We start from the raw sequence: 130,587 nt of genomic DNA, 5'->3' as shown, positions 1-130,587 counted from the left end.
CTAATTAAAGCAGGAACATGGAGTCAGCAGTCAGAGAACAATCAAAGGTTTTAAAAGCCAGTTTCCTAGCCCACTGTTGCCCCCACCTCAGGTTGAAAATTGGGTTAGGTACGTTATCGTCGTGCATCCACACAAGACTCCTCTCCTGTATTACTTTCCTTTATTTCTTCCCCTGCTACTGCTACCGCACTGTCACCCTCCCCACACAGGCGCCCTCTGTAATAGCTATAGCAGGTCTCTACACCTCTTTGTAAAACATGTAGCCATATTGTCGTTTGTGCCTATGTGTTTTCTGTTTTTACTGCCCTAGGCTTTTCTTTTCTATTTCACTTCTATTGAACTATAACCTACATATGGAAAAGAGCATAAACCCTGTGTGTTCAGCTCAAAGGTTGTCACTAGTCGAACACGTCCCTATAACCAGCACACAGGTCAAGAAAGCAAACATCACCAGCACCCCAGAAGTCCCCTTCATGCCCTCTTCCTGTCGCCACCACTTCTCCCCAGTGTTGACTGTTATGCTCACATCAGATTCCTTATGTTAGTCTTGCCTGGTTTTGATACTTATTTAAATGGAAACACATGGCACAAACGCTTGTGTCTGGCTCCTTTTGATCAGCTGTAGGTTTATGAGATTCACCCATATTGCTGTTTGTAGTTACAGTTTGCTTGTTCTCATTGCTGTATAGAATTCCATGGTATGAATATGCCATGATTTATTTATCCATTCTACTGCTGATGGGTGTTTGGTAGTTTCTAGTCGGGGTTACTAGGAATAGTACTGCTACGGCACATTCTAGTACATGAATTTTGGTGAACACAGGTATGCGCTTCTGCCAGGTACATACCTGGCAGTGGAATTGCTGGGTCATGGGAGAGCATGGTCACTTCTGGTCGACACTGCCAAACGGTTTTCCAAAGTGGTTCTACCAATATACCCCGCACCTGCAGTGAATGTATGAGAATTCTGGTTCGTCTGCATCCTCCAGCATTTGGTATTTTTATCTTTTTCATTTTAGCCACTTGAGTGGGTGTACAGTGGTTTCGCGTTGTGGTTTTAATTGGCATTCCTCTGATGACTAATGAAATTGAGCACTTTTTCATGGTTTATTGGCCATTTGTGTGTATGTGCTTTTCATTTATATAAATGGGTATTGTTCTAACTTTGATTCTTTTTCTTATGTTTCTCCCTAGCACTCTGCTTTTGAGCTCTATCCATGTTGTGGCGTAGGCAGCTTATTCTTTGCTTCTGATAGCTGCAGGGTGTTCTGTGTTATGCGTCCACTGAACTTTATTTATCCATTCCCCTAGAGATGGATGGTAGGTAGGATTGAAGATGGTAAGTGGATGGAAGAGTAGTAACTGGCTTGTGTTTCTGTTTTCTTCACTCTGCTAAGGCCCGAGGTGGGAGCAGGTGAAGAACCCACAAACACTCAGGACTGGGCATCTGAGATGGCAGAGGTGCAGGTTGGGACTGAAAACAAGAGGCCTAGTGTAAATCTCACACAAAGACCTGTAGACCCAGAGACACCTGGCACTGCCCCCGGCCCCCACCCAGCCAGAGACTGGTTCCCCCATCCAGCTAACTGCGTCTGGCTCTGGGTGGGGGCGTCTGGCATAATGGAGGCAGGAGTGAGGAGCCTTACTGAAAGTAAGGGGATCTAGGGAGACCCCTGGTTTCCTGCCTCCACTCAGTGCCAGAACTCTGGCAAAGCCTTGGGGAATTCCATGTTGACACCATGCCCAGCCCAAGAGAGAAGATGTTGGATAGATCCTGGGCACCCGTCCAGCCACCCCCACTGTAGAGCCCACCTGTCAAGGAGCTCTGCTCGCTCCGCATTCATTCCCACCCATCTTTCTCCTTGCCTGTCTCTGCTATGAGGCTGTACAAGCTAAGTGATTTGCCTTTCCAGCTTTCCTTGTACCCAGTGCTGGCCGAGTGACTCAATAATGGCCACGAGTCATCAGCAAAACTTTGCTGGGGAAGGGGTGGTTTCTAGGAAAGCATTTACATTCCTGATAAAAGAGGACAGGAGCAGCTGGATGAGCTCCCTTCCCTCTTTCCCTTCTTCCTGCCTTGAATGAGGGCAGGATGCTTGGAGCTGACAAAGCCATACCACAACCATGAAGGTAAGGCCAGGAGATATGCAGGCCTTGGCCCTGATGACAATGAACCCTAGAGCTCACACCTTCATACTTCTCTCTTAATCTTTGTGTAAACAAATGAGACCAGATTCTCTGTAATCGCACCCGGAGTGGATTGGGTGTGAAGCATCTGGAAGCCCCCGTGCTCCTAATACAGACTGTTTACCAGTTCTCCTGTTGTTAGTCAACCCTCTCCCCTCTTTCCAAGGTACCTATGCCTGAGTCCCGGGAACTTTCCAGGGTTTTGAAGAGGAGGGTGTCTTTTACTTTCTTTTGGCCCCTCTCCCTCTGGGGGCACTTCCAATTCAGCCTTCCCTGCTCTGCTGTCACTTATCACTCAAACTTCCCAAAAGTTGTTGTCACATCTGCTACTGTTTCATCTTCCATACTTTTTGTCCTTGTAGAGTTTATTAAAATTATTATTAGGGGGCCGGCTCATGGCCTACGGGTCCTCCCCATCAGCATCCTGGGTTCAGTTCTGGGCGCCGACCTATACCACTTGGTAGCCATGTTCTGGTGGTGACCCACAAAGAAAACAGAGGAAGATTGGCACAGATGTTAGCTCAGGGCGAATTTTCCTCAAGCAGAAAGAGGAGGATTGGCAACAGATGTTTGCTCAGGGTGAATCTTCCTCAGCAAAAAAAAAAAAAAAAAAATCAAGAGAGAAAAAAGTATTTCACTGTTATTTTAGTGAAATTTCAAGAGATGTCTTCAATCCACTATATTTTGAAGAAAGTCCTCCATTTCAGTTTCTACCTCAGTTAATTTTAAGTGGTAATCAGACATTACCCTCATGGGTTGTCAGCGTTCTCCTCAGGAGAGACTTTGCTTGAGTAGTCGAGACCCTCTTAGGAGGGGCAGAGAAAAAGAAAAGTTTTTGTGGTCAAGGGCAAGGACATGGCCTGTTTCCAAAGGGGATAGTGGCCTGATCCCCCCTTTATATCTAGATGATGGACAGGCTAACACTCTTATCTGAGGGACCATTGAAAGGGGGTATCTGCTGTCTCCTACATGTGCCCTCAGCCCTGGTCAGACACACACCCCCCTAGCCTCTGCTGCTCCCCACCAGCCCAAATGATGCTGGTCTCTAGATGAGGAAAGGCTGCCCCTTCCTCAAGACACTCGACTGCCATCTGCTGGAGAGTTGAGAGAAAGTAGGCATAAATCTTTGATGACTAGGAATATACATCATGCCTCAAGATTATGTGAAGCCCAACTGTATGTGGAAGGCTGCTTCTGCCTCCACCTCACCTATCTCCTCCTTATGAAATGCTGTCACTCCCCCATCAGCCCTGGCCATTGTAGTGAACTAGAGAGCAGGGCTTGGAGGGTCGGAAGCTCAGATCAGATTCATCACTATTGTCCATATGACCTTGGATTGGACACATAACCTTTCTGGACCTCACTTTACTCATATATAAAATGGAAAAATTATCTGCCCACCTCATTGCATTGTTGAGAGGGTCAAATGAAATAACATCTGGAAAAGTGTTTGAGAAGTGGAATAAATATTTTATGGACTGAACTTGACAGTCCTACTAAAGGCTGTTCACCCTTTGCCTTTGGTTGGGTTCCCTGGAAACTGACTCTGAGATGGAGACTTGCGTGCAGGAGGTTTATAGGGAGTGCACTCAGGAACAACATCCACAAGGATGTGAGGGAAGCAGGGCTGGGCAGAGGGAGAACTGGATGCCCAATGCAGTTACAACCTCAGCCTCAGCCAAGCCCACAGGAAGCTCTGGAGCTGGATGACCCTTTGGAGTTATCCCAAATTAAGGCCAGAAGAGAGTGAGCAAGCTTTTCTACCTCTACTTCAACCAGTCATTGTGGTGGGCTGCTCCTGCCGAGGGGCCATCACCTTGGGTGAGGCCATTCCCTTGAGGCAAGGGCAATGCCTAGAAAGGGGCACAGCTGTGAGGCATCAGTAGCCACGCTCCCAGCAGCTGGAGGGACAGTGGTACCTCGATCCTAAGAGGGATGCTGGGCAGCTAGCCACAGCATCCCTCTACCCTTGGTGGTATATGTGGGGTAGTGTGTTGTTCTCAGTGGATGTGACATGGAAGGTATAAGAAAAGAGCCAAAAATTGATTCTGTACACTGAAGAACCTTCCTGGGTTTGGGTTTTGTAGAGCAGGAAGCACCAGACTGCTGTGGCTGGGATAGGCTTTCCTGGGCATTGTCCCTTCCACTCAGCTGGCCTTTCTGACAGCCTTACCTGCACAGAGCATAATCCATAAAAGTATGTCCATGTCCACCTAGGGCAGCCTGCTTCTCCACATTCCATTGCATTCCACAGAGGACACGTAGTCACCCCAGATTCTGCCACCTTCATGACGGTGCCATGGCCACCCTGTGTCCTGTCATAGTTCCTGTCAAATACAGAGGTGGAGGTGAGGAAGAAGTCAGTGCACGCGATTCAGAGGCTGCAAACCAGAGTCACCGCACCTGATTGCAGCCCACAGATGTGGTTTTCTTGGGGGGTTGCAGGTACAGTGTGTCAGGTAGTTTATAATACATTGAAAATCTTTAGCTGAGACACGCACTCTCCAGTTCTCTTTGGTTCCCACCGTTCCTTGTTGTCTAATGTTTATTAACGTTACCTGCATGGCCCTGCAGGCATTTGACTTTTTCTCTCCCGGATTAAGGCCAAGCAGCCCCATGAGGACTCTGGATCACCCAGTGTGGTCATGTGAGCTAGGATCAGAAGTAGGCAGATGCTGAAGGGAGGGCTGGGAATTCTGGGCTCTGGGCAGCCTGTGTGTTGCGATGAGCAAGCAGGTAGGGGGCAGGAATGAGATTGAGGTTGGTGGGGAGGAGGATGCTGGTTATAGAGGAGCTGGGGAGCCATGCTCAGAGCTGGAGACCCCCGCCAGATGGGCATTGTCGTTGGGGACTGAGTTTCCACCAGAGTTTTACTTTTATATCTTTAAGAAACAGTTTTATTGATAAACACAACATGGATGAATCTCAAATGTGTTATGCTAGGTGAAGGAAGCCAGTTTCAAAAGACTGCATCCACCATGTGATTCCCTTTATGTGACATTCTGGAGAGGGCAAAATTAAAGGGACAGGAAAGAGGTCAGTGGTTGCCCAGGGTTGGGGTGGAGGGAGGTGTGGGGTTGACACAGAGGGCCAGCATGAGGGAGGGAACATTTTCAGATGATGGAACTTTTCTGTATCTTGGCCATGGTGGTGGTTACATGATTCTGCATTGATCAGAACTCAAAGAACTGTAACAAAAAGGATGAATTTGCCTGACGGTAAATTAAAATAAACAAAAGTTTTAAAAATAAAAAGGAAGACACATTTACCTTTTTAAATGGAAGTGCTACTTCCTTCAGGAGTGTGTGAGTGTGTGGTGTGTGAGTGGAAGAGAAACAGGAGGGATGTGTGGTTCTTGAAGAGATGGTGGTCAGAGCCGCCCTTCTGAGCCCCAGAGAGCTGAGACGGTCCCTGGCCTTCAGGTATGCAGTCTCTGCTGCTCTGTACATGAGCTTCCACTAAAGGCTCTGGTTGCCCAGAAACAGGGGTCGTGGACTTTGAAACGAAAGACTGTTTTTTCGTTCTGTTCTGTTTTGTTTTTCGGTCAGACATTTCCTCGCCAGTGCTGCAGTGGTAGAGAAGAGCGGAGGGAGCTAGTGAACGAGTCCTTGCCCCACACTTAGGAACCTCCGAGCTGCCCCAGCTCCTGTCCCTCCCGACATCCACAGCGTCCTAAAAATAAAATCATCACAGATGCAGAGAGCATCCAGAAAGAGGACTGGATGTGGGGTCCATAGCTCCAATCGACTCAAGTCCTAGTGCTGTACAGACTAACTGCCAGATGCCTCTGGGCCTCAGTTTCCCCATCTCTAAGAGAAAAGACTTGGAATTCTGAAATCCTTCTCTAATACTGGATCAGAATGTTGGGGCAATGAAGAAAGGAAGCACACTACTCCGCAGGCACCTGAGGAGGACTCTGCCTGGGGCTACCTCCCTCATCTCTGCATCCAAACACTGATACAAGTTCCGGGTGACCTTGGCTGGCAAACTGCCTGCCCCACGCCCACCTGTACACTCCCAGGGAAAGTGGATGAGCAAAGGTGCCAGACCTGACAAGAGAATTCAGAAGACTTTGTAAGGAAATTGGTTTTTTCACTGGAAGTCAATGCTTCGGGCCAGAAAATGCTCAGAACTGGCAGCAACTGACAAAAGCTGCCTCTTGTCTGCAAGTGTATCAGCTTCTGAAGAGATAAGAGGCAGAGGCTGGAGTGCAGGCTTCTCAAGTGAACGCTGACAGGAGAACAGAAGAGCTGCCTCCCACTCTCACCGGCTCAGAGCATCCGGGCTGCCAGGGCAGAGACGTCAACCACTCCAGCCCCCTCACTGCTCTGATGGAGGGATACAGGCCTAGGACAAGGAGTGACCTGCCTAGGGCCTGTCAGTGGCAGTGGTTATTGCAGGGGTCCCCCCGGGGGAGGGTCTGGGGACCTGGCAGCCGAATGTACACTGTGGGAGCTCAGAGCCATCCTGGACTCATCTGTTGAATGGCAGCAACCTTATAATGTCTGAGGGCTGCAAAGAACAGGATCCTGTGACCCTCATTCTGAGAAAGGAGTGTTGGGGACCAGATCAACCGTACTTCCCAGGGGGTTTGGCTTCAGCCTGGGCCAACACCAGGGCCACACTCTTATCAATGGACGTTCAGAGGGGAAGATAAGAACACTGGGCTGGCTTTTGTTCTTTCAGAAGTCCCTACTGAATAGCTCTCAGCCATCAGCCAGAATCCAGACCTCAGCTATCAGTCCTTTATCTGTAACCCTAGAGCCCCAGCTGGGATGCCCCTCCAAGGCAGATAAACATCCAATTAGGAATGCTTTCTCCTAGGGTTGTATCCAGACCTGTGGGAGTGGACAGCAGGGAGCAGCCGTCCATCTGCCTCCTGGCTCACATGCCTGGTCCGTACTTGTTGGACCACATTAAGGAACAAAATAGAGCTGTTGATGCCTTTGATGCCATTCAATCTCTGCTGTGATGGACATAGTAGGTCAGGCACTCAGCCTCCACTTGTACCTAAACCAGAAAATTAGCAACTAGATTTCCCAGGCTCCTTGCAGACAGAGCTCTGGATTTGAATTTAGGTTCCATCGTTTAGATGCGCTGGCATGAGATTTGCGTAGCAGAAACTGTCTTCCCAGTGCTTTGGCTGTTACATTTGACAAGCAGGGTCAGGGAGCTGTTGGGCTTTTCTAGATCAGTATTCCAGCAAACTGTGACTAGATTTATGGGTATAAAGAGGCAAAATGCAGCATTTACAGTGGCTTCCTGACTGTGGTGGATTAAAATGGCTGCAAATTCCCCATCAAGAGACAGAGAATCTTTTACTTCTTCTGAAATCTGAGTTGTCCTGTGACTTGCTTTGACCAATAGAATGCAGCAGAAGTGATGGTGTGTCACTTCTCAGGCTGCTCCTTAAGAGGTTTGCAGCTTCTGCCTTCATATTTTGGAACACTGTCTGGGAAGCCAAACACTGTGTACAAAGTCTGACTGCCATGCTATGAGGAAGCCCAGATTGCCACGTGGAGAGATATTGCTCATATGAAGGAGCACTGAGATGTCAACACGTGAGTAAAGCCTTTTTGGATATTCCAGCTCATCCCAACCACTAGCTGAATGTAGCTGAGTGAATGACCCCAGCCAATGGCACCTGGAGCAAAAGAACCACCCACCTGAGCCCTGCGCAGATTCCTGATCCACAAACTTATGAGCAAATTAAATGGTAATTGTTTTAAGCCCCTTAAGTTTTGGGGTAGGTTGCTATATATCAGTAGACAACCAAAACACTGATCCTTGGATCAGAGATTGTGATGAGTACTTTTTTAAAAATTGAGATATAATTTACATAAAGTAAAATTTAAAATATGCAATTTGATAAGTTTTGACATATGTATACATCCATGAAACTGTTACCTCAATCAAGATAGTAAATGTATCCATTACCTTCAAAAGTTTCTTTGTGCCCCTTTGCAATCTTTCCTTCATGTCTCTTCCGACACCCACCGCTCATCAACAGGCAACCACTGATCTGCTGCCTTTTGCCACTACAGATTAGTTTGCATTTTTCTAATGCTTTATATAAATGGGGTCATGTCATACTCTTTTTTGTTCTGGCTCCTTTAAGCTTAATTATTTTGTGATTCATCCATGCGATAGTTCTTTCCTTTTTATTGCCGAATAGTATTCCATTGTATGGTTGTATTCCAGTCTTTTTATCCATTCACCTGTTAATGGAGTTTGGTCTGTTTCTAGTTTTTAGGTTTCATAAATAAAACTGCTATGAACATTTGTGTACAAGTCTTTGTATGAACATATACTTTCTTTCTCATATGCTTTATTTTTTCTTGGGTAAATATCTAGAAGTGAAATGGCTGGATCATATGGTAAATGTATGTTTAACTTTTTAAGAAACTGTCACACTGTTTTCCAAAGTGGTTGTACCATTTTACATTCCCACCAGCAGTGTATGATAGTTGCATTTCCTCCATATCCTCACCAACACTTGTTCTTGTCAGTCTTTTAAAATTTTAACTCCATGTGTAATTGTAGATTTAATTTGCATTTCCCTAATGACTAATGATGTCTAGCATCTTTTTGTGTGCTTATTTTTAAGACATTTTTAATCCATATAGCAGATAACGAATGTATATCCAGGATATGTAAAGAACTCTTACAGTTTATAAGAAAAAGATAAACAATGCAATAGACAAGTGGACAAAAGATACAAACAGGAAGTCCATAGAAGAGAAAATCCAAATGACAAAAAATATTAAAAAAAGAATCACATTTACACAATTTTCCAGAAAATAGAAGAGGAGAGAACAGTTCCCAATTCATTTTATGAAGCTAGTATTACCCTGATACCAAAATCAGACAAAGACAGTACAAAAAAGAAAAAAGATCAGTATCTCTCATGATCTTAGACATGAGAATTCTCAACAAAATATTAATAAATTTAATCCAGTGATTATAAAAATTATTATAGACCATTACTGAGTAGGATTTACTCCAGATCTTCAATGCTGGTTTGAAAATAATTCGAATCTTTGAAAATCAATTACTGTTATCATATCAACAAGACTAAAAAAGAAAAGTGATATGATCATATCAACTGATGCAGAAGAAAGGATTTGACAAAATCCAAAACCTATTCATGATAAAAACCCTCACCAAGTTAGAAATAGAAAGGGACGTCTTCAACTTCATAAAGAGCACCTATAAAAAACCTACAGCTAACATCATATTTAGTGGTGAAAGACAGAGTGCTTTTTCTCTAAGATTGGGAACAAGTCAAGGATGTCCACTCTCACGACTCTTATTCAACATAATACTGGAAGCTTTAGCCAGTGCAATAAGGCAAGAAAAAGAAATAAAAGCATATATATTAGAAAGAAAACTGTCTCTATTTGCAGATGACATGATTGTCTAGTAGAAAATCCCAAAGAATCTACAAAAATAAACAAACACACTCCTAGAACTAATTAATGAGTTAAGCAAGATTGCAGGATACAAGATCAACAGACAAAATTTAATTACATTTCTATATACTAACAATGAGCACATGGAAACTGAAATTAAAACACGATACCATTGTAATTATTCCAAAGAAAGTGAAATACTTAGGTATAAACCTAATAATATATGTGTAGGACTAAATCCTGAAAATTAGAAAATGTGGATTAAAAAAAATCCAAGAAGATCTAAATAAAAGGAGAGACATACCATGTTAATGGATTTTAAGACTCAATATAGTAAAGATGTCACTTCTCCTCAAATTAATCTATAGATTTAATGCAATTCCTATCAAAATCTCAGCAATAGTTTTTGTAGACATTAACAAGCTTATTCTACATTTTACTTGGGAAGGCCCAGGACCTAGAATCTAAAGTAATTTTGAAAAAAAACATGAGAGGAATTACTTTACTTGATGTTGAGGCTTACTGCACAGCTACAGAAATCAAGAGTGTAGCATTGATGGAGGGATAAACACATACATCAATGGAATGGAATAGAGAACTCAGAAACAGATCCACACAAATCGTCCAACTGATGTTTGACAAAAGTGTGAAAGCAATTCAATGGAGGAAGGATAGACTTAAAAAAATATATATTTCTTTGGTGAGGAAGATTGGTCCTGAGCTAACATCTGTTGCTAATCTTCATCTTTTTGCTTGAGGAAGTTTGGTCCTGAGCTAACATGCATGCCAATCTTCCTCTATTTTTTTTGTATGTGGGACACTGCCATAGGGTGGCTTGATGAGCACTATGTAGGTCTGCTCCTGGGATCGGAACCGGTGAACCCGGGCAGTCAAAGTGGAGTGTGTGAACCTAACCACTACGCCACCAGGGCAGCCCAGGATAGACTTTTGAACAAATGGTATTGGAGCAATTGGACATCTGCATGCAAAAATATGAACCTAAACCAAAACCTCAAAATTAACTCAAAATAGATGACATACTTGAATGTAAATGTAAAACTAAAGAACTTTTAGAAAAATACGTGGGTGAAAAATTTCAGGATTTCAGAAATTAGACTTGGCACTAAGAATATGATCCATAAAAGGAAAACTTGGTAAATTGCATCTCATCAAAATTAAAAACTTTTGCTCTGCAAAAGACCCTGTTAAGAGGATGTAAAGACAATCCACAGTCAGGGAGAAAATATTTGCAAACCACTTATCTGACAAAGGACTACCATCTTGAATATATAAAAAATTCTCAAATCTCAATGGTAACACAACTGAACAATCAAGTTGAAAAATGGACAAAAGACATGAACAGACATTTCACTGAAGACCATTTACAGATGGCAAATAAGGATATGAAAAAATGTTCAACATCGTTAATCATTAGGGAAATGTAAATTAAAATCATAATGAGATATCACCACACATCTATCAGAATGGCTAAAATACAAAATAGTGATAAGACCAAACACTGGTGAGGAAGTGGAGAAATTGGATCACTCATACATTGCTGGTGGGAATGTAAAATGGTACAGCTAGGCTGGAAAATAGCCTGGCAATTTCTTATAAAAGTAAACATGCACTTACCATATGAACCAGCAGTGGCACTTGTCTCAGTCCATCTGGGCTGCTATAATAGAATGCCATAGACTAGGTGGCTTATAAACAGCAGCCATTTATTTCTCATAGTTTTGAAGGCTGTGAAATCTAAGATCAAGGCGCTAGCAAATTTGATGTCTGGTGAGGACCTGCTTCCTGGTTGACAGATGACTGTCTTCTCACTGTCTCCTCACATGGTGGTAGGGGAGACGGAGATTTCCAGGGTCTCTGTAATAAGGCCCCAATCCCATTCATGAGGCCTCTGCCCTCATGATCTAATCACCTCCCAAAGGTCCCACCTCCAAATACCATCATATTGGGAATTAGGTTTCAACATATGAATTTGAGGGGACACAAACATTCAGTCTAAGGGAACACTGTAGGACATTTATTCCAGAGAAATGGAAACTTATGTTCATACAAAAACCTGTACATAAATGTTCATAGCAGCTTTATTCTTAATAGCTAAGACTAAAAACAACCTAAATGTCCTTCAGTGGGTGAATGGTTAGACAATTGTAATACATCTATACCATGGAAAGCTACTTGGAAATAAAAAAGAATGAACTATTGATACACACAACGAGTTGGATGGATTGCAAGGGAATTATGCTGAGTGAAGAAAACCAATTGCATATCAGTCAAAGACTACTTACTGCAGATTCTATTTATATAACATTATTGAGATGACAAGATTATAGAGACTGAGAACAGATTAGTGGTTGCCAGTGTTTAGAGGTAGAGTATAGAAGGTAGTGACTGTGCCTGTTAAAGGGAAGCACAAGGAAGACTTGTGATGGAATTGTTCCCTGCCTTTACTGTGGTCATCATACAAATCACTGTAAGTGATATAATTGCTTAGCACAAAATACTCATACACACAAGTGCATGAAAAACTGGTTAAATCTTAATAAGATCAGTGGATTGTATCAATGTAAATTTCCTGATTGTGATACCGTACTATAGTTATGAAAGATATTTCCATTGGAGGAAACTGGAGGAAGGGCATGTGGGATTTTTCTGAATTATTTCTTACAACTGCATGTGAACCTACAACTATCTCAAAATGAAAAGTTTTTTTTTTAAAAGTGATTTGGAAGAGTCAGACAAGTTTTAGGAATACGTTAAATTATTAGTTTTCTTTACATACTCTTTTTCATGTATTCATAGAAGTGATATATAATTCATGTCTAAAAAAATCTAAAAGAGCTATTTCAATAAGGACAAATAAAAATTCTAAGTGACAAGAAAAAAAAAGGAACCAGGAAAGCACAATTAAAATATCAATGATTCACCATTTCATAATATTACTAAAAATTAAAATTTCTGACAACTTCTAAGTGTGGATGGGGATGTGGGTAAGCAGTAACCTTCTACACTACTGTTATAATTTGGTTTGACCACTGTGGAGTATATACAACCCTTGAGGGCATGTACCCCAGATAAACTTTCACATGTAACCATAAGCGAGTGTATATGAGTGTTCTAAGCAGCCCTGTTTTTAATACTTAAAATTTGAAACAATGTAAATGGTCACCAGTTGGAAAATGGTTTGTTAAATTGTAGTATATTCATAAGATAAAAGTAATTAACTGTTAAAATGAATGATGAATTCAAAAAATAATGTTGAATGAAAAAGATGCAGAAAGACATGTAAAATATTATGTCATGCAAATTTTACAAAATACCAAAGATATCATATATTATTCATTAAACAAGTTCATGTAATATAAATATAAAAACCCGGCAAGAACACATGGGCTCCAAATTTTTGATAATGATTGCCTCTGGGAAGGGAGGAAAGAGAATTGAATTGAGAAGGGATACAAGGGGCACCTCAACTCATCTTTAATGTTTGAATTCTTTCAAGAGTAAAAGAAGAGATCTGAAGCAAATGTGATGGCTAACATTTTGTAGTCAGTTACAATGCTCCAGGGACAGAGCTGAGTCTTTGATTCAGTCCCTTAATATTCATAACAATACTTTGAGGCAGGTACAGTTACCTTCCCTTTTTGCAGATAAAGAAGGTGAGACACGGAGAGGTTAGATAACTCACCCAAGGTCCCACAGTGGGCGGAGTCTTGATTTGAACTCAGGCAGGTTGGTTCCAGAGACCTGCCATTAACCACTAAAAGGCTGTCATGTGTTGTTCAGAGAGGTGGGTAAATGGGGGTCTGTTTGCGGAATTGTTGTTTGTACTTTTCCCTATATTTTAAATTTAGAATAAAAATTTGAAATAAAGAAATTCTATCCAAACTAACCAGCCAACCAAACAAACAAGAGTTAAATGAGTGGAGAGAGTGAGTCTAGCCAACTCTCTAGCCAAGTTTTGCTGTGAAGGAGAGCAGGGAGATGGGGTGGGAGGGAGATGTGGAGAGGAGGGAGAAGAGAGTGTGTGTTTTAAGGTGGGGGATAGAGAACATATTTGAAGGCTGACGGAATGATGACATTGATGATGAAGGCAAAGGGGTATCTATAGGGTGGGTGAGGATGTATGTGATCCTGGGCACAGACTGACTTTTAACTGGAGCAGAAATTCTTTTTCCATTTTAAGAGGAGGGAATGCAGAGAATATGCTCATAGTGGCAAGTGGATTTGTCTATTTGCTGGTGGGAAGCTGTCTGATGACATTATTCTTTCAATGAAGCGTAACAGGATGTTAAATTGGAAGTGTTGATTGAGATACAAAATATAATGGATCTGACATGGTAAAGTGAGGTGCTAGACTAAGAGCCAAATTTTCGAAGAAATAGTTACATGACTCTTAAACTCTACCAGAATCGAGAGAGGAAGGAGTAAGATTGTCAGGATGAAGGTGGAAGGATTTTTGAGGGTGATTCTTTGATGAGAGGGGCTAGAGTGTACTGAGACAGTGTATAGAGATCCAGCCCCACCTCTACTGGAGAGGGGTTGGGTGCGGTGCCTGCCTTATTTGAGCCTTGTGAGGAAGATTTCAAGAGACCAAGTCTGGGACCCCTGCAGATGGGAGATGCAGTGGCTGGCGTTTGACTCCTGCCTGGGACATTAAACAGCTGAAGATGGGCTGCCTAGCTGCTGGCAGAGAAGCTAAAGGAGAGGTGACTGTATTGTAATAGACATTCCCTCCCAGAACTTGTCAAGGTAAAAGACCTGTGAGTGTTCCCATGCATCATATGTGGGTTATGAGAGAGAGAGGGACAGAGACAGAGACAGAGACAGACAGAGAAAGAGAGAATCATCTATCAGGGCCCCTCAGCAGACAGAACTTGGAAGTGGACCACCTCAGGGTTTCTCGGGGCTGCAGAAGGAAGTGAGTGGGCAGACGAGCTGGAGGAGAACATATTACTCCAAACAAAGGAGCTGCAGATGAGAGATCTCCAGGCATGAGAGCTATTAGATGAACTCATAAGTGCTCCCAGAGAGTCATCTTTAAATGTTGGCCAGGCTCAGAGAGCAGAATTTTCCAGTTCTCTTCTCTCTCCAACCCCCAACCCCTGTAGGAGTCAGAGGCAGCATCTAGGAGAGAGGGAGAAGGCAAGTGAGTAAGAAAGCCGTCAATACCCCTTCCCAGGAAGCCCTCAGCCCAACTGCAGCAGGCCCCAGCTTGAGGGAGGGGTGTAATCAGAACTTTGAATGAAGTTGGAAGCTTTGGTTATCACGTAGGACTGACATTCTAAATATCAAATCAATAGTGTTTTGTGACTTAAAGTAACCATTGGATTTCTTATTACTTAAGAGTAATCAGAAAAGTCATGGAATAATTCAAGATTTTATTCAGAAGTGTTACAATTTCCATTCTGAATAAAGTTTAAGGGATGGGGAATGACAAAAATGAAGTTGCATCATTGAATAGAGAAGTAAGAATTGGGACCATAGACTGAGAATGAAGGAGGGAAGGAAGGCAGGGGTTGGGGAGTTGGAGGTCTAAGAAGAGAGGAAGAGGCACAAAAATGTCATTTTGGTGGGTAGGAAAATGAATTTTCTTGGGAAATGCAATAGCATCATTGGCCAGTATTTAGAGCCTATCTAAGGTTTGTAGTCATTAAACTGAAGGGAGACCAGCAACTTGCAGCTGTCTGGAGCAGGAGCAGAGAAGGTAGAAATTTGGGTTTAACTGGAGTAAAGGTTTTACCAGACAGGTAGGATGCAGGGAGAGGCTGGCAAAAGACTTGAAAGTGATCACAGGCATGTGCTTATAAAGATAGACCATGACATCAAAGTGCGTAAGGAGAGAATGGGAGTGAATGAAAGTCAAAGGAAGGAAGACCTAAAGCAATCGGAGAATTACTTTGGTGGAGGTAATAAGGTAAGTGTACTGGAGAGAGAGTAGTTGGCATAATTATGAGATTGGTGTTGTTAATAGTGATGGCAAGCTTCTGGATATGACCACCTGAGTGGGTAGTGAATGTAGGGTGGAGAAAATGATCATTGGATCTGAGAAATCTGTGTATTGGATGAATAACCCTGGGACTGAGGATGGGAACATGAGCCAGAGACCATGGGGTTAATGAATGGTCGAGAATAACCTCAGCCTGTTATTGCTGATGATACCCCAGAGTTCAGTGGGTGCACTAGAAGCAGTGGTCATCAGGCCAGAACTAGGATGAGACAAGAAAGTTGCCAGGGTGCAAAATTTAAGGAGGTACTCACTCTCAGGCTTACGCAAGCGCAAGATCAGCACTTGAGAATGAGTGCTCCCCTAAATTTTGTGCCCAGGGTACCTCGCTTGCCTCACCCTGGTTCTCTCCCTGGAAAACAGTACTAGAAGGTAAAGAACAACCCATGAAAGGAGGGGCCAAACCTACTCCTCAGCACTGATTTGGAAACGTCAAAATTATTGAGTGGGAGCTTCTTGAATGAGGGCTCCGCTTCAGAAACACTGCTCCACAGTATTGAGGGCAGTCCATGATGACTGTGGGCACTCAGGGAGGAGGTGTTCCTAGACCTAATTAGAAAATGACTTTTCTGGTACAAGATGGCTATGGGTTCTCAGACAATATATTTCTGAATATCTTCTCTGGTGAGCTCCAGCTGTCACACATGTAGGATCTCCTGCAGTATTCATGTAGAAGCTACGCTCTTCCCGCACTGTTCCTACCAATGACTAAAGATGGTGGGAAGGCTAGAGCTGGGCCATTCTTGCCCAACAAAGAGTCCTCCACTGGGCAGTCTTTATTCTGGGACTTGCCACCAACTTGGCTGAGACTTTGTCACAGCTGCCCTGCAGTCTGAGGTTCTCCCCATCCAATCTTCCTTCCTTCCCTCTCGGCTTTCACAAGGGCAGACCTGAAATGCAGCCCGAGGCTCTCCCTGCCAACTCCTGCTCCCTCCCTTTGATTCTTCATAAGTGCTTCCTCCAGTAAGTCTCTTGCACGTCTAGTTCTGATTTGACACCAGCTTTTTGAGGACCAGAGCTGACACAGTAGTCCTCTCCCCACCATGGCAGCGTGTTGTGGGAGAAGTTTGTCTTGGTCCATAGATTCTCTAAGGGAGAAATCCAGGGAGGCATTTTGAGTACTGAGTGCTATAGGAAATGTTTCATCTGGCAGGATAAAGACATTTAGAAGTGTTTTTTATCATCCTCAAGGAGATCCCTACCCAGAAAGATTTAGAACTTTGTTAAACGTGATGCAGGCTCTGTCCAAAGAAGGGATAGTGGGTGGGTTAGGTGGATGTCACTGTCCAGACATATGATGCCACTGGAATGAAGCCATCAGCTTGACCCCATATTTCTCAGTGTTCAGGAGAGAGCCTTGGATGCTCACTGACTTCTTTTATGGAGTGGACAACAAGAGGGAAGCCAGGGAGATTTCCCCATAGTCTTCTGCTGCTCCGGGTGGCACAAGCCAAGCTACTTGTGAACTGATGGCAACTTAGAAGAATGTTGTGTGCCAGAAAAAGGCACTATGACTACTTCTTGGTAAAGTCCCAATTTGGAAAGTCTTGTTGCAAATTGTGAAATTTCAAAATAACCCAATACAACAAACTCATGGAAAAGGGGGCCATAGGTGTTTGTGGACCTGGCAAGAATGTCGTCAGTTTATAAGATGCGGTGAGAAGCTGAAGCTCAAACTTGTAATTAATCTTTTATTCATCATAGAACAGTTTTGAAGGGGAGGCAAGGATACACTTGGTCCCAAAGCAGTTACTACCAAAATCAAATCTTCAATAGTGCTTTGAGGGGGTAAGGAGAGAAGCCTCTCCTGCCTCATCAGTCAGAAGCAGGTGGGTGATGGGAAGGGGGCTAGAAAGTGGAGATGATGCTATCACTTCTGGATGGGACCCTTTGCACACCTTGCATATCCTAGGGGAAGTGATTCCCTTCCCAAAGTCCTTTCTCCAGGAGCCATATATAGCAAGCCTGCAGATGGGATGATGGGGATATGGACAGCATGAGAAAACAGCTTCCTAGTTGGGAAGTTTTCTAGGAGTTTGTCTTAATTTGGGTTCCCCCAAATCTGGAGCTGAGACAAGCATTTTGGGGCAGGTAATTTATTTGCGAGGTCATTCTAGCAGGCAAAAGTGAATAAGCAGGGAGAGTTAGCCAAGGAAGGGAGAAACTCCAAAAAAAGCTGGTTGTGGTGGGGGCAATGAGGTAGGGCAGGAGGTAAGGTGAGCCTAGAGAGTCACCTAGGGTACAAACATCATGGGGGCACTTACTCTCAGGTTTGTGAAAAACTGGCCTACAATTAGGGCTCAGATGTTCTAGGGATTCTCTGAGAAACTTGACTCAGGATGGTTTCTCCAAGGTGTGGGAGGCTAGCGTATTTATTTATCTTCCAACCCTTGTCCAGTGTTGATTGAGGATTGTCCTTTCAGATGTCAACATCTCTCCTTCCCTCTGCACCTCTGGACTGCATAGAGAAAAGTCAGTGGCTTTGGAGAAAGCCCTGAGACAGAAAAGCTGTAGAGTTGTATTCAAAGTCAATTGAGGCAAGGACTGTGGGGTGGGGCACCAGGAGTATCTGCTATAGGGTCAAAATAGTAGGATCCAAGCATGGCCTCCCACAGCGGGTTTTGGAGGAGCTACCCTTTACCTTGTCTACCAGTCAAAGTGCTGGGTGTGTCCAGGGAGGACCCTGCATGGGATTAGATGCTTCTCTGCATGTGAAGCACAGGGTTACTCACCTCCTCCCAATGGGAGAGGGGCAGCAGCATTGCCCTTTAGGTATGGACAACCCTGGGGCACAGTGTGGCAGGATGGTTCTCTAGTTTTCTCCCATTTTATCTTCCTGCTTCTTTCAGTGGGCAGAGAGGACGTTTTTATCTCCATTGAACCTCCTTAGTGAGTTTGGCAGGGCAGGAATCTTTATTCCCATTGTATAGACAAGGAAAGTTATTCGAGAAGTTGTGACATGAAAGAGGAGAGAGCGAGAGAAGGCCCGGAATCAAACTGGAACCTTCTGCCCTCTCAGCTAGAGCTCAGTCTAGAGTACCACGTGCTTAGTGGATGAGTTGAGTGTTTTGTGTGGGTCATTTACAGACATCTTCAGCTTCCAAGTGGTTCTGGGGCTCCCTGTTCTAACTACAAGAAGCATCATTATTCAACAGGCACACACACACACATGCCTTTATATTGCTTTATAATACGATTAAATCTGTAAGCAGGAGCAGCCACATTTCTAATAATCAATTAACTCAATTCTGGTCAGGAAAAAAAAATGAGTGCTCTTCATGCATGCCCCTTTAGAATTTGTTATCTTTGTACAATGAATCATATCGACCATTTGTCGTTGTTGTTTCTTTTGTCAGAACTGGTGTTTTATGGGGTCAATTGTAAACATGAACTTTCTTGGTACAGATTTGATGCCCCCAGGCAAATCCTGCCTTTTTCCGCCTGAACACACGTGGATGATGATTCATCTGGGGCTTCTCAGGAGAACACACTTCAAACGCATTTCCACTTCAGGGAATGTATGAGTGATTTTCCAGAGACAGAGTGCGTTGCTGATATTTGGGTCCTAGGGAGCATTCATCTGGAGGAAAAGGATGTGGGCCTATCACCAGAGATGAAGATGGAAGCTGGCACCCTAGTCCATGTTTTGGGGGTTCTATCTGAGCAGACGTAATGACTTTTAGTCAATGTGCTTGAGAGACTCAAAAATCCATAGTTCAGGTCCCCCTTTGGCACAACCTCCTAATCTTTCTGCCCCCAACTTCAGCTTCTCTGTAATTCATCCCTGTGGCCAGAGGGATGGTCACAAAACACAAATCCAACTTGTAATTTGTAACTCACTGGGTGTTTTTGCCCACCCAGCTTCCTTCTGCCTTTTTGTAACAGCGTCTTAACTCTTTTTGGCGGGGGGAGGGGGTGCTTTGAAAGGGGTGGGAGGAGGTGATTGACTGAAGTCCTGTTGGGGCTATCAATCAAAATGCCCCTCCCTTCCCTTGCTGGAGCTGGGCCAATCAGATGCTCTCTCCTTGGAATTTGAATCCTGACTGGACACCAACAGGGAAGAAATCCTGGAACTGATTGGTCCTGGCCCCTAGAAAAGATTGTCTGTTGACGCCTTCTGCCCAGAAACCTACCCAGCCTTGGCTGTTGCCCTTGCTGATTATTCAGCATTTAGTTCTATTCTGCACTTTCTTATAGCCTTCCAGTAAATCCCTTTTATGCCAAAATTGGTTTCTGCTGCTTGTAACAAAATGACTCTGATATAGAAATTGATATCTGGTGATGAGTGTTACTACTAATGGACCTTAAAGTGTAGCATTGGCCAAGTTGAGCTGGGGTGGAACACTGAGAGTCTCCCATCCCCAAATCTGAATCTGGAAATTTCCATTATGCTTTTAGCTGTAGCCTGTTATATCTGGAGACTCAGACCACCTGCCTCTTGCAGCAGGAGTTAAGGGCCTTGATGGAAAAACCTGTAGGATTTGGAAAGGCATGGGCTACTTCTTGTAGATTTAGTAAAGTCACAGAAAGATATACTTTGCCTAAACTGGCACATATGAAAGCAGAAAAGGAGGCCTTGTCTGTGTATGGCCAGGAACCCAAGATCTTATAGTCTTATTCCTTGGAGAGTATAAAAAACACATTTCTGTCCCAAGCTAATATTGATGGAGAAAAGGCAAGGGTTGGAAACATTGGTGTGCTGGAGCCAACTCATACCAGCTCAAGTCAATTGTGCACACCTCTTCCCAATTCTGCCTTCAGAGATGTCACCTTGGTAGCTTGACATGAGCCATAGTGGAGTATTTATACCAGATAAATCAGAAAATGCTACAAATCAGGGATTTTTTTTTTCTCTTGAAGAACTAATTGTTAAACATTTACCAGCATTCTAATTATTGGAAACATAGAGATGGGGGTAAGAAGCTAGGAGAAGCCTGACATCCTCCCACTCCTTCCCCTGACATCTTGTCCCTGTACTCCTTGTAGCACAAAGGAGACATTACTTTAAAGAGCTGTCCAAAGGAATACAGACTGGGCTGGAGGCAGGTAAGCTGTGCCTCCACACCCAAGCCAATTGCTTTTCAACAATATCTGTGTACAGTGGCTGGCTGAGGCCAGAATGCAGGCAATTCAGCTGAGAAGTGAAAGAGGACAAGACATCTATTGCTAAAAGGCAGTAATATCCAGTCCCAAGTCTAAACTGAAAGACCATAATCCAACAAGACGTGATGAGCTGGTAAAATGCAAGAAATAGAAATCATACTAGTGTTTGAAGAGAGTTGTATTGCCAGAGAAACTTCAGGTCAGGAAAATAATGGCCCATGGTTGCTCAAACCTTAAGACAATTTCCAGGGCCCACTGATGCCAACAGAAAGTGCAATAAGCTGTCCCAGTGCTCCTGTCTCGTGAGGGAGTAGGACAGTGAATGATGTATTCTCCCAGAAACAGGACCAAGAAATTCACTCTCAGGGCAAGCAGTACACGCTCCAGGGTATACTGTGGATTGGCACTTCTGGATGTGGTTTCACCTTTTCTAAATAGAGATTTTTGTTGAAGCTAACATTTATCCTATACTATTGTATGTCAGATGGCTAGCCTTTGGGTACTGGGGCATGAGGAGCTGCCGCTAGACTGATCAAGAAAAAAACATTTAATTCATTCAGCAAATATTGTGAATTTACTTTGACACTGTTCTAGGTGCTGGGGATGCATCAATGAGCAAAGTAGAGTCCTTGCCCTCACAGAGTTTACATTCTAGTGGGGAAGACAGACAATAAGCAAGTACATATATGATCACCAGAGGGTGAGAAGTGCTATGGATGTGGCTGGTAATTAGATAGGTTGGTCAGGGAAGAACTGAAGAAAGTGTGGCAGAGTGAGCTGTGTGCATAGAATGGCCAAGGAAAAAGCAAGTGCCAAGGGCCTTTGCACTGAGGCAAGACCATGCCTGGTGTGTTTAAGGAACAGCAAGGAGGACAGGGTGGCTGAAGCACCCGGGTGGGGTTGCGGGGTACGGGGTTGGGAGATGAGGTCAGAGATGAGTAAGGGCCAGATTATGTAAAAGCACTGTGTTGATGCATACTTGGAATGGAGTGCCATAGGAGCCGTGGGTAGATTTTGAGCTCTGGCTGCTGTTGGAGGAGAATAGATTGTTGGGGACAAGAGTAGAAATGGGGGACCAATTGGAAGGCTATTGAAATAATACTTGTGAGAGACGATGGTTACTTGGATAGAGTTGATAGTGGAAAGTTCTCTTTCTCTAGAGTTTCCTTTTCTACTACCCACTATGGAACTCCTACTCCTCCTTTTACAACTCAGCTCAGATAATCCAAGACCAAGATAGAAACGTCACAATTCGAGTAGCAGATTGTAACTACTTCTGTGAAGAGGGATGAGAATCTAAATTAAGCCATTTAAATTTAGAAAAACAATTATGAGCTATGACACACACACAGAAAAGTACATTAGACACATATGTTTAGGTTAACAGTTATAAAGACAATACTTGTAAAGAGAACCACCAGGGTGAGGAATTAGAATGTTGCCAAAGACCCACTATCAAATGCCTCCTTCCTCCTATCAGTAACCTGTACCTTGACTTTTATGGACTAATTCCTGCTTTTCTTTATTCATTCCTAAACAATATATTTAATTTTGCCTGTTTTTGAACCTCATAAAAGTATATAGTGTATACAGTTTGGTGTCTGGCTTCTTTCACTCAATATTGTTTCTAAGATTCATCTGTGGACTTGTACGAGCCTACATCTCATTCATTCTCATTATTGCATAAAATTACATTTAAAAATATACCACAATTTATTAATTTAATCTACTGACATTAGGTTGCTTCTAATTTGAGTCTGTTATGAACAATGTTGATAAAAAATCTCGTGTATCTCTCCTAGAGCATGTGTGCATGGATTTCTCTAAGTTTCGTATCTTTGAGTAGAAAACTTGAGTCATGGGTACATGTATCTTTAACTCTTTCAATAAAGTTAAACTGTTTTCCAAAATGATCGTGCCAGTTTACACTCTCCAGCCGTGCATGAGAGTCCCTGTTACTCTACATCTTTGCCAACACTTGATATTTGTTAGACTCAAAGTTTTGCAGGTCTGATAGATGTGCAGTGGTATTTCATTATAGTTTTAATTTGCATTTCCCTGATTACTACTGAGGTTATGCAACATTTTATGTTTATTGGTTATTTAGGTTTCCTCTTTTGTGAAGTGCCTCTTCAAATCTCTTGCCATTTTTTCCCTGCTGTGTCATCTATTTTGTATTGATTTGTAGAAGTTAATAAAAATCTCCTCTGAATATTAAACTTTTGTTGGATATCAGTGTTTTAAGTATTTTCTTCCACTTTATAGCTTGCCTTTTCATTCTTTTAATGATATATTTTAATGAACTGATCTTCTAAATTTTAGTATAGTCAAATTTATCAGTCTTTTCTTTATTCCAAGGTCATGTAGACATTTTCTTCTATTATGTCCTTTTTAGATTTATAGATTTTAGCTTTATAGATTTGCCTTTCACATTTAGGTACAGCTGGAATTGATTTTTTTTTTTTTTTGAGGAAGATTATCCCTGAGCTAACTACTGCCAGTCCTCCTCTTTTTGCTGAGGAAGCCTGGCCCTGAGCTAACATCTGTGCCCATCTTCCTCTACTTTATATGTGGGATGCCTACCACAGCATGGCGTGCCAAGCGGTGCCATGTCTGCACCCGGGATCTGAACCGGCGAACCCCAGGCCACTCTTCCTCTACTTTATATGTGGGATGCCTACCACAGCATGGCGTGCCAAACGGTGCCATGTCTGCACCCGGGATCTGAACCGGCGAACCCCGGGACACTCTTCCTCTACTTTATATGTGGGATGCCTACCACAGCATGGCGTGCCAAGCGGTGCCATGTCTGCACCCGGGATCTGAACTGGCGAACCCCGGGCCACCAAGAAGTAGAACATGTGAACTTAACCGCTGCGCCACTGGGCCGTCCCCTGGAATTGATTTTTAAGTATGGTTTTAGGTAAGGGTCCAATTTTGTTTCTTTTTCTCATGAAAACACAATTGTCCTAGCACCATTTGTAAGAAGATCATCTTTTCCTCACTGCCATGTTATGTCACCTTTGTCATATATTAGGTATCCATATATGCTTTGGTTTGTTTCTTTTTGTTATTGATTCTCAGCTAAACTGTATTATGATCCAAAAACATACATTATATGTTTTTAATCCCCTGAAAACTTTTTGAATTTTATTCTATGGCTGGGTATATAGATTATTTTTGTAAATGTTCTATAAGTACTTGAAAAGAACATGTATTTAGCAGCTACTTGATTAATTTACATGGTACATATTTTTCTTGCATTTTATTTTCACCCATTTGGTAACCTTAGGTTTCAGGTGTACCTATTTCTCTGTAAATATCATTTATTTGAATTTTTAAAATTCTTCTTGATAATCTTTGTCTATTTTCTGGACCATTGGTCCATTTATATTTAATATAATTACTGATATATTTGTGTTCAAAGATACTACATTACTCATACTCATTACTTATACTTGTTCTCTTAGTCTCTATTTCTCTTTTATCCTCTTTCTTACCTTACTTTTTTGATTATCTAATTATTTCTTATTAATTTTGCATCCCCAGCACTTGAGAAAGTGGCTTCACCTTTCTCTCAAGGCAAATGCTTTAGCACACCATGCCTACATCTCCCATCTGTGTTGGCTGGATGTTCCTGAATGTTCTTGGCCATCCATGTCTGTGTGTTAATGCAGTTTAACAGATAAAAAGTCAGGGTAGTGTTTATGATGGAGACATATTTTAAAGAAACTGCAGGTTCCAGATACTCATACACTCAACACCACTTCTCCGTTTATCTCTCTTTAGCACTAACGATCCTCACATATTTTGGGCCAGAGAGATTCTAGTGCCATTTCCTATGGGTGGGGTTGAGAAGGTAGCTCTGTTTCTTCATATGCCCTGGACCTCTCAGATTTGCTTCCCTACAAGTCTAGTTCTTACCTTATAATTGGACCATCAGGTAAACTTTGGAACTAAAGGTACTGAAATTGTCAAGGGCTAATCTTGCACTTATATTGAATACATTTCTGAAAACTTTGTGTAACGCAAGGTGTGTATATTGCATTGCTTTTCCAATGGTTCTCATTATAATTTGGGAAATGTATTTGTGTGGAAAAAAATGTGGGGTGTGTTAGTTTCATAAGGGCTGCTGTAACGAATTACCACAAACAAGATGGCTTAAAATAACAGAAATTTATTCTCTCACAGCTCTGGAGGCCAGAAGTCTGAAATGAAGGTATTGGCAGGGCTCTACTCTCTCTGAGGGTTCTAGAGGAAAACCCTTCCTTGCCTCTTCCTAGTTTCTGGAAGTTGCCAGAAATCCTAGGCATTCCTTGGCTTGCAGCTGCATCACTACAATTTCTGCCTCTGTCTTCACATAGCTGTCTTCTGTGTGTGTGTGTGTGTCTGTGTCTTCACGTGGCATTCTCCTCTCTGTTTGTCTATGTTTAAATTTACATCATGTTATAAAGACACTACTGGCCTACCCTAATCTATTATGACACATGTTAATTTGATTACATATGCAACGACCCTATTTCCAAATAAGGTCACATCCACAGGTACCATGGTTAGGACTTCAACATATCTTTTGGGGGACACAATTCAACTCATAACATGGGGCAAAAAATGTAACAAAAATATCTTTGAGAATAATATCATCTACTTAATAAAACTAGTCTGATGGTTGGGTACATTTAATCCTTCCACATAACAGTGTAAAAGTAAACCATTCCCCAAGCTCTCTGTCCACCCAGCTGTCTTATAAACACTTGGGCTAGCATCCTCTCAGATAGCATGTTCATTGATTGCATGAGATTTAGATGCTGAAGAAGCTGCACAGTCGACATGTGTGCTCTCTGGTTTAGTGGAACTAGGGAGGAAGAGCCATTTTGTTGAACTTATCTTTTATATACAAACCAGGGGTCCAGAGAATAGCTTATTTGTACTGGGACAGCCTGTTCCCTCAGCTATGCCATTGTCATCTTATTAACCTGCATCTGTGGGTGCTGGCAAACCCCAACAAGCATCTTTTTTGCTGGGGAAGATTTGCCCTGAGCTAACATCTGTTGCCAATCTTCCTCTCTTTTTGCTTGAGGAAGATTAGCCCTGAGCTAACATATAGGCCAATCTTCCTCTATTTTGTATGTGGGTCACTGCCACAGCATGGCTGATAAGTGGTGTAGGTCCACGCCTGGGATCTGAACCTGTGAACCCAGGCTTCCGAAGCGGAGTCCACCGAACTTAACCACTACAGCACGGGGCTGGCCACATACAACAATTATCTTGAAAGCCTCTTTGGCCTCTGATGGGCTAACAGTGATAGAGAAAGGAGAGCAAGGCCCCAGAAAAATCTGTATCTGTGAGGCACATAAGGTAGATCAGCCTCTAGGCTTTGTAATTATATAAATGGGAAATCTTATGAAGTCACCAAATACATATCAATGAATTGATGTGATCTTTGTCATTGTGGCAGGGAATATCTCAAGAGTTAATAGAAGATCATGGCTGTCATTAACATCCTTTATGTCCTATGTTGTCACATGAACTCCTTGCTCTCCTTCTTCTTAAGACTTGCTGTGTGCCTTGGGCTGAATAGTCTCCTCTGACAACCCTTGCTCCATTCACTGCATAAATCCAATTAATCTTTTGGGATTTACCTCTCATTATCTCTTGTGCTTAGAGCAGCGCCTGCCATGTAATAGATACTTAATAACATTTATAGGATGAATTAAAGAAAATATTGGCCAAATCTTTTATCTCCCAGATCATCTGTATCAAAATGTCCCTTTTCTTTTGATCATACTAATTATGGTGCCCTGGTCCAAGGGAAATAAGAAAACCTTCCTCCTTAAAGTCTATGAGATGTGGAATAGTTTCTGGAATGTATCCAAAAGTTGCCTCCTTAGCTACACAGCAGAAAGGTCTGACTATTGCAGCTTTAGAAAAGAGTGTTTTTCTCATCTAAATTGAGTGGGGCACCACTGAGTTCTACAACATGAAATTCAAGGGCTAGAGAAAGTATCCATTCTGTCTCCCTCTACCACCAGTTTTCCCAGTGGAGAAACAGGTTCAGAATGGAAAGGGTTTGGCCCAGGTTCCCAGGCAATCAGTGGAAGAGTTAGGATTAGAACTAGTTCCCAGGACAGCGCTCCTTCCTGCCCTACCCAGTCTCAAGCTCAAACTGCAAGATAGCAGGAACCCTGAAAGTAAAGGAGAAGTGATTTATGACACGTGTCAGTCTCACATAACGTAAAAAAAATAATGCTTTAAGGTATAACTTCAGTCTTGACATCCCTTTAAAAATATTTATTTTAATGGATATCTCCAAGGCCTTTCATGACATAGGCCACAGGGATTACCCTGGGCCAGAGCAATTGTCTGGCAGCTCTCAACATGCAGTCATGCAAAATCCTAAATGACATTGCCAATCTCTATGTGGTGTTTCACAGAGGACTACCTTGGACATTCAGCAACATCCCTGCCATATATCTTTGAAAGTTCTGGTCCTGAGAAGTTTCTCTTGGTAAATGTAAGCTCTGGTCGCAATCAAAATAAAAGGACCAGGGACATTTTCTGGATAGTAAGGGAACCCGTCATCTGATATTGAAAGTCAAAAAGGAAGTCACAGTGGAAATTCTCTTGGCTTCTGACTCCTGTTGGTGTGTGTGGGCTTCTCCAAAGGTGGGTGCCAACTGCATTCCCTGCCCAGTTCTGACATTGTGACCAGTGGCATGCATTGGTAAGGTGGTAGCTGGGTGCCACCTGTAGTGGGAAAGAGTTATCACAGAGCAGAAGGACACATCAGAACTGGACATGTCCATGGTGGAGTGTCCTCACTAGGGCCCAGGGGCAGTGGCTTCCTTACTGGCAGTTTCATCCCCATTTTGTAATGAGTTAGATGTGCTCATGTTGACTTGATCACTAAGACCTCTAGTGACACTGTCATAAGATGGCGGGAAAGATGTGGCAGATGCAGTTTCAGATTTGTCTGGGAGCACACAATTTTCGTTTGCCAAGAACGCAACAAAGCCTTCATCTGGGAGTGACACAGCCTCCTCCTCAGCCCTGGGCACACCCTGGGCATTGGAGATTGTCATGGAGCGGTGTAGCACATAGCTCCGATAGGCCTTTTGAATAACAGTGGCTGAAATGTCTTCTTGCTTCCATCGGAGGGTGGTTGCTATTGGTTCATAGGATGCTTTTGAAAGATTAGTTGCCATGAACTTCTCCTCCATATTTGCCTTCAGAGAATCCAACTCCCCAGATTCTCCCAGAACGTTCTTGGTAAAGGCAAAAAGGATGTCCAAACAGTGGATCTTATCCCCAGGGACCAAGGGCAGGTCCATCTGGATTAATATATTCCGATTGGGTTTTGGGATTCGCAGGGGGCCAGAGAGGGTGTCTGCAAAATCTGAGAGGGCAGAAAAGGTAATAAACTGGGTGGCCTCTGGGTCGAACTGCTCCCAAGTCTTATAGAACATGTCAAAGTCGTCCTCACTCAGGGGCTCAGTGCTCTCCTCTGTGGCCACATTGAAGTTCTCCAAGATCACTGCAATGTACATGTTGACAACGATGAGGAAGGAGATGATGAGGTAGGAGGTGAAGAAGAGGATGCCCATGGCTGGGCTCCCACAGTTCCCCTGGGAGCCATTGCTGTTGGGCAGATTTGGGTCGCAATAGGGGGGCCCCGTGTTGAGGATGGGGCTGAGGAGACCATCCCAGCCAGCTGACGTGGTGATCTGGAAGAGGCAGAGCATGCTGTTGGCAAAGGTCTGGAAGTTGAACATGTCATCGATGCCAGCCTCCCACTTGACATGGGGGAAGCTGGACATTCCAAAGATGGAGTAGATGAACATGACGAGGAAGAGCAGCAGGCCAATGTTGAAGAGGGCAGGCAGGGACATCATGAGGGCAAAGAGCAGCGTGCGGATTCCCTTGGCTGCTCGGATCAGCCTGAGGATGCGGCCAATTCGTGCCAGGCGGATGACTCGGAAGAGTGTTGGGGATAAGAAATTTCCAAGTGACGTAAGAATTGCAGAAAACATCAGGCCTTTCAAAGAAAGGGGAAATGATCTAATTAGTACTTCCAGCCGTGAGTCCTGACAAAGTTGGCCGTGATCACATTCGCTCATCCCTCATCTCTGCTCCGTATGGACCTCTACATGAGCATCTGAATTCAAGGACTCTGGGCCCTCTGAACCTGGCACTATGGTTGGCCTAAAGTAGGGGCTCAGTGAATGTTTATTGTATAAATCCTCTCTCCCTCAAGCAAGCCTCATTCTTCCTACCATGTTCTTATCTTTCCCTCTACTTGGAATATCTTCTTAGTCAACCTCCATGGTCAAAACCTGATGTTCTACAGCCTAGCTCATCTGGAAGTGATTACACCATATTCCATATGTACACTTTCCTTTATCTGTTTCTATATATGACAACAGACCCTGCTCGTCCCTGAAAATTCAGCCTTTGGATCATGCCTGTTCCTCCACCCTGGTCCTGTGCTTTGTGAAGGCCAGGACCCCCTATGATTCATCTCTCTATCTCCTACTGCGAAGATTGACTCAGTTCCTGGCACATAGTCCTGTGGATAATTGTACAGAGCCTGGTTTTAATTATAAGGGGGCCTGAGGAGTTGGGCAACTTGCTGACAGCTAAAGCAAAATGGCTTTGAATGGCCAGCTGTCTGCATAATGGCTTTTATTTGTTTCTTTCATTTCCAGCTATATTTGAACTCTATGTTAGGACCTGGAGATGAGCTCGTTTAGGGTCAGTTACAGCCCCCCATCCCAACTATGAACGAGGTTGGAAAGATGAAGAATGTGTATGACTTCCTACGTGATATCTAACTTGAAGATTTGTGGAGTGAGGTCTGGGGGATCTGTGAAGGCCTTGGGACCACCAAAGATTAGGCAAAGCCTTTGGGTAAGACAGGATTCAAAACCTCTCTGGAAAAACGGTGAGGGGGTGGCAGCAAGCTCTCTCCTTGCTACAGTTCCCTTGACCTTCTTACCCTACTTGCCTTTTGTCATATGAACATGGGTAGTCACAGTATTGTGTTGGAAGGAGGAAAGAAATGGGAGGACACTTTGGAAATAATTATAATTTTGGATTATAAAATCTTTACAAAAGTCCCTCTCAAAGTTCAGTTTAACTGGGACATTTTTTCATAGTGTGGGATACGTTATATGTCTATATAATCTCCCAAGTTTCTGTCAGCCAACTGGTCTACATCTACTACAAGGGAGAATGAATCTTCATACTTGTAACAGTATGTCTTGCTGGCGGGAAGGAAGAAATGGGGAGAGGGAGAGAGGGCAGAAGGAGGAACAGGTGGGTTCTTTCACTTGTTTTCTAGTTCTCTGTCTGAGTGATTTCTGCCCTGTGGATGGTGTTGCTGTGTGGGTTATAGGAACTGACAGTTAAGGTGTCCCCATTATAGAATTGAGTACTCTGAGTATATTTTATTCCTATAGTACTGATGTGGGAAGTCACATAAGAAAGCTCCCCTCTCTAATCTAAAATCAAAATGGCCTTTAGAATCTCTCACTTTGGGAGGCAAACAAATAAACAAACAAACAAAATAAACCTCCTACAAAAAATAGCAGCAACAGGGAAATAAAACAAAACAAAAAACAAAAATAAATTTAAATCCCTCAAACAAACACAACCCAAGGCTGTGTTTCAGCAGCAGGGTAGGGAGATGGATTAAGTGTTGCCAAGTTGTATTTAGATGCTATTAGCTCTTCATGGTAAATCAATGGGTAATTAAATCTACAGCCATGCCCTGACATGAAGAGTAAGCAGGTCATGATATAATAGATCAAGGTAGATTTATAATGCAAGGTAGAGCTGGTGTGCTGCGATTTGGCCTTCATAGGGCCAAACTTCGGCTAAACCACAGGAAGCCCAGGGACAGTCTCCTGGTTGTTGCTGGGAGGCGGCTAGTTCATTAGAAGAACATTAGCCTGGTCTAAATTCAGCTCCGCCCTTTACAAACTCTATGTCCTCGCGTAACTTTCTTAATCTCAGAGGCTCAATTTTAAATGTATACAATGAAGATAGTAACACTCCTTCACAGGGTTGCTGTGAAGATCCATGGCGCCTAGCCCAGTGCTCAGAACTCAGCAAGCACTCAATTATGTCGGCTCCATTTCCCACTTTAGCCTCTGACTTTATTCGTTTTCTCTGAACTCCACTGACCTCAAAATACTGGGCTTGTCATTCAACAACTCCCAGACTAGTCCATAACAGCACTGATCTCTTGGCATTGATCCCTTGACTTTTCTATCACTCATATTCCCTAAGTAGACAGTTATATAGAGATTTAATTCCAGACCCTTGACTTAAGAATCTCTTTTGAACAGTCTCCCCTTAGTCTTTTTTTAATCTGCTTTTTCTCCTCAAATCCTCCCAGTACATAGTTGCATATTTTAATTGTGGGTCCTTCTAGTTGTGGCATGTGGGATGCTGCCTCAGCATGGTCTGATGAGTGGTGCCATGTCCATGCTCAGGATCCGAACCAGTGAAACCCTGGGCCACCAATGTGGAGCGCAACAACTTAATCACTCCGCCATGGGGCCAGCCCCACCCCCTAGCCTTTCCTTACTCTTCTGGAAACCCATCTCCTTTTCCAGAAAGTATTTTATGGCTCACCTCACATCACATCAACCACTCTCTGCTTTGAAGACCACAAAGATAAGGCCCACTGGAAACTCCATCATTTTAGGTTCTCTGGAAGAGTGATTGTTCCCTATCAGCCCCCAAAGTTCTGGCAATGGCTGTTCACCCAGTAGGTGCCTGAAAACACTTTGTGACAGCATGAAATGGAACCTCTCCATTTCACTGAAAGGCCAGGGGCAATTTAAGTCTGCTGCTCCTAGAAGGCAGCAAATATGGGTCTCCTCTGGCATATAGCATGTGTTTTAAAAGTTTGTTGTTTGTCCCCTTGATTTTGCAAGAGCAGCCAAAACAACCCCAAACAGAGGCTGGGCTTCCCCACCATGTTTGATACCAACTTACTCCCAATGGAGAGGACTACAACAATGAAGTCAAACACATTCCAGCCATTGGTGAAGTAGTAATGCCTCAAGGCAAACATCTTCATGACACACTCGCCCGTGAAGACGGCCACAAAGAACTGGTTGATTTTGTTAAGGACTCTTGTCTTTTCTTCACTCTGCTCATCAGTCTCCACCATCATGGTGATCATGTTGAGGCAGATGAGGACCATGATGACAATGTCAAAAGTTTGTCTGGTCACGATGTCAAAGACGAAGCCCTGGTACTTGTTCTGAGAAAACAAGAGATGGTACATCAGGACCTTTCGACCAACATAAACCAGGCATCTGAAGGGGCTGTGTTGTTCTCCATAGATGGGTTTTTTTTTTTTTAATGTTTGTGACTGTGTATTTATATATACACATATATTTTATTTTTACTAATCACCTATAAAGTTTAAGTTAGTCTGTTTAAAAATATAATTACCTTCTGTTAAAAAATGTTATAGGTGATATTTGCACAGTCTTGAAGTGGGAAGGCTTACTTGGGAAAGTATAAAGGGAAGGAGAAAATAGCCCATTGTAGCGAGAAGGAAAAGAGCATAAACTGAGCATGTGACGACTGATAATTTGTTGTTGCTGTGTCATAAAATCCATGGCAACAAATGGTAAGAGATAAAGCTGGAGATTGCCTAGGTGGTAGGTTAGAAGCACACTACCATCCGATACATAGCAGTTTTGGAGGAATATTCTTCATTGATCCAATCACATAGTCACTGAGCAAACATAGATTGAGGTCTTATTCTCTGCTGGGCACTGCTTGTGGTGTTTTGGTCGCATGGCCAACACAATCCTCACATAGAGCTTATTCTTCTAGTTCCAGTTTGCTTTAGGAAAATGTTTTTTTTTTTTTGGGGGGGGGAGAAAAAGCAGAAAAAAAAAAGATTGGCAACAGTTGTTAGCTCAGGTGCCAATCTTTTTTTTTTTTTATTGAGTTATTGATAGGTTACAATCTTGTGAAATTTCAATTGTACATTAATGTTTGTCAGTCATGTTGTAGGTGCACCACTTCACCCTTTGTGCCCACCCCCCCACCCCACCTTTCCCCTGGTATCCACTAAACTGTTCTTGGTCCATAGTTTTAAATTCCTCATATGAGTGGAGTCATACACAGATTATCTTTCTCTCGCTGGCTTATTTCACTTAACATAATTCTCTCAAGGTCCATCCATGTTATTGCAAATGGAATGATTTTGTTCTGTTTTGCAGCTGAGTAGTATTCCATTGTATATATGTACCACATCATAGATGGGTTTTTAAAGTCTGAATCTTTTGTCTCCCTCACACCATACTTCACATCCAAACAGAAGCCAAGTCCTGTTCTTAGCCCTTCCAAAATCTCACTCTTAGTTGATTCTACCTCATTGCCTCAATTTAAGTCCTCATTACCTCTCCTGGTCCCATGAAGTCACCAGGCACTTTGTCCTTGGCCATGCTCTACCTTCCATTTGCAATGCCCTTCTAGTCCCCTATCTTGGCTATCTAAATCCCAACAGTCTTGAGTGACCCATCTCTCTTAAGCCCCACTTCCTCCAGAGAATTTTCCTTAATCACATCATACCACATTTTTCCATCCTTTCTTTGGGCTCCCACAGCCTTTACAGTCAGTCTTGAGTTCTAGCATTTCAGGTATACTTCCTGTCTTCTCTATTAGACAATGAGCTCTTTGAGGATGGGGCCATGTCTTATTTAACTTTGTGTTCCTGTAGTGCCCTGCATATAGCAAGAGTTCAAGAACTGCTTGCAAAATTATTGACTCGAGGGTAAAGTTAAGTGTTATGGTACAACTTAGTCTTGCAAATGTTTTCTTTATGCCTGGGGCTGTGCAGATGTCAAAACAAATGCAGGTACACGGCATGGGGTCAAGTCTTGGTTGTTTGCATCCTTGGAGGGAGGCAGAGTGGTCTGGATAACCAAGAGATCATTTCTACCTATCTATTTTTATAACAGATGTTTAAAAAAACTGTTTTTAAAAAAGTTCCTAGTATTGCCCTGTAGTCTTTCCTGTGCTGTTACCATCTTACTGTTCTGTGAGTACTTGATCCCAACCCCATTCTCCACCCCTCACCTTCTCCCAAACCCTTCTCCTGACCTCTTTGGCACTCACTCTCCTTGATCTGCAAGTATCTCTTCCTTCTCAATGGCTGCTCATTCTTCCCCACCCGACCCATGTACCCCAGGCATATGGGGCAGGCCTGAGGTCCTTCTTGTTTCCCCTTGTCACTTCCAGACCTTTGCTCCTCCTGTGTCTTGTAAAACCCTTCCTCCTTTGAAGCTTGTGTCATCTAGCTAGCCTACCTCCACCTCCTCTTCATGCTGCCACTTACCAACATTCTGGCCCCTTTGCTTCATGACTAGTGAGTGAAGCTCTTAGCCACACTTGGCCACTCTTGGCTATTATCCCTCACGTCCTTAGCTAAATCTCTAATGACATAGTTTTTCCTAACTTGAAGAAAAGTCTTCCTGAAGTTCACATCTCCCTCCAGCTACCACCCTACTTCTCTCTCCACTTTCACCGTGAAATTTGTTAAAAGAGTTGTGTGTCATCATTGTTTCCCATTCCCTCTTCAACCCACAACAGCATAGCTTTTGTCCCCATCCTGCCAGTAAAATGGTTTTGGTTAAGGTCACTGATGACCTCTGTAGTGCTAACCCGAAGGACACTTGTTGACATTGCTTACCACCCCCTCCACTTTGAAACTCTTTTCTTGGTTCCCATCATGCCTTACTTTCTTTTTTTCTCTCTTTCCTTTCTGGCTTCTCTTTTTTGCATCTTCTTTACCCAGCTTTTAGATGTTAGAGCTCCTCAAGGCTCAGTCCCAGGCACACTTTGCTTTTCACCCCATTCTTTCTCTCTTGGCAATGTCTCAAGCCTGTGAATTAATATGTGTGTGATTTTTGCTAATTATTTTCCTGTGTCAATGGACTGTAATCTTTGTGAGGGTAGGAACTTTGTCCATCTTGCTCACTGCTCTATCCCCATTGTCTGCATATTGCCTGACACACAATAGATGCTCAATACATAGAAGGATGAATGGATGACAGAACGGACAGCTCTGTTATCCACACCTCAAATACAATTATAAGGCCACCCTACTAGATTTGATTAAATTTAATTCTGTACAACAGGCAGTCACTGAATGTATACTATGTGCAGGGCTCTGCATGAGTAGCTATGAAGGGGAAGAGAGGAACCTGTCATGAGTTTTACCATGGAGCTCCCAGGAGCTGCAAAGCAAGCAGAGGGAAGAAGGGCTGTGACAGAGGCTGGTTCCTGCTGTCTGCTTCATGATGGGGATGTGTTGCTACCCTGTGGGGTTAGAGCAAAGAATCAACCCCAAGTGGGTCTGGCTCCAGGTATAACTGCTGGCTCATATCTTTTCTGGGGTTGGAGGGGGATTGCTGGATCACTAATAGCTTTCATTTCATCACTGAAAACGGTGAAAAAATATAGGCCCATTCGTGGCCACATGACTTCTAATTAAACAGATCAGGCAACAACATTGCTAAGCATCTGGGTGTCAGATTTGCCCTGGATATTCGGATGATGGGGGTGGAGCAGCTTGCTGGCTGCTCTTGGTTTAGCCTGTGGGCAGGGATCACTCCTTTGCAACCCTCGGTGCTCTCATAGATGATGAAGTGGGTGACTGATGATGTGACATTCTGGAGCCTATTATTTTCCTATAAAGTGGAGTATGTTAAACGTCCTTTTAGTGATTTCAATAGCAGGGAATGTTATAGAATAAAATGTACCAGTCTTGTGGAAGCTGTAGTCTTTGCTATGGATGAAGCATAATATTTAGAACTTGGGCTTCGCTAGTGGCGAGAGGTAGTATGTATGTGCTACACATGTGTGTCCCTATGTTGACCCAGGTTGGTCCTGCCATGAAATGCACCCACGCACCTGTGGGGCAGAACTCCTGTGCCAATGCTCTGCTTATCTGACTAGCTTGACCTGTTGGCACTCCTGTTGGGATGAAGATGAGCATTCCAGTGCCAATAATCTGGTGAAAAGGAAGCTGGACCTGGGAAGGTGGGTCTTAGGTGGAGGAGGGAATTTCTCGTTTTCCTTGGGTTTCTTTCTTGGCTCTGGACTTTAGGGAGGGCAGATGACCAGGCTTGTGCCACTGTGCTGTGTGTGTCAAGATGTTGCCTGCTGTATGGATGCTGGCCAGGAGCTGTGATGGGCCAAGGCCTGTGGGCTCTGGAGGGCAGCCATATGCAGTTGCTGCTTGGGCCCTGCTCTGCTAGTTTCTCTTTTGGCATCCTTAAGATTTCAAAGTCTTGTTTAAATGTTCCAGCCTTGCTTCAGCTACGCTAAGGAGAGAGTGTTTGCCATGCTTGGACCTGAATATTAAGGAAAGAGCCATGTTCCTCCCCTAAAGCTAGTATACACCCCTACCATCATGAAGGATGGTGAATTTTAGGAACACAGTTCGGCTATGAGGCCTTTCTTCTCTTATCCATATGGAGGACCTCCACCAGTGCCAAGGTGGGAGGATCTTGGTTATGGCTTAGCTAGAAGAAATGGTGATTTTGTTGTACATCTTCCTGCCCAACCATTGAATTCCACTCCTATTGTAGTGCCTGGAATTTCAACATTAGGTTCCTACCTTTATATTAAGATAGTGTCCTCTCCAGGGTCCCTTTTTGAAATGCAGCCCACCCTGTCCCAGGGAAATTGCCCTCTTTGAGAGGAGGAAGCTATAGTGGCCTGTGGGATTGGTTGATGAGGAGGGGGAAAGCTGAGGCATTATAGAGAGATTGAGCAGTGGGTTAGGGAAGGTACCAAAAACTGTCATGATTTTGCCAAGGTTGCCCCTTACACAGAACTCCTCGGTGTCTAGTTCAAATGTGGATTCAACATCAGTCCAGCAACCGGTAAAGGTCAACATGGACTCAGCTGCTGGTTTCTCAGGATCCTCCTTCCTTTGCCCCTGACTTGACTCTGTTTGGCTGAGCTCAGCCTTTCACCTACATCTTTTAATTTTGAGCCTATTCTTGCCCATTGGACTGGCTGGGAGAGGGGTACTCAATGAACATTAAGAACTTTCCCTCAGGCTCATCTAAGCCCAGTTATCTTTATCTCCTGGGGGATTTGGGAGAACCCTCTGCCCCTACAGTGGTCTGAACGTCCTATCACTCCCTATTGTAACACTTCTTATCAGAATTAAGAATAGTAATAAATTCATGACTCCGGTTTCCAAGTAAGGTATATCAAAGTTTAAAACATTTTTTTTTCTCTTGTAAATGTTTCAAGATTCTGTGCTCATGAAGTTTTTAGTGACTTATGCAAACCTCATGTCTTGATTTAGAAATCCTAATGCCTTGGCCAAAAGAATGAAAGTCTCCATAATCTGTTCCTTTGTTGAAGGTCCTTAGGCTTTGCCCTTGCATGGGGAAAGGCTAATGGGATTGTGCCATGGGCAGTACCTGTAGTTTCTTCATAAATGCTGCATCTCAACCACAGAAAGGTTATGTAAAGGGACAAGATGCCAATTCCATTCACTGGAGTGGATGGCTCAGAAATTCTCTTAAGAGGTTCAGTTGCATGTTTCTGACTTAGCAATACTCCCACTCACAAACCTGTTCATCCACTTCCAACAGGGGCCAACCAGAGGTTGTTTTCCATCTTCTGGCAGAGGGCTGAGAAGAACTTAGGTGATATTGTGTATGGTTTGGGTGCTGCATTTAATGGGGGGAATAAAAGGGCATGTCTCTTAGGGTCTTTGAGAATAAAGTGGAGTATGGCAGTAGGTTTTGGTTAATCTTTAAACACTAGAGTGGGATAGTTTTTGGTTCCTGTTGTGCAACCTGGCCGTGACCAAGAATGGTCCACAGATCCCAGGGGTTTTGGGTTTTGGCCATTTCCTCTGTCTACCTGTAGGCATGAGTTGGAATGTAGGGTGAAGCTAGAGATCCACTGCAACCTAGATCATGATGCATAACCACACAAATGTTTCATCTCAGGGCTCTAACCACCCTTACTATCATTTAGCCTCATTTGTTCCCAATCCTATGCTTGAACCCTAAACCTGTTGGGGAACTCAGTACTTCCCTAAGCAGGTCTATCTGGAGCACCTGTAGGAGCTATGTTCACTGCAGAAGGTCAGAGTTGCTTCTTGTAGACTTCTCATTCCCCATGCCTGGGAACTCTCATTACCTCATCCCCAAACTCAACCTAGATCTCCTCCTCCAGAGAGGGCACTGGCCAGACCCCCACCCAGCACAGATATAGGCTGGTAGGTTTGATTTCCAGACACACTTTGCTAGAGGGAAGCTCTGGGGCTCACCAGGGGCCGTGGGATGGGCTTCTGTGGCTTCTTGGAGCCCAGCTTCTTCATGGCGTTGTAGTACTTCTTTTGCTCCTCTGTCATGAAGATGTCCTGACCCCCTAAGTGGAGGAAAGGGTAACACACACTCCTGTTATTAAAGTAACAAGAACCCCCAGGGATACCAAAATCAGAGCATGCTGCCGGAGAAGGACATCTCAACCTTTCCCCTCTCTGCAGAAAGACATGCTAAGGCCAGGATCAAGCATTGTCCTGCCCGGGTGCCACAACTGGTGACAGAGCAGTTGAGACTGAGCCCCAGCTCTGACTCCCTGCCGGGGTCTCTGGAACAAAGCCTGTTTCTCTTCTCCAGGAACAGAGCAATGCTGCCTGGACAGAGTGGGGAGAGGGTTTGGGAACAGAACCCAAGGAGAAGGTACATATAAGTCTAAAATTTGAGCCTTGAATCCAGCCTGCTGGTTACAGTCAAATCCATTGGGTTTCTAGAATCATAGTCCCTGCCAGGAGCAAAAGCTTCCCTCAGGGCCTCCTGGAGCAAAGACCCTGGGATCCAGCCCTTTGAGCCCTTTCTGGAGAAGAGGAGCTGGGGACAGTTATTGCCTTATCCAAGGGTCCTTGGAGAATCTGCGATTGGTTCCCTTAAGGCCCTGCCAGTTGCACTGCCCTCTGCTGTTACAGTGCCAGAAATTCCACCAGTGAAGATGTCTTCCTCCCTTAGGATTAGGTTTTCTTTAAGAACCCTTTGGACTTTCTTCATTCAACCCCTCACCTTTCACTTGCTGACATATATGAAAGCCTCCCATTTCAGTAGCATGTTTGTGTAAATTAGTCATTGCAAATGCTGGGGAAATGGGCTGAGATCTGTGGCGTTAGGGAGGAGATTTCAGAAAATTCATGGACACAGAGGACTTCCTGGAGGAACATCTTGGTGAGGATGGGGGCAGGGCCAGGGCCAGGGGCAGAGTGCTGGCAAGCGCTAGGTGGGCCACACTGACAATTCTGGGAAAAGAGTCAGCAAATACAGTTTCTGACCCCAGCTTGATCACTGGTTTATCTCACTCTACCACTTAACATGGCCAGCTCCCTGTCTAGGCCTCGGTTTAGTCATCTGTAAAATGGGAGAAAGAATTGCTTGAATGATCTCGAAGCCCTCTAGGGTACTGATGACACTGGTCAGCACTTCACAGCTGTCTCACTGAGCCCTTCAGTGAGGGCTCCCACAGCCCTGTCCTGCCCTTCTCATGCCCAGGACCCTGGCTGAGGACTTCCTGCAGGTGGGGTGCCCATCCTATTAGATATTTATTCTCAATTATAAAAGTAACTAGCAATTCTCCTCTAGTGCCTCCTGTGTGCCCAGCCCTAAAACTAGGTGCTTCTTTTATTTTTTTTTTTAAAAAAAGATTGACCCTGAGCTAACATCTGTTGCCAATCTTTTTTTCTTTTCTTTTCTTCTTCTCTCTAAGCACTCCAGTACATAGTTGTATATTCTAGTTGTAGGTCCTTTCTAGTTCCGCTGTGTGGGATGCCGCCTCAGCATGGCTTGATGAGCGGTGCTGGGTCTGTGCCCAGGATCCGAACCCACGAAACCCTGGGCCGCCCAAGCAGAGCACGTGAACTTAACCAGTTGACCACGGGGCTGGCCCCAACTAGATGTTTCTTGCACAGGGTTTTATTTACCTCTCACCAGAACCCTGTGAGTGGGTATTATTAACTCCATTGAATGGATGAGAAAACTGAGGCTCAGAGAGATTTAAGAAATTGTCAGCGTCACCCATCCAGCAAGTAGTTCAGTGGGGAATGCAAGCCCAGGCTTGTATGATGCCAAAGCCATTGCTGGGCTCTCAGTGCTGGGTTATGTGACTTACCGATGTGACCTCTTTTTTCCTGGATCTTGGTTTATACAAGTCTAAAATGGTGCCCTATGTACCTCAGAGGAATGGAGGGTATTAAGTGAAAGGATCTCATGAAAGCATTTGACACTTTTAATGCCCTTGTATTTTAATATAAATGAGAGAGATTATCTGGGATTGGGTTCCTATTCATTAGAGTCAGCACCCATAGAGGCAAGGGTCTTCCTTCCCATCCCAAAGAGGGTTGGGACACTGCCAACACTGGGGCTCTGGCCCTTCCTGAGGTGTCCTGATTCAGTGCTCTGGGGATGAGGGACCCAGACAGAGGCAGCAAGTGCTGGAGCCCTTTCTTTCTCTATTACTATTTCCCAAAGAGTTACCTGGGACACACCCAACACTCCTGGCTCCAGCTGGGAAGACCGTGGCACTCTGGGAAAGAGGATGAGGACCCCAGGTGGGGCTCAGGGGCCTTCCTGACACAGAGAAACGCAACTCTTCCAGCAGCAGCCCTGGACACTAGACAGGGGTGAGGGCTGCAACCAGGGGACAAAGGTCTGTGTTGGTGTTAAAGGCCAAAATTGGGCTCCCAGTCAGGCATGACTGGCTGTAAGTATGGCTGGCTTTAGTCTTGAGGCCAGCGGACAGGAAGTATAAGATTTGCCACTACTGCAGAAACGTCCCAGCCCCACTTATCTTTTTTTTCTGTTGATTGAAGTTGTCAATTATGACCCCAACGAAGAGATTGAGGGTGAAGAAGCCGCCGAAGATGATGAAGATGACGAAGTACAAGTACATGTACACATTGTCCTCCCACTTGGGCTGCAGGTTCTCCTGTGGCCGGACAAGGTGGGGCGTGGGGAAGACAGGTGTCTTAGTTTGGGTTCACACCAAAAGCCAACACCAAGACAAGGACCTGGGTGCAGGGGGTTTATTTGGGAGGTGATCTCAGGAAGCAGGAGTGAGGGAAGGGAGGGCAAGCAGGAGCAGCAGAAAGCCAGTGAAGAGGGTGTTGTCAAGCAGGCCATTTTCATGGGCAACTGGCTCTCTATCCTGTTGGGGCCCTCTAAAGAACTGTGTAGAACACAATTCAGAATTGTACCACTGAGGGACAGGGAAGCTGGAGTATTTATCTACAGACTCTCAAAACTTTTCTATGAGGATTGCCCTGGGGGACATTAAATTCCCCGCCCTTGAGGGAGGGGCTGCTGAGCCAGCTCTGAACCACTGAAGAAAGTCAAGTCTCACATGTAGAATCAGAAATGCAGCACACGAGTGAACTCAGAGGTGGGCTGAGGGAATATGGGGCAGGTCATACACAGTGTCTGCCACAGAGGGAATACGTCTTTCCCTAACAGCGTCCCTCTTTTCCACCTGGCTGCCACGATAGTATCTGAAATGCCATCTTGTTCCTTCCGATGCTACTTTGTTCTTGCTACTGCTCCTACTCCTGCGTCTGCCCAGGGAGTGCCCTTACACACAGTCCTTTAGAAGTTATCCACTACTTTCCTCATTGGTGAGCAGAGAAAGATCTTGAGAAGCCTGGGGAATGTGCATGGAAAGGGAACAGGCTAGGTTGGCTAAATATCCAACAGAGGGCCAGCTGGACCCTGCTCCAGGAAAGGATAGTGCCAGGCTGCTGGGTGATCACCGCTTGTGGTACCAAGGCACCTTCACTCCATTTCAAATAGACTGGCATGGGCATGTCACATGGAGGGGAAGGCCGTAGGCATGGCGGGCTGAGACTCACCTCCCGGGAATCAACAGCTGCATACATGATGTCCATCCAGCCTTTAAAGGTTGCCTGGAAACAAGGAGCAGAGGCCATTCAGTGTCTTCCCATTTGTCTATACTGGAATCTGTTTTGATTCACTTATTTGTTTTGCTCATAGAGTATCAGCCCCCCTGGAGCCAGTTCTGACATGTCTCTGTATCTCCCAGGGCTGAGCACGGTGCCGGGCATACCATAGCTACTCAGGGATTATTTTTTGAATGAATGCATGAACAAATGGTGGAATGCAGGAACTTGTGGGTAACTGCAATGACAAATGTATAAGCAATTGCATCAACACTTCAATGAATGGAGGACTGAATGACCAAGTGGATGAAGACAGGGGATAAATGAATGAATGGAAGTGTGAATGTGTTTGACTGTCATCATCACCAGTATTATCTATCATTACAATAGATCTGGAACATACTTTATTATCCTTTGGGAGATGATCTGCAGCAGAAGACTGAACATGTGGCAATACTATGTCTATTTTGTACAGCAGTGAATTCTAAGCCATCACCTGCTACAATCCCATGGCAGGCCCATTCTTTTATTCTATTCTGGTAGCCCACATTGGTCTAAGTGCACCACTGTGAGATCACATTCATTGGTAAGACCCTCTGGCCTCACAGTGTAGTCTGTAGGAATAGGAAATGACCTCAACTCACACTGAGTGCTACCCTTTTCAGTCTTTACAAAGCATCTCTGGGAGACCCCAGACACTCCATGTTATTGAGCACCCAAAGAAAGAGATGGTTGATCTCAGGACTCACCACCTGCAGAAGTGCAAGGTAACCCATTGCAACATTATCAAAGTTGACCTTCACATTGACCCAAAAGAAGTTGCCAGTGTAGTTTTGACGTTCACAGTCAGATTTGTTATTCACGATAGACAAAGGCACAAGAGAAAATTCTTCATTGGTGGTGTTGATGCACTTCTTAAACTTCCCTGCAAAGAGGTTCACGCCCATGATGCTGAAGATGAGCCAGAAGATGAGGCAGACGAGGAGGACGTTCATGATGGATGGGATGGCGCCCAGCAGGGCATCCACCACCACCTGGGGGGAGATGCAAAAGGACCTGGAACCCCACAAATGCCCCACCCCTCCTTGCTGGATCCCACTTCTTTCTACACTCAATCAGGCTGCTTCATGAGCCAGTGGCCTTTGGAAGCAAGAGAAGTAGGTTAATTAGTGCAATAATTCAGACTCAGAAAACTGAAAGACAATGGGCAGCTGAAGATCGGTTTATACCTTCTCTCTAAATTTCATTCAGGGCAGGTTTCTGTGACTTTCCTCAGGACTGAGGAGATGGATGAATTTACAAGTACACACATGCTCATTTAGAAGTGTGAGTACGTATGCTGTGCTTGCACATACAGAATTTTAGAACCCTGCTTTATTTTCCTTAAATACAACACACAAAATATAGTTCACAGCAAGCTTTGGTCAAGAATCAGTGAAAACTTAAATCCACATTCACAAACGTGCTTGTTTGTAAATCAGCAACATGGAGATAAAATAAATATCAAACTATTTCAATCATAAGCTCCTACCATTTGTAAAGGTACACGTTAATTTTAAAAGCCCACGTTTGTTTTTTGAAGACATGATGTCTTTGAGTCAATGGTGGAGGAAGAAAGAAAAACCTCACTTTCTGTACCAGGAGACTTCTGTAATTATGGGGCGGGGGAGGAATTAGTAGTCTCTCATCCCCCCATAAGACAAGTTCCAGGCTTGTGAGCATTCCATCCTGAGGAAGACAGTGAGGGCAAGGTGAGGCTGATATCGATGGATGAGGAAGGGATGGATGAAAGGGAAAAATCCATAGGACCCAATGACTGCGTTAGCTTGGGGAGAAGATGCATTTCAGTCGTTGATGTCTGAGGTGCTGAGCTGATGATGTTACTACATTTAAATGGAGAGTCAGAAGAAAGGCTCATTTGTCATGGAAGGATGAAGAACTTGGGATGTTCCAGATATTTTGGCAATAAAGACAAGAGGCAGGGTGGGGAGATTGAGGTAAGAGATGCTTGTGGAGCCATGAAGCAGGATCACTTCACCGAAGCAGGAGAGAGAGAGGTCTGAGCCCTGGTAGATGTGATAGTTGAGGTGAGAAGGGAAGAGGGCCTCACAAGGGGAGTAGAACGAGAACTAGGAGAGTGAGGACACTGCAGCACCACCAGTGTCTGGGCAGGAAGTGAGGACCCAAGAGCCAAACTGTGGGGTTGGGGCCCAAGCTCATGATCAGTGGTGTGGAGGGTGTAACAGGGAGAGGGGTACCAAATGCTGCAGACCAGAGTGGTTTAGAGATAGGGCTTACCCGCATGCCTTCAAATCGAGACAGAGCACGCAGTGGCCGCAGGGCACGGAGGGTCCGAAGGGCTTTGATGGATGCCATATCGGAATACTGCAGGATCTTCGCTATAAGGCTTGTCAGTGAGATCTGAGTGCAGGCAGAGAGCAAAAGCATTACTCTAGGGTCCCGGAAAGGTGGTCCTGGTGAAAGGAGACAGGAAATCCCTCCCACCCCCTACTCTGTCTAAGCCCTTGTCTTGGCTCCCACCTTATTCTGAATTCCTATGAGAGGTCTAGAGAGAATCAAATCCCTTCTCTTCTATTAAAGATTTAAGTCATCACTTATCTGAACCTCCAGGCGAGAAAAACTCAGTCTCCCACATTGCCAGCCCCTGGTATGTAGGTGGTCAAGCTCACAGTGTGTTAAATCAAGCTTCCCTTTCCCCTCAAGGGCACCAGCCAGCCCCAACGGCCTTGAAACATTGACTTTCAGAGACTCGGAGAGATGATGCTCCCTCATGGAGGTTATGCTGAAAGTCTTTTTTGAGGAATATAACGTGAGTCTCAATTGCATGTCCTCAGAAAAGTGGGGTGGAAAGAGTCCTGGCCTGGGTGGGGTCTAGTTCCCTCTCAACCCCTGATTTTTTGTGACCTTGGGTCAGTGCCTTGTAGTCCAGGTTGCACTTTCACCCTTTGTAAAATGAGAGTCAGACCAAGAGAATTCCAAGGTCCTTACAGCTCTGCAGTTCTTCAGTGAGAGGGACTGGCATGGGCCCATGAGATCCAGCTTTGACAGAAAGCTGAGATATAGCGACTGAGTTGTGAGTCCCTGTTGCTCTGTTGGTTTTTCACTTTTTTAAAATGTTGGACCAAGGACTGAAATGGATACAAACTGATGGAAGAAGGGTCACACCTTCCGGGAACTTTGCAGGTGGCAGGGAGATACCATATGCACAGGCTTGAGCTTGCCAGAGACTGTGACCCTATCCTGTGAGACCCCAACTGCACCATGACTGGTGGGCTGAATTCAGGCTTAGTTTATCCGGGCAGCTAGGTAGAGATGTACACCAGAACTTCTGAAAGGGAGGGGTTTACACTTGGGTGCAAGAACCTCAAATAATGCCTGTTCTCTAAATGGGTAGTGTATTCTACCATGACAAAGAACTGGAATGGAAAGGACCCCCTTTCCTCCATCCATGCAAGGCTCTAGACACCAGTAGGTGTCTGGCTGACTGAAGGCAGGGAGATTTGGGGCCAGTTCCCTCCTGAACACTATTCAGTCTTTTTCTCTGTCCACTGGGAAGGCTGCCTCATGTGCAAAATCTGCAGTTGGGACAGTCAGGAGCTGGCGCCTCTCCATCAAAGCCCTCCCACCCAAGCCCAGCTCCGCTCCCACTGCTCAGGCCACTAGCTGCCCAACTGGTCTCTAGGCCTCAGTAGTGCATCCATCTGACTGCAAATTTGATTACAATCGTGTCTCTCTCTTACTCCTAACCTTCTCTAGTGCTTTATCATCCTCAGGATAAGCTCCAGACTCTTTAGCCTGTATTATATGGCCACAGCCTACATTTCCAGTCATATTTCACCCATATGTTCTACCCAAATCAAACTGTTCCTTAAATGTGTCTGTGTCTTTGCCTTTGCTCAGGGTCATCTTTTAATTAAGATTGGCCTCCTCCAGTCCTCTTTGCACCTCACTACTCTTGCTCATTGTATGCCCTATGTCTAATGCCACGTCCTATAGAGGAATGAAAGCAGAGTCATGTCTCTGTGTCCTTAAGACACTACTTATTTCCAGCAGTGCTCACCACATCTCCCCTTATAATATGTTTATTTCTCTCTGTGTGTCTTACCTGCCGGAAGATTAAAGTGTAAACTCCTGGAGATAGGGACAATTTATTTTGTGGCTTCTATCTCTCCCAGAGCACATCATAAGATAATTTATATTCAGTAGTTATAAGTAAACATTTGATAAACTGAAGAAAAGATAGAAGCATGTTGGGTGGATGGAAGGAAGGAAAGAAAGAAGGAAGAACATCTGGATGCAAGGTTGAAGGACGGTTGGATAGAAGAGTGGATTAAAGAATACAAAGATGGATAGACTAGATAGTTGAAAGGAAGGATGAAAGAAAGAAAGCAAAGAAGAAAGGATAAAATATGGAAGCATGGAATAGTGGATGGGTGAGGGAAGGATGGATGGCTGTATAAAATGGCTGATGGATGAATGGAAAGATAGAGTTGGATGGACAGATGAATGGAAGAGATTAGAGAATGAATGGAAAGTTGATTGGATGGATGACTGGATTGATGGATGAATGGAAGGAAAATGGATGAATGGACAGATGAGTGGAAGAAATGAAGGATAGATGAACAGGTTAAAGGAAAAAGAGAAAGATGGAAGAATGAGTGGATAGAAGAATACTTGGATGGAAGGTGCATGAATGAGTGAATAGAAGGTTTGACAATTGAATAGTTAGACAGAAGGATGAATCAAAAGATAGAAGGGTCAAGGACCAGTTGATAGATGGACAGAAGGAAGGTGAGGCTGAATGTATGGGAAGAAGGGAAGAAGAATGAGAACGGATGGATGGAAGAGGATTGACAGAGAGGATAAATGGAAGAAGTAAAGATGAATGGATGTTTGGAAGGAAGGAAAAAGGAAGGGTGAATGGTTAGATGATAGGAGGAGGAATGTATGGAAGGAAGGATGAATGGTCAGAGGAAAGAATTAGTAGGAGGATGGATGGAATGAGTGAGTGCCCATTTAAGGTGATCAGGACTGAACCTAGTGAGACCTACCGTAGATAGTAGTGACTGTGCCCCCCAGAGAGGTCGGTAGCCAGATTATAACATTTTCCCTTCATTTATGAATATGATATATGCACAAAATTATCGCCTGTGACTCAGATTTCAGGCCTCACAGTTAATCCCTGTGGTGCAGTGGCCTGTTGCTGCTAGCACGTTGGTATCAGGAAAGAAGAGAATTGAGTGCACAGACCTGTTGTGGAGGACCTGCCAACACGGGAGATGGACAGAATGTCCTGTACTGGACCCATCTAGCTTCAGGGGACAAGCACCAAATACAGACACATCTTCTGACACCTCTGATGTGTAGCTTTGGTGCTGGTGGCTGCTGGAGTGTGCGAGGCGGAGACAAACACAGCATGTGCCTCCCCCTGCCTGCAGGGACCCTCAACTGTACAGCAGTGAACAAATAACTCAGGCAGCCATCTTGCAAAGCCAAGAGGGCAAAGGCCTGGACAGAGATAGAGGGTAGTGGTTAAGATGAGGGGGAGATCACTCCTGGCTTTTAGGGGCTAGGAATGCTCCTAGGAGACTTTATGGAGAGGGTTTCCTCACAGCTTTAAGGAATCACAAGTCTAATGTGCAGGAGGCACTGGGTAAACCTCTTCATGGACAAGCTGGTGGCCACAGGTCAGGATGGGTCCGAACACACGAGCTTCAGGTCATCACCTTTCCAAAGGACCCTCTGTCCATGTTAGTACCACTGGGGAGAAGCCAGCCGTGTAAGCTCAGTGGTTCTCAATCTTGGCTGCACATTGGACATACCCCTGAGCTTTTACAGAATACTAATGCCTGGACTCCACTCAGGACCAGTCATATCTGACTCTCTGGGAATAGTAGTGTTTGTTCCTTGTATTTTTAAGAGCTCCCCAGGTGAATCCACAGTGCAGCCAGGGCTGAGGACCAGTGAGTCAGCAGGTGGGCAGATTCTCTGTGCTCTGCCATCCTCAGCTCCCTTAGGTCCAAAAGCACCGTGAGTGGAAGCAAGGTCATAAGACCATTGAAAGCCTCAGGTGGCATCTTGCTTTGGATGTAAATACAGAGGGCAGTAAGTAGTCTTTCTGGCTGGAGACCTAGGAACTTGGGACTCCCCCAAGGGTCATCATTATGTCAGAATCATGTACTGCTTGCATCTTACCACTCACAGGTGTGCAGGGCTAGTCTCAGACTCCTTGCTAAGTGCTCAAGACTTTTCTTTGGAGTAGCCCTTAAGGACCAGGCCTCCAAGCTCCCTGTGCACTAGCTGCAGCCATCAGTCAGAGGTGAGGATCCCAAACCCCACGTGTGCCCACTGAGCCACTCACGTTCACAATGAGGAAGTCCAGCCAACACCAGGCATTGGTGAAGTAATTTTTGAAGCCATAGGCCACCCACTTGAGCAGCATCTCAAACACAAAGATAAATGTGAACACCCTGTCCGTGTACTCCAGCATGGCCTTCACCGTGGGCTTCTGGTCAAGGTAATAGTCTTCAAAGGCCTGAAAGGAAGGAAGCGGGATGGCAGGCTGCCTGGACCGACAGCTTTGGGGCTCAGGGACAGGGAAGGATCCAGCCAGCCCTGCCCTCCGCCCCTGGGAGGGCTTTGGTAACCAGCTAGCTTGTATCACGTTGTTTTTTCTGCTCTGGGGACGGAAGGTGTGAGAGGGAGGAGGCACTGTGAGATACAAACCATGACTGCCCCAGAGCCCACAGGACACACAGCTCTGCTCATCTTTGCAGGGCAGCTGAATGCAAGTGAGAAAGGAAACCTTCTCGAATTGGATTTTGGAAGTGAACCAAAGGGATGCTAACAGTGACTTGGTTTAAAAATAAAAGCATCAAAGGATGTTCACAAGCAGTTCACAAAAATGAAAATAAGAATCGCCAATGACCTCTGAAAAAGAATGTTCTGTCTCACTGGTAATCAAGGAAATTCAAATGAAAAGAAGATGTCTTTTTTTTTTTTTTTTTTATCAGGTTGGTGAAGATGGAAAAGCATGGGTGGCAGGGGGTGAGGGGACCCAGCGTTAATATGCCTATGGGGAAGCGGCTTCTCTCATACATGGCCTGTGGGAGCGAAAACTAGTTCGGTCTTTTGGGAATCTAATTTGGTAATATGACTCAAAGCTTTTAGAAACCCAGCAATCCAGCAATTCTACCTTTAAGAATTTATCCTAAGGACACTAGATGTTGTTGGTGCCCCACCTAGATCCTGTTTGAGGGGCCAGCTGCCATGAATGTTGGCTGTGAACAGCTTGCAAACGTCCCCCTTTCCTGAGGACTTCCCTGGGCTGAAGGGACCTGCCTCCACCTTTGGGGGTTCTATCCCCACTCTGGGGGCAGCGCTCAGCCAGTGACTGACTAAGGGTTTAAAAGGCCTCAAGGTGGGAGAGCTCTGGGGCGTCCTTTATGCTTCAGAGCTCCAGAGGGATCAGACTGAGGCTGGACTTCATCGGAACCCACGTCTTTTCCCAGCTCCTTTCCTTGTTCAGTCCTGCTTCCCTCACAGGCTCCACCTTGGAGCGCTCCCTCCACAAACTTCACAAAAATCTCTGCTTCCGATTCTGCCTCTATGACTAGACCTAAGACAGGAAATAAGCCAATGTCTCCAAAAGAGTGTGCTTAAGGATGCTCAGTGCTTATTAGAAGTAAGCAGAGGGATGAGTTAAATAAATTATGGCACATTCCTGTAATGGAACACAGTCCTTAAATGAGCTAGGAGGAGCATATTTACTGAGAAATTACAGAATGCATAAATGTGGTTTCAGTTTTGTAATATTTATGTAACATATGCATAAGAAAGATGGGAAGGAAGTATACCAAAATGTTTTCAAAGTGAGATTCTCTTTGAGTGATAGGAAAATGGGTGATATTTTTTCTTTGCATTTTCCCATAATTTCCGAGCTTTTTTTTTTTTGCACTTTACTTTGTCAGATGAAAACTCATGTTATTTTTTTAAAAGCACTCAAAGTGAAAGCATAAGGAAGACTAAATTTGGTGCCAGCCTGTTTAGTCCCTTGGGGAAGGAGATGAGGGGGAGAGGGGAGAGCGGCTGGGTGGGGCCAGCAGCTGGCACAGGATCTGAGCACCCTGCTGGGAGGAAGGGGGAGCAGCTGGGTGTGTGGAGAAGTGGTCTAGAGAGAAGGAAAGGAGCAAGGGAGAGGGCAGAAGAGAAACGAGGAGAGAAGGCCCATGGGGAAAGCCTGGAGCCAGCGGGGTAACGAGGAAAGTGCCTCGTCAGCAGCAATGGGGTTATTATTTTCATCCAGGAGGACAGGAAGGAGGGAAGGGTAGGTGTGGAGAAAGCACTGCCCAGCCTCCTCTTGCCCTGCATGGTGGCCTCTGCACCCAGCACTGTCCCGAGACTGCCATTCCAGGTGGAATCATTTCCCTGGGCCGGGGCAACGGGCGCCTTCAGAGGCTGCCACACCCTCTCCACTCACCCAAGATGGCAGAGCAGCCCAGCTCCTGGAAACTCTCTTCTCCCTCAGCACAAAGCCATTGCTGGCCTGGTTTTCCTCCTACCTCTCAGATCATGCCTTCTCACCTGCCTTTGCTCCCCTCTAAGGTGGAGGCCATACTCTGAGCAGTGTTGGCACCTTCCTGGGAAATCTGGCATTTAAGTGGGTGCCCAGATATTCAGTAGATTGTTTTCAGGAACAAATGACACCTGACGGGTAAGACAAGTGAAAACACTTGGAGCCATGTGTCAGGAGAGTGGGGCTCTAGTCCCAGCCCTTTAACTAATTAGCTGGGACCCCAGGAAGGTCCTCTCATGTCTTTGGGCTGTAACTTCCTCATCTGGAAAATGTGAACAGCTGGGAATGATGAGTCCCTTCCTATGTCTATGTCTACCTAGGTCCATTGGGAAGATCGGTTGAGATTGTGCCTAAGCCGTGGTATGGAGAGAAGCATCCTTCCTCATCCTCCAAAGCCAGGCCTTCAGCAAGGGGTTAGGAAGTGTCTCCTAACTCAGAATCTCTATGCCTGTAAGACCTTATTATTCATATGTGGTCTATGGACCAGCAGCATCAGCATCACCTGGGAGATTGTTGGAAATGCAAATTCTCAGGGCCCACCCCAGATCTACTGAATTAGAATCTGCAGCTTAACAAGCTCCCCAGGTGATTCAATTTTGAGAGGTGCTGTGAGTAACGGTATGATTTGATTGAATAAGTAATAGTATTTGCAAGAGGCTTGATAGGAGAGGGAAGGATGGTCCTGTTTGCACTGGGCCTTCGGAGAAGGCCAGTGTGTTTGGGAAGTCAGAGTGGGAAGTCAGGGGCTTTGGGGTCAAACGGGGCAAAGTTAGGTTTGGCTACTGACAAGCCGGGTAACCTTGGACAAGTTCCTTAAGCCCTTTGAGTGTCAGTTTTCCTGTCTATAAAGTGGGGTGCATACACTCATTGCTTGAAATACTTGCAGCTAGGTCTAGCAGGCCATGACACGGACACCTCAAGCACCTGCCATACCCTGCTGCTAAGAGGAGCCCGTGCTGGGCGGCAGCTCTCCTTCCAGCCACAGGTTGGGAACTTTCAGCCCAGGAATCAGGGGAGCCCCCTGATGCAGCTCCAGCGCCTTTGGATGGTGGGTTTGGGGCAGGGACCCCACCTTCCCTTACCAGAGACCCGCTGCTGAGCAGGATCATGAAGATGATGAAGCTCTCAAACCAGCTGTGCTCCACGATGCGGTAGCAGGCCTTGCGCACCTGCCAGCCGGTGGCCCATGGAGACTTGGAGGTGTTCACTTTGCAGCAGGGACAGTGGCGAATGCAGCCTGTGGGGAGAGGTGACTGATGGTGAGTGATGTTCTCCTGAAAAAGGAGGAGCATTTTTGCCCTAGCCCTGTAGGAAAACCGCTCTGCTGGGAAACCCACTTGCCACCCCTTTGGAAAGGAATTCTCTCCTGGAATATGAGAGAAGCAGGGTTCCTTTTAGGCAGTGACTCAGTCCTGCGCTTCAGGAGTTCCTCTCCACCATAGATCTTGCCAGTCATCTCCTCCCCAACCATCTTCCTTCTTAAAGATCATATTAGTGGTCCCTGTCCTTATGTCCACTCATCTCTGGAAGCCTGACAGGCCATCGGGCCTGGGCCTGGGGATGTCTGAGGGGCTACGTCTTGAACCCATGCTGAACATGACTGGGATGGGGCCTGGGTCCAGCCCAGCCCAGGGTCATGTGCAACTGGAAACTCAATGAAGTGTTTTCTTTTTTTTAATTTTAATTTTTTATTATTGAGGCCACAATTACTTTCATAGTATGAGTTACGTGTTTATTCATTTATTACACAAAGATCTGTTGAGAACATAATGTGCCTTGCAGTTCTAAACATTGAGGAAAAGGAAGAGTAAGACACAGTTCTGCCTGTCAGAGGTACACAAAGGACTGAGGGGCACAGATACGTCATGGCCCTCCTCTGAGTCCTTTATGTCCCTGATGGAGAGCGTTTATGATGGTGACCATGTTTTCTCTTTTCAACCTCAAGAGGGCTGGTTTATACCTCAGGGAGGTGTTTTTGAGGGTGATGAGGAAGGCACAGCATCCTTTGTCATGTCTGACGTGGCACAAGATGCAGATCCCACCAGTAGGCTGCTGCGAGTTGTGGCATTTGTGTTTGATGCTGGCCCTTCAAGCGGGAGTGAGGCAGCAAGGGGCCCTGTTTGTCTGTCTCTTGTGGACCCCCTGCCAGGGCCCTGGACACAGAGGTGCCAGATGAGTGCTTGCTGAACCGCATTCTGGCCCAATTAACATCAGTGTGAGGAGGCCTGGGGCTGCCACTTTACCTTCTGTGAAGCAGTCATCTGGCTCTTCAAGGTCATCCGCCAGCTCAGGGATCTTCCTCAGGATCTCCTCAGGGTCTGGGAAGTCCACTGTGCTGCCTTCTGAGGAGCTCGTGTCATCCACTCCCTGCAGGGCAGAAGCCCAGGGCAGTGAACTCAGCTTTCTGAGGGGTCAGTGACTCTGCACACAGTCACTGCAGGTCTCACTGACCAAGAGCCCCGAGATGCAGGGAGAGCCCCTGAGGCTGGCCCCCCCCACGGCGTCCCTTGCGTGTTTGGTGCCTCTCCAGCCGAGGCCCGGAGCAGTGATGCTCTCTGCGGAGCCTCAGAGGTTTAGCTGTGCAAGGCTTTAAACCTCCAGGCCCCTGATGGAGTGCTGGCGATGGCCCGAGACACCATAATTACACCCATAAAGACTCTCAGCATTCACTGGGCTTGAATATTTAATCATGGAGCAATGCTGTGGGGGCCCTGCTGCCCTCCTGGCAGCTCCAGCCCTATAATGTCTCCAGATGAATTCAATTAGGAGTTGAAGCTGCTCTCACATTAGTAAACCTGATAGCTTGGCTAATGGACCCAAATGGTGGGTGGGTCCCCATCTGTCACTGTCAGGCCCCTCCCTGCCTGGCCAGGGTTGTGGACAAAAAAGCAAAAACAAAAACAAAACCAATATCCAGCAGTGGTGTGCTGAAAACATTGAGTAGAAAAAACTAGCCAGGGGAGCCCTTAGCATCTCAGCAGGAAAAACGACATCCACGTGTAGAAGGCAGCAACCCTCACCCAGCCAGAACCAAGCGGCTCGTGTTTACTCAGGGCCCCCAAATCCCATCTCAGCCCACCCTCTTATCTTACCCTGCTGGGGTCAGCCTGGCCCAGGGGCACACAGCCAGTAGCTGACATTCCTCAGGCTGAAGGGCTTGATAACTTGGGGATGAATGATGTCTCCCTTATCTTTGCCCAGCCCAGTGCCTGTTCCAGTGTCAGCGCTGAGTGGCTAGGTGTGAAGTGAAATCCCTGAGTTTCATACAGCGCTATTAAAGACGCTAAATCTTTACAGACACCTCTTTCCCTACAGCTTGTTTTCTTTAAAGGTTTGTAATGAAACCACCAAGTTTATTTTTACCTCTATAAGACATTCCTAAACCCTGATTCTTGTTCCTGCTCCGTCTGCGTAAGGCTGTCAGGACACCACTCACTACAGACAGCCTCTCCAGAGCAGCAGAATGTTTTTGGTTTGAGAAAATGATGCCGACAAAAGAAAGCCGGGGGTGCGGGTCACAGAGAAGACTTCCTCAACCACGGGCCACACCCACTTTCATCTGCGGGCTTGGAAAGATACTTAACTCTCCCTGTGCAATGTCTTTTGTTTCCTTTTTTCTTGGCTGTCATTTTCTGGGCATTTATTCCATTTCAGGCGGGAGCTAAACACTTGACAAACAGCATCTCATTTAAGCTTCCAAAGAATCCTAACAGGTAGGCATTACCATTCAGTTTCACAGATGAAGACACCGAGGCTCAGAGAGGTGGAGCAACTGGTCCTCGGGCCCCCCCTCCACCCCCCCCCCCCCCCCCCCAGCTTGTGGAACCTCACTCTTCCCGCTGAAATCACACTGACTGGCCCAGAGGTTAGGAGGGACTTTGAAAATTCCCAGAAGGAGACATGAGGTTATGCGATAGTCTGGAGACCCCCTCCTCCAGCTCCCACAGTCGCACGGGACAGTGTCCGGCAGGCTGTTCAACCTCTCTAGCAAGCTCACATACCCACCTCTGCAGCGGCCTGAGCAGCAGCCTCGTCTTTCCACTTCTCACCCAGGTAGGGAGCCAGGTCCTCAGAGGACATTCCAGAGCCTGGGCTCCTGGGTGCCAGGTGGTCCTCACACTGCCCGACTTGCTGCAACTGCTCCTGAAAGTGAGAGGAGGTCCCAGCTGGGTCCCTGTGCCCACCCACAGCTGGCCACTTCTAAATTTGAAGAGATCTTGTACCTCATGGTCTGCCAGAGCTGAGGACCTAATATATGCAACTAATACACATTTATATATGCACACATACGCACACTTGTGTGAAGTGAGTACGGAGATGCTATGGCCAGATAGATGTTTAACTCTTGGCTGCATTATGTATGAACTGTGTGACCTTAGGCAAGTTATTTAACCTCTCTGATCTTCATTTTTCCCATCTGCAAAATTGAGAAGGTAAGATCAACTTCATTTGGTTATTTTGATGACTGAATATGTTGATGCTTGTAAAACACTTTGCATGAAGTACTTGGCTCAATAGACATTAGCCATGACCATTATTACTTGTCTAGAGGTCACACTGGTAGCGGACTTGGCCATCTGGAGTCCTCCGAGAATCCCAAAGTAACTGAAAATGCCTGTGAGTGGAGACAGCCGTCACAGAGTTCATGTCCTTTACTCTGGGGATGGTGACGCTCTGCCCTAGGCTGTCACCCAGACAAAGGCATGTAAAATATGGCAGCTGATAACAGCAGCTGCTGGAACACAAGAGAAGTGACAGCTGCAGGGGACGAAGGCTATGGAAGAACTACAGACTCAAAGCACAGCTGTCTGAGGCCAGCGGCCCTGTGTGTCCCCAGGCCCCACAGGAATCCCTGCCTTCCCACATTGTGCAGAAGCGCGTGCCCCGAGTCATTGAGAAGAGGTTAACGAGGGTTGATCTACGAGCTCAAGGTAGTAGGGAACTGTGCAAAATGTTTACAAATATATATTACCAAAAGGCTTAAGTGTGCTTTAAATTCTTTGGTGTCAAAAGGAACAGGTGTCATTTTCCTGCGACAACCCTGTCAGGAAAAGCTGGATAAATGAGTCACATAATGATCAGGACTCCTTAGGCTTCTGGTGAAGATTAGACCAGCCTTGCTCTTGGACAACATCCTGTTCTTAAAGGAATCTCATTAGCATCTCAGCACAGAGCCTGGTTTGGGCGGATGAAGGGCAGCTGTGTGAAAGACAATCCAGGCACCTCAAAGTGGCCTGAGGCGCACGCGCCACCCCTGCGCCCTGCCTGCCTAGGGGAATTCTGATTCTTTCTTCCAGGCTCTGCCCAGATGCTGCCTCCTCTGGAAAGCCTGGCATGGCTTATGCTTCCTCACGTCAAGGGCTCCTCTGCCTGGCTTTCCCAGGGCTCTTCAAGGCTGTGCCAGCCCTGATGTTGGAAAACCTCTTATCATAATTTCCCTTCTGCTCCCGATCCCTCCAGCCCTGAGACCCCTCCCTGCTTCCTGTGGCTGTCCCATGGGACAACTCTCACCTGCCCTTGGGGGCTCGCTTCCTCCCCGGAGCTCCGAGCATCCTCCTCACCATCCTCCTCCAAGTCCTCCAGGTCAGATTCACCCTCGGCAATGGGCACAGAGACCCACACATTAGGATTGGTGATGAAGTCACTGTGGTCATCCCTGGGGCCTGTGAGAGCCGGGACCCCTGCAGGGCTCCCCATGGCTGTGTTGGCAGCAATGTGGCTCTCGGCTTTGGGGCTGGACAGTGGGAGTTTCACCACGAGCTGGGGCTCTGCCTTGAACCGGGAGAGCAGGCAGGGCCTGCTGAAGAAGCTGCAAAGGGCCTTCCTGGTGCGACGGCCAAACGCCTGGATCCGTGCCAGGGCCGCCTGCAGGTTGTTCACCTCCCCGTCGTCCTCTGGGGCCGTGAGGTTGTCAGCGCTGAAGGAGTTCAGCAGCAGGGCAATGAACAAGTTGAGCACCTGGAGAGGAAAATTAGAACAGGAAGATCCCTCAGTCACTGAGCTGAGCCCCCATGGCCCAGGAGGCTGACAGCTGGGTACCAGGACGGCCACACCTGGGCCTCCCCCTGCCTTCCCAGGATGCTTTCCCTCTTGGGGGAATGGGCATTCTGAGAGTAATTGGGAGGAGCCTTGAGGATGTCCCAAGTGTCCTGCCTCATGTGGACAAGGCCTGGAAGCACATTCTCCCCCAGAGAGGAGGATCACCCCTGCTGAGTGAAGGGACATTCAGGGACAATATATAAGAGCAGACAGGGCCTGCCCTAGGACCAGCCTCATGTGCCAAAGCCCTGGGTTCACTCTGGAATGCTGGGCACATCTCCTCACTGCTTCCAACTTCACGTTCTTCACCTGTAAGGAGGAAATGGGGACTCCCGACCTTTTGGAGTGGTTGTGAAGAGGACATGACACGAGGGATGTAAAATTGCTCAGAGAGGCAGACTTCCTGCCTGAGGCTTAGGGGCCCTTGTGGCTCTGCAGGGATGGGGAGCTCAGCCTGGAAGAGAGGAGCTTTGGCCAGCCTGCCACTTGGGAATGCGGACAGAAGGTGTCTCTGGCTCAGGGAACCTGGTGGGAAAGACTTCTGAAGAGTCTGGATTTGTGTTTTCATCCCTTTCTTGGTTTAGCTTTCTCTTGTCCGTAAAAACTTTTATGGGAAAAGAATCTAAATTGGGTGACTTCCAGGGCAATGAGAAGGGGTCTCCTAGAAGACAGGCAGGCAGTGCTGGGAGACCAAGGGCACCCAGAACTGCTGTGGGTGGAGGCAAGCTGAGGGCAAGGAGCCTGGCTGGGACAGAGAAGGAGTGCTGGGCCAACTGGCAGGAGGGGCTCCAGAAGGGCTCCCCCCAAACCTTGGAGTGGATTCTATTATTGTCATTGTGGTGCTGGATGTTGTGCATGACCCAGCTTCTCTCTTTCATCTTGTCCCGTTGTGCATGCCCTCCTGTTGCTAGCTAGGACCTGTGTAGCTTGGAGAAATCAGTCAGCTCTTACTCCCTTGAAGGAAAATATCTTCAAAGACCCCCTGGAACGGGGAAGGAAATTTTTCCTTCAACAACTAACAGCTAGCATTTATTGAGTTCCTGCCATAGCCCAGACACTGCACTGGGCAATTTGCATATGTCATCTCCTGTAATTTAATTCTTGCAGTAAGCCCATGAGTAAGCACTGTCTGCTTGATTTTAAGGAAATTAAAGCTCGGAGAAACTGTCTCTTGCACTGGGTCACCCAGCTTTACTAGTGGTGGAGCTGGGATTCTAAACCAGGTGTTTCCTTCTCTGTCCTATGTGCTCACTCTAGCAAGTCAGGATGCCTCCCAGGGGACAGTTCTTATAATGTAGCCCTCATGACTTTGAAAAGGTTGAAGATGTTTCAGTCAGGGAGGTACAATGTGGGCATAAAAATGTGCCGTGACAGAGTCGTTTAGGATAACCCAGGAGTCTCCTCCATTGCCCCAAAAACAGTGCTCCCGGTGAGGGTCAGCACTCACCACCAGGTTCCCCAGCAGCATCACCGACAGGAAAAGGATGAGGCATATGGATTTCTGGCCGACTTCCATGCAGGCCCACATGTTCTCAATCCACTCTCCACAGAGGATGCGGAAGACGATAAGGAAGGAGTGGAAGAAGTCATACATGTGCCAGCGTGGCCATTCCTCATTGGGTGCAGAGATAATGCGCCTCTTGTCACAGTAGCTGTCCCCGAGGAGCTGCTTGCCAACCAGAGCGAAGACAAAGACAATAATGGCCAGGATGATAGTGAGGTTCCCCAGAGCCCCCACTGAGTTTCCGATGATCTTGATGAGCGTGTTTAAGGTTGGCCAGGACTTGGCCAGCTTGAAGACCCGCAGCTGCAGAGAAACAGAATGTGTTTGGTCCTGGTGGCTGTTCTATCATCTTTCATCTCAAGTCCTGGCCAGAAAGCAAAGGTCTGGGAAAAGCACAAGCAGCTCATTCCACTATTTTGGGGTGCTCCCTGGAAGCTGCTTGCAGAGACCTTTCTTCCTGTGTCCTCAGGTAGCCAGAAATATGACCAGTCCTCTATGGTCCCTACATATCAGTGTGCTTCACTGATTGTGGCAAAGTCAGGGGTCTTACTCTAGGCTGATGGTCTTGCCACATGTACTCTGCTCTGTAGCCACAGGCATCCTGAATGTGGGCCTATGCTTTGTGGGATGGAGCTGACAAATATGCAAGAACAGTCCACTTTTGAGCCAAGAGAGGCTAGCCTCCTGCAGCGGGGCCATGGCCCCTGCATTTGAGAGGTACTGGCTACTCGCCTGTTGGGGCATTTCTCATCTCGGGGCTGTGGACACCATCTGTTGCCCCCACCAGCTCTGAAATGGTAGGTATCTGTGATTTCATGGACTCAGCATTCATATGTTTATTTAATTGACCAACCAAACTGCCCATCTTATTGAACACCAGCCACGCATGTGCGTGACACCGTGCTAGCCTGTGAGGTGTATGGAGAGAGGTATGTGGACTCCTGCCCTCGTGGACTAATGGTTTAGTTACAGAGACAAGGCAAAGACCCAAAAAATCTTCATTGTAAACTCAAATGTTCTAAGTCCTACAAGACAGTGAAAGCACCGTGTACGAAGATGTATAAACACTTAAAAAATACATTTGTATGGTTCTCCAATTTGTTAGAAAGAAATGTCTGGGCTTGGCTGTCATGGGGTGTTTATGAAGCACCTGCTAAGAGCCAGGCTCTGCCCTAGGTGCCAGGCTGCCCTGCTGAGCAGAACAGAGCAGTGACAGTTCTGGCTCCCACACAGCAGTGAGTAAGTCCTCAGGGAGGAGGTTTAATGCTCTTATACAGGAAGTTCCACATCTGCTTCTCCATGTGATGGGGGGTCCATGTTCACCTTAAACCTAATCTGGAACTCATTCTCCTCATACTGGAAGCAGAGCTTTAAACACCAGTTCTGTGGGGCTGGACAGAGAGGCAGCTGACAACACAAATAAAAACCAAGTGTTAATCACTGGACAGAGCCCTTTTGTGGAGAATATTGGGAGAAGGCAGTTTCCTTAGCAACGTGATTGATAAAAGTTTCCATCCTCACAGTAGACTCTGGATAAGTGCAAGAGCAGAGGCTGGAGTAGGGCCCTGACACAGGATCACAGCCACCCACCACGCCACAGAGCCTGTGGGGTGCAACTGGAGACAGTGAGGGTCACTTGAGGGCCACTTGAGCAAAAAGACCAGGCGCTGCCTCTTGCCTTAATTGCGCTTGGCTAACAATTTCCACTGGTTCCGGTGGGGTGGGAGGGGGAGAGTTTAGAAATGACTATTAGAATCCCCTTAGATAGCAGTTTGTTGTCGGTAATTAAGCTTATGTTAAACTGTACACAAATTGTGTATAATTCTCATTAGAGGGCATGAATGGAGTCCTCCTCTATTAATTCTTTTGTTGTCTTTATAAAGGGTAAGAAAACGGGATCCCTCTACTTGCTGTTCCAGAGATGTCTGGGGTTGGAGGCCCCTACTGTTAGTCAGTCAGTCAACATTCTCTTACAGAGTTCCTGCTGCTGGGCTGTGGTGCCCCAAACAACATGACTCACTCTTGCTGATGCCTAGAATGAGTGGTCCCCCATCCAGTTGTTCTCTGTAGTTTTTCCCAGCTTAGCATTACATTAAAGGAATTTCTTCATATTATCACATAATATTTATAAACTATTGCTTTTAATAGCTGCTGAATATTCCTTCACATTTAATTAACCATTTCTCTCGTTAATCTCAGAATTAATATAAAAATTTCTATTTAGAGGGAAAAAAGACTGGCAGGAAATAAACCAAGCTGGTAACATGGATATATTTTGTATAGAAATATATCCAAATATTTCCAATCTTCGAGTCAAGCTTTTCTATATTTTTCAACTTACTTTAATGAGGTTGCTTTACTTTTAGAATAGAATGAAAGGTAAGTCTAATATCCATCCTCTACTTGGAGGTCACCACTTGGTGATGACGTGGACTTTGCACTTGTAAAAACTATCAGAAGACAGGATAATATGGTAGACTACATTGGGCCCTCCTTGGCTTCCTCTTTCCATCAAAAAATTACTAAACATGCTGAATGACAAAATCTTAAGTGTATCGATAATCTGTCAATAAAGTAATTCTTCAGTAAAAAGCTAAATAAATATGGGAATTCAGAGATATAAACAGATTACTGAAGCTAGCTTTTTCTCTGAAGACATTTGCAAACTTGGGTGAGTCTGAGCATAGGTTTTAATGGTCTCGTGAGGCCTGGGGAGCAGGAAACACAGCCCAGGGCCTGGCTAAGATAGAGAGTCTAACAGGAATTTCTCCCCCCATTAGGACTAGATTCCAAAGAGCCAAACCCTCCATGTGAGGACAAACTAGAAATAAACCCAGGAGAAAGCAAGGAAAAGTAAATGTCTAGTGCCAGACACCAGGCAGAGGGGGCAAAAATTGACACCGAGAATTTGGAACCCCGAAGTGGTGCTTACATAGGACTTTAGCAGGAACTCACACTTCCTAGGTATTTCAAGCTGAGGCTTTGATTTAGAGCAATCCTACAAAGTGCCCTCCAGGAGTCAACATAAACACCCTCTGAAGGAACCAACCTGCATCCCGGGTCTCAAAGCATCCCCCTCAAAGGGCCTAAGAGTTGCAGTAAAAAACAAACGAGTACAGAAATAATGAGGCACCACGAGTGAGGGAGATCCAGAAGAAACCAGAGATGTGGAAACAGCCATTCCATTTCTTCAGGTAATAAAATTATTAGCCATGGATGACAGTATAATTAGATACAATATGCTTAAAGAAATAAAATACAGACTTGAACGTGTGTGCGGAGAACAAGAAACTATAAATAATAATCAAGAAGTTTTGAAAGATAACTAAATGGAACTTCTAGAAATGAAAATATAACACAACATCAAAAACTCCATGGAAGAGTTTCACACCAGATTTGGGACAGTGATTAGTGGTTCAGAAGAAACTGTCCAGAATGCAGCCCAGAGAGATATAAGATAGAAAATATCAAAATGATGCAAAAGACGTGGAGGATAGAGTGAGAGAGTTTAACATACATCTAATTAAAATCCAGAAGGAGAAGAAATAGAAGGGAGTGGAGCCTATATTTGTCCAGATAATGTCTTGGAATTTTCCAGAACTGAAGAGAATCAAAAATCTACAGATTGAAGAAGCCGGTGAATCCTAAGCGTTATTAATAACAAGAAAACCAGACCTACACACATGATAATGAGATTGCAGAACACCAAAGACAGAGAGAACTTTTTAAAAGCATCCAGAGAGACAGGAACAACAGTTGAATTGGAAGCTGACTGCTCATCAGAAACAACAGAGGCCAGAACACTGTGGAATAATATCTTCAATGAATTGAGGTCAAAGAATTATCAACTAGAATTTTATGTCCATAAGAAATACCTCTCAAAGACAAGGGCAAACTGAATGGCAAATTTCAGATAAACAAAACTGAGAGAGGTGACTGCCAGAAGGCACTCACTAAAAGAAATTCTAAAGGTGTGCTTCAGGCAGAAGGAAAGTGAACCCAGAAAGAAGATATTATATGAAGAATGTATGAAGAGCAAGAACATGCTAAGGATGGGAATGAGTCTAAACAAACGTTGAATGGATACGGCAATAATGTCTCCTGGGGTAGGGCAGAGACTGGCTATATGGTCGCCACTCACTTTTGCTCCTCTCAGCCACAAAAGGAGACCACTTTCCAGCTCTCCTTGCATACAGTTGAGGTTGTGTTATTAGATTCTGGCTGATGGAATAGAGATGGAGACAAAAGTAATGTATACTACTTTCAGGCATAGCCATCAAACACCACGCGCTTTCTCTTCCCCTCCAGTGGCCACCATAGAGCCCAGCCATTGTAGACAGTGACTTCACACCATCCTGGATCCCTGAGTCACTACCTGGAGCAGACACTCCAGGAGAGCTTCCCAACCAGCTTTGAACACGCTGTGAAACATAAACCTCTATTATGTTAACTCACAGATTTAGAGATTGTCACTTCAACTAGGTGTACTTATCTTGAGTAATGTAGAAATTGATACATTGAAAAGAGCTTTTGCCCTTTCAAAAACATTGAATGTGTGACCCTGGCCTAGTGATCATGTGATGGACGACAAGGAAACGGACATAGGAAGGCTTGGAAAGTGTTGATCTCTGTTGCAGTGGCAAAACTATTACCTGCAAAAATGCTGGGGCAGGTCATGAGCCTCCTGAGCCAGCAGTCCTAGGGGAAGCTTTTCTAAAACAGAACCTTAGCATTGTGCCAGTTAGAATTGTTTATGTCTGTCCAGATGTAATAAGAAAGAGATTAGCTCAGGGGATGTTTGGCTGATTAATAAGAAACAAAAGGAAACAGAATACAGAAGTTTAGAGCCTTGAAGTTTTAGGAAAGTACACTGCTTTGGATCTTAAACAGTAAGCGACGGGATTAAGTCTTTAAGGGTTGAAGACCGGTTAAGTTTTTCAATGAAATGAAGTAAATCCTAGCAAAGATTGTATTAATGGTGTAGCCACCATTTGCGAGCCACCAGTTGAGAGAGACAGGCGTGGGGACAAGAAAGCAAAAAAAAAAAAAAAATAAAGTGAAATTGAGAGCTGTGTCAAAGAAAGTACCATGGGTGTGTGGGATGCAGAGTGGTCTGAAGCCGTGTAAGTTTTGAAGAAATTATATTACGAAAGAAACCATGAGCCCTGACTGAAAAAACCATTGACTGTTTACAACTTAAAACAAGCCTTGGCCATCTTTCCACAGGGAGGAGGCAGGCTTTGAAGGTTATACTGAGGCAAAGTCACTTCTTGAGGAGTCACACCTAAGGCTGACTGGCTTGCATCAGACTATGACGTGAGTGAGAAATAAGTCTTTATTGGGTTAAGCTACTCAGTTTTAGGGCTTGTTTGTACAACAGACAGAATTGTTTATCATTGATTAAGTCATATAGCTTTTTAAAAACAAGATAAAATGAAAATACGTAAAGTAATAGTAAGTTGGGAGGGGGTAATTGGAATGAAAAGTTGTCCTGGAAAGTAAAGATTTTAGCTAACTTTTGGCTTTGATTAAGTTAACTACTCATGCTGTAATTTCTAAGTTAACTACTCAAAAAATAAAAATAGAGTATTTGGTTCCCAAAGCAATAAAGGCGGGAAATGGTACAAGGGAAAAAACAGTCCAAAATAAATCAAGAAGAGAAAGAGAGCAAAAATAGTAGGGCGGATGAAGGAAATAGAAAACCCAAAATATAATGATAGACATACATCCAAATATATCAATATTCACAGTAAAATAAGTGGACCAAATGCTTTAGTTAAATGATGATGATTTGGATTGTCGTAACTGAATACAAACCCAAAATCTATATGCTATTTATAAGAGATATATAAAAACCCTGAAGATACATAAAGGCTGGAAGTAAAAGGATGGATAAAGATATGTCAGGCAAATTCTAAAAAAAATAAAACATGGATAGTAATACCAGGCAAAAAGATGTTTAAGGGGCTGACCCAGGGTGTAGTGGTTAAGTTTGCACACTCTACTTTGTCAGCCTGGGATTCGTGGGTTTGAATCCTGGGCATGGACCTACATACCACTCATCAAACCATGCTGTGGCACTGTCCCATATACAAAATAGAGGAAGATTGGCACAGATGTTAGCTCAGGGCCAATTTTCCTCACCAAAAGAAAGAAAAAGAAAAAAGAGATTTTTAAGGCAAAAAGCATTTCTAGGGATAAAGAAGATCAATTTTTACTGATAAAGGTTTCACTTTACTGAGAAGATATAAAACTTAAAATATGTATGCATTTAATAACACAGCCTCAAGATAGAACCATAAAGAGGAACAGATCATGCCATAATCATAGTGGGAGATATTTTTATACATTACCCTCTCAGTAATTGCTAGAACAAGCAGACAAAAATAAGAAGGGATATAGAATATTTGGACCACATGATGAACTGTCTCTACCCAATGGACATATGCGGAGTATTGCACCCTTCAACTGCAGAAGACACATTCTTTTCAAGTGCATAAGAAACATTTTCAATATACTGAGCCAAGAGGAAATTATCAATAAATTTCAAAGCATTAAAATCATACAGTGTATGTTCTCTGACTATAATACAATTAAGCCAGAACTCAATGGCATAAAGATAACTAGAAATACCACGTATGTTTTGAAATTAAGAACCATGCTTCTAATTAACCTTTGAGTCAAAGAATAAATCAAATTTGAAATTAGGAAATATTTAGAACCAAACAATAAGGAAAGTTCTACATATTAAAGCAGTTCTTAGAAGGAAACTGAGGTCTTAAATGAATATATTGGAAAAGAAAATAGGTTGAAAATTCCATCTTAAGAAGCTAGAAAAGAATAAAATATGTAGAACAGAGGATAAGTAAGGTAAGTAAGATAAGATGCAGGATTAATTGAAGTAGCAAACATTAATGAAGTAGAGAGGATCAACAAGCTAAAAGTCGGTTCGTTGAAAAGACTAATTAAATTGACCATCTCTGGCAAGACTAATAAAAAAAATGAGAGAAAGCACAAATCACTACTTTTAAAGAAAGAAAAAGGTAACATAAGTCCAGGTGATAGAGACCCTTCAGAGATAATAGCATAGCACACACAACTTTCTGCCGATAAACTTCCAACTTTAGATAAGAAGGAAAATTTTTAGAAAAATATAACTTACCAAAACCAATTTGAGAAATAGGAAACCTGACTATTTCCAGAGCCATTAAGAAAATTAAATCAGTAATGAAAAATCTTGACCTCCAGATTGTTTCATTAGTGAATTCTACCAAAGCCATAAGGAGCAAATAATTCCAATCTTACCCAAAGATTGGGTGTAGGAGAGAGAAATATTCTTCACCTCTTTTTATGGAGATGAGATAACCTTGATACCTAGACACTAAAGCCTGGTAAGGACAGTGCGAGTAAGAAACTCACAGGCCAACTATTACTTATCAATATGGATGCAAAGATTTTAAGCACATTATTAGCAAACTAAATCTTCTAATATATAAAACATCTATCAAGGTCAAGTTGGGTTTATCAAAGGAATACAAAGTTGATTTAACATTAGAAAATCAATTAATATAATTCACCACTTCAACAGATTAAAGAAGAAAATCATGTGATTGTCTTAACACAGAACAATTGTCTGATAAAGTTCATCATTTCTTCGTGATAAATATTTTTAACAAAAGAGAGCTTCCTAAACTGATGAAGGTTTTCTTTTAATCTCTAAAATAATCTGCCCTCAATATCGGACTTGATGAAATACTGAAAGCATTCTCTTTGAGATCAGGAAAATGGCACGGATGTCTACTATTAACGCTTCTTTTCAAAAGTGTGCTGGATGTCCTAATCAGAACAATAATGTAATAAAAAAACCCAAAATAGTGTAAGAATTAGAAAAGAAGAAACAAAACTCATTATTTGCATATGATATGATTGTGTAAAAAATTTAAAAGATTATATAGATAAATCATTAGAATTAAATGAGAGATTTCTGGATACAAAAATATCAAATAGCAAAATGCTACAAAAAGAAAAAAAAAGACAGAAAAGGACATTAAAAAGAGATTTCGAGGCCAGCCCAGTGGTGTAGTGGCTAAATTCATGTGCTTTGCTTCAGTGGTCTGGGATTCACAGGTTTGGATCCTGGGCGTGGACCTGCACACTACTGGTCAAGCCATGCTGTGGTGGCATCCCACATACAAAATAGAGGAAGACTGGCACAGATGTTAGCTCAGGGCCAATCTTCCTCAAGCAAAAAGAGGAGGATGGGCAACAAATGTTAGCTCGGGCCAATCTTCCTCACACACACACACACAAAAGAGAGATTTCATTTAGAACAGCATAATGAACTAAGGAGTTTCTAGGAATAAATCTAACAAAAGATATGGAGAAAATCTTTTGTGGAGAAAATTATAAAACTTTATGGAGAAGTTATAAAACTATTGAAAGATTGAAATAATTGGAGAGTATGCTATTTTCATAGATTGGAAGGCTACATAGTGTGAGGGTATATTTCTTCCTAAATTGATCTATAGATGATTGCAGCCCCAATAGAAAAAGATAACAGCTTTGTTTGTATGCAGGAAGTTGATTTTAAAATGAATATGGAAGTGCAGGGGCCAAGATATTTTTGAGGAAATAAAACAAGGTGGGCGACATGCCTTATAGACACAGATTCAAGGCCAGTGCAGTAACTGAGACAGTGTAGTATTGGTCCAAGGACAGGCCAATGGATTAAAGGATCAAGGCCTTAAATGATAGGAAGAGAAGGAATGGTACTTTAAAAGAGAGGAAGAAGCAAGAATGAAGACACAGAATTGCCGTTTCTTCCTTCTTCCCTTTTTTTCTTTCTTTCTTCAATCAGTAAGTATTTATTGAGTTCCTACTATGTGCTGGGGCTCCTGCTAGGCCCTTGAGATAGAATGGTAAACAAGAAAGCTCTGTTGTTTTTCTCATGGAATATCAGAATAATAGTAAACTGTGGGGGAAAAGGTTAGTTTGATGAGAGAATCCAACTGTAGAGAATGTGGTTGGGGAGGATCTTTCTGAGGGGGTGATGTGTGAGTTGAGCCAGGAAAGATGAGAATGAATGAGCTAAGTAAAGACTGGCGGAAAAGCATTCAAGGCAGAGGGAATAAACGTGCAAAGGCCTGGAGGCAGGAACAGGTTTGTTACATGTGAGGACAAGAAAGGAGGCCACTCTGGCTGGAGCAAAATGGGCAAGAGGAGATGTTTGGAGAAGCAGGCAGGCCCTGATTATGCAGAACTTTGTAGACCATCACGGGGACTCTGGATTTTTTCCTCACAGCGATGAGAAACCACTGAAGAGTTGTAAGAAATGCACCACACGAATGCAAGATTCTAATAATAGGAGAAACTGTATGTGTGTGTGTGTGGGGGGGATAATATGGGAATTCTCTGTACTATCTCCTCAGTTTTTCTAATAAATATAAAGCTGTTCTAAAAAATAAAGCCTCCTAATAAAAAATATGAAACTGATGTCTGGGCTGAGTGAATTTTCTGTGGTAATGTTCACAGCTCAGGTGCAGACATGGCAGAGGGAAATATTGGCTTCAATTCCATGTTAGGGTTTTGCCAAACACAAAAGTGTGAAGCGGCAGAGAGGAAAGGTGGTTGAGTCTGTTTTCAAGGGCATCATAATATTGGTGGACCGTGAAATCTAAGGCAGGTAACGAGGGAGGTGGAGATGATGGAGGCGGAGGACCAAATGATGCCAAGAAAGTGTGGGGCTGGTGGCCGGGGCGTTGTGAGTCAATCAGGATCAGGACGGGGGCAGAGGGGAGACACCTGGAGAATTCTGTAGGCCCAGGCTGTGGAGTAAAACTGCCTATTTTTGGTTGTTTGAGACTGCTGGCTTCATGGAATCCCAACAAAAGTAGCACATAGACTTTAAAACACCAAGCTTGTGTTTTCCAAAGTATTCCAAAAATGTTCATATTTTATTAGGAAACTAACTTCGGGCCCTCCCAGGGCACAGGGAGGATGGAATCGTGCATGGATGGTTTCTGCTGACCACTAGCTTAGGGACCCGTCTCTTGTCCTCATTTTCTAGGTGCTTAGAGAAATCTGTCCATCTGAAAGTGTGATCTAATTCTGATCTTCTCAGGTTTCCAGGTTATGCATCAGGAGCTCTGCAGGCTCACTCTGCCCTCTCCTCCACAGGATGGTGAGAGCACCATCCTCTCAGGCAGAGGTCGTAAACCAATGGCGCATGGCACAAATGCATCCAGGAACACGTTTTGTTTGACTTTAGAGTACTTCGTATAAAATTGGATTCGTAGCCAATATTAAAAATATTCACATAAAGATCTACATTTCTGTTTCTTGTGAAAAATTGGAAACTATGGCAATAATGGACAAAATCACCTCTTTGGCTTAAGTCATGCTGATTTTTGTGTCTATGCCCCTCCCTGGAGTTGTCCTCCCTGTTGGCTCTGCCCAGGCAGGACCGAGTCGTCCCTGTCTGTTTCCATGGGACAAATATCCAGGGCCAATATCTCTCCCTTGCCAGTTTGATTTCATTGCCCACCTGGTTCCTTTAGGGTTTGAGTTTGCCACCCCGATGCGAGTAAATCAAGTCCAGGAGCTCAGTGCCATTTCGCTGGCTCCCCCAAGAGGGCCCCAAGCAGACCTTCTGGCCTAGAAGAGGACTTGGTGAGATTGCCGGGCATGCTTTCCTTCATCTCTCTCTGAAGCAAGACACAGGGCCCCCTGTTGGCACTGAGAGAATACTGAGAACAAGGGGCTCATGCTAAGAAGCCACACGATTTCTTCAAGCCTCTTGTCTACTCCCAAGGGTCGGTGAGGTGCCATGCTTCCTCCAGACGGCCTGGGGAACTGCAGGACCCCAGTTATCTCAGACTGTCCTCTTGGGAATCTGACAAATCTGATAGATATGGCTCTCATAAGAGCGGGTGACCTGTGGGTAGCGGGGCACTAGCAACTTGAATAGGGGATTCCTCCTTAAAGGGAGTCCCGGAGCTGAGTTTGGAGAAGAGCCAGGACATGAGGGTACTTGAAGGCAGTTTTTGAGGTGCACAAGACATTGGGGCTGTGATTCAGGGCACCAGGAATCAGGATGACCTCCTTGAGGCAAGAGAATCTGGGACGCTGGAGTCAGGCAACCTGGCTTTGAGATGCAGGTCACTCGGCAGCTGGGAGACTTCAGGTCACCATCTAACCACTCTGTGTCTCAGTTTTCCTCCTCTATTCATGGGGATAGTGAAAACAACTCTCTCCCAGGGTCATCATAAGCATGAAATGAGATATGTTTTGTCAGGGGTTTAGCACTGTGCCCGACACATTGTCAGTGCTCAAGAAACAGTAGCTGCTATGATTAGTGTTGTTATTTTTATTTGAAAGAGAACAGGAGCATGCTGGGAAGTCCCTTCTTGATGCAGGTGAGGGGACCCAGGCTCAGAGAGGAGAAGGCATGCTCCTACGGTAAGTAAGTGGAAAGCTCCAAGACTCCAGCTCCCAGGAGCCATGCCCTGCCCCCCTCCCATAGGGATAAGAAAGGAAGAAGGAGCTGGCTGGCCGGGTCTCCAAAAGACAGTGTCTGTTTCCAGGAGTGAGCCTCCCTGGATGTGGGGGTGGTTTCCCCAAGTCACCAAGCGAAAACATTACCAGGCGAAAGGTCCGCAGCACTGACATGCTTCCCTTCTTGGCTGCGCCCAGCTCCATCAGGCTCACAGTGACGATGATGCAGTCAAAGATGTTCCACCTCTTCTGGAAGTAATAGTAGGGGTCCAAAGCAATGATTTTCAAGACCATTTCAGCAGTAAAAAACACAGTAAAGACCTGTGGGTGGAAAAAGGATCCATCTCAGCAGTGTCTGGGGGGAGGGGACAATGACAAATAGGACAGAAGGAAAATGTGTATAAAACAGCACATCCTTTTATCTTGTTTTTATTCAGTTTCTATATTTTCCGTAGGCTCCTGAAGGATTATGGATGGGAACATTCATGTGGCCCATAGAGAAATCTCTGGACCAGTGCTCAGGGAATGTGCGTTAGAACCCATGGTTCAGTGTTTCCATATGAATGGCGGTAGAAGTGGAGTAAGTGGATAATCATTAGGATAATTCTCATATAATAGTGGAAATGAGAAGTCAGTCTGGTTCAGTAGCTTAAAAGCATGGATTGTGGAGCAGCACAGACCCAGATAAAAATTCCAGCTCAGCCATTTCCTGGCTTGTGTAAGGTTGGACAAGGAATGCGTCTTCTCTGTACCTCAATTTCCTCATCTGCATAATGGGCATATAAAATGAGATGATGCCTATGCAGTTCTCAGCAAAGGTCCTGGCAGATAGTAATTCATTAATAAATAATAGCTATTAGCAAGAACAATGGGAATACAATGTCTCCAAGATTCTTTCAGCTCTGAGTGTCTCTAATTGTCTTAAACAGGATGGAAGTCTGACATTGAGAGAGGTCAGGACCAGGCTCAGCCATGCAATAACCAGCAGGAGAGGGAGGCAGAGGAGGAAGAAAGCAAAGATCAGGGCCAGGTGCTTTTCTCTCATTTGCTCTCATCAAAGCCTCTGGCCAGCCTGGAAAACAGAGACGATTGCGTCCCTTTTACAGTCAAGGGACCGGCTGAGAGTTTAAGTGACTTGCCTAGTGCACAAGACTGCAACTGTGTAATTCAAAGAGCATCTACTGAGCGCCCGTTGTAGAGAAGCCCTGTGGTGTGGCAGGGGGCGGGGGTGAGGTCCTGTGCCCTAGAGAGACCTGAGTCAACTCTGGCTCCACCTTCACCTGCTATGCCACCTCAGGCACGATACTTAACCTCTCTGAGTCTTAGTGCCTTCTTTTGGGCTGTGAGGGTGACTGATAACTTCATAGCATTGTTGTGATGCAGAGATAAGACTTATAAAGCCCCTAACTCATCATAAGCACCAAACAATGCCTGCCTTTCTTTCTAGAAAATGGCACTGTGCTCTTTCACAGGGGTAAAGTCCTTTTCTCTTTCTTGCCTCAACTTTTCCAAGGTAAAATCAGGGCGTGAGCTCAGAGGTCTCTTTCGTAAGGCTCTCTGTAGTCTATGCTGACTTCTTGGAGAATGAACTCTCCCTTCTCTTTCCATTTCCTCTTTGCAAATCAACTTTAAATAGAATGTGACTCTTAGGCTAGGGGCTGCCAAAACTAAGGCACGCTGGTTTCACAGTATTCCAGAACCTACTGGAATCTTTTTCACATCTCTGGATTTTCAGGGAGTGGGGAGCTTTCTAAGGAAGAGTAGTCACATTTTCTGGGACCTCTCCTTCTACCTAAGTCTGCAGCCTACGAGAGGATTCAGAAGAGCTAGAGGGTCCCGGTGGACCTAGTGGGCCACCTTTTGCGGGGTGACCACTGGTGTGGAGGACCACATGGTATGGGGTGAACACATGGAGGCAAGACCCTGACCTTCCTAGGTTCTGCTTATCGCGTGTGTGTGCGTACGCTCTCTCGTTCGCTCCTGTGCACATTCCCACACACCCACACACATACACATGCATTCAACACGCAAACTCTCTCACACACATCAGCACGTCCTGTGAGGGAGTTTAGCCCAGGAGTTGAGAAGTGTGAGCTCTGGAGCCAATTGGCCTAGGTTCAAATCTCGATGCTGCCACTTACTCACCTCTACGACCTTGGGCAAATTATTTAATCTCCTGTGCCTCAGTTTTTCCTTCTGAGAAATGGAATAACAATAATACCTACCAGGTACCTACTGAGGGTTGTTGTCAAAATAACAGTCTACCAGGGTTGTTGTGAAAATACAATGAGATAATCCATGAGAAGCATCTGAGACCAAATCTGGTTTTGAGTAAGTGTTCCAATAAAGTTGGCTACTGTTATTATCCCTGTGAGGGGTCACAGGTTGAGGACACTTGTTCTCCCTCTGAGTCAGATACTTTACTTGGCATGTAGTGAAATCCAGTATGGATTTTATCTTGTTTAAAGCAAATAATACTAAAAAATAATGGAGGAAAATTTAAAGTTGCATCATGTATAAGCCAGATACAAAAGAAGAGTTCTGACTCCCTGACGCTTTTGTTACAACAGCAACCAGGTCTCCATGTTCCCTCCCTCTCATTATCTTCCCCTTCCCCTCCCACTCTTTGTGCCCTTAGATGACAGCACTGAAAAACCACAGTCACTGTGTTTTGCGGTCATAAAAGCAATAAAACAGGAAGGAACTTGCAAGTCCATAGGTTGTCTTTAGTTGGGAAAGGGACAATTATCCTCATTTCAAGGTAGAGGCAGCTGAGATCTGGAGAATTCAAGTGGCTGTCCTAAGTCCTGTAAAGGGGAGCTAGATGCCCCTAGGTCATGGCTCTCTTGGTCCACTTCTCTGTGCTTATTCATCCCAAAGCAATTCCCACCAAATCAGCCTGGTCCTCCAGACTTGACTTCCTGCACTCAATGTCCCTACCTCTCCTTCACTGCTCCTCTCAGCTAGCTAGATCAACACTCTAACAAATGACGGCATGCTGTCACCCACCCAAAGCCCCCCAGCCAAAACAGCGCAGGCAATGGCTGGCAGTGCACTCACGATGTTGCCTATCTGGAGCATGGCTTCGAAGGTGGAACTCATGCCGTGGTGCTCCATGGCCATAAAGACGGTGTTCACCACGATGCACAAGGTGATGGTGAGCTCTGCAAAGGGGTCCGTCACAATCTCGAAGAGAAATGTCTTGAGCTTCACCCATGTGGGGCAGCACTCCCAGATCAGATACTTCTGAGCCAATCTGGTCAGGCAGGGTGGGCATCTCTGCTCAGACTCCTCGAGTTCTGCATCACAAGTGTGGTCAATGATAGCTGTTAGCCATGCATTGTCTCAGAGTCCCGTCCCATGGCCATCCCCTAGACCTTTCCATTACTAATAACTACCACCTCCAATCTCCACTTCAGCACCCCCTCTCTCTGATTTCCATTTTCTATTTGTTGAGCTCCTCCAGTTTAGCAAGTGCAATCCAATCTCTGTCCCGTTCGGTCCTCTAAACCATGGCCCCTACACTTTTTAACTGTCCATTGCCTATGTCTCAACTTACCCAGCTTAGATTTCATGTCCACCCCTCTACATACTCCCTTGCAGATATCCTCAATTCCCTTGCCCCTCTCCCCCTTCATTGGACTTGTTGCAAAACCCCAGCCCTGAATAAACCCAAAGTGCAGACTGTACCCAACAAAGTGAACCTAGTCGGAAAAATATGCACCCATGCTGACTGGTCCCACCAGAGATTCATGAGTCCCAGCTTGTCATTGTCCAGAAATCCTGCCATGTTTCTCCATTTCAGTCCACTCCTTCAGTCTTCCAGGATAGCATCGTCTCCTCCTCTCGCCTCCAGCCTGTACCTCTCCTTCTCTAATCCTCACTCTCTGCTGATGAGCTCCCTTTGATTCCCTCAGAATACAGAATCACTCACCCAAGAACTTCCTCTTCTTCCTATCACTGAGTCTGCAACGAATCTCCAAGTCCATCCCCACGTTCCGCCTTGTGCCCTGCTTAGCACCTGAGCTCGCTGGACTCCTCCCACCTGTGGAGGGGCCCCTCCGTCTCGCACCTCCTCAAAGCCTGTGTCCTCCCCTTTCTCTCCTCTCTGGGCCATTCCCATCAGCATGTGAACATGCTTTCATTATATCTCTACTTTTAAAAAGGTCTCCTTGGACCCTACGTTATCTATCATGTACTGTCCCCTTAACAGCAAAATTCCCTGTAAGAGTTTTCTACACTTAACCATCTCCAGTTTCTCACTTCCTGTTCCCTCCCCGACCCCTGGAATCAGGGCTTTACCCCTTCTAAATTCAAATCCTCAGTTTCCAGTCCTTGCCTTACTCTGTCTCTCAGAGCATTTAACAGAATTTATAATGCTCTCCTTGAAACCTTTTGTCTATCTGGCTTCTGGGACATCACAATCTCTTGGTTTTTCTCCTGTTTCAGTGACTGCTTCTTCTCTGTTTCTATTCCTGTCTCTGTCTTCCCTTCCAGCCTCTACATGTTGGAGAACTCAAGTATTCTCTCCTTAGTCTCTCTTTTTTTTCTCTCTCTAAACCATCTCTATGCTGATTCCCCTCAAATTATATGTCCACTTTCTGATCTCTTCCTTAAGCACCAGGTTCATCTCTCTAGCTGCTTCCATCAACTCCCCACTTGGATGTGTAACTGGGACCACCTCTGTGGAGGGCAACTGAGTAGCTTTAGGGCTGTCTATAAATTCCACTGTAACATATGCACCCTGCAGATAAATCCAGCCTATCTGGGCAAAAAGAGGTGATGTCCATCATTTATAAGAATAATAAAAAAGGGAACAACGGGTAATGTACCTTATGAAAAAGGATGAGACAGATTTAGTTATGAAGATATTAAAAAAATCTGTGAAATGTGTGTGTGTGTGTATGTGTGTGCATGTGTGCTTATATATGTATAGAATATTGCGTGAAGGACACAAGAGAAACTGGTGGAGCGCACTGGAGCCTGAGGAGCAAGGAGGATCTTTGGTGGAATAGAGACATAATTTTCATTGTACACACATTTGTAGTATTTTTTTTTTCAATGCCAGCCTAATCTCTTTTTCTTAAAGGTTGGCACCTGAGCTGGCTGACAACTGTTACCAATCATTTTTTTCCCTTTATTTTCTTTTTTTTCCCTTATTTTCTTTTCTTTTCCTTCTTCTTCTCCCCAAAGCCCCCCAGTACATAGTTGTATGTTCTAGTTGTGAGTGCCTCTGGTTGTGCTATGTGGGACGCCACCTCAGTGTGGCCTGACGAGTGGTGCCATGTCTGCGCCCAGGATCCGAACCGGTGAAACCCTGGGCCACTGAAGCGGAGCGCATGAACTTAACCACTCGGCCATGGGGCCAGCCCCTCGTTTGTAGTATTTGAATACTTTTTTTTACTACATGCATTTTTTCAAAAAAACGAGTTTATAGAAATAAATGTATGCTGCCAAATTCTGCTGTTTCTTTTTCCCATAGATAATTAAAAAATTTATATGTAGCCAAATTTGTCAGTGCTGTTCTTTATGTTTCTTGCTTTCATGCCTTTTAAACAAAGCCTTTCTCACTGCGAGATTTAGAAAAAATCTATCCAAGTTTCTTCTAGTTCTTTTGTAGCTTTACTTTTTTCATTTAAAATTTTGGTGCATCTGGAGTTTATTTTGAGTATGGAGTAAGATAGTGATCCAGTTTATTGTTTTGAACCTCTGGTTATTTATATTAACACTATTTATTGCATAATACCTCATTTTCCAAAGGATTTGAAGTTTCATTTTGGTCACAAGTTATTTCCATATGTTTTCATATACACTTGTGCCCATTTCTCTTCCATAGATCAGACTGTTTATTTTTACTATCACATTGTTTTAATGACTTACTGTGGATTTATAATCTTTAAAACATTTGGTCAAATAAAGTAGAAAAATGAGAAAAATAATCATGGCTCATATCACAGACAAAATACTAATTTCGTTAATAAATAAGAACTCTTAAAAATCAGGGAGAAAAAGACCAACCCAACAGAAAAAGGATCAGATAGTTTCCAAAAAGAAAATTCAAATGGTTTATAAATATTTGAAAAGATTGCCAACAATACTCAAAATAAGAGAAATGCAAAATAAGACTGTACTAAGACATTATTTTCACTGATCAGATTTGCAAAGATAAAACAGTCTGGTAATTGTGTTTGGGAGGGTGTGGGTTGAAAGGCAATATCATCTATTGCTTGGGTGGGTGAAAAGTGGTACATTTATGCAAAGCATCCATCATGTTTCAAAATTAAAAATGCATATCCCTTTTGACAAAGCAATTTCCCTTCAAGGTGTTTAACCTATAGTTAAATTTGTGCATGTAGAAAGTGATGTATTGGCTGCGGAGTTTGCTTCCCATCAAGAGCGAAATGGTTAAATAAATTATGGTACATCCATACAATGTAATACTAACTGTTATTGGAAAGCATAAGGATATTTACGTAGAATGATTTTCAAAATACATTAACTGAATAAACTGTGGTGCAGAATAACTATGTGATATGCTACCATTTCCAAAGAAGGAAAAGGCTATAGACTTTTGATTGAACGTATATAGAGTATTTTTGGAAAGAAACACAAAACAGCTGGTTTGAGTATTGTTTCTGGGGAGGGGAACTGAGTGGACAAAGGGATATTTCTTTTTTATATATGCCCTTTTTTTATATGCCCTTTTGTATCTTTTAAATTCTGTATAATGTATTGCCTATTCAAACAAAAATGTTCTAAACAAAAATTTGATAAAGAGAGTCTATTTAAAAAAAAGAGAGAGAAGGTCTATTTAAAATAGTGGAGCAAAAAATGTACTGACCTTTCTACTTCCAGGAATCAACAAAGCTGTCAAGGAGACTGAGAAATAGAAATGCAAACTCTTGGCAATGATTTTTTGGATTTGACACCAAAAGCAAAGGCAACAAAAGCAAAAATAAACAAGTAGGACTATATCAATCTAAAAAGCTTCTGCACAGCAAAGGAAATCATCAACAAAATGAAAATTCAACTTACTGAATGGAAGAAAATATTTGCAAATCATGTATCTAACAAGGAGTTAATATCCAAAATATATAAAGAACTCACATATCTCAATAGCAGAAAACCAAATAATCTGATTTAAAAATAGGCAGAGGAACTGAACAGACATTTTTTCCAAAGGGAAGACATACAAATGGCCAGTAGGTACATGAAAAGGTCCTCAGCATCACTAATCATCAGGGAAATGTAAATCAAAACCACGTCACACTTGTTAGAATGGCTATTATAAAAAAGACAACAAATGAGTGTTGCCAAGGATGTGGAGAAAAGAGAACACTCGTGCATCGTGGATACGAATGTAAATTGGTACAGCCACTGCAGAAAACAGTATGGAGGTTCCTCAAAAGTTAAAAATAGAACTATCATATGATCCAGCAATCCTAATTCCATATGCATCCAAAGGAAATGAAAATAGGATCTCAAAGAGATATCTGCACTCCTGTGTTTATTGCAGCATTATCCACAGTAGCCAAGATACGGAAACAACCTAAGTGTCCATCAATGGATGAATGGATAAAGAAGATGTGGTACATATATTTATACACAAGGGAATATTATTCAGTCATGAGAAGGAGGGAAATCTTGGTGTTTGCCCTCAACCTTGAGGGCTTGATGCTAAGTAAAATAAGCCAGACAGAGAAAGACACCGATACTGCATGGCATCACATATATGTGGAATCTAAAAAAAAAGTTGAACTTATAGAAACAGAGAGTAGAAATGTGGTTGTTAGGGGTTGTTAGGAATGTGGAGAGTGGGGGAAATGGGGAGAGGTTGGTAAAATGATACAAACTTTCAGGCAAAGATGAATAGGTATGAGGATCTAATATGGTGACTATAGCTGATAACACTGTGTAACTGAAATTTGCTAGGAGGGCAGAACTTAAGTGTTCTCACCAAAAAGAAAAAAAAAGATAAATACATGAGGTGATGATTATATTAATAACTAGATGGGGGAATCCTTTCACAATGTATATGTAAATCAAATAATCACAATGTACTCTTTAAATATCTTACAATTTTGCCCATTATATCTTAATAAAACTGAAAAAAAATCTTGTCAATTAAAAAAAGTAAAGGATGCGTTGCCCCTTCTACTTTCTGAAAGCACCAAAGGTATCAAGGAGACTGAGGAAGAGAAACGCAAACTCTACTTTTGCTCAAACCAGGTAACATCTGTAAACTCAAATCATAAGTGATGTGCAAAGGCTTTCATATGCAGCACAGGTCAATCAGGGTGCAGGAGACCCTCTGAAGGGGCACTCGAAACTGCAGATACCAAAACTGGTAAAGCATGGTTCTCTAAAGAAGTTAGCAAGTCCTGGGGACAAAATCAACAATCTCTGGTTAGAGCAAAAGCAGGAGCTTCCCTGGACCTATTTTAGCGCTAAAAAGAAGCACAGGAAGTAGGACTGAATGAGGAATCTTGCAGATACGCCATTATGGCAGGAAGCAGCCTGTCTGTGAGAAAGGACAGGAAAAGAGACTCAGCCTTGTAAACAGCTTTAACATTGCTGATCTTGACTGTCTGGGGAGATGCAGAGGCTAAAAGAATCACGCACTTGCTAGCTTGCAACGTGATCATGGTTCCTCCCCAGAAGAATCTCCAGCAAAAAGCTAATCCAGAAAGAATTTTCCTCCTTTCCTTTTGTTACGATTAAAGAGGTGTCCCCCCTATGAGCAGCCAATGTCCCACTCATGCATCCTCTCCTGCCACTTCAGGAATCTATTGAATATTTTGTCTGTTTCCTTCATCTTCAGTCTCTTCCATTGTCACAGATCCTCCCCCTTAGCAGGTAAATATGCTTAAAAAAAACCCATGCAGGAAAACCAAAAAAATCTTCCTTCAATTCTACTTACACCTTAGTGTTATTTTACTGTCTCCTCCCCTTCACAGGCAAATTTCCTGAAAGAGTTGTCCGTATACAATATCTCCATTTCCTCACCTCTCATTTATTCTTCAATCCCCTCCAACGTGGCCTCTGCCTACTTCCCTACTCCACCAATCCTCTCTTGCTCAGATCACAAAGATATTCAAGTGATTAAAGCCCCTGGACTCTTTTCAGGCTTGATCTTACTTGATCCTTCTACAGCATTGCCTCTTTTGACCTTTCTATTCTTCCTGAAGGAATTTAGCCCCTTGGCTCTGCATTTTATTTTTCTGGGTCTTCCTGTATTTCTAGGCATTCCTTCTCAGCCCCCTCTGCTGGCTCCATGTCTTCTCTTCAATCATTAAACATAGTAGTTTCTTAGAACTCTGTTCCAGACCTTCCTCTCTTCTTACTTGATTCTGTCTATGTCACCTTAACCACTTCCCCCGTTTCAAAATTACCATCTATATTCAAACTGCCTTCAAATATGTATCTCAAGGTCACCCTTGTCTTCTGAATTCTAGACCCATTTATCAAAACTCAACTTCCTACTGGACATCCCTACCTGGATGTTTCAAGGGCGCCTGAAACCCAATGTGTCCCAGACTCAACTCATGATCTTCCCCTCTCATCTTTCCTCAGTGAACCCCCCTGCTCCCCCTAAAGTGTTCCCTTTGAGTCATTGCACCAGCATCCCTCCAGAACCATATGACAACCAAGTCCTGAATCTTATGCCCCTTACAGAATCCTCCCATTTCCTGTCATCCCCACTGCCACTGCCCCAGAGCTGGGGCTCCACCATCTCTCACCTGGCTTCCACCTCACCGGTTTCCCTGCCAACACTCTGCTCCTCTTAATTCCATTCTCTACGTGCATTCACAGCAACATTTATAAAATGCAAATGTAGCTCCCCTGTCTCCAATTCTTTAATGGCACCTCACTGCTTTTAGGATGAAGTCCAAACTCTTTGATATGGTGTAGAAAGTTCTGTGGGTCTGGCCCCAGTCCATCTCTCTAGCCTTATTTTGAGCCCCTGTCCTCTTTACTCTCTGTGTTCCAGCCACATCAGGCTTTTTAATTTCTTCAAGTGTTAGGCTCTCCTCTGCTTCAGGGATTTTGTGGTCCTTTCTGCCTGGAATACTTCTAACCCCAGGCTAACCTTACTGTATTTCCCTTAGCATACTGAACTTCCCCTTCAAGACACTCAGTACCTGGTAATAACTTGTTCCCCATCTTTCTCTCACTCAGCATAAGGGCAGAGACTAGGCTGTGCTCACTGCTGTGCTCCTGCTTCTAGTCTTCTGGTTTGGACAACTGCCAAGTCTTAGCTTGTATGCCGAGCATAGGTGGCTCAAGTGCCCTGAGCTCAGTGAATGGCCAAGGTCTTATTGGATTGAGCCAAACTTTCTCAGGCATGATCACTCCCAAAGAGGTGGCCTTTGTAAATCCTGTCACAACTCTGGCAGCATCAGGCATCTTTCATGTATTCCATGGGTGTAGTGGATAGATTGTCTGACCAGAGAAGATCACACGTCACCTGCCCTATGCTCAAAAAACTTTGACCTAACCTAAGGTCATCTTTACCCAGATTCTCTGAAAAATGTCAGTGTTTCTCTTACCTGTCCTAGTCTTTTCTCCAAGTGTCTTCCTTGAGAGGAAGTCTTTCCTACCTCAGGATATCTGATCATTCCTTATTCTCTTCCTGTTCATCAGTTCAAGTCACTATAAATTAGCATCACCCTCCTTCAACATCACCTTTGTGCATCACACTCCTTCACCATCCTTTCAGCAACTGTTTGTTGAGTGCCTACTATGTACCATGCACTGCTCTTCTAGGAACTGGAAATCCTGCTGTGAGCAAAACAGACAAATCTCTGTTCTCATGGAATTTACAACCTAGTGAATAAGTATAGCCAACGTCTGGTGAGTATCTATTATGTGCCAGTCATGGATGTAAGCACTTTATTTGTGCTAACTCATTTAATCCTCATAAAACACCCTAAGATGTGATGTTTCCGCTTCTTTATAGGTGAGAAAACTGAGGCACAGAGCAGATAATGGAGCTCCAAGGTTGCACAGCTTACCATAAGGGATAGAGCTGGGATGCAAACCCAGGAAGTTGGGCTCCAGGGTCTGTGTTCTTAACTACTACCCTCTGTTGCCTCTCACCCATCTCAAGACCTCCTTTGTTCTTATCTAAATTGGGATGTGTTTAGGACACTCATTTTTTTTCATTCCTGTCTAATTCCTGCAAAATGCATTGCATTTGCTGTTCATCTGTCTGGAACTCTCTCCGCCATGTTCTCACAAGTCTTCATTCAGATTTCTGGTCTCCTTAGAGAGAACGGCCTTCTGCAACCACCTTATGTAAAATGGCCCCTTCTGCAGCCCCCTATTCTCCATCTTCTTCCCTATTTTATTGTTTCTCCTACTTCTCATCACTACCTGAATATCTGTTTGTGTTTAGCATCTCTATACCCTGGCCCCAGGATGTGGATTCCATGAGCACAGCCTTCTGTCTTGTTCACCACTGAATCCCCAGCACCTGGAACAATGCCAGACACATGGCAGTGCTCGACAAATGTTTGCTGATGAGTGAAGAGATGAACAAAGAGGGAAGGAGGAAGGTTGATAGTTCTGAAGAATAAATGAGAAAGCAAGCTGTTTGTATTTAGTATTTGCTGTTTGACGGCTAACAGCAAAAAAAAAAAAAAAAAAAAAAAAAATTCCAAGCAACCCACATAGCCAACAAACTCATGGACAGAGCAGCATGGTGAAATTCTACACACCTGTGAGAAATGTTAAGCGTGCAGACAGCATTCTAATGAAAACAGATTGCTAAATAATTATCAATGAGGAAAAATCATGGAAGAGGATGTGCACACTGTTGTTATTGGAATGTGTACACATTTCTCAAAACCCAAACTCAGGTATGCAAGAAATGTGATTTAAGAGTTGTTTTTCCCTGTAATTGAATTCAATTTGTACTTCAAGTCCTCAACCTGGGGACTTTGTTTTGGTTAATTCAATATCTGCTACTACTGCATTATCTGATCTGGTGTCTGAGTTCTGGGGGGCTCAAGGTTGGTGGGAGTTGAGCTGGTCCCTAGTCATGGCCAGGTGTATTTCACTTGAGTCATCACCGTTCCCATCTGGTCTCTGGTGGGAGAGCCACAGAGATGGCTGTTCCCTCTTTGCCTCTCCACTTTCCCTTTTTGGCTCTCACTCAGTTTCTTCTGTAGCCTTCAGTGGGGGTGAGGTCATCATCCAGCTACTGTCCTGTCATGCCAGGGCCACTGGGCCCTCTCTGAGTCTGCCTCAGGCCTTCTCTACCAGGTACCTTACCAGTCCATTCTACACCACAGTTTCTGTGCCATGCTGGGCATGGAGGTATCTCTCTAAGGCTTGCCACCTCTGGCTTCACCTAGAAAGAGGGCACAGATTGGCTCTGTTTTCAAATCCCTCAAACATTTTTTTGGTTTCTGTCATCCACCATGCCTTTCCCTCACAATTAGGATTCAGCCCAGGCTTGGAGGAAAGCACACAGACCCCTTTCTCAGGAACACACCAACATCCAAGCTCCCTTCTCTGTCCTCTGGCCCGTGACATTTTAAATGTGTCTAGGGGAGATAAATAACCAGCTATGACTAATGCTGTATTTTCCATACCCCGAGACAAAATAAAGCCTGGATAAGAAGACAGGCCTTGTACTCAGGGTGAGGAGGATGCAGCCACGCTCTTTGGGAACTCCAGTGTCAGGTGGACATGACCCAGTGCCATTCTTTTCCTCCACCCTTGCCTTGGTGTAAGCAACTGGAACTTGGATGCATCCCCGGGGAGACTGAGTGGATTCCAACTTAATTGATGGAACCCTGAATTAACAAGGATTTAGTTAAATTGCCTGATTAATTTATTTAAATTGTCTTCTATTACTCAGCATAATGGGGGCTTGAGACAGAAATTAAGTTATAACCGTAAAAGTTACAGCCATGAGAAACATCAGGATAATTTTGCCATGTTTGAAAATTAAAGACTGTTCAATTTCTTGTCTACCTGTGGTAGCTTGAAGTTCTCTGGTGCCTGCCAGATCACTTTTTAAAATCTAGTTTTGTGAATATATATGAAGCAGATTTTAATCTGAATAAAAGATGAACTCGGGCATTTCATTCATTGGATTCTATTGTTTTTGCAAAATTATCCACGTTAAAAAAAACACATTGATAAAGGGTGATGGAACCAAGGGCATAAAAAAAGAGGGGCATTAGGATCCCAGGGCACAGAGATGGGTGCCCTTTGACGCCTGCTTTGGGCATCCTCTCTGCTGCTCATGTGGGGACTCATCATGGCACAAGGGATGGATATTCCAACAAACAGTACTTACCCTCAAGGACAGAGGTCATGATACTGACAACGCTCATTGCCCTTCGGACTCGGAAAGGTTCATTCAAGTATTCTGCTGATAAAAAAGTCTTCTTCTGTCCTGCATCAAGTGCCTGCTGGGACACAAACAGAGTCAGGACACTCCCCCAACCTGAAGTCTTCAGTGGCGAAGACTATCACTCAGCCTCTTATTGGCCAGTCTCTTGGGGTTGTGAGTTGCCCAGGGAAGCTATGAGCCACTGCTTGGAGTCGTGCTTGGAGAAACAGGCTACTGCTTGAACTTGGGGTAGGAGCTCTAGCGTGAGGACCAGGGCACAGAGCTGGGGTGCAACCAGAGCCTAGGTTTGCAGCTAATGGAGGGACCTGGGCTCACCTGAGGTTCTGCAAACTCTTGCCCCAGGACAGGTACCTGGGTACCAGGGTGGGGACTGGGCTGCCTCCAGGGTCTCTGAGGTTTCTACCAAAGGGAGGTGACAGCTGCAGGAGTAGCAGGCAGTCATTATGAGACTCTGGGCTGTACACAGGACTTGAGACAGAATTCCTACTCCACAATGGGTTTTCTTGACCTCCCTTCCAATAGGCCCATTTTCCTCCCCAACACACAATCCCGTTCCAATTCCACCCAATCTCTTTCTTTCTGAGGGGATATTTATGTGTGTGTATTGTCCAGTTTTAGTTGTCTGACACAATCCTTTCGACTTTTCCCTCTTCGGGGCTTCACCGGAAGTTCTGTCTGGGTTTTGTGCCAGTTCCCTACTTCTAGTCACAGACACACCCCAGATGTGGGGAGTCCGAGGCCCACGGCAGCTGATTCAGCACTAAACAAACCATTCAGAATCCAAATTCAACAAGCATCTATTGAGCACCTGCCATAGGTGAAACTCATGGGTATACGGTAAGCACTTGGTCCATATAAAGAAAGTTTAGAAAGTTTTCAACAGTTAGGACTCAACAAAAGACACTGACAGCTACTGTTGTCATTTGACAGATACATGTATATAAATGTAGGCACTTTATTATTCTATTTAACTCTTCAGCTATTTAGAAACCTTTTTATAAGGGGAGACACGGAGGCTTGAAGAATTTAAGGACTTGCTAAAGGACTCAGTAAATGGCACAGCTGTTATTGAAACTGGGTCCACGCAACAAGGAAGGTCTTGAAGACTTGGTCTTCATGCCAAACAATTTAACTAAAGTGAATCAAGGTCAGAATATCTAGGAAATAACAAGGTTTCTTGAATGAGGCACTTTCTAGAGTGTTCTGGCACATCCTGCAGGCTGGCCTTGACTTTAGGACTGTGCTGGCGATTCTCTGTGGCTCTTGGAGACCCGCTCTCCATCTTCTCTGCCCTGCTCTGTACCCTTTGGTTCTGGTGAGGTTTGGCCAGTGGGAGGCACAGATAGGAGATTAGAAGCTGGAAGGAGAAGGAGTTGGCTATCTGTCACCTGGCTTCTTCCCTACTGGGCTGTGGCTGGGCTGTGGCTGGGTTGTGGCCACAATCCTCCACCTGAGATCACAGGTTCTGTCTGGCCGCCTCTCACACACAGCTGCAGCTCTTGCCTTGTTCTGGTTCTGGTCCTTTCCCTCATCTCCCAGCCAAGGTATGTCACAGAATCCCACTTTTGCTGGTCTCTAGGTGCCTCACTGTCCCTTCTTAGTTCCAGAGTCCAGTGCACACCTCTGTAAATACTTCAATAAACTCTTTCCCCTTGCCCATTGAAGTGGTTCATCTGTCTCCTGCTGGGACCCTGAATTACATGGCGTCCAATCAGAGAGGGAGCTAAGGTAACTCTGTAAGACTTATCCAAGTCAGTAGAGCCATATATTGGTCAGTTCACCACTCTGTTTGCAAACTGCTCTGTGTCCCTGGTCGGCAAGAGAGGGCAAATGAAAAACACTAGAAGCATCATTATTACTGAAACTGGAGGGAGAGCTCAAATTAAATCACAGTTCCCAATCCAATGAGGAGTCTCTGGTTTGCCATTACATTCTGTGATTATTCTGTTAAGAATGCTAGCTAGCTAGTCACCGTTGCCTAATTTGTGCATTTTGGCAAGTTATCTCTGAGTAAAGCAGGGAATACTTAGCTTCTGCTGAGATCTGTCCAGGGTACCTCCCAGGATTTCTCTGGGTCCCATTTGCCAAGCCCAGGGTAGTGTGCACAGAGCTACAGGCAGGAACAGAAGAATTTTCAATTTTTCTCCTACTCATCCAGGGAGCAAGCAGGCCCATCTTTAAAGCAGTGATATCGACCCTGATATCAGTTTCCCCACATTAAACCCAGCATATATGGGGTTAAAACCAAAACACTCATTCCCTGCTTACTCTCTGGCTTCCTGGCTCCAGAATCTACTATCCTCCATGGAGACAGACACCGTCAAGGACAAGCATCTGGACTATCTCCTCCCCACAAAGAGATACAGACTGGTGGGAAAGCTGCTGACCAGCAAGTTCACAGGCTCCCTTCTCTCTGTAGGTGTCTCAAGGCCAAAGACAGGCTGGTAGGAAACCTCCGACCAGCAAGGCCATATGCTCCCCCTCCCCTACCTAAAACCCCAAATAAAAACCCTTCCTTTTAGCTATTCGGGGAGTTTGGGATTTGAGCGTTAGCTGCCCTCTCTCCTTGCTCAGCGCTGTGCAAAAATAAAATTCCTACTTTCTTCCACCACACCCGGTGTCAGAGATTGGCTTGCTGTACAATGGGTGAACGAACTCACTTCAGGTTCGGTAACAGCAGTGGTGTTGAGAATGGACAGAGAAATGTTGAAAAAAATATGGGATCAACCAGAAAACAATCTGTATCACTGTACTGCAGAGAAAACCAGAAAACCTGTTTGACCTCAGGTGAACTCAGTCTCTCTCTCTCTGGGTCTCACTTGCCCTGTCTGTAAAATGGGGGTAGATGGGAGGTGTTGAGCCGAGTGAGGTTTAAAGGACCCTTGCGTAGGTGACATTCAGGACCTCTTGGCCATAGGCCTCTAGCTGGAGGGCAGCCCAAGAGAGTCTGGAGCATTCACAAACTCACCGGAACTTCGATGGCTCCAGGGGCGAGCTCACCAGTGGGCAATGTGGGGTGTCCATCTTCTCCACCTGAACCAGGGTTGGGGGGTTGAGGCAGCGGACTCGTGGGGAGGGGCCCTTGCTGGCTGGCACCTCTATTCAGCAACAGGGATCCCCGAGGGCTTTCACTGCCTTCAGGAAAGGCTCCATCATCGATGACCCCATCAGGGAATGAGACGTCTTGGGCAGGGGCCCGGACATGGAACACACTGCCATGGCTAGCCCGGCGTCTTCCAGAGGTGAGGCCTAGGAAAGACTGGACATTGCCCCAAAGGAGCAGGAAAGAAGGCAGGCTGGCAGCTTGTCCTGCAGGCAAATCTGGAACTCAGCGCTTCCCTCCACCCACTCCCATTTCCCTGCCCTTATTCTCATGACCTTCCAGCATAAAATTAAAGACACAGATCCAATGGGTATTCTAGGTAAACATGGGTAGAGAACAGGGAAAAGAATATTCTTGACACAGCCTGGGAAAAGGCCAAGAGAGATGAGAGATTACAATACTTAGGATCAGCAAGTAGGTCAACATAGCCAAGGGCATGTCAGAGGACAATCTTGTCACCCAGATTGGTCATAGTGTTGGACAAATCTGTCTCCAGTTCCCTGCTCCGCATGCCAACTTATGACCTAGAGAGACTATTATGCACACCAGTACTGGAACAACCTTGGTAAACGGTTGTTGAATGAACGGGTGCACTACATTGTCTGAAAATTAGGTTCTACAATTCATTAGACTCAGCCTATATGGATGTGAGAGTTTGTGTTGCAAAGGAGGAGACAAGAGCTTTGTAATGTAATGAGCCTCCAGGATCCCTCAAGGCAAACTGTGAATAGTCAACAATGGGGAGATTGAAGATAGCATAGCAGCCCAATTTCCTGGAAGAATAATGCCATTCCTCCAAATCAATAAACATTTCCCATCAAAATCTTCCTGTGAGGGAAATGTGTGGCTTACAGTTGCCAGAGAAAAGGAGCTAATTTATAGGTTCAAAAGCCCTGGAGAGTTAATATGATGGGTTGGCTAGTTCCCATGACCACTGTGGGAACCTGACCATAACAAGTTATCAATTCTGTCCTCAGGTCATATAAAGTATTTCTAAAATCTAACCAATGACTTCCTACCAAACTCCAATGATACTACTGAATTTTCCTCCCCTTCCTTAATTCCTTTTATTTACTAAACTACCAAAGTTGGGACATTTTATCAATCAGAATCCTCTTTACTTATCCACCTATCCCACAGAACTGAGGTTTTCTTTCTTGATAATTTGGAGCTCAGTACTGTTCAGCAACTACCATTGCAATCCTGGTATTCTAAACTGAGCACCTTTGGCCTAGAATATCTGCCCAAGGACTGTGGAACTCATAAAAATCCACAAATCCTTCACACTTTTTGAACTGGCATATCACACTTTAAGAATTGGCGGATCCTTATTAAAGACAGGATAACTGAATTATTTGCACTTGGGCACTAAGCAAACTAATGAAGAAACTAAGAAGAAAATTTTGGTCCCATATTTGACAGTCTGTACCTCCTTGGCCACCAATTAACATTTCAGAATTAACCTATTTGACGAGTGGTGGGCAATGTCCTCTGAATCTAAGTGTTAGACTTGCCTTAAAATGCATCATCCAAGCTGGCCATCTGGTATCCTGTGGGTTCCCCCAAATCCTTGGTGTGTCTCTCCTAGTCCTAGGTGCTACCCCAAACCTTTCTCTCATTGCTGCTGGTCAGAAAATGGTTTTATATAAAAACTGCCTATGGCCTATTTTCCACATGAACACACCTGGAAAAAGAGGAAGGGAATGTCTTCTTGAATGGGCTCCACTCAATCAGTTAGGATTAAATAAGTGCCCAGATGGTGCCTCCTTGTCTTTGCACTTAACATATTCTTCTTTCTGCCTGGAAAATACTCCTTCCCAAATCCTCCTAGTCCTCAATTACTGGAGGAACCTTTACTCACTATTTACTATTCATTTCAATTATCCCCTTCTCCATGAAGCCTTTCCTGACATACCCCCACCCCCATACATCTATTTCTAAAGCACCATGTATGTGTCTCTAATACAGTATTTAACACATAGCTGTTTTTATATCTGCCTCCTCCACCCAAATGGAATTCCATGAGAAATGGACCATGTTTTAGTCATCTCTTTATACCAAGCACCTAGTATTGTTAACTTAAAAAGACACAGTTCCTCTTTTTTCCCTCTGAAGGTAAGCCCAGATGGAGAGACAAGCACAGACATCAAACAATTATTGGATCTCCAGGCACGAATCTATGTGGGGCTAACTGAATGGGGGAAATTAAAGTCCAATTCAGAGCGTCATTGACATTCTGTGGATGCTGTGGTTCATTCTGATCTATGATTGCCAGAGCCCTAGTCAAATCTCCTTTGAAACATCTTCTGAACTGTGCCCATGATGCCAGGTACTGCTCAAAAGAGGCAGAGCAAGGGGCAGGGCAGGCAGTGCATCAGTTAAGTTTACACATTCCACTTTGTGGCCCGGGGTTCCCCGGTTTAGATCCTGGGTGCGGATCTATGCACTGCTTGTCCAGCCATGCTGAGGCAGACAACTCACATATAAAGTAGCAGAAGATGGGCATGGATGTTAGCTCAGGGCCAATCTTCCTCAGCAAAAAGAGGAGGATTGGCAGCAGATGTTAGCTCAGGGCTAATCTTCCTCAGGAAAAAAAAAAAGAGGCAGAGCAAGGAAAGGAAGAGCACAGACCTTGATAAATGCTGAAATGTGAGTATCACTGAGGCCAGTGTGCATGTGAGCACATCTATGTACATTTATGCACACCTAAGTCTGGGAGTATAGAGATAGGATTCCAAAAAGTGGGACATCCTTCAGATGAGCACAGGAAAAGAGACTGAGAGGGAAGTGAGGGTCAGGAGGCCCGAAAAATAGCCATGTTGATCCCCTTTCCCATACCATTAGTCTGGGAACTACCCTCCACAAGGGGTTATTATCTCTAAAGCCTGTGGAAAAGGCGTAACTGGGGTACACAGGACTTTCAAGTGAGAGGGAGGAGGTAGGAGGAAACTTTGAGAGTACAGGGAATCTTGGAGTGGGAGGTAGAAGGTTATGATGTTAGGCAGAATTGCTACAGGGTCTGAAATGAGGTACTGAAGTTGTTCTTAGGCTGGATTGCATCACAGAGATGAGTGCTGCGTTGCTCTGTGCCAAGGAGAGGTGAGAGTTTGAGCTGCGGGGGCTGAGGTACGAGGTCAGAAAGAAGCTTGTAAATAATTTCAGCACCATGGACAATGACACCCGTCCCCTCCTCCCGCTCCGGAATTGCAGGTAAGAATGTCAGGAGGAAGACGACCCTTGATGTCTACAGGTCCACAGACACCTCAAGGTCAGAATGTCCAATGTGAGCTTACCATCTTCCCTACAAAGCTGGGTTCTTCCTCAAGTACTCCTGTTTTAGAATCATTACTCATCTAATTGCTCAATCCCGAAACCTGAGAGTCATTTTGGACTCCTCTCTCTTTTTTCCCACATTCCACAGTCCCAATCTTGTTGATTCCTCCCCACCACCATAAGTCTTTATAATCCACCCCTTTTCCCCATTCACAATACTCCTGTCCTAGTTTAGGCCACCATTGCGGGGTGGGGGTGGGGTCTGGATTACTAAAACATCCTCTTAATCTCTGTACCTCTAGCTTTTTCTCTGCTACAAACCTCTTCCCACTTCAACCTATTGTTCATGGAAGCTGCCAGGGTGTGTAATCTTTGGAGCACAACTTGAGCCCCTTACCATCCTGCGCTGGTTGTAAGGCTCAGATTGGGGCGATTTGTTGTCATCTGTGGAGTTCTCTGACACCCTTGGCTTCATTCTGTGCCTTCTGTCATTGGCATTTTTGGAGGCTAAAGGTGATGCATTGTAGGAGTGGAGAGAGGCTGTGTCAATCCCCAGTGCTGCCAGCATCTGAAGAGAGAGAACAGCAGTTGAATCCAACAGTATCTGGTTGAACTTAGCATAAATGTATTCCCTAGACATGGGGTGTCACAGAGGTGAGGGTGTCTGAAACAGAAGAGGTCAGGATTAGGACCTGGGTGGTAGTGGGATTGAGACATGACAGGAAGAGTCACCTCTAGGTCACCTCCCTAGCTCCCACCTTGTAGTAGACCCTATTGATGCTCTGCCCGGATCCCTTTTACCAGGTCAGTACACCCATCTCCAGCTGCTTGAGTGTTAGCTGATAATGGACCACAGCTGCAGCATTCTGCAGAAAATTTCCTTTGACTACATTTGTCTGGGGCAGGTGTAGGGGTACAAAAGGCCAGCCCTCTTGCCTCAGAGTAGGGCTAACTCTGTGGTATGTCATGCCCCAGCACTCCCCATGGGATCAGGCTGAAGGTAGTCTTGCTGAGGCCACCTTCTTGTGTAATTCTTACCCCGTCCCATGCTGCTTCCTTCACTCTCCTTCTTAGAGAACCCCTCAATAAATTATTTGCATGAGATCTTTGCTCAGGTTCTTCTTTTGAGAAAACCTGCCCTGAGATCATCCCTGAGGTAAGATGAATCTTCCTATAGTTTTCTAGAATAATAGCCTTAATCTAAGTGGCTGATCCAGACCTCTGCCCAGGAATGTACAGTTTGCAACAGCCTTCACAAAGCTTCCACCCCTCACAGACCTCCTGCTCCTTCCGGAGCCTCTCAAGGGCCTCCTGGAATGTCTTCTCCTTGGCTTCAATTTCATCAATAGTTGCCTGGTTCTGCTCCTCATATGCCATGGTGACCACAGCCAAGATCAGGTTGACCAGGTAGAAAGACCCCAGGAAGATGACGATCACAAAAAAGACCATATATGTTTTCCCAGACACCCTCAGGGTCTGCAGATTCAAGAGAAAGAAGAGAGATATATACCCAGAGTACAAAGGCCCCTGACATTGTCAGGCTCCTCCAGGAAAAATGTAGCCATACAGCTGACCCCCCTCCAACCAAGTCTGTAGGGAGACAGGCAGATCACTACCTGCTGGTAGAGGCGTTCCCATGAATCCTGTGTCATGAGGCGAAACAGTGAGAGGAAAGCCCAGGCAAAGGAATCAAAGCTGGTGTAGTTAAAATCCGGGTTGTCAGATGTTTTAAGGCAGAGATAACCTTTAGGACAGTGGCTGTAGCAAAAATAGAGAAGGTCATCAATTGCACAGCCCCCTGTTTATTGAGGGTAAAGCAGCCCAGGGCTACAGGAAGACCACAGGGTTTGAAGCCAAAGATTGGCCTTCCTCTTATTAGCTGGATGACCTTGGACACTTAGTCTCTTTAGGTCTCATTAATGGGACCATTGCCCAAATGGTTTCATTGCCCATTAAATGGGGTTGAAAATACTTTCACTTCATAGTTTCATGCACAGGGGAGTGGCTTGGGGATGGCCAACTGACTGCCCAGACATGACCCTATAAGGTGGTAAGCTCTTTGCAAGTTCACACCAGGGGATGGAGAGTTAGTACCAATAATGGAGATTTAAAACCTGAGCCAGATGGCATCACCTGCAGAGTTGTCTATCAAAGGAGGACTCACATTAGCCAAGTCCACTGACCAATTATACATAACAATGAAAACAACACTTTCCAATTACTGAGCACTTACTGTGTGCCACTCTCTCCCCTAAGTGCTTCAGACACACTATGATTTAATCATCTCAACAATCCTCTTTTACAGATGTGGAAGCTGGGGTTCAGAGAGAAGAAGTCAGTTGCCTAAAACCACACAGATGCCAATGTGTTTATTTAAAAGGAGAAATATAACTGTCAAGTAGCCTATGAAGACTGACCTATGAAGGAGGGCCAAACTGAAGATGACTGCTTGGTGAGTATTGGGGTGGGGGTGCTGGACTCCTCTCTCTTATAATAAGGGGATAAGTTGGTGTCAAGAAGTATCTCTAAGCTCAGGGCATGCGAGGTGCTCTCGTACATTCTAGTGGGATGATCTGACTGAGAAAACAGTCATGCCTTGTTTATAGTTTGGGGTGCTACTGCTCCAGGATTCCTCCACCAACACTGACTTCTGGGGCTCTCTTTATTCCAGACAACTACGCAAACACACAATCTCAGGGCCCATACAATTGACTAGGGTCCCAGCAACTTGATTATAATCATTCTCAATTCTGTCTCCAACTTTGGTTGGAGATGTGCGAATTCCCAAACTCTGTAGGCCCACAGGTAAAGACGGTCTCTTGGTTCGCTCTCCCAAGGAACTAGCCAACCCATTACCTATGTTACCCATTTCCAGGTCTTCCATGGAACCTCTCTATAGCTGCTCCACATCAACAGCTAATGGCTCTAAGAATCAAATGAGACCACGATGCAAAGCTTCTTGCATGGTACCTTCAGCATAGCAAATATTATATGTAAAATGCAAAGTTAAAATCCCTGCTGTTTTTGACCTGAAGCTACCAAAAGGATGGACTGGAATAACACATGTGAAAGAAAGCTGAAAATCATCAAGTATTTCCTAGTACTTGTTCTCCACCTTGAGACCTCAGACTTTCCTCCCACAATGCCACTGGTCAGTGCAGGACTTCACTCAGGGCTCTGGCTTCTCTGTGGCCCAGCACAGGACCCAGCTTTGGTGTTCACAGCATGCCCTTCAGGGCTCACTCTGCCCATCATCCTGAGCTGACCGCCACTTACCATCCCAGACCTACCCACTTCTTTGCCGCCTGGCCAGGACCTGCCCGGCAGGATGTCTGGTCTCTCTTGGAGCTGGAGCTGGGCGGGCAGCATGGATGGAGCCCACAACTTTACTACGAACAGCCCTTGGGCTACTCTGGAGCCGCCACCTTGAGAAATGCCATTATCCTGACAGGAAAAGGACATTGAGGGGGCCCTATGTTTAAATTTAAGTCAAAGGCAGGTGAAAATTGACATTGGAACAATCCTCTCCCTGAGCCAAACAGCCAAATGCCAAGTGCATTTGTGAAGAAAGAGGTCAAGGAGCCTATGTTGATCAAATTCTCCTATTTGTCCCCACTCCTCAGCTGTATCAGAGATTGTTTTCCTAGTGAGCTGAGTAAGGCAGAGCTCCACACAGGTCTCACCCAGCTCCACTTGGGCAATATGGGGCTGTCAGCCATTCAGGGAGTGGGATCATGGGGGTTTAGCGTTCCAGATCCCCAGCCATGGAGATGAGAGAGATAAGCCTTTCTAATCTGTTGCCTGGACCCTTTCTGTCCACGCCTGCTCCAGTGGTCAAAGCAGCTGGCAGACCTGAGGGGTCTCTTACCCATTACTTTGTCTCACATCTTGTTCTGCCACCTGGAATGGCTTCCATCCAAACTATCTCTTGTTCAACCAACCTGGAGACATCCCGCCTGCCCTTCATAGCTCACCTCAGCCCCCGCAGACAGCCTTCCCTGACCTCCTCCCCTGCCTCACACCATCGCCTCACTGTGTTTCCCCAGCCAGTGGGGCCTCTAGCATGGCACTGGTTCTCCATCGCGTAATAGCTCAATGGATATGCATCAGAGCTCACAAACTGGCAGCTTGCAGGCTGAATTTGGCTTGCAGAAATATTTTATTTGGCCCACAATATGGAGACATTTTTTGGAATTGGTAGAGAATATTTATAGTTGGGAAATTTCACAGAAAAATCTAAATTTCCAGTCTCTCTTTTAAAAGTTGGAAGAGCTGGAAGCGGTGGACCCACATGACAACCAAAAGCTGTACTGAGCAGTGGCTGTCCCCTTTATCTGGGGCATGAACTCTCACTGCCATGGTTCTGCCCAGCCTATTCCTCTCATTTGTTGTGATGTGTCTGACCTTTGTAAGAATTTGAAATTGTGAAGTTGGATGCATGTGTCTCTTCCTCTTTTGTGTGAGGATAATGAAACCCACGTGATTGCATTGTGGTGATTAAATGTAGAACATTTGACACAAACTATATTTAATAAGTATTAGTTCCTTCCCATGGTAGATTGTTTTCAAAAATGGCCACAGGAATGCTGATGACAAGAAGGAAAATGGACTACTGGGCATTGGTGATTTGTCGTGGGTTGGGCACTCACCCTGCATCAGATCCATTGCCACACAGTAAGGGATCAGAAGTGCCCTGCTTAATGAAGTAGAAATCTGCAAAACAGAGGAGGGAATGAAAGCCTCATCTATTGTTCTGGACGTTCCAACCCAAGCCTTGTGCGGTGAGGGCAACACCTCCTAAGTCTTCTGCACAAGCAAGGTGAGTTCCCTCAGCTACGTGCACTCAGTGGGCATGCTGGGACACTTGGAAGGGGAAAAGTCCCATCTGGGGACAGAAAAGCTGAGCAGTGACTTCAGCTCCGAGCCTCCCCCAGCAGAGGCAGAATGGTCTGCCTCTGGATTTATAGCTCATTTCCTTGTCAAAGGGACATTGGGCAACAGAAAATGAAGGACCCGCAAGCAAAACACAACTCAGGAGAAGCACTTCAGCAGGAAAGAGGAATGAAAATATATGTCTCTACAGGTCTGCAGGGGCTTCACACCCCTTGCCAACCAGACCTTTGTCCGTATGGCAGAAATTCGACTGGAGTTTTTCGTAAGAGGAGTAATTGGCCGTCTCGTTGAGAGTTGTGCAATCTTTGACACATTTGTTCTTGAGGTTGCCCTTGAAGAGCTGCAGGCCCACCAGGGCAAAGACACTCAGGCAGAAGACGGTGAGGATGGTCACATCAGTCAGCTTTTTCACCGAGTGGATCAGGGCCCCCACGATGACCTTCAGCCCTGCGGAAAGATGACAGCGACACTCCCACATGGATGAGGTACCACACACAGAGCATGTGTGCCTGGCATGCTTGCATCTTAGCCATCCTACCCTCTCCCTACATGCAGGTGGGAGGTATTTTACAAACTCTAGGGCAGTTCCAAGCCCAGTTCCTCATCAGAACCTTGCAATAACCCTGAGAGGCGGGCAGGCAGGCAAGCAGAGATTATTGTCCCATTATAAAGATGGGGCAACTGAGACTCAGGCAATGCATTTCTTGTCATCTTAAGCTAATAAATTCCTCACAGTAGCAGTTCAATTTAAAAAACAATTGTTGAGTATCTGCTATGTTCCAGGCACTGTGCTAGACGTGAGGCTACTAACTTCACTCCAATCATTTGGCATCTGTCTCTCTGCACTCACCTTAGTTCTGGGAGGCAGCTTGAGGCTGGGGACACATGAGCCTCAATGCATGTGTGTGTGTGTGTGAGAGAGAGAGAGAGAGAGGGAGTGAGAGAGAGAGAAAGGCATACAAGGGAGATAGACTGAGACAGAGAAAGAGCGACAGAGACACAACAACACTAAGAGATGAACATCACAATAGAGTGAGACCATGAGAGACACTGAGAGAGTTGCTGAGGCAGAAACAGAGAGAATCTAAGAAGGAGCTATCCCAGAGTCAAGTACAGCTGGCAGCAAAGATGGGGCCCCTGCTTATTTGAAGAAGGATAATTTGTCGCTCTGGCAAAAGAAATCAGCTTCTTTGGGAAAGCAGCTTCATGGGTAGCAGGAAGAGCTCTGACCAGGAAAGCAGTCTGGGATCTATCCTTGCCTTGTCATTTTGTTCAACAAATAACCCACTGAATATGACCCGTGTTAGTCCCTGGGCTGGGAGCTGAACAATGGTGAAGGCACTGGCATGTGGTGGGGTTGTCTGAAGACTGAAGGGAAACTCTGTAGGATTATCAAGCAGGTGGGCACAGATAAGAGCAGCCCCCAACTGAAGCCTGGAGTGGGGATGGCGTGAGATGGAGGGTGGGGAATTGAGACAGACCAGGGAGTCTCCTCGAGGAGGTTGGCAGAGCCCTGAGGAGCGAGTATGAGTTGAGTAAAGAGAGGAGGAAGGACTCTCCTGATGGAAGGAGCAGCATGGTCAAAGGCTGAGGGACGAGCAGAAGTGTGCAGTATTTGTGGAACCACAGGTAGATTTTGGAACCAGATCTGAGGCAGACAGTGGAGAGAGATGAGGCAGGAGAGGGAGTCTGGAGAGGGCAGGTCTTGTAAACAAGACTCAGGGTCTTCCTGGCTAAGAGTAGGTAAGAGTGAGAGCAAGTGGCAGAACTGACTGCTTATTGCTAATACTCTCTTCATGAAGAAGCTTGTCCAGTGGGAGCTGGCGAAAACTTTCCAGTCGCTCCCTGCAGAGTCAGACATAGAGTGGTAGAAAGGGACTTCCTCTCCAGCATGAGTGTTGCTATTTTGCCGATGAAGGAATGGATTCTCAGGTGAGGGAGGGGAGATAATCCATCAGGCCACGAGGGGGAAGCGTTGAGTCCTGTCTCAGCGCTGTCACTCTCCCTCCACCAGTCAACGAGGAGTATCACTGGGCTACTCGTGACAGCAGAGATCTTGGAGGCCCAAGAACGTGAGCTCTGGTGGACTACTTTTGTTTACGAACTCTCTGTAATCAAGTATTGCCTAATTGTTTTCTCCTCTGGGGGTCCAAAGATAGAGCTCAGCCTCAAGGTTTCAGATCCATGGACACGGCAAAGACATTCACCAGAGCCTCCGACTGCCTTCTCCCTTCCTCCCTGGGCCCAAGTTTACACCTTTGGTTTAAGGTATAAATGAGAATCTGATTGGAGGCTCGCTGAACCCCACAGCAACATAAAATGAGGACATGACCTTCTTGTCATGGATGCGGAGGCCATGTGGCACCATGAACAGAGTATTGGCCTAGGAATTGAGACATTGGGTTTCCAGGTCACACTTTACCTCCTACTAGTGATGAGGACTTGGGATTGTGTCGTCTGCTGCCTAGGCCTCAGTTTCTTTGTCTCTTAAGTGGGGACAATATTCCATGCCCTGGAACTTTACAGGGCTCTTGTGAAAATCAGAGGAAGACTTTATGCTGTGGAAATCAACATGTGCTCTGAATAAATGTGCTGGTTAAGGCAGCTCACCCGGGATCACAGAAACTGTTTTTAAAGCTCTAAGAACTCTGAACGTCCGCAGGCCTGAGATCCCTCGGAGATCGATCACTTCACCAAGGTATCTGTAGGACCAGAAGTCAGTCAGCATCTCTGCAAGGGGAGGGTCCTGGGAGTGCATGCAGCATAAATGAGAACAATTTTGGGAACACGAGCCTAGAAAGGACCCAGAACAAACACAGAATCTAGTAACACTTCCACCTATAGACCGACACTAACACTGATTCCTTTATTGCATTATCTTTCAGAATGGTCCCTTTGGGAAGATGCATTGTGTGTGGGGCTCTGTGTGCTACACGTATGGATGGATATTCAAGCATGTGGGCTTGGCCAACCAGTCTTCTCAAACACTGATTCCTCAGGGAAAGCACTTCATGCCAGGTAGATGCAAGGTTGAGCTTTGTCTGATCCACTTTGACAGGCCAGTTATGGGCTCAAATTTGAGGTCTCTGACTTCTCCCTGAGGGTGTGGAACTAACCCTGGAAAGTGACTCCCAAAGCAACACTTGGTGGCAAGAAAACCCCAGGCCGCCAGTCCCAAACGAGGAAGCTGAACGGAGATAAGGAAACACCTCCAGAGCCTGAGCCTAGACACACCCAGAAGCTCCACACAGACACACAGACACATCAGCATGGAGAAATACTCACGCCAGAGTAATGACGCTAAAATCCAGCCAGTTCCACAGATCTCGCATGTACGCAAACTCATTTAGACAAAATCCTCTTGCCAGTATCTTGATCAAGGCTTCAAAGGTGTAAATGACAGTGAAGATATACCTGGGAGTGAAGGTGGAAAAGGAGAGTTGACTGTGCCTGGGGAGAGCTCTGGGGGAGAGCTGCTGTGATTGCTCCAAAGGCAAGCATGCAAAGATCATCACCAGCTGGGAAAGGGAAGATGGGAAGGGAAGGAGATAACACACAGACGGAGGAACTTAGAGGAGTCACACAGATGAGCAAGGTGGGGAGGGATGTGTGTGGCTGAGATGATTGCAGCATCTGCTGCTCTGAAGGTAGGCAGAGGGCAGTGGTAGCTCAAGAAGTACCACAAGGTTCAGAACAAGGATCTTCCTGTTCCATGAGGTTCCCAGAGGCTCCTCGCCCTGAGGGAAGCTGGAGGCACTTCTCTGAAATCGCTGAGGGCTGAAGATGTGGAAGAGGGCCAGGCCTTGCTACATCCCCCGTCTCCAAAGTTCTCTACTTCTGGCTGTCTTTTCTTCTCACACTGTGTCTGGTCTGCCTTGTTTCTGGCCTCAGGCATCCCAGTCTAAGAACCATATAAAGCAATAAGCAACTAGGCATCATGGAAGAAAAAGGCATCTAAATTCACAAGCATTTTCTCAAGAGGATGGATCCCGTTAGAGGACCATCTCAAAACAGCCCTTTTATTCTTCTGGGCACTTTGTGGGTTTGGATTTGAACAGATGGTTCTGGAGCTGATGTTGAGAGTAGGGTAGTGTCTGTCAAACATTCAGAACCCCTCAATCACCTACAGCAGTGGTTCTAAAACTCTAGCAAGCACCTGAACCACCTGGAGGGCTTGTTCAAACGTGGATTTCCGGGCTCTTCCCCTAGAGTTTCTAATTCGGGAAGTCTAGGGTAGTGCCTAAGAATCTGCATTTCTAACAAGTTCCCAGCTGATGGTAATGTTGCTAGCCTGGGGAACTGCCCTTTTAGAACCATTGACAAAAGGGATTCAGATGCACATGTAAATCACATGTAATTTTGGATACATTAAATTTTTTAAAATTATAAACATAAACACTGGTGTTAAAAATGGGAAGACTTTTGATTAAATATGACAGATTGAACATATGTATTTACCTCCATCTTTTCTGAAATCCTTCTTAAATGATAGTAAAAGGATTTTTTAAAAAGCGCAAACCCACTAGAACGAAGATAATGGAGAACACAACAATAGCGTTTTGGAAACTAGAGAGCGGATGGGTGAGTGGCAACTGACAGAGCAGACCCAAGAAAGTGGAAACCTTAGCTGGAAGTGGGGAGTTCCCAGAAACCAGCCAACCCACATTGAAGAGCAGCTCAGGACTTAGAGATGCTAAGTGCTTCTGAAAGTGGGGATGGGGAGAGGGTGGCAAGTGGGGCTGAAAGGACAGTTTGAGAGTCTTTACAAGAAGCAGTTGGGCTAGACCCCACTCCACATCACCCATCCAGTGAGGAACTGCCTCCTCTGCTCTGGAAATGGACTGGATGTTCATTTTCTCAAGAGATGAACAAAAGGGAGAGAGCTGCATACTGAAACAGGAGTATCAAGAAAAAATTTACATGCTGGAGGCAGACAACCCTCTTCTTCCCCTCGGTAAGTGCCTAGAAGCCTGGCAGTCAGATTAATAGCCCGGGAAGATGCTGCACTTTTAATATGGACAGCCAGCCAATGAGCATCAGGAATTGGAAGGGTGCTTCTAACACCAAAGACTAAAGCAACCAAACAGGAAAAAAAAAAAAAAAAAAAAAAAGAAAGAAAGAAAGAAAAAGAGACAATGTGGGGAGCAGAAGAAAAGTTAGGGGGAAAAACCCCATCATTAACATTTTTAGAGAGTTAAGAGACGAGAAAATAGTGGATACATAAAACAAGAACAGAATGCTATAAACAAGAATGTTCCCAGAACAAAACACAATTTTTGAAAACAAAAATATGATAGCAAAAGTAAAACATTAATAGGACGGCTGGAAACAAAGTTGAGGAAATCCCATAGAAAGTGGAACAAAAAGACAGAAATGGATAAGAGGTGATAAAAGTATGAAAAATTAGAGAGTCAGGCCAGTAGGTACAATTTCTGACTAATGAGAAATCTAGAAAGAAACAGACAGGAGCAAATTATCAAAGAAATAATTTAAGAAAATTTCCCTAAACTGAAGGATCTAAGTAATCAGCTAAAAACACCCACAGTTGTTCCAAAACATGAATGAAAAGGCTCATATCATGGCATAACATCACAAAATTTCAGAACCTTGTGCACAGAGAGAAGAGTCTAACTTTTCTTGAGGGAGCAAAAATCACAGGCCACAAAAAAAACTATCAGATTTCTCTTTTTGTTTTATTTTGTTTTTTGGGTTTTTTTTTTTTTTGAAGAAGAAGATTAGCCCTGAGGTAACATCTGCTGCCAATTCTCCTCTTTTTGCTGAGGAAGACTGGCCCTGAGCTAACACCTGTGCCCATCTTGCTCTGCTTTATATGTGGGATGCCTGCCACAGCATGGCTTGACAAGGGGTGTGTAGGTCCGCAGCCGGGATCCATACTGGCAAACCCTGGGCTGCCGAAGCAGAACATGCAAACTTAACCACTGCACCACTGGGCCGGCCCCTCAGATTTCCTAATAGCAACCTTGGAGGTTACGAGACAATGGAACAATGCCTTCAAATTTTTGAGGAAAATAATTTCTAATACAGAATTTCTTCCCCAACTAAACTGTTAAGATGAGGGTAGAAGAAAGACAACTACAGATGTACAGTCTCTGAAAATTTACTTCCTATCTACCCTTCTAAGAAAGTTACTAGAGGATGCACTCTAAAAAACAAGGAAGTAACCAATAAAGAGGAAGACATGGGATGCAGGGGAGAGACAAACGGAATCCAAAAGAGGATGGAGAAGGAAAAATCTCCAGAAAAGAGCTGTGCATCAGGCCTAGAGAACATCTAGGTTAGATTAAAGCAGGAGATAGAGATTCTAGGAGTGATTTCCCCAAGAAAAGTGGAAACTGATGTGTTTGAATAAACTGAAGCAAAAATTAAAGCTCTGGAGAAAAATTTGGGAGCAAATTGGTGATAAATATATAGAAAACTGAGCAAATGAAGAAACGAAATCCTTATTAACTCCAGAGAAAGCAAAAACATGCAAAAAGGAAATGTAATCAAAGTAATTGCATGATATATCTGTGAGTAGTAATTGCTTAACAATACTATTACATAATCATATAAGTAGTTGGACAATGTACATGTTATCTGGTTATCTAACCAAAATTTATAACTGTAATGGGAAGACGAGTCCAAGAGGAAATGAGTGTGTGTATGCTGACCCAGCTCTTTTTTTCCATAGCAGAAAGTCAATAGATGATATCTAAAATGGAAAAATAAAAAAATAGTAGTGTGAGTATATTATTAGAGACGGAGATATCAGAAGAAAGAGGTAAAAAAGCTGAGAGTAGTTGCCTCTGGAATTATGGGATTAGGGGTGAGGAGATGAGAAACACGAAATTGCTGTTTTTATTAGAATCTTTATAGAACTATGAGACCTTTTAAACTATAAACCTATATATCTTAAATAAAAGTAAAAATCAAATTAAAAAGTGAATAGCAGTAACATTTGTCCATATCTGTAAGAGGAGAAATAGTGTTTGAAATCATTCACAAAGAAATCTATATCTGGCTGGGTAGCTGCCTGAGCTGTCAGCTTCCATATCGTGTTGGTGTTCCCCCAACTCTTTATGTTTTCTAAATTAGAAAATCTTAACTCAGAATTATAGGCTGTTGGGAAACTTTGATGGATATTTCTGGCTTTCCAGATCAATCACAGATCCAGAAATTATGGAGAAATTTCTCTCTAAAGACTGTTTTCAGTGTTTCACCGGCCTAGTGCCACTGAAAGCTGAAGGTTAAAGGTCTCAATTTGGGAGACAGCAGCTGATGGAGTGACATCCTCTCTCTGGAGGCATTTGGCTCCGAGGCATTTCATCACATTCAGCTGCAGCATTTGGACGTGAGTTTTTATCTTTTTTTTTGTAGGGAAAGATTTGCCCTGAGTTAACATCTGTTGCCAATCTTTCTCTTTTTTGTTTTTCTCCCCAGAACCCCAGTGCATGGTTGTATATCCTAGTTGGGTGTCCTTTGAGTTCTTCTATGTGGGCTGCCGCCACAGCATGGCAACTGACAGACGGATGGTGTGGTTCCAAAACCGGGAAATGAACATGGGCCGCCAAAGCAGTGAGAGCATGGGGCTTTAACCGCTAGACCATCAGGGCTGGCTCTTGGATGTGATTCTTAATATACAAAAGACATATCTGAAGTGGCTTTTCTGATGAATGAAGAAAGTCATTGGGTATTGGGAAAAACTCAAACTCTCAGCCATTGAGCCATTTGCACCACTGCTTGGTTTTAAGAATTCCGATGTCTAATCATTAAAAAATCCTGATATTTAGGCCCTGAAGTCAAAAATCCATACTGTTCAAAATCCTGAATGTATTACTGAGACACACCACATGTATTCATGGAAATGGTAATTTAAAAGGATTTCATTCCTTATTTTAGAACACTGTAAACCTTTTTGGTGTGCCAGCCAGAGCAATTCTGTGTGGAGAGCAAGCATCTTGTACTCACTTCTCGTTTCAGCCCAGTAGGCTGAGGAGACGTATACTAACTGGCCACAATCAGCTGGCATTCACAATTTCAACTACATCCCTCAACAGCAAATCAGAGTGTGGAGGCAGGTTATGGACCCCCTGCTGTGTTCCATGAATAAGGCATGTACCGCCTTTGGAAGCAATATTTTTCCTTTGTATAGCAATGCCTTCCCCTGCTGACCATGTGGCTGGAGCTTCCTCAGTACCAATTCATCATATCTTTTTTTTTTCAATTGTGGAAAAATACATGTAACATAAAATTTACTACTTTAACCATTTTTAAATATAAAATTCAGTGGCATTAAGTCCATTCACAATATTGTGCAACCATCACCACCATCCATCTCCGGAACTTTTTCATCCTTCCAAACAGAAACTGTACTCATTAAGAACCCCCCATTCCTCCCTCCCCTATGCCCCGGCAACCTCTATTCCATGTTCTGTCTCCATGAACTTGCCTGTTCTGCGTACCTCATATGAGTAGAATCATACAAGATTTGTCCTTTTACATCTGGCTAATTTTACTTAGCATAATGTTTTAAAGGTTCATCCATATGGTAGCAGGTATCAGAATCTCAATCATTTTTAAGGCTGAATAAAATTCCATTGTATGTACAGACCACATTTTGTTTATCCACTCACCTGTCAATGGACGTTTGTGTGTTGTTTCTACCTTTTGGCTATAGTGAATAATGCTGCTATGAACATTGGTGTACAAGCTAACATATGTTTTTAAAGTCTATTTCATAGTTTACAAACTAATGATTAATTAAACCAAAAATCTCTTATATTAAAATTAGCTTCATGATAAATAGTGCAAAAAGTCATCGAGCACTTCTCTCTCACATATATGGTGACAACTGATTTATTCATAGTTTTATTCAACTATAAAGTAAAATGTCTGCTTGTTTACATACATAACCATCATTGATTTTAAAGGCCAGTCACATTATAAGAAATTCAATATTTCTGAGAAAGAAATTCCACTAATTGTTTCCTGATTTCTTTCCAACTGCAATATTTCTCATTGATTTTGAAGCTGGTTTCCTATCTTACCAGCAAGAGTATAATTGTGTTTGTTTTTTCCATGAGGAAGAATGATGACCATATAGTTTTCTCGTCTCTTCAACTTGTAACACCAAATTTTGACAATTTTGTAATGGAAAGCCTTATTTTGTGTTTGTACTAGAGATAGTCAATTGGTTTAATAGTGGGTTGATGAGTTTTACTGGAAAATAATGTGGAAGTTTTGGTAGCTTTATATTATTATTTGTTAAAAATGTTAACAGATAAAAACTAAGTACTAGGACAAAAGGATCATTGATCCAATGAAATTTAATTATCATTTTTCCTTGTCATGCTTCCTGCTTTCTTATTTATTCTTTATCTGCCTTTGTGAGATTATCCACATCCATTGTCCACTTGTCTTGTGACGTACATATTCAAGCTTTAGATTTTTGACGAGTCCATTCATTACTTATATTTGTGAACTTATTTTATATTGTAGGATTTATTTTCTATTTTTGTCACTATTGTTTTATTTCTGTAAACCACTTTTGAAATCCTGACTCATTTTTTTGAATTGCGATATTATGCAATGCAACAGTAACAATGACAAATGCAAGTTTAACAAACGGAAACAGTAACTGTCAAATGATGATAAAACACGTTAAGATAAACTACCTGTGATTAATTTCACGTTAACCAGTATGAGCTAAATCAGTCCTTAAAGCACGTACCCTGCTTTTGAGAACGTAAAACGTCATAAATACTATGAAAATTAGAATTAATCTTACATTTCAGATTTTTAAATTATCTGTGCATAAAATGATTGCATTGCTTTTTCTTCTGAATTTGTCAAATGCTTTAGAGGTTACTGAGAGACTTCCAGTGATCAATAGAGATCTTTAGATCACTTATTGAGAAACATTGTAGGGGGTGAAGAGAGCTGAATTGCTGTTCCAAGCAGAGTGAGAAGAATTTTGAGTTCCCAGGGACAATACAGGAGGAAGACAGTGAGGCAGAGAGATGGAAAAGCAACCCAAAGAGACGTTTATGAGAGAAGATTATAAGTCAGCCCCATTTACCAAGATAGATCAAATGAAATACTGGCAAATTGAATCCATCAATGATCAAGCTGGAACTAATAAAAATAGATCAGCAAATTTTTTAATGTAGCCTCTACATTAATAATATTAATATATTAAAGACTATATAATAATCTTAATAAACATAGAAATATTGATAAAAACCAATACTCATTCAAAATGAAACTTTCAATAAACCAGAAGTGGAAAGAAATTTCCATAATTTGGTTAAGGGTAATTATGATAATCCCGTAGTCATCATGATAATAGTGAAATATTAGAAGCATATTCTTTACAATTAAGAGCAAAAGAAATTTGCTCACTATTATAGCTACAATCCAGCATTGTGCTGGAGGCCCTGGCCAGTTCAATAAGAAGGGAAAAATAAACAAGTGGTATAAGAATCATAAAGAAAGAAACAAGTTCATCATTATTTGCAGATGATATGGTTGTTTAAATAGAAAATCCAAGAGAATCTACAGAGAAATGTAACTTGTGAAGGAGTTCAGAAAGATAGCTGGATGCAAAACCAATATACAGAAACTAATAACATTCATATATTTTAGCAGTAAAAGTAAATATTCAAAAGGGCAACCAAAATGATAATGTACCTAAGCATAAGATATGTAAGAACTTTGCAGAAGACATTATAAAATGTTATGGAAAAACATAAAAGAAGGTCTGTATCATTTGGGAGGTACACCATGCTGGTGCGTGGGAAGGCTTGGTATTATAAATGTGGCAATTCTTCCCATGGTGATAGATAAATTCAATGCATCTACAATCAAAGTTTCAACAGAGTTGTAAGAAAAAAACTTGAAAATCTGACCCTTCCATTGATATGGAAAAGTAAAGAAGCAGGAAGAATCAAGATGATTTTCATGAAGACAAATAAGGAGGGGGGTTATCATCAACTGGGTCAAATCTTATTGTAAAGCATTTAGAGCTGTGTAGTGTTGACTCAAGGAGTAACAAATAGATTACTGGGAGAAACAGACTTGAGGATGCTTGAGAATCTGGTGCATGACAGGGGTAGTAGAAGGTATTACTCAGGAAACAATGACCTATTAAAAATGGTGTGGGGGGCCGGCCCCGAGGCTTAGTGGTTAAGTTTGGCACCTTCCACTTTGGTTGCCCAGCTCCACTGGTTCAGATCCTGGCTGCAGACCTATAGCACTCATCAGTTGTGCTGTGCCAGCGAACACATATACAGTGGAAGAAGACTGGCACGGATATTAGCAACAGACGTTGGCTCAGGGCTAATCTTCCTCAGGAAAAAAAAAAAGGTGTTGGGATAATCCATATGGAAAAATATTAGAAGCCTATCTCATACCATGCACACACACACACACACACAAGTCTAAGAGGATGAAATATCTAAATGTAAAAAGAAATATGACTTTTAGAAGAAAATACAGGAGAATATCTTTATGGAATATTATATACAGTAAAAAATGAATGAAATAAGTCTGCATATCTCCATTTAGACAAATATGAAAAACACAATATTGACTTTTAAAAAGCTTCAGCTTAAAGCACACATATGGTATGGGATCATTCATACAAATTTTGAAAGACACAAATACTTTATGCATGCAGTGCCGGGCACCCATTCCCCTGTTTGCCATAGGTTCAGCTTCATTTCATGTGTTCTTTTCCAGGTGAGGAAGCATTTATCTTTCCACTGTGCTTTTCCCTGCAACCAAATTGCTGTATTTTGTCAAATGTTTCTCCAGATTCTCAGTAAGGTTAGCGATGGGTGTCCCAGGGCCATCAGAGGGCCTTTCAATTCTCTGTGAGCTCAGGGGCTGGGGATGGTGGGAAAGTTCTGCTCTGGTCACTGTTAACATTTTTGCATCTCCCTGCCCTTTTCACCTCCTCCTGGGGCCCAATCTGAGATGTTCTTCTCCACTTTGGCCCCAGTGGATCTCTAGTTTCTTTCTGAGCACAAGAAAGGATTAAAAAATGGAATACACACAATGGAACACATATATGTGGGATACATATATAATCCCACGAGCAGACAGATAGGCAGGCAAGCAGGGAGCTACCTTTATCAGCAGGTGACAGTGCAAAGTTAACATTTCAGGGAGGGGTAACGGCAGGCAGGGGAGGTAAGGGATGAGAACTGCTTGCGTCCAAAAGACTGTATCAAGAACATGGCAATAGCATTGGCTTCTGGTTCCTTACTGGCTACAATTTATTTTTACTAAAAAAGACACTGCATGGTCTTTATAGTCCCAGTGTATCCTAAGGATATTTACTCTTTTCCCCTGGGCTCTCAACAACATAGTAAACAACTAATGACTGCTGTCAGTTCACATTTCAAAAATAAAATCTAGAGTTTGATAATTTTTATGAAGCTGAGGATGCTGAACAGCATCCAATACTCGTCACTGAGATTTCTACGGCTAGACCCAAATAGGTAGATTTTTATCTTTTATATTTTTTCAAAGTGTGTTTATCAAGGAAATTTGTCAACAATTTAGTTAACACAAAAATCTGACAAAGAATGAGTTTAATAATTAGTAGGAATGAAAATTGGTACAACTTTGGAAAAGAATTTGGCAATATCTCAAAAACTAAAATTGTATGTCCCTTTGAGCCACAATGCCTCTTCAAGGAATTCATCCCTCACATTTCCCCACGTTATGTGTACAGAGATATGTGTGTAAGGATATTCACCAAAGAATCATGATGGCAAAAGAAGAGGATTGTGTTGATTATGATCAACATAGAAGCCTATCGGTAGGATAACAGTTAAATAAACTTTGCATCATCCGTGTAAGTAAAATCTGTTCAGTCAATTTCTACAAAACATGCGCTGCTGGGATTTTTGTTGGGATTTTGCTGGATATACAGATTCATTTAGGCAGCCCAGACATTTCAATAGCGAGTCTTCTAATCCGTTCATATGAGATATCTTTAAATTTAGTTAGAGACTTGAAAATCTCTCTCAATAGTGTTTTGTCATTGTCAAAATACTTTATACTGTCGTTTTTCTGTATAAAAGTCTTGTGTTATTTTCTACAACAGCTTTTGGGTTTATTAATTCTGCTGTTTTTCTAACTAATTTTTTCTTTTAAATTATTTTTTCTTTCTGTTTTCTTTTCATTTATTTTATTGTTCTTTTCCTAGTTTTATGTTAGGTACTTAAATAATTCTTTTCATTTTTTACTGATATAAATATACAATCCTTCAATGCTGTGGATTATCCCCTGAGCACGTCTTTAACTGCACCCTATATGTTCTGATTAAAGTGTTTTTTATTTTCTTCCCTGGAAACTCTATAATTTTAGTTTGTAGGTTTTCTTTCATCTAAAAGTTAAGGGAGGTTTTTAAAATTGCCAAATGGGAATGCCTCTCTTTTTCCCCCCGATTTTGTTACTATTTTCTAATTTTACTGCAGTGTGATCTGAGAATGTTTTCTTTCTCATTTCTACTTTTTGGAGCTTATGCAGGTTTTTGCTGTGGTTTAATATTTGGTCAGTTTGTATGATCATTTGAAAGGCAGTATATTCTCTATTTTTCTGGGAATATAGTTTGATATATATTAACCAGATCTATCTTATTAACTACATTCCCAAGTCATCTATATTTTTACATGGTTTTTTATACATTTGATCTGCCACAGGCTGACAGAAATTAATCACACTTTCCTAGCACTACAGTGTTTTTGTCTGTTTACCCTTATACTTTTATAATTTTTGCTTTATGAATACTGTTGCCACATTATTTGTTACAAAGATATACATGACTGTTATGGTTTATTTAGCATTACAAAGTATCATTTGTGTCCAGTTTAATGATTTTTGGCCTAAATTCCACCTTCTGTGTTATTAAGATCATGCCCCCTGCTCGCTTTCTGTCTTTGCTTATATCTCTTCCTGCTCTTTAATTTTGACCTTTCCATATGGATTTGAGCAGTGTATTTTTATTCAACATAGAGTTGGAGATTCTTTGTTATACAGTATGAATTTTTTTTGAAACAGATCATTCAAAACATTTATATTTATTGACATGACAGATTTGTTTGATCTTAGTTTGCTTATATTACTTTGTGTTATGTATTTAACAGTATTTTAAATATTTTGTTGACTGGTATGTTTCATTTGCTTTATTTTTTTGTGTATGATTCTGAATTTAGAAGAGTTTTTATTTCAGTTCTAGTGGTTGCCTTTATAAGTACAAATTTATATTTATAACTAAAGCCATGTAATACCTTGCCCTTAGTACGCTATCTCTTTAAACAATATCTCATTTCCGTTTGGCAATTCTCTTTCCTTTCTCCTCTGTTTGATCATCACCTGATTGTATTTAACAATATCTTTTTTGTGCTTACCTTTGTACTGTTAAATGTAATTATTTTTCTCTCCTTGATTTATTAACTGTAAAGAATACTCTTTAGCTTCTTGCTATTATTAGAAGCAGCAATAAGTGAGCGTTCTCTGCTCTCGTGTTCCTTCCTCTTTCTACTCCCAGTGTTTGCTGTGTGTATCTTGTCAACACTTTCAGAACCTCTGCAGTTTTAGGGGATAAGATGCCTCGATCCTCCTTTTTATCCCTCTCTGCAGGCACTGTAGTTTAACAAGCCCCGATCTGCTGAGTCATTTGCCAGTCCTCCGCCCACTTTCCGTCTTCTGAGGTTGTTTTGACATCTTTTGTCCTCTGTGCTTTCCTCTCTCCTTCTCTTTGTTCTTGCATATTTATGCTGTTCTTATTCCCATGCTGTCATTTTACTGGCATTTGGAGAGGGTTGGGGTAAGATGTATTCGCGCTATCTTCCATATTTAACCAGACTCCCCAAATAACTCTTACTTTTGAGAGAAAATGCTTTGCATTAAAAGTTCAAAAGAAGGATAGAAATCGTACATGCTATATGATCTCAGTTATGGTATAAAAAGAGGGAAAAGAACAATAAGCTAAAATGCTAACAGTGATCTATGCTTAGTTATTATCTTCTGATTTATACTTTTTAGTATTATTCATTTTATGCAGTGGTCATTTATTTTTAAAATTACTTTGTTTTTAAGCTTTTTGTTATGATATCCAACATGCATGTGTTATGACCTCATTTAACCTTCATTATCTCCTTGAAGGTCTCTTCAATATAGTCACATGGAGGTTTAGGGCTTCAACATATGAATTTTAGGGGGACACAATTCGGTCCGTAGCAGCTATGTGACAAATACTCACACCATGGAATATTTTGAGCACCCCACAAGCCCTAGAGGTCACTACTATCCTAATTTGGAGTATTTTTTTCTTGCCCTTTTTATTTATATTTTTATCTCGTAAGTATACATCCCTAAACAAAATAGTTAAGTTTTGCTTGTTTCTGAATTTTGTATAAATGGAATCATACTTACGTAATGTTTTGTGTCTGGCGTTTTTGTTCAATATTATATTCTCTTAAGACTCATCCTTCTTGTGTGGAGCTATAGTTTATTCATTTTCCTTGCTGTAAATTATCCCATTTTAAGGATATAACTGAGATATTTAAGGTACTCGAAAATTTATAGACATCTGGGTTGTTTCCAATTTTTGCCTTTTATGGGCAATGTTCATAAACTTCCTTGTAGCTATATGCTGGTGTCCATAAGTGCATATTTCTGTTGAATGTATGTACAATGACATATAAGAGGATAATTAGAGGATCACAGTCTCTGTGTCCTCACCTATATTTGGTAACACCCACTGCTTTACAAAAAGGTGACACAAGTTCATATTCCCACCAGCAGTACATGAGTTTCTGTTGCTCCATGTCATTCTCAATACTTGGCATTGTCACAATTTAAAATTTTCCTCATCTGGTGAGTATATGATAATCTCTCAGTGTGATTTTAATTCATATTTCCTTGATCAAGAAAAAAGTTAAGAATATTTTCATATGTTTATTGATCATTTGGATTTCTACTTTTGTGAAATATCCATTTAAATTTTTTGCTCATTTTAAAATTGGTTGCTCTGACATATTTCTAACTGATTTGTAGGGGCTCATTATTCTGGGTATAAACACTTTTTAGGTCTATGTGTTGCAAATATCTTCCACTCAGGAGGCTTGCTTTTTCAGGCTCGTAAAGTTGTCTTTTGATGAACAGATATTCTTAATTCTGGTGTACTAAAATGTGTCGAGTTTTTTCCTCTGTGGTTAGTTCTTCTGTGTCATATGTAATAAATCTTTCCAGAACCTGAAGTCGCGAAGATATTCTTCTCTGTGTGTGTGGGTGTGTGTTTTTCCTTCTAAAAGCTTTATGTCTTTGTCTTTCACCAAGAAATTTAGATCCTAATCCACCTAGACTTGATTCTTGTGTTTGGTGTAAAGTTGAGTCTTCATTGTAATTTTTCTTTTTTTGTATTTTACTACAATTCAAAAATGTTTTATTAAAAAGCACAAGTTTAAAAAAATGAACAGAAAAAACACTTTTCTCTTAAATCAAAAGTACAAACATTATAAAAACATTTTATAAATAAATAGTATTGTGTGTTCATACTTTTCTCAAATCTATTTACTTTATTTGTTATATCATCTTCTTTATATACCATGTGATTCAATGTAATTTTTCTGTTGGGATTCTTTTTTTTTTTTTAAGATTTTATTTTTCGTTTTTCTCCCCAAAGCCCCCCAGTACATAGTTGCATATTTTAGTTGTGGGTCCTTCTAGTTGTGGCATGTGGGATGCCACCTCAGCATGGCCTGATGAGTGGTGCCATGCCTGTGCCCAGGATCTGAACCCACGACACCCTGGGCAACTGAAGCGGAGTGTGTCAACTTAATCACTCTGCCACGGGGCCGGCTCTATCTATTGGGATTCTTAATTCTTCAGCATCATTCATTGAAAACTTTCCTTTCCCCACTGTCCCACAGAACCACCTGTGCCACAAATTCAATGTCTGTATGTGCGTTGGCCTGTTTATGGGCCACCTATTCTGTTCCGCTCTTCTGACTAATCTTACTCCAATGGCACGCAGTTTCTATTTAGAGCTTTGTAGTAAATCTTGATATTCGGTAGAGTGAGTTCTCTTCTCCCACCTTACTTTTCATCCTCAAAAATGTCTTGGCTATAATTTGCTCTTTGAATTTTCATATAAATCTTAGAATCAGTTTGTCAAGTAATTAAAAAAGGGCCTGTTGGGATTTTGATTGGGATCACATTAAATTTATTACTTTTTTGGGGAGTCTTACAATATTGTGACTTTGAATCCAGGAATATAATATATAGCTCCATTTATTGGATTGTCTGTAATATTACTCAATATTGTTTATAATTTTTTTTGTAAAGATCTTATTCATATTTTGATAATCTTATGTCTAGATATTTGCTATTTTAAAATGACAGTGTAAATGGTACTTTTAAAAATTGTTTTATTTTCTGCTTATTGTGAGTATATATATATATATATATATACATAATTGATTTATGTATATTAATTTGGACCCAGCTACCTTGCTATACTCTCTTATCAATTCTGATAGCTTATCTCTAGATTATATCAGCTATTTTATGCATACAATCATATTACCTGTAAATCATGACGTCTTTGGTACTTCTTTTTTCTTGTTACACCTTTTATTTCTTTTTCTTGCCTTACTACACTGTCTAGGATCTCCTTTATGAAGCTGAATAGAACTGATGAAACAGACATCTTTGCGTTTTTTTTCTTCTTATCTCAAAGAGAAAGCCTGCCATGTTTCACAAGTAAGTACGAAGTTTGCTGCTTTCTTTAAGGTGGTTTCCCTTTATCAGAGTACAGCAATTCCCTTCTGTTACTTCTTCGAAGAGTTTTTAATCATGAACAGGTATTAAACTTTATCAAATGATTTTTCAGCATCAAGTTGGCTGTATGATTTTTATTCTTTAATTTATTACTAGAAATGAAACATACTTTCTATGGTGCATGTATTAATGTTATAGCCAGCAAAAGAAATTGAAAAATTGAAAAAAGAGAAAGCTCTACAGAGCTCCTGTTGTTACACTGAAGGTGTGTCAGGCTTGTGCTGGGGGGAAACCGCTTCCGCACGTGTTGGTGCAGATGTTTTTAGAAAGGCCCCACAATCTGAAACTACAGAGATTCCATCTGTTAACCAAGGAGGTAGAATAATCTCAGAAATATTAAGGTCACTTTGAAGTATACGGGCCATGACAACTTAAACAGCTTCATTCATGGGTTATTTTCTGAATATGTTCCAGAACCATTTGTTCTCAATTCTGTTTCAGTTTTGCTCCTGCCTCTCGTCCCTAAACATCAGTCATGTGTGCGCCTAGTAGGTGAATGTGTGTGTGGCGGGAGGGGCTCATCTTCCCAGGCCACCCCAGACCAATGAAATCAGACCCTCTGGGACTGAGACCCAAGCATCAATACTTAAAAAAATCTCCCCAGGGGGATTCCAATGCACAACCAAGGTTGAGAACCACTAATCTATAGCTCTTCAAAGCTGCAAATCATATATATGTTTATGAAACAAAGTCCCCAGAGAAGACGATATCTAACCATTACAAAGTCAGATAGACAGTAGGATTCCATATTACCCAGACGAGACCCAGGAGGATAAATAAAAGAAAAAAGCCACCAAGTGAAGGAAAGGGAAGAAGAGGGCAAAAAGAGAAGGCACAAAAATGACAGCAAATCTACTCACTCGAGTCTCTCTGGAAATTCAGTTTGGGTCATGAACACACAATTGATCACAATCGTGACCATGATAAATAAACTGAACCACCTGAGAAGGCCTGTGTTAAGGAAAAGCTAAGAGTCACCATGTTTCCTTGATGTCATCTATGATCACCTTGACGCTGAATGATTAAATTCGTAACTCTCAGCTAGGATCAGCTTTATGGTCTTGACATACAATAACCACTAACATTTGCCGAGTGCCTCCCCCGGGCTGAGTACTTCATCCGCATTATTTCGAATGCAACCAACCTGCAGGTGGATATTATTATCCACATCTTGAAGCTAAGACAACAGGCTGACAAAGCTTAAATAATTTTTCCAAGGTCATACAGCTAGTCCACCACAGTGCTGAGATGTGAACTCAGATCGTCTGATAATAGAACCCTGAGTAAGACGGAAGGAAACAGAATCCATTTTCCAAAATGTCCTTCTGACCAGAAGCTTTCATTTCATTATACAATATGGCCTGACATTTCATCCAGCAAATATCTCTTTTATCCTAAAAGACAGAATACTCCTAGGAGTTAGAGATGAAGAGGGGGCTATCAGCTTTCGCGGGCATTCATTGAGTCAGATTGCTTTCCTAACTTAGCTGAGATCAGTCACACTGAGGAAATGGACTTCCGGCCAGGAATGGTGGAGGCAACACAGGGAAGTGAAGTACTGGCTCAAAAAGAAAATTCCAAATAGGATTAGGCTGCAGCGGAGAACTCTGAACAGCCAGAGAGGAGAATCTTGGAGGAGAGATTGGGCAAAGGGATTACCAGAAGGGGAAAGAGACGTTGAAAAGGAAGGTGAGTAGAAGGAGGTAAAGAGATAGGAAGAAATGTTGGTGGGGAAAATCCAAAGATAAATTTCTTCCATTGGACATTTTTCTCAGGACTATCTGGGAAATTACTTAACAATTACTTCCTAAAGAAAAACGAAGCCTGAAGATAAACTTGACCTATAGAGAGTGTAAACCACTCATCTTTCATAATTTCAATTTGAGCAGAAGTATTTAAATCTATTTTAGTTTTCTCTAAATGCCTTTAATGTGCCCTGTTTTACAGTTACTTAGGAACACATCTATTTTGAAAAGGGAAATTCTACTAATTAAACCACATTTTCCGATTGACTTGCAATTAAATTAAGACATTTGTTCACATGGGGGGAAAATGTTAACCCAAGGATTAAATTAAAGTCATATCTCCAACTCCACAAACCTTTAAAAGTAATATGATATATTATGTATAATATCACTTGTGAAAACATTCATAGCAAATTTGATTAGAATTATAATTTTGGTGAAATGTTAATAATAAGACATTGAAAATTCCATACCTTGAAGAATATCTTTGGGGCTGGAGCTACCAAGTTCATGAGATTTAAATATATAAATGCAGACTTTTGTGAGAAGAAGACCCTCAACAGCTTTTCTGTCCAGCGGGAACTTGAACAGGCAATTATTTACTCATCAAATCTCAAGATGAAAAGAATATTCACTGGTCACTTGATTCTTCAAAGGAATTTTATTTCTAATTAGCTGTTTCTGACTTATCTAGATATTGTTCAACTGGGATGCACAGAGAGGAATTTGTGTATTTGCTGTTTTTCTTTATTTGCAATTTTATGTAACTGTGTATACACGTATATTTTTAAAACACCCAAGTAGAGATGACATACTGAGAAAATAAGTTACCCTAATTCATTTCCATTAACTGTCTACTCCCTTACTGCTGACACTGCTCTAAGCAGGATACAGGCTGGACCTCCTAAATGGCTGTGTGACCTTGGACAATTTATTGGATGCCTCTGAGCGTCAGTTTCATCATCTGTAAAGTGGGAATGCTAATCCCTTCTTCAAGGGTTTCTGTACCTATGACACTGTTGATGCTCAAGAGGTAGTAGCAAATGGTTGCCCACTATTATCATTAAATATCCTTCTATAGAATCAGAAAATCCAAGACTGAAATAAGAAAATAGAATTCCAACTGGTTGGCCATAAAGATAAAACATGTAAAGAGAAAATGTAGTGCAACTACAATAAGCATTTCATGTTGAGATGACCCTGTGGCAGGGCTACAGCTCACTGAGTGCTGTCCAGCTATCTGATAAGCTGCCCCAGTGTCGGGGGAGAGGGCTCCTTTTACTGGAGCCTCCTAGGGAGAGGCTGGCTCCCGTCTGCCAGGCAGCTGAGGCAAGGCTGTTCTTGCAAATCAACCTCCTGGAAGCCAGGGCTGAATTTGTCATTAGGAATTTCCAGTTTGGACAGTCATCAAGGAAGATCCTTGGAAACCAAGCCAAAGTCTCTTTTTTTGTCCTACTTTGGCTTGCCTTGAAAGAAAACAAAAACAAAAACTGAAGGCAGCTTCTGAAGCTACCTAAAGCAACTAATATAATACAGACATTTGGCCAATGTGTCTCTAATCATTACTACATTTCCCAATGATGTGAGTCTCGGACTGTTGACATTTTTAACCTGCTAGTAGTTTTGGGGTAACTTGTGACATTGGCAGTGCACCATGACCAATGTGATCCTGTTGGGACAACCTATGCTCTGCCCATCAAGGTCTGTTTTCTTTGTCCTCTGGGAGATGCTGCTCTTTTGCCAAATAAGCAGCCACTCCCCAGGATGGCTATGGCACAGAGTAACAACCCATACCTGTCTCATCTGCCCAAAGAAGACTTGGGGCCCCTTTACCAGTTATTATGTTTTGGGAAGAGCAGGCCACATATGGTAAGAATGTGCCTGAGTGCTTCAGCAAAGCTCCCCTCATAAAGAGGACATTTTTCAAGTTATGCATGCACAGGTGTTTCCAGTCTAGTCTAGATGAACCTAAACCCACTGTGGGTTGCATGAACACCTTTTCTGTCTTGGGACTGTTTTGGGATGTTGGCCACATTAAAACCACAAACACTTTTTTCAATTTAGTGATCCCTTTTTTCAGGATTCAGTTGGAGGAAGGCTCTACCGCTAACCTGTGAAGAAGGCACTGGACACATGGGCAAGGCTTGTTTCTAACATGTGGAAGAAGCAACCGTGCAAAGGATATGAGTGGACAGACACTTTGATGGCTGTTTTTCTGATCAGGTTGAAAGGACTGAATAACCACAGGGCCCGAGTGGCACTAAACCGGGAAATGGTCCTCCCTTTGTTCAGCACCATAAATGTCTAAAACAAAACAAAAGAGAAGGTGGACCTCCAGTGAGAAACACACATCCTCACACAACCTTGTTTTTGAGCATGAGTGGTATAATCTCAGGTCAGTAAGAGCCAAATGGACCGGCAGAGAGTTAGGGAGGATCATATCCTCACCCTCCTAGCAAGACCCCAGGGTCTGTGGCTGACTGTGCATCAAGATGAGCCCACTGAGAGTGCCCGATGGACAGGCAGCTGACCCTCGGGCTGGTAAGATGCATCATGCCCAGGGTGAGGATTCTGGTAGCAGGAGGATGGAGTTCTGGTTGTATGGATTCCTCTTCTGATTAGTGGACCATCCCCGGCTCTGTAATGTTCCTTCTGCTCTTCACCTCCTGGTCTCCCCCTTTTAAACCCTCTACTGGTTCCTCCTGGGAGGGTGAGAGTTTTTGTCAGGCGAGAGGAGGGAGAAGGACATTGCTGTGCTTTTTATTTTCTCTAAAAACCGTATTTCAGATGGCTGATTCCTGCCCCTCCCAACTCCCAGACATGCACACACCGTTTCTTTGGCTGTGAGAACATCTAAGATGCAATACCAACAGGGTAATTGTCACAAAACAGCTCTTGTTTAGACTAGTGGTCCTCAAACTTTTTAATTTCAGGACCCTTTTATACTTTCAAAACTTATTGAGGACCCCAAAAAGCTTTGGTTAATGTTCATATCCTTTTGCTTATACCATATGTGTGTGTTTGCATGTGCATGTGTGTATATTTACATATGTATATATAATATTAGAAATTTAAAACATAGGAGATTTTAAAACAAGAATATACAAGCATACCTTTTAGTAGCTGTTAGACTGAGGATGTCATCCCCCATCAATAGCCTCTACATTCACTATTGTATGTTCACAAAAGAGTATGAGTGAAAAAGACAAATGACATCTAAGTATTGCTATAAAATACTTTTGACCTCTTGAACCCAGTGAAAGGATTTTGGGAACCCTGGGGCTTCCAAGATCGTACTTTGAGGACCACTAGTTTAAATCATCCTGATTTCTGTTCTTCTGATCCCCTTCTCTTCTGTCTACCCCCCACCCTGACACCAAGATCTCTGCTCTCCACTTGCAAAGAGAGCCCACACCTCTGGACATCCTAGGCCAGAGCTCATCCAAGGGAACAGCACACTTCCTCTGAAAACTCCACACCAGTTGTCACTGCTTTGGAGGATTTAGGTTTAATTAGCCTCTACCATAAATACTATAAAGATTCAAACAGAGCATCAAGGAGGTGAGTTAGAGATATTTTTCATTAATGAGTCTAGCTGACAACCACATCACCCAGGGTGCAGGGGGACTCCCTGGGCTTGGTGGGATAGAGGTTTCCTCTCTCAGAACTGAGAAAAGCCCTTCCAGCCAGTAGCCCTTACCCGGTGTGTGCTGTAGAAGGGGTCCAGATCCTCCAGCGGCTCCCCAACCAGCTCTGGTGGGAGCTCACCATAGAACTTGGGCAGCTTGTTGCAGGCTTTCAAGTCTAGCTGGGGCCGAGGCTTCTCTTCTGGGTCCTTCTGCTCCCTGTGCTTATCCTTGGCTTTCTCTGCTGCCTGCTTGGCAGCAATTCGCTTTTCAGTCTCCGCCAGGGACTCCGGAGTGAATCGACGGAAGTTGTTAGTTCCCAGGGACCCAAAGGGGAATTCCATCTTCTCATTCTTCTTCAAGGAGAATTTATACTTTTATGACAATGGACATAACCACAGAGAGGTAACAGCCTGCCCACTGGCCCTCTCCATCCCGTCCCTCCCACCTTTCTAGAAGAGCTCCAGCACCCCCCTCTCCAGTTCCTTCCTTGACTCAAGCTGAGCTTCCCCAAGACCCCACTGCTCCTCAGCACTTTTAGGGGAGGCTGTTTATTCCATCCTACTGCAGGTACTTCAGGCTAGGGTGTGTCTATGCTCTCCATGAGCTTCTAAGTCATTTCTCCTTTGTCTTTTTGTAACACCACCATCTCCACCACCAGATTTAGTCATACTGCCCTCTTCCCTCTTTCCCATGACCACTGAACAACAGGCGCTCTCCTGCATCCATCAAAGACTTCGGCTCATGTCCTACTTTATCTTGAGTCTCATCCTACTTTCTGACCACAACCTTTTATTTATTGACATTTTCAACATTTCTTCCCCTCTCTGAGCTTCATTTGGACCCCCAGGCTGCTTTCTCTTTGTCCATGGCTGAACACTTCTCTCCATATTAAGATCAGATCTTGTGGTCTGCCATTTTGACCGCTCTCTCATCCTGATCCTAAATTCCAAGTCTAAGTCAATCTAGATGAGTCTAATTCTGGTTTCTCTGAATCTGGAATGCTGAGGGGTGATGGAGCACATCAATGCCTCTTGGGAACCATGTGGTTTCCACAGGCAGCAGTTTATTCTAGTCTGATTGTTCACATACCCTTCATCTTTTCTGGCTATTCTCTATTTCCCTTTGCAGTAAGACAGTGACCATGTTTCCTACTTCATGAAGAAAACAGTATTCTTTCAATTGCATACCCCCAAATCTCCAACCTACCTGCATCTATGCCCTCCATCCCTCCCTCCCTCCTATCACAACAGGGAGGATATCTTCCTTCGTCTTGGTTAAGGCCAACCTTTTCCTTCTGCTTTGGATCTTAATGCCTCACTACCTCATTTCTCTCTCCCTACTGGTCTACTGGCTCCTTTCTATTCGCATTTAGGGATTCTCAAGTCTCCTTCAACTTTAAAAACTTTACTCGATACGCAGGTCATCCAGATCTTCCTCTCTCCTCACATTCTCTGCTGAGTTTCATAAAGGACTCACTTCCACTCACTGTCTCTGGTCACTCTTCAGTCCTAGCAGCTGGGCTTCTGTGTCCACTACCTCACCAAAATGCCTCCTTGCAAGGACACCATAAATCTTCTTATGGCTAAATTCAGAGGAACCTTTTCAGTTATTATCTAATGGCCATTTTGATCACTTCCTCCTTCTTGAAACATGGTCTCTCCTCAACTGCTGTGGCATATTCTCTTGGTTTTCCTAAGTTTCTGTCTGCTCCTTCTCAATCTGTTCTTCCTCAGTTTCTCCCATACATGATTGTGAATCTTGGGGCTCTATGTTGTGCTTTTTAAATTTTTGAGTAATGACAATAGTAATAACATCAACAGCACTGATAATACTAGCTTTTACAGAGATTCCACTGTGTTCCAGACTCTCGACTAAGCAATCTGCACGCATTATAACGTTAACCATCACTGTACCCTACGAGGTATTATCTCTAATATTTAGATGAGAAACCAGGGTGGCAAGGTTAACTTTTCCAAGATCACATTACTAATAAGTGGCAGGACAGGTACCCACTCCTGGGTCTGTCTGATACAGTCTCCTCAGAGCATCTCATCTATTCCTATGGTTTCAATTCTCATCTATATGTAGATTACTCTTGAGTGTTTATCTCCAGATCTCACTATGTCCTTGGGGCTCCGACCCTAATTTGGCGTCTCCACTTGAATGTCTAATGGGCACTTCAAACTCAACATGCCCCAAACTGAACTCACTATCATCTCTCCACCCCTTTCTAATACCTGACTGTCCTCTAAGGCTCTCTCCCTCTGTGAATGGGCCCAAAGAGCCTATTTCTGTGCCTGCCCAAAGCTTGAGTATCATAGTTATGTCCTTTCTATTTCATGCCCACATCCAATCAGACATTCAGTGCTATTGATTCCATCTCCTTAGTATCTTCTCTCCATGTCTCTTTAACCTCGCCTTCATACCAGTAGTCCAGTCTCTGTCATCTCAATGACTTCTTATTTGTCCTTTTGCTTCCCCTTAAGTCCTTTCTAACCTATCCCCCAACTATAACCAAATGATGTTTCTAAAATGCAAATCTGGTTACATTATATCCTTATTTAAAATCCTTCTAAAGTGCCCCACAGCACTCAAGACAACCCAAACTGTGTGCTTACCTCTTCAGTACTGTCATTGCCAGCCATATCATTTTTATTAGTTTCCCCTTGAATATGACCCATTCTTTTTCATCTTAAGGCCTTTTCAGGTCCAATTTCCTTTGCCTGAAATTATTGTCTCACCTTGCTTTGCCTGACTAACCCCTTCTCATTCTTTAAATCCTCCATTTCTGACCCTATGTGAAGTCTATGTTCGGATTATAATTTCATGCTCCCATAATTCACTGCATTTCCCCCCATAAACCTCTGATTTGTACCTGCTATTTGCTTCTCTATTTCTCTCACTAGATTGTAAGCTCAGGGAGAGCCGGGAACACATCTGTCCTGTTCAGTGTTGATTCTCCAGGCGCTGGTACAGTGCCTGCCTGGCATTTAGTAGACACTTAATAGATATTTGTCAAATGAATAGTGGTAACTGCAAAGTTTTCAGAAACTGAAAAACTAAAGAACATTTTGTCAGGAAAAGCGCAGCAAAAATCACAAATCCAATTGTAGAAATATAAGGAACCAAAGAGATTATTGAGTCTAATGACTTTTTTAGACTAGTACACCCCAAAGTCAAGCAGATGGTGGCAGGGACAGCTATTGAATCTGTTACTGCTATGCCAGAGACTCGGCTTGCTGTCACCAGTTCTCCTGTGTACTGTGGTCCACGGAGGAGCCCTCACCCCTCTGATACCACCCCTGTTCCTAAGGCCCTCCATGACTTTCTCCTGGAAACTTACTCTGCATCCTTCCCATTTCTCTGCCTTCTGACCATTTGTCCTTGGTCTATCTCTTAGGGAACTTTTCAAAGTTTACCTAGTTTACAGGATTAAACATCTGTCTTCTATCTCAGAACTTGTATATTCTGTGTGCCCATGTCCTGATTAAATGATGTTTTTATGCAATGGTCACTCAAACACTGTTGACTTGATTGAATCCAATCAGTGTCTTTAATTCTTTCCTTCTGAGGAACAAGAGCTAAGTTAACTTTCTCTTCTTTGTCCAGAGGAGAAGAGCTGCTCATATGTTGGAATCAAATTTGAGTCCCAGGACTCAGTTACAGAGGAACAACACAAGGACTCCCTGTGACTGGAATGCAATGTTTAGAACTGAGCATAGGACTAAACTAGAATTATAGGTGCTGTAACTGGAGCTTGAAGTCAAAGCTGGCTCAGCCACAAGGCTGACTTGACGCCAAGTGCCCATGATAATTCTGCTGGGCCACCATAAATCCCTTTGGCCAAGGACATGGTTGTTCTCAGAGATGGGGGTGGGGGGGCGGTGAGACTATGCTCACAGGTGGGAATTTGTAGTGATGTAGTGTAGGTACAAGGGCCCAGTCCTTCTCTCAAGACTTTCAAACCAGGAGAGAGCTCTGGCATTTGGTCCCTTGATCAAAGTGGTCTCTCTCTTTCCATCTATTGCCCAGTGATTTTACGTGGCCCCCTGAGATAAACATTCGGGTGCAAGTAGTTTATTTGAGAGCTAATTTCAGGAAACTCAGAGAAGATGAAAAAGTAAGATAGAAAGAAGAAAGCCAATAGTATTTTTATGATCAGATTACTCTTGTGGGCAACCAGGGCTCAGAATTGTTTCACTGAAGGATAAGGATACTGAGGTTTTATCTAGCAGTCCTGCCCCTCAGCAGTTGAGAGTGACTCCAAGAATGTTAACTCTATAGAATTTACAGCAGTAACCAGAGAAAGCCCTAGGCAGAGAGAGATGCAGGAAGCCAACATATAAGGAAAGTGTCTGCAGATAAACTCTGGGCCCCTGGGGGATATGGGCAAGATGCAGATAGCGACTGCTGCTACACTCCTGGTCTGTTGTGCAGCTGCTTACAGACCTAACTGGGAATCCTTATTTCTGGGTCCATTTGAATGGAGTAAGGAAGGCGTGTCCCTTGTGAAGCAATCATCTTGGACCTATGTGTTGCAGGATTAGCCTGGGCCTAGGATTCACTTCTTGGATTGATTGGAGGAGCTGATACAAGAAACTTCTATTCTCCCTCATCTCCAAGCTCAGCCTTGGCTTTTAAATAGTTCTCTTGAGTATTTTGCAGTTATATTCCCTCCAGCCCAGTAGCTGTCCCTGCTAAGCAAGGCTCCCTGTTTGGTGGACATGCAGCTCTCTCAAGATGAGCCAACAGGCCTATTTGTTTCCCTCTGCCCTCTTAATGTCAAGTATGAGAGGACCCTTCTCTATTGCTCCTCTAAAGAGCCCATGTCATCCAGAGGCTGCAGGACTTTCTGCAGGAAGGTTAAGCTCCAGGAATACTAACCTCCATGATGGACAGAGGAGATTAGCGACAGGGCCAGTACTTTCTTCTCTGTAGTGAGGTCTCTCTCTGCCTCCAGCTCCCATGAGCCAGCCCCAGCCCTGCAGAAACTTCTCTCACCACAGCCCCCATCATTCTTACTGTATGATCAGTCATAGGGGTCTGGGCTCAAAGCCTTCAGAGAGGACTTCTCTAACCCTGCATTTCTACATTCCACAGAACTTTAGTGCACTGTAAACAGGTGGTCTGTGGAAAAAACAATGCTAGTAGAATTTCTCCCATTAAAATGCATCTGTTAAAAAGTATGGAAGATGGTAATATGTTTTATTGTTCTTTTTATCATGTAATGAAATGCTTTTAAGAAGTGACAGCCATTCCTGGATGTGACAGGAAGATAGGGAAGGCCCAGCTCCTTGAGCACATGGCTGCACTTGCTAACTGAGAATGTGCTCTCTGCTTGATCCTCTACAGCTTGGCAGTATATTTGTAATTTTTTGGTTGTTAATAAAATAAATTATTTAGTTTTTCTAATTGGGTGCTTTTTCTTCTAACTTTTTTTTTTTTAAAAGATTGTATGAATAAGATTTTGAACATTTCTTCAGCTGTTTGATTCGTGAACCCATTTTCGCTGTTTATTTGGATCTGAGTGCACCTGCATCTCCTAAAGCCCTTTGAAGACTTAATAGTGCAGGACGACGATTTTAAAATTGTTCTCTGGTCCCATAAGTTTGCAAAATCCTGACCTAACACATGGTCTCTAATGCTGCCACACTGGGTCTCTGGGATCCTGGTCCACCATGGTCCATGCAAAACCTGGAAGGCACTCCAATGACTCTCTAGTATTTCTGTTGGATGAAATGTTCTCAGGAAGCCTGCCACCTCTAGGGCTATTTTGGAAGTAAACAGGATGGCTGGCCGTCACAGATGGGAAGAGCAGTATCTATGTAGCATTTTCCCTATTTACTGTAGGGAAGCTGGATCTGAAGCTCCTACAATAGGCATCCATCCTCTTAGTTCTCTGCAACAACCACTGGCTCTGTGAATAATGTAGTTTTCCCACCTGTTCTAGTTCTACAGTGATCTTCAAATGCCAGACCACAGCCTGGTGCTAGACCAGCTGCATCACTGTCACAGGGGGAATGAGTTAAGATACAGATTCCTGGACCCCACCCGCAAAGATTCTCATTCAATAGGTCTGAGGAGGCTTAGGAAGGTGGATTTTCTAAACTTATAGCTGAAGCTGTTGAAGGCATTCTGCCTTCGAGAGGCACTGAAAGCCTCTGCAACTGTGGATGTGAGATGGAGAACAGGTCAGAGTTACAGGATCAGAGGAGGATCTGATGACCTACTCCCACAACTCTGGAACTTGGATGAAAGTCCTGGATTCTGGAGGCAGGTCAGAAGCCAGAATTGGGTGTGTTAAGGAAGAAGTGACCTGGCACCAAGTGGTGGGGTGTTCTTGTTGAGTTACCTTCCCAAGAAACTCTGACTCCTCAGAGGTTTTTGTGGGGCTGTCCTTGGGACCACCTTCCTCCTTTTGTCAGAGTTAGGGCAACTGCTGGCTGGAAACTTTAAAGAGCTTACACTCAGAGGATGGGAACAAAGAGTGGGATTTGGTCATTTCTGAGGATTAAGCTTCTGATGGCATTTATCCTGTGTCTGAGGTTTCTAGGTTACAAGAGGAGCTGCTGGACTACTGGGTTTCCTCTTGATGGGCCACAGAGCCATCTTATGCACCCTCTATGAGCTCTAACAAGTGAGCAGTTTCTAAGAAGAAACACAGTCAACTAAAGGTAATTGAATGGATGTTTCAATTTGGTGTTTCACATTTGTCACTTCACTGATAATGGAAATAGCTTTGATTGGTCTTTGGTCAAGACCTATGATCCAGGGAGGCCGGCTGACTCAGGGCTGCTAAATGAAGGTGGATGTGTATAAGGGTGCAAATGATGGTCTCCCTGAGATTACAATGGCAGGGCAGGACAGAGGGTCCCTTCTCCTAGCTTCTGTTGTTCTTAGTAGGAAAAATGTTTCTTTGATTGTGCAGCAAAAGTGAATTGATCACAAAGAAGACTGAGCCTCATGAGAAGAACTACTTAAATCCTCAATCCACAGCAACATCAACAGTGGGTATAATGCATGATTATCTCTTTTAATCCCCACAGAAATCCTGTGGAGTAGGTACAAGTATTTTCTTACATATAAGAGAACTAAGAATCAGTGAGGGTCTGTGCTCACTATAGATTACAGAGGTGTTAATGGACTAAACAAACTGTCTCTGAGTCTTTTGATTCCAGATCCACTGCTCTTCCATTGCTGGCGTAGGTCTGTCTGGCTAGAGTAGTTCTGGAATCCCACTGACTGGGGCATCACTGGAGGGTTCTGGGGCTTGAGAGATACGTGAGCTGGTCTGAATGCATTCAGATTTGGTGAGGTTTCCAGGGGCCTCAGAGAATAGCTTCTTTGTCTTGTATAGCTCACTGAGGTTCTTAAGAATCCAATAGAGGACTTTCCTCACTAATGTAGCATTTGGCTCTGTATGGCAGATCCGATGTGGGCAAATAGGTAATTCTAGTTTTTCCAGAGCCTGATTAGTAGATAAAAATATAAGCCCTCACCCCATTTAGGATAGCACTTTCTCATGCTTCTCATGGTTGCTCTCGTCTACTATATACAACCAGTATTATCATTTTCATTCATGTGACTCCTAAATCTGGACTTTTCTTCTGAGCTCCAGACCAGCTAATCTGATGCCTTTGGACATATCCCATTGAGAGCTCCATAGACATCTCAAAATTATTGTCTCCCATATTCTCTTCATCTGTTCTCCACCCCAACTTCTCCTCCTCCTATGGTCCTTATCTCAATAAATTGCATAGCCATTTTTCAAAGGTGGAAACTTAAGGTCCTCCTTTATGCCTCTTTCTCCCTCAAATCTTCCTCCTTTATTCCAGATATTGTTTTAGACTCTGGGGATACAGCAGTAAATAAGCTATAGATCCACAACCTTTGGGAGCTTAAATGTAGCTCTGAGTCTCAGCCAACTTTTCTAGCCAGCTTCCCAGACAGACACTTTCCAGAGAAGAAAAACACTGAAGTTATGATGACAACATGGGTAGTCTGGAGTAACATTTGAAACATAAATCTAAATTTATATCTCCAGCCTGGGCCTTTCACCTACATTCTAAATTGTTATATTCAACTGTCCTCTCATCACCCCTAACGTGGATGTCTGATAGATGTTATAAAGCCTAAGTATTGATTTCTTTACCCCAAATGTGCTGTTTCCTTAGTCATCCTTGTTTCAATAAATTGAAACTTCATCCTTCCAGTGGCTCAGACCCCAAGTCTTGAAACTTTGGAATTATCCATTACTTCTCTATATCAAATCTCAGGTGCAGTCCCTCAGAAAATTCTAATGACCCTGCTTCTGAAGCATTCTCGTCACAGCCACTGCTGCCACCACAATCTAAACCACTACCACCCACCTCCACTGCTACTGCCATAGTCCAATTCATTGTTATCTCTTGTCTGGCCTCCTATTATGACTTCTCAACATGTCTCACTGCTAGCATTCTCTCAAATCCTTGCAGGCTATACTTTTTACAGCAATCAGAGTGCTTCTTTAAAAACATTCTCTGAAGTTCATCTCTGAGCTCACCTCATATCATTCTATCTATTAACCACTGGAACCCCTTCCCACAGACCAGCTTGCTATTTCTTGGACACTCCAAGCACACTCTTTCCTCAAGGTTTTTGACACGCTCTTTGCTCTGCTTGGTATTCACTTCCCATTTATAAACCACAGCACTCATTTAAATGTCACTATGTTGGGGAAGCCTCCTGTGACCATCCTTTCCCAAACAACAGCCTCTGGCCTCTCTCTATCCCTCATCCCTCTTCATTTTTCCTCATAGCACTTTTAACCAACTAATATTAACATTTTATTTGTTTATTATCTAGCTCTTTCAGCTAGGGTTTTAGCTCCATGAAGGTATAGATTGTGTCTGTTTGGTTAACTGTTGAACTCTCAACACTGAGAACAGTGCTTGGCACATACTAGGTGATCAACAAATATTTGTGGAATAAGGCAATGAATAAATTCAAGGGATCTTGAATGGGTATGTATCAGATAATTACAGAACAATGCTAGAGCTTTTCATCTGCCACCATGATTGAATTTGGGAAATACAAGGAAGAGAAAGCACAAGTACCTGAACTGTGAGACCAGGATAGGTAGAAACTGACCACTTTCCCTGTTACTAGAAAAAAAAATGGGTTTTCTGTTCAATAACAACTTAAGGCTTAGGGGTCCTAAAATCCATCCTGATTTGGATGAAATTGGTTCTCCAAGGTGAGAGGAGAACAATGAAGGCTGGAATCTGGAGGGATATGGGGGCAAAGAGGCATTGAACATTACAGAGATGCTGCAGTGAAAGAGAAAGAAGAACAAGGATAAATCATTGTCATAAAAACAGCAGAAAGAAAAGTTTTAAGAACTGCTGAGCCTCGTTCTAGTAGTTGGAATGGTTTTAGTCATGAAGACTCAGGGGGAGTGTGAATAAGTATGATGGAGTGGAGAGGATGTGACTAGGTTGCTCGAGTTGCTGAAAGAGGGTGGTTGTTGGGATATGGGTGTAACTGAAAACATGACTAAACTAATTATAAGAGGAACCCAAAGAACAGGACCATGATAACTAGCTGCTGCCATAACTTTGCTGCCTGGTGGAACACCACGCATGTTGTCAGGATGTCGCTAGGACTGAGAGTGTGGTTGGATCTTTCATGGCACGAGATTGAGAGTGTGACTGAGCTGGTGCTGAGAAACAGTGACCAAGTCATTCACAAATCTGAGTGAAACTGTGCTGTGGATGGTGCTGAGAGTGTGGTTAAGCTCTCTAGTCCATGGAATGAGCAACCAAGCTAGCTTTAGCACTGGGAATATTGCTGGACTCTCCATGTTAATGGGAGCATGAAATTAAATGTCTCTTTTTTGGGTGGGTGTGGCCAGACTAGTCAAGGCTTAGAGAAGTCTCTGAGATGTCAGAATTTTAGATAGTCGGTTATGCTGACATGTGTCTAGCTGAGCTGTCCATTGCCCTGAAAATTTTCATTGCTAGGCATTTGATTGGAACAACAAGGCACCGGACACGTGAGTAAGCTGTCCAGGAAAAAGGTAGTATTTGAAGTATCTATGCCACTTGGAAAGTGTAATAAACTGTGATGATAACAGTGAGACTATGTTATCCACAATTCTGCCCAGTAGTCAGAGATGGAGCTTCAGCTACCTATGGCACCAGAAAAATATCACTGAGCCATTTTTAAAGTTGAATAGTCCCGAGTTGCCCCTGGTGCTAAAAAAATGGGGCTATGGGAATCCTTGCTGAACGTAATTTACCTCTGAATGATCCAGAGATAATAGCTAGCTAATATGTTGTCCAGGAATGGGGCACAGCAAAAGTATTTACATTGTGGAGGAAAGTGCACGTACTGTTCGTGGTTCTGAAAGAGTAAGGCAGTATCAAGTATGACCTTGAGCTGTCCGTGGTGCTGAATAAGAGCTGTGGGTATGGGTGAGAGCTGAATGGGACTGGTTTTCTGTGAGGCTTGGTGAGTAGCTGCTCCGTTTGTAGTGCTGAATGAGTGTGTCAGGCTGAAGTGCTGAGAATAAACGAGTTTCTCTGGGGCTAAAGTGGAAGAAAGGAGTAATTCGAGGAAGAAAGAAATCTGGGAGTTTGGGGAAGAAAGTATCTAAAGGAGGTTTAATCAAAATATCTCTATCCACAAGAATGGAGACCCAAATGAAGCTGAAGAGGAGGAAAATATCCCTTTCTCAAGGGTCTTTGCCTCCCTACCATCTCCCTCAACCACTGAAAATGGATCAGAATAAGGGAAAAAAAATTCATCACTAAGGAAGAAAACAAGCTTCTCATACCATGATCTGGGAGTGTCGTAGACCCAGAAACTCAGGTTGGTGGATTGAATCAGTTTAGAGACTTTGATTATAATTATTCACAAACCCCAGAGAGGTAGTGTGGTTTTTTCAACATAGCACTGGGCTTAGAGACAGGAAACCTGAGTTCTGACACTAACCAAGTCTTTTGAATTCTCTGATCCTCACTTCTATGATTTGTAAGCTGGAGACGATGACATCTGCCCGGCTAATCTGACACTGTTGTTGGGAGAATTGAATAATGTATGTGAAAGCGTTTTTTAAGCCAAGTACCATATAAATGCACAATATAGACTTTAATATTTCCCATTACACGTACAATTTAATAGCCAACAGCCACTTAGTCTATTTCAATTCCACACTACCAGCTCTCAGTATATAAGCTAAATAAACACGTCAGATCATTTACAATTAAACACAATATAAAGAATTCATAATGTTTCCACTTTACTTCTCATCCTGCATCTTTAGTGTGTGAATACTTTTGAATATGGTTCAGCTGCCCAAAATAAAAGTGTTTGTTTAATAAGGTAATATAAGTCACAATGGACTCAAGAATTTGAAGGGGTTTCATGCTGTGGATAAGAGTTTTTATTTAATATGTATAGAATCTTCTTCCTTTCTTCTATTCCTAATACTCTCTCCCAACAGAATTCTTATCCTATTCAACAGGACCCTATCAGAATTTATCACTAATTGACCTTTAGAATCCTTGGGGGAGGGGACCTGGCAAGCACTGTGAGTTCTAATAATCTTTAAAACTGTGGCTTAACATGCCCAGGTATATTTATGTAAGGCAAAGATTTTGTAAGGATAAAGTGCAAGCTTGATTCAATAAGAGTGTTAAAATCCATATAGATGATTCTTTGCCATTTGTAAAGCCCTAGTGGACAGCAGAATTTGGGCATCAATTTCATGACTGATTAAGGCTTTTTAGGAATGCTGTGGTTCCCTAGCATCGGATTTAACTAGATGACATAATATCACAGAGGCCATGTATGACAAATGCATCCTTTAATACATGTCATTACTCCTTCACACACTTTAATATGTCTCTCCCAGCCCCCTTCACTAAAGCTTTTTATAAGTTGTAAATGACCTTCAGGGTGCCAAATCCAGACAAACTTTTAGATCTCGACTTACTTGACTTTTCAGCAGGATTCAACACAGTTGACCACTCTATTTTTCTTGAAATCCTCTCTTTTTGTCTATTCCATCTGTGATTTCATCTTTTCTTTCTGGCCATTAAATATTTGAGCTTTCTGGAGTTCTATCCTAGCTCTCTTCTATATCCCCTCTCATGGAAATCTAATCTTCTCCCATGGTTTTAACTTCCACTCAAACCTGTCTTCTGTGCCAGACCTGACTACCTTCTTGTTCTTTTTGGATATCAACTCCATCTAAATTGACTTCTTTCTTGTTCCCTATGTTGTTAAATGGTACCATCAAGCACCTAGTTGCTCACATCAGAAACCCATAGACTCTCTCTCTCCTTTCCACATATGCTCCAACCACCAAGCCACAGCCATTTCTTATCCGGCCTCTCTGCTTGCTTATTAACTGGACTCTGTATACTCTGTTTTGCCTGCGTACATAGTAACCAACAAAATCTTTTAAAAATGCAAATATGATCATATCATGCCTCTGGTTATACCTTTCAAAGGCTTTCCAAGGCCTTCAGCCAATGTCTCAATTCATTCAGATGGCACATAAGACCTGGCATGATCTGATCCCTGCCCACCACCTCCTTCTACATCACTCTTTCTGCTGTTTTCCTCCTAGTGCTTACTCTGGCCTTTTTTCAGCTACCCAAATTCACCAAGTTCCTTTCTGCTTTGGTAGCTTCACACATGCACTTTTTTTTCTCTCAAAAATGCTTTTTCTATCCCTTTCCACTGACTGTCCTCTACTTTTCCTTCAATTTAGTTTAAATATCACTTCTCCAGGGCAGCCTTTCCTGACCCTCTGGACTAGACTAGTTTTCTTTGTTACTCACTTGCACAGGCAGCCTGTACTTTCACGGTGGCCATTTATTTCAGTAGTTATCTATTCAGGGTCAGCTCTTATGCTAGAGAGTAAGCTCCCTGATGTGAAAGACCATGTCCATCTTTTCCTTTGCTGTATCCTTAGCACCCAAGACAATGTGACACATGTAAGTGCTTGATAAATATTTGCTGAGTAAAGGAAGAAATGAATGAAGGATGGCAGATTTCTCAGAGACTGACTATTTTAGAGGAGCTCCATGAATGTGACCCATGATTGTTCCATCCAGAATTTCTGTGGTCACTTTCCCTAATTTGACCTTAGAGTGAAAAAGAGGATTCCCACTCCCCAATGACTGGTCTTCTCTGGTGTGGAAAGGGGAGCCTGGAGCTGTACACGGAGGTAAGGAAACTGAAGTAGGGGAGAAGACGACTGAAGGAGAATTCAGTGGCATTTGCTAAGATAGAGTCATTGTGATGCAAAGGAAAGAACCATGATTCGGGATTGAGAAGACCAGTTCAGCCTTGGACCTCCTGCCGACTTGCTGTCTCATGTTGAGTATGTTT

At 43.6% G+C, this 130,587-nt stretch overlaps 1 protein-coding gene across 3 annotated transcripts; it reads right to left on the bottom strand.

Moving 5' to 3' along the window:
• Nucleotides 1-24,890: 24,890 nt before the first annotated feature.
• SCN10A (sodium voltage-gated channel alpha subunit 10) lies at nucleotides 24,891-117,545 on the bottom strand. Of its 3 annotated transcripts, XM_044754935.2 has the most exons (27): nucleotides 117,276-117,545; nucleotides 115,747-115,879; nucleotides 112,691-112,781; nucleotides 97,260-97,388; nucleotides 96,585-96,676; nucleotides 94,200-94,421; nucleotides 93,731-93,794; nucleotides 90,698-90,839; nucleotides 90,360-90,557; nucleotides 89,479-89,649; nucleotides 85,674-85,964; nucleotides 82,649-82,760; nucleotides 72,397-72,635; nucleotides 69,484-69,657; nucleotides 57,787-58,146; nucleotides 55,812-56,258; nucleotides 54,306-54,443; nucleotides 52,544-52,667; nucleotides 51,383-51,537; nucleotides 48,087-48,260; nucleotides 44,003-44,125; nucleotides 42,454-42,738; nucleotides 41,657-41,710; nucleotides 40,603-40,740; nucleotides 38,060-38,164; nucleotides 31,729-31,999; nucleotides 24,891-28,759 (listed from the first exon to the last, which is right to left on the bottom strand). In XM_044754935.2, exons 1-27 carry the CDS (start codon nucleotides 117,543-117,545, stop codon nucleotides 27,546-27,548), a joined length of 5,916 nt encoding a protein of 1,971 aa, XP_044610870.2. In that variant the 3' UTR covers nucleotides 24,891-27,545. The 3 variants fall into 3 exon arrangements, with proteins under 3 accessions (XP_044610870.2, XP_070348946.1, XP_070348947.1); XM_070492845.1 differs by lacking the exons at nucleotides 112,691-112,781; nucleotides 115,747-115,879 and having other exon boundaries at nucleotides 38,060-38,160; nucleotides 40,599-40,740; nucleotides 117,276-117,426; XM_070492846.1 differs by lacking the exons at nucleotides 115,747-115,879; nucleotides 117,276-117,545 and having other exon boundaries at nucleotides 38,060-38,160; nucleotides 40,599-40,740; nucleotides 112,691-112,765.
• Nucleotides 117,546-130,587: the final 13,042 nt, after the last annotated feature.

The sequence above is a fragment of the Equus asinus genome, chromosome 21 (assembly GCF_041296235.1).
Source record: "Equus asinus isolate D_3611 breed Donkey chromosome 21, EquAss-T2T_v2, whole genome shotgun sequence".
Lineage (NCBI taxonomy): Eukaryota > Metazoa > Chordata > Mammalia > Perissodactyla > Equidae > Equus > Equus asinus.
This window is presented reverse-complemented; position numbering and strand designations above follow the sequence as displayed.

What these genes read in the sequence shown, in the direction of transcription:
- SCN10A (XM_044754935.2), bottom strand. Translation starts at nt 117,545, where the DNA reads ATGGAATTCCCCTTTGGGTCCCTGGGAACTAACAACTTCCGTCGATTC. An exon ending in GAATTTCCAGAGAGACTCGA is followed by an intron (nt 97,389 to 112,690) that starts GTGAGTAGATTT and finishes CTTCACTCCCAG; the next exon opens with GTATATCTTCACTGTCATTT. An exon ending in TGGACTTCCTCATTGTGAAC is followed by an intron (nt 44,126 to 48,086) that starts GTGAGTGGCTCA and finishes GCCTGCACTCAG; the next exon opens with ATCTCACTGACAAGCCTTAT.